This window comes from Hoplias malabaricus, chromosome 6 (assembly GCF_029633855.1).
Source record: "Hoplias malabaricus isolate fHopMal1 chromosome 6, fHopMal1.hap1, whole genome shotgun sequence".
Lineage (NCBI taxonomy): Eukaryota > Metazoa > Chordata > Actinopteri > Characiformes > Erythrinidae > Hoplias > Hoplias malabaricus.
Genome location: NC_089805.1, coordinates 10,527,035 through 10,652,034, shown reverse-complemented (window position 1 = coordinate 10,652,034; position 125,000 = coordinate 10,527,035). Strand labels below are relative to the sequence as shown.

Genomic DNA, 125,000 nt, shown 5'->3' with positions numbered 1-125,000 from the left:
TGGGAACTTCATTTGCAAAAGACAAAAGACACGTGCATAAATAAACAAACAAAGGCTGCGAGAACGCAGCTCCCGAGGAAGTCTCCGCAGAGCTGTGCATGGGCTCCGTTCCTCTCCTTTCTCTCATTTCCCTCGCTTTTGGTTCCTCGTATTCCAGGGTTTTTTCGTTTCTCGTAAAGGCATAGGTTCCAGGGATGATTTGTCTGGGAATGAGAGGGAGAGTGTGGGGGGGGGGGGGGGGAGAAAAACTCGTCGGAAAAGTGTCAAGTGTCACGGTAATTAAAAAGACAACTCTGGCCCTCTCCTCGGGTGAGCATCACTGAAGACATTAAGTTAACAAAGTACGGGGCAAGGAACAGCTGGGGGAAAAGTGACAGTTATCTGCTAAATTCATAAATGTGCCTTTTTGTATAACAGTAATCATCATACTTCATGCTGTCATTTTCCATTTTAATTGCTCGCCCCGGTGCTTCGGCTCAGGGAAGCCATCGGAACCCCACTGAGCCCAGTGCAGAGAGAGAGAGAGAGAGAGAGAGAGAGAGAGAGAGAGAGAGAGAGAGAGAGAGAGAGAGAGAGAGAGAGAGAGAGAGAGAGAGAGAGAGAGAGAGAGAGAGAGAGAGCAGAATAAACAGAAGCAAGAGTAAGAAATGCAAAGGTAGAAGAGAGAGAGAGAGAGAGAGAGTTGAAAAAGAAGAAAAAGAAGGAACAAACCCGGCCGATTTGACTGCTCCATTTTAGGTCACTGGCATGTGAGCTCTTGACAAGTTAATTTTTTGCAATTAGACTATTCTGAGAACAATCGGAAACAGGGAGGTCTTCAGCGCCATCGCCTCGCCTGCATGCACCCAGACGAACGTTAAATTACGCCGAAGATAAATACACAGAGCGTGAGCTGCAGAGTTTGTTCAACAAGCCCAGAGCACCACAGCACTTCCACACACTTAAAGGGCCCACACTGTGGCAAATTCCACCTTAAATTCTTGTAATAAAAAGTTTGGGTCTGGTTTGTAAACACTGAGAGTTTCAGGCTTCAAAATGTACCACACTTAACTCCAGAAACAGTCCATTTTCATTTTAATGTTTTTATTTACATATGTTTGCCTATTTCACTTCCTGCACTTAAGCCCCGCCCATTTGTGGTAATGTAATAAAGAGTGCTACAGGACAGGACACGTAGCTTGGGGACGAGTTGGAGTGACTAATCGTCTTTAATGCTCTTGTAGCGAAATGCAATCGAATCCTTTCATAGCCCTTCATTAGGGGGCGCTGTGGGGGCCCTGCTCCAGTGACACAGAGCCAGAGCTAAGCAGAGAGAGTCTGGACAGAGTCATGGTTTGTTCAGTGTGCACAGTAGGTTCTGATACACGTGCTTAAACGAGGCTGAGATCTGAGCCATCCTGCTAAGGTGGAGACCAGTGGAGAAGCAGTGGAGAAGCAGTGGAGAAAAGTTTTCAACCTAACCTATCTATCTATCCTACCTAATCTATCACCCTGCCCAATATTTAATTCAGTTCCAATTTTCTATTATTTCGTAGATGAATTTCCGAATCTGAAGTCAGATTTTTGTTCATTACTCGTTTTCCAAATTCACATTTCAAAATGATAAGGGCCACAGATTCGTCTTTTACCGAGTACAAAATCGAGGAAATTTAACATGCTGTAAATAACACGTCCAGCGCCACTGCGTCATAACATTTTATTTGAGTCTCTGAGCTCTTTCTGGAGCCTCTTTATCTTGACTGCCCCCGGACTCCATCACGGTTCCTGTTAAAGAACCTTCTCTTCCTCGGTTTCAGCTGAGAACTAGGTGTTCTGGTTTGGAATCTGTATTTTGGCTGGAAATGCACTGAATGCTTCCAAATTTGGTTTGTGAATGGAAACCGAACTGATTCCATGATAATGAAAAAGGGACTATAGGAAAGTTCTGTATCTAGTGAAGGACCTCAGAAGACCAGAGGCTGTTGCTGCAGCAACTGGGGACAAACCCTTTAGTAACACCCTTAATTTCAGGAAAAAATATTGACAGAGATTTGAGGTCCCCACAGGGTCAAACCTCGTACAGCTTCAGTATTTACACTAAATCAACACCACAAAGCTTGTAACCCAGTCTATTACAGATTATATTAACACCTGGACACAGTTTATATGTGAGTCTTCCCCAAACTACTGCCTTAAATCACAATAACAGGTTTTCCACTTAAGGACGCGTGGTGTGGACACTCCATTAGAGTGAGAAATGGACAAACACGAGGAAAGCGTAGGATGAAGTCCAGTCATAAAAGGATAAAATCATATCGTGGGTCGGTCTAACACCAGAAACAGCACTTCCCACAGTGAAGATGGTGTAGATTTTAGAAGACGGAGCAGAAACCAAACTGACTTCTTTGGAGTTTGGAGCTCGTCCTAATCTCTGACCGTAATCTCTGTCCACTTCACTGCAAAGGAGCTCATATTTCTTCAGCAATATCGCCTTATTTCTATAATCTCATTTCTGCCTGTGATGGATTTCTCATAGAGAAACATTTACCAGCGGGACTGCTTTCTCCACCGAGAGACTCTTAGCTCTGAGTTTATGTGGTGCATTTATGATGAGGCAATGTTTTCTACTGTTGGAATGTGCTTTAAAGAGTAAATTCAGTAGAAATAAGTTTTAAAAAATGTTGTGATCTTTTTTTGGTGGAAAGTGAGAAGAGCGGTAATCCACTAAAAACATTTCTCTCTGCTCCAATGAACTGTGACTGACAATAAACCCGTCTAAGGCCACTTTTAGGTCGAAGGTCACTGAAAAGGTGGAGATTTTTGAAAAGTCATCAGGAAAGGTTGGCTCGCTTTGAACCGAGACTGAGCAGGGACTAATGCCAGGGGCCACATTTTCCTAATGGAAAAGCAGAATACAGTCGTGTTGGTGCCATCATACGTGCACGGGGCTGACCTGGATTATTAGTGTTCTCCTCCAAGCATGTTGAGTTGTGTAGTTCATGTGTCTCAGAGGAAACATGTGCTTGCCCTGCTCCTCCCAGGCTGGTGGCACTGTGGGTGATTCAAGGTGATCCTTATATCTGCCCTTTAATAGCCTGATTCATCCAGCAGCCCAGACCACAACACCACTTATGACCTCAGCAGGAATGGGCGGAGTTAAGGGAAATTAGGTCCAGAGGAATTTTGCTGTAGGTCTCTGCTTTTAGCAATGAAATTCTTCTGTACACACACACACACACACACACACACACACACAAGGCAACATTCAAAATGGACGTGCTCTGTCATTCACCTTCATTAATCCTCTCTCTCTCTCTCTCTCTCTCTCTCTCTCTCTCTCTCTCTCTCTCTCTCTCTCCCTTTGCATGTTTTCATCAGTAGGTCTGTTTTAAATGGTGCTGACAGGCCCGGCCTTCCTTCTCTGTTTAATTAAGGAGTCAGAGGGAGAGAGAGAGAGAGAGAGAGAGAGAGAGAGAGAGAGAGAGTGGGGTGGGGCGGCCGTAGCTGGTACTCAGGCCAGTATAATGGAGATAATTAACTTACCCTCATTGCTTAACTTCAGAAGTCTGAGAGACATAGAAAGAGCGAGAGAGGAGCAGAGAGAGAGAGAGTGAGAGCGAGAGAGGGAGAAAGAGAGAAAGCTGTAAACATGAAAGGATAGACCATATGAGGGAGATAATTGTCTCATTACTTACCTGGACTGAGTTGTGTATAAGTGCGCAGGTGCATCCTGAGGTCATCGTAAGATGGTAAAGAGAGTACAGACCAAAATAAACAGTCACACACACACACACACAATTTTTTATCTGTGAATAGTGAGAGCATTGCTTTGACTTCCATTCATTTTGAGGAGATTTACCACTAACTTTTCCATAAGAACTAACTTCACCCTTAACCCAACCTTAAAACAGGCATTCAATTTAAAATGTAATGATTACATTGTGAGGACCTGCTGGTGGTCCCCACATGGAAGAGAAGTCCCCACAATGTGAGAGTGTAAAGAAGTTTTCATATTCACAGTGTGATATATTCTTTGTAAACACACACACACACAAACACACACACACACACACACACACACACACACACACACTTTCCTCCTCTCTCCTTCATGTAAGGGAGGTAATTACAACTGTTAAAACCATCTCTGCTTTCTCTGAAACTGAATGTTTCATAAGAGAATCCACTCTCTCTCTCTCTCTCTCTCTCTCTCTCTCTCTCTCTCTCTCTCTCTCTCTGTGTGTGTGTGTGTGTGTGTGTGTGTGTATGTCTCTATTTCTCTGTCTCTATTTCTTTGTCTGCCCCTTCGCTCACATGCAGATGTCTTGTCTGAAACCTCTACGGGGCACAACACACACTGAACCTCAAAGGATGGTTTCAATTCTGTGGCTCAGATTCATGAAGCAGTTCTGTCCTTAAAGCACTCAGAAAGGACCAGAAACTCCAGAACTGTGAAGAAAAAGAGTCCAAACACACTGTACATCAGGACGTCTTGGACTTTCCTTCTCAATCGACATGTTTGTTGATTTCTTCTAAAGAGAGTAAACAAATAATCACATTGTTCTGTTTATTTTATAATCCATCTGCTCTACGCAGTTACTGTGTCCTTGGGGAAAAAAGTAAAGTATCAATTTTAAACTTTTGCACCAGCCCACATTTTAAAGCACGACAACATGCTAAGTGTGTTCTCACAGTGCTATTATTAGCCTCAGGGTAACAACATGAAATAAATGTAGGAGTGGGAGAGTGTTACAGAGGAGACAAAGCTGCAGTTCTAACCTTTGGAGCTTAGAGTTAGGCTTGAGGTCAGGGTTAAAGGTAGAGACAGGATTAGGGTTAGGGTTAGGTTTGGAGATATGATAAGGGTTAAGGATAGGGTTGGGGTTAAAGCTGAGTAGGTATCAGAAATCCATTCATAAAACAAATAATTCTGTTCCTTAAATCTGATTGGCAGAGCCATGTTCAAAGCCATTAAATACCTGATAAAGACACACACACACACACACACACACACACACACACACACACACACACACACACACACACACACACACACACACACACACACACACACACACTGCTAACACCGCCTCACTTACTCTAATAATTAAGGTCATTCAGTTCTCCCGAAGAGTGTAATATCAGGGCAGAGATACAGTGCTATGCAATGCTTCTACTTCTACTTCCTGCAACTTCTCCTTTAGAATAAGAGTCCCTTTAGAAAGAGGACAAAAACCTGTGTTTCTCCTCAAAAGCTTTGAATACACATGAACAGATTTAGTTTTATGGAGTTTGTTGCCTTGTGACATTATACACTTAAACATTCGCCCTTCATGTTGCCTAGCAACAGTGCTCACTGTTAACAGACTACATTGTGCGGCAGATGAATAGTTATTGTGTATAATGTTACTGTAAATATATATATATATGAACAAAACAGCGATTTTGTATAAAATATTTTATATTGACCTCCTCGTGATAAAATCGCAGAACCGCACAGTCTCTGATGTCTTATTGTTTTTGTGTAGAGACACAAAAAGCAAATTATATTTTGTACACACTGTATGAGTCCTAGGAATTGTGACTTTGTCAAATATATATGACTTCAGTGACTTCAGGCAGAAGACAACTTGTTTCTCATTAACTCACTCACATTTAGGAACTGCTCCACAGGGGGGTGCTAGAGAGTGTTTTGTATCAAAGAAATGTGTGTTACGTAGAAAATTGACCAAAATGACCTTTGCTGTAAAACCTTATGTGTCCATTGCTGTCATCTTTCTGTCCATAACTTACATGTTGTTATAATTTTACCGTGAATAAAACAACTTCAAATGGACATTAATGACTCCATGTTTTTAGAGTGACATTTTATTCAACAGTAAATGTGGAATATGCTAAAGACACACGTCCACAGAGGAGCCCAGCGAGGCATTAGCAGTGAAGACACTGCGTAGCTGACCCAGATGAAAGCTCGTATTCACTGTGACAGTATGTGTCTACACACGCATGCATACGAAGCCTTAATAACACTGTACGGACACGGCTGACGAAATGGAGATGCCCTGGGCACGGCTCCACACTCCTCAGCCAGCTTTTGCCAGCGCAAGGTTAGAGGCCCATTTTCAGAGATCAGCGGGGGGAAAAAAAAACAGAGAGAGAAAATGAACTCTCTGCCAGGGCTGGACGGAAAATCAAAAGAGGCACGAGACACGGAGACACGGCCTCTTCTGAAGGCCGTAATTGCCAGAGGAATAACACTGGCTGAAATGTTGTTACAAGCTCGGCTGTTGATTTAAGACGCCGGCCATTATGGGCCAGTCTGGGTGGAGGGTGAGTGGCTGACCCCCCGGGTGCTTTGATATAATACCCAGTCACAGGGCATTTAGAGCCCCCTCCTAAGACCCCGCTGCTAAATGAGATGAGATTGTCAATTTGCCACCGCTGTCACTGGACCGGCCACCCTTCACCATCGCCATGCCAACCTGCCCGATGTTGTGACATCACACCCGGAGCTCGGGGGGCACTGTGTGTGAGAGCAAATATAACAGACGTTTATTGGAAGAGTATGACTAGTCCACCATTAGAGGCTTTTCCTCTGCTTCTAAATGTACTCAATCAGCTGAGAAGTGTTTGGTGTCCAAAGGCTGGCCATTAGTTTTGTACTGGACATGGCTATTGGAACTGTAATATAACTGTAAGCTGTCCCACACAGGCCTCAGTCTGCTCTGAGCTGGAATGTGAAATAAACATTGCTCCAGGTGATGCCTCAGCCCTCCGAGGCTGAACGTTTAGAAAGAAACACTGACCCCTCTCTCTCCTCCCCTCATCACTGTCTACACTGTTGAAGTCGCCGTCTACGATTGCGGGGAAATGCTTTTCTCTCTGGTTTGTTTACATTCAGAAACACAGAATCTTTTAAAGTGAAACAGTAGGTTTGAGGGAACAGTCAGGGGACTGTTGTTTGTACACGGCTGAAGCCTAACTTAAAGCTTTTATCTAGTGTTTGAATTGCCACAGAAACTCATTTGTAACTCCAGCTGTTTACTTTTGTAGCACTTTTGGTCTGTGTTTACTTTAATGTGGATAGCCGTCTCCCAAATTTGGAGAAATTTCCAACTTGACAGATTCAAAACAGCAAATTTACCCACTTACAGAGCAGGAATAGAGCAATATCCTCACACTGGTTCAAGCTTTTCAACATTTGGAGCTTTACCTTTTTTTAAAATGTCCAGATTCCTTTTTCACTGCCGTGAGCAGAGAGAGAGAAAGAAGGCCTAGCATACCGGACTGAGACAATTTTTTTTCAGTCATTTACTGACACTGAGACTTCATAAACACATTAGACCAGTTTTGCAAACAGACTTGAGAGCAGCAAAGTTGAATAAACATCTTATGAGTTTTATGAAATGTGCTTTTAGATTACCATCATGAACGTGATCTTTAAACTACGACTTTTCTCAGCTGATGTGACAGATCTAGGTAATTTGCATTATCCCCTTGCTCTCACTGGTGAAGTCTCCACAGATAAATGATCAGTTTGATTGGCTCAGTTGAGGGTGGTGTGTTCTCCCTGTGTCTGCGTGGGTTTCCTCCGGGTGACTGTCTGTGAGGAGTGTGGTGTGTTCTCCCTGTGTCTGCGTGGGTTTCCTCCGGGTGACTGTCTGTGAGGAGTGTGGTGTGTTCTCCCTGTGTCTGCGTGGGTTTCCTCCGGGTGACTGTCTGTGAGGAGTGTGGTGTGTTCTCTCTGTGTCTGTGTGGGTTTCCTCTTGATGCTCCGGTTTCCTCCCATGCTCCAAACACGTTGGTAGGTGGATTGGTGACTCAAAAGTGTCTGTAGGTGTGTGTGTGTGTGTGTGTGAGTGAATGTGTGAGTGTGTGTCGCCCTGTGAAGGACTGGCACCCCCTCCAGGGTGTGTTCCCCCCTTGTGCCCAGTGATTCCAGAGAGGTACCGGACCCACCACGACCCTGAAATAGATAAGGGTTACAGAGAATGGATGAATGAATGAATGAATGAATGAATGGGGCGGCACGGTGGCGCTGCAAGTGGTGTCGCAGTCACGCAGCTCCAGGGGCCTGGAGGTTGTGGGTTCGATTCCCACTCCGGGTGACTGTCTGTGAGGAGTTGGTGTGTTCTCCCTGTGTCCACGTGGGTTTCCTCCAGGGGCTCCAGTTTCCTCCCACAGTCCAAAAACACACATTGGTAGGTGGATTGACGACTCAACAAGTGTCCATAAGTGTGAGTGTGTGAGTGAATGTGTGTGTGTGTGTTGCCCTCTGAAGGACTGGCGCCCCCTCCAGGGTGTATTCCCGCCTTGTGCCCAATGATTCCAGGTAGACTCTGGACCCACCGCAACCCTGAACTGGATAAGCGCTTACAGATAATGAATGAATGTCAATATTTATTCTCATTAATTTATTACAAATCAGTCACAGAACCGTCACTCAGTCCAGGCCAGAAACTACGAATCCCATAACAATGCTAGAAAAATGAACCCTCTGAGACTAAAGAAGCAGACTTCAGATGCCAAAGATGTCCAGTTAGATCATGTACATTTACTTGTAGAGGAGATGTTGCGAATCTGCCCTCCTTTCGAGCAGCTCTAGCCTTTGAGCAGGATCTGAAAGGCGTCAAACGGAGCAGAAAGGCAGGGAAGAGAGGACGAGGGGAAGAGCTGAAGAGTGAACGGAACTGAGCCGAGTTTATTGGAAAGCAGCAGGGAGGTGAGGAGGAGAGGGTCTGCGGGATGGAGGGATGGAGCAGGAGGGGTGGTGTTTGGTGTGGTGACACTCAGTAAAATCGTGTTGGACAGCGCTGGGCCAGGCTGATGCACCGTGCCGTCCTGCATTACTCTCGCCAGCGCGCATGCATCTGCGCGCTCTTTACTGCGATGCGTTCAGCAGCCAATCATTTCTTCCACTCTAATTAGCAGCCATGTAAATCCAGGGCTAGAGCTGAGCAGCCCCTTGCTGAGGAAGGTGGGGAGGGGTGTAGGCGGGGCAGTAAGGTTAAAGGTCAGGGGCCTAGGTGGTGTCAAAGTAGTAAACACCACCCGAGGTGAGACCATCTAGAGATCTCTTTAATGTCTCAGCAGTTTCTCCTGGACAATGGTGAGATTCAAAGATCTCTGTAAGTTCACACATAAATGTAATGGTTAATAAATACTCCCAAGGTCTCACGGATGTCTTATCAGTGCTAGTTTTATGAAAACATAATTTATAGGATGAATTATCAATCTATATACTGCCTTGTATCTGCATTCCCAAAGTCTTATGAACACATGACTCGATTGTTTGTACTGGGACCCTTCTCCAATCGATCCCCCTCCACCCCCAACTCCCTCTTCATCCACTCCAGTGGGCCACCAGCTCTCCAGCCTTCAGCTCCCATCACGCCGGCCGCCCGGGAGAAGGTCAGCAGGGTGGCGTGTGATTGGCTGAGGCCTGGCGAGATGGCTGCCGTGCGAGGAGCGTGACACAGCTGAAGTGACAGGCAGCCGCTGGGGCGGGAGCCATAAACAGATGAATAAATAAAAAGAGAGGTGAGCAGAACACACCCATCAGGACGATTCGCCCTCCCAACACAAACAGCTGGCCCGGTCACGGTAAGCTGAAGAAACGTTGTCCCGACGCATCTCCCCACACCTTCGCTCCGCGCACAGAACTTATGTGGCACATGTCAACTCTCCAGAGGCTTAAACCCCACTCACTGCGTATGTGTGTGTGTGTGTGTGTGTGTGTGCGTGTGTGCATCTTCCACCACAGGGCTGCTCTCAGAAAAAGAAGAAGATCAAAGCAAAAACCTGAACAGATGTTTGATGAAACCAATTTTTCATCAAAGTTTGGAAAAACAAAAGATGGTTAAAAATCTCAATGAGTCAATGGGGCCTTTGCTAAAGAAGCGCCATAAGGATAGTGTCCTTTATACATCACATCTCTGGTTTCAGAGCCTCATGGACACAGCAACGGCACGGCGTAATGGTAAACAGATGTCCAGTGTAAACTCTCCAGCTTGTACCAGTTCTTGTGTGGAGATGACACTCAGTAAGTTTTGTTTTCTTGGATTGAATCGCAGAGAAGAAACAGAGACGAGTGAGAAACTGTTTCCTTCAGGATAATTATCCCTCCCATATTTCCCTGTCCTTCATTTGCGTCCATTTAAAGACGGAAGGTGAATGAATAGAACCTGCTCAACGACTCAGTGCCATCTGCTTTATATAGAAGAGTACAGAGTATAAACATTAGTAGACAGCATTTCCTCAGTGTTTCTTCTGAAATCAAGGGTTCTCAGGGTGTTTGGTGCCCTTTTCTGCTTCTAATTCTGGGAAGGGTTGATGCTAGGTGTTGGAACATTGATGTGAGGTAAATTAGTAAGTGTCTGCAGCCAGGTGCATCAGCTGAATCCTTATGTAGAGAGTTAGATTAACTAGTGACAAACAGAGTTTCAGAAGGACCACTGACACTGGGACATCTGTCTAGTAATGAGTAGGTGATGGTAGATCAAATCATTGTGAAGTGTTTGTTTATCTACCCAATCACTAATGCTCCGGACATAAAGAGGACATACACTGCCTCTGTCTCTCTCCGTGATGCAGCTTCTTCACATGATTCTTAACAGTTTTATTACAGAAAGAGGCTTTTTTAGAAGTGTTTTACAGTAAAGTGGTGTCCTCAAAGCGTCCATCACTTATATGTGTGTTTATTCTTTTCTTATTTTCATATATTGTAAAAAATGACGCAGCAGGTAGTGTCGCAGTCACGCAGCTCCAGGGGCCTGGAGGTTGTGAGTTCGATTCCCGCTCCAGGCGACTGTTTGTGAGGAGTTTGGTGTGTTCTCCCTGTGTCCGCGTGGGTTTCCTCCGGGTGCTCCGGTTTCCTCCCACAGTCCAAAAACACACGTTGGCAGGTGGATTGGCAACTCAAAAGTGTCCGTAGGTGTGAGTGAATGTGTGTGTGTGTGTGTCTGTGTTGCCCTGTGAAGGACTGGCGCCCCCTCCAGGGTGTATCCCCCGCCTTGCGCCCAATGATTCCAGGTAGGCTCTGGACCCCCGCGACCCTGAACTGGATAAGCGGTTACAGAAAATGAATGAATGAATGAATGATCTGTTGGTGAAGTTAAAGGAGTTGTGGCTAATGAAATCACATTAGCATCAAACTGATTTCTCAGTGCAGGAATTAAAACTACTTTAGCCTAAAGCTACATTATAACTCTTACTTGGTGCAACATGTTCATTTTAGTAGCTCGTAAACTTAAACATAGCGGACGTTTCAGTTCGTGCCATCGGCTACGCTGGATGATCAGCCCTGGATCAGAAACACCACTTCAGCTCATCCCAAATCAGGCTTTTTTGACTGCTCTCTGACTGCTCCTTGCTTTTTTACTAGGGTGTTTCGCTGATTTTAAGTGATATATAAACTGTATAAAATGGTAAGACATTCAGAACCGTGAAGAAGCTTCTGGCGGAGGGACCCTTTCACCCTGAGTGTGAACACAGGCCCTGATCCGTCACTTCTTCACAGAGCGAGGAAAGACAGCACCAGCCAGAGCCCCCTGCTAGAGCGCGCCAGCCACCAGCCACCAGCCGCAGCGGCAGGGCCTTGATGTGGCCAGACAGGCAGGAGAAGAGCTCCAGAAACACCCGCGGCACGCTGTCACATCTCCCCCGCCTCACGTCTACCTCTGCTTAGCACCCCTTCCCTGACTGCTCTTCTCCCAGACACGTGGGGTCAACTGCCTTTGTTTCCACATGTGTCTGTGTGTGGATTTCACCGCGGTGGAAATAATGAAAAGGACCGAGTTAAGTCAAGCCCAGGAGAAACAACAGATTTCCAGGGCCACCCGAGAAGGTAAACAAGAATGCAAGGGTGGTATCCATCCTGAAGAAGCCCAGCTCTGACATCAGCAGGCACCGACTGATATCACTCCTTTCTTTCCTCGCAAACATTATCAAATAAAAAGTCTCACTTTTTTACTCTGGATCAGCTCTGAGATCCAAAAAAGTTTCCAATGCCACCAGAGAAAGCAGCCGTCCTGGTAAATCTCAAGCAAGACAGCTCAGAAACAGCAGCTACCACCGTATTCCCTAGTTTCCTCCCTCTTGAATAAACTGGAATAATCAGCTGTCTCAATGACCTCCTCCAGGGTGGAGACTTTAAACTGGCAAACTACAGGAACCGAGAAGTCCAGAGCAACAAGATCAACCAAATTTCCAGTGATGCTTACAACGTCAGCTCATCAATTCCTGACCAACCTAGGAATGACCCTCTATCAGACATAATGGAATTTCTCTTAACACACTCCAATGGTGTCCCACAAGGCTCAGTGTTAGGTTCCCTTCTCTTTCCATTTGCTCATTTGCTGATGCAATATCTTGTCATAGTTTCTCCTGCCTCTGCCACGCTGATGACACTCAACACATCCCTTCCTTCCCACCTTCTGACACTCAGGTTCCCAGGCAGATCTTGGCATGTATGGCTGACATCCCTTCATGGATGTCAGCCCACCACCTGATGCCGAATCCAAGCAAGAGTGAGCTGCTACACATTCCAGGAACTACAGGTCCTTAAACATGATCTCATTCAGGAACTCCTTGGTCATTCTCTCTGAAGATTTGCGGATGACCAGTTATCATTCTTGGCTCATGGCGCAAACCTGATGTAGGTTTTGAAGGTGTCTCCTATACAGGATTACCAGGACTGGCTACTGCAGCAATATCCTGGTTGGACATCTTCCACATATAAAGGAAGACTTACTGAGACAGAATACAGCAGCATGGGTTACTTAAAAAAATAATACAAGGAATACAAATAATAATTTGCATTTATGAAATTAATTTCAAGAAAACAGTACTTGTAAACAACATTCATTCATTCATTCATTCATTATCTGTAACCGCTTATCCAGTTCAGGGTCGCGGTGGGTCCAGAGCCTACCTGGAATCATTGGGCGCAAGGTGGGAATACACCCTGGAGGGTGCACCAGTCCTTCACAGGAGGACACACACACACATTCACACACCTACGGACACTTTTGAGTTGCCAATCCACCTACCAATGTGTGTTTTTGGACCATGGGAGGAAACCGGAGCACCCAGAGGAAACCCGCACAGACACAGGGAGAACACACCAACTCCTTACAGACAGTCACCTGGAGCGGGAATCAAACCCACAACCTCCAGGTCCCTGGAGCTGTGTGACGGCAACACTACCTGCTGCACTACCGTGCCGCCCGTAAACATTACTAAGCACAAAAATACCAAAAGAGAAACAAAACACAGCATTACAGAGACTATAAAACAGCACGGATAGCAGTGGAAAGAGCAGGTATCAGCCAGTGTGCAACACCAACCTCAGAGTTCTCAGTTCTTAAATCGACTGTCACTTACACAACCATTCAGCAATGAAGACAGCATCCCTCAGTCGATATTAGCAACTGCACCTTATCTGCACCTTAGTTTCCTCATATCATTGCTGTCCAAAAAATTAATTATATAAATAAATAAAAAAAAAATATATATATATATATATATATATATATATATATATATATATATATATATATATATATATATTTGTGGATTATTAGTTTAATACATTACTTGAACACAGTAGATGTCATGATGGATGGACCAATAGAAATGCTCCAAAATGACTTCCATTAAAAGTAAAGGTAGTTTCCTTCTCCCGTAAAGTTACTACTTTGGAGGTTTTTCTTTGGTCAGTGACGATACAGACTGCATTGGCCAGAGTCAGTGGTCAGTGTGGAAATGTTCATTTCTTTAATTTACAGACAAAGCAAGGCATCCCAAATTAAAGCATCCCAAGATGAGGGTCTTTCAAATGTGGTCATGTGACTTACCACACACCGCTAATAGCTACAGAGAGATACCTCAGACATCAACCAGCCGCTGTTATAGAGCATTACAGTCACATCAAGCGTAGCTTCACATAAAAACGGTTATCATTAATAAAACTGAAAAGAAAAACATGCGACAGATTTTTTTAAATAAGTATAATCTAAAATATCAAAGTCAGCTTCAGCGAGCAGATGCCAAAACCGTTCACAGTGTTTAATCACTGCCACGAGAGAAAGTCTTAGAGAAATGAAAGATGAAATATTTTCACTTGGTGAAAGCAACTTTGGAAGAATGACTTCTGCAGCTCAAAAAAAACATCTGTGATTTTGTACAAACAGACACTGAGTTCACAGCCAGAATAAAGCCTGAGCTTTTCCATCTCCAACTTAACTCCCCCCACCTCCCTTCACCTGGAGACGATACAAGAGAGAGAGGAGAAACGAACAGAAGTTTGTTTAAGGCGAAACGTTACAGCATAATCACACCACTCTCACGCAGAAATATCAAAGCCGCGAGAGTGAAGGAGGAAAAAAATCCTGTCAAGCGTCGTCGGGTGTAATCAGTTTCAAACGGAACACCAAATTGTTCCCTCTTCGCCCAAGTACCAAACGAACTTCTGAAAAAAAAAAAAAAAACGTGGGGGGAAAGAGAGAGAAAAAAATATCAGAAGAGGAGAAAACTATCTGAAGCTCAATTATGAATAATTACGCCTTTTCATTTCCAACACGATGAAATAATTTGATTGGTTTTTCGCGTGGGTCTGGTTTAGCTCAGAAGAGACAGCTCCCGTCTGCAGGCAGTTAGCACGGCCTCTACGACATGGCGGATTCTCCCTCGGTGGCTCAGACGGAGACGAAGGCCATAAATCACTTGGCGGTGGAAATGACGAGGAGGGGCAGCCTGTGAGACCCACATTACAGAGATAAAGTAAAGAAAACCGAACAAAAAGAAAGTGCAAACCAAACGTCCAAACTGGGCCGTCCCCTCCGCAAGGAAACAGTGACCTGCTGCAAACACGGCTGTTTTCTTTCTTTGTGGTCGAATAGGTCCCAGTTAGCCTCATGAAGATCAGAGTTCCCACTTTACAGTACAGTGTGTGAAAGTCCACTGATTTTTCTAAATTCCCGTATGTCATTCCGAGTACTTTGTTCTGGGGCAGAATCCTTTACAGTGGTGGTGATAGGAACCAGACGTCTGAGGAGTTTCATGTTTCAATGAGAAACCTGAAGTGATTATGAACCTGGTCCCAAGGTAAATTTGTTCATATTTGACTTTAAAACCATTTCTATGGCTCATACATTGTATAGTAAATATAACTGGCACTCGTCAAATGTTTACCAAACATAGTCAAGGATGGTCATGTGATCCTTTGGTGACCCAGCATGAGAAATCCACCTCAAAACTAGCATTGTTTAATGCTATTGCTAACATCTAACTTTAATTCTACAAACAGAAACACATTGCTTTTCTAACTTTATGGACTTTAAGACAGATATTCACATATTATTTGTACATACTTTACAACCCCTGGGAATGGTCTTTGAGTAAAATATGTACAATTTCACCTTGATATCACTCTGATTTAAACATACACCTATACATACCCCTAATAATGTAAATCATAACGTTAACTCTAATCCTCCAGCAGCAGATTGCACTTGGTAAATAAAGTGGCTACATTAGTTCTGCGGACATTGTGACCCTTGGTTTTTATCACAATTACTCTTTTCTACAATGAAACAGTGTATTTCACATCAAATGCCTCTGAATAGCAGAAGTGACCTTGTAAACTAGCGTCCCTAGATAAAAAGCCAATAATAACATTTCTAGCCACCAGCTTCAAACAGATGCGGTCCATTTTCCTCTAACGTCTCGAGAAATAGCATTTATGAAGCAGTCCAGTCACCTACTGCAAAGAGGTAAGCCGTGCCAAGTGAACCTCTGCCGCCTGAAGTTTGACGAGTCGAGTTTGAAACTGTTGGTGCCGCTGCTTTATATCAATCTCACTTCCAGCTCGGAGCAATCGGAGGTGAGTCCGGCTTCTGGACAGGCGTCAGGAAAGAAAGCATCCCGGAGCAGGACTGCTGACCTCAGCTCTGTTTTTGTAGCGAAGGCTAACCTTAACCAGGGACAGAAGCTCTGAGGCTCTTTGTGAATGGAGTTTCTTGGAGGTTCTGACCTGCTTGTTTTGAACAAGGGCTCGTTTCAGCCTCAGTCTTGAACTGGATCAGAGTTTCAGCTGATGTTCCCAGGAGCTGAGGGGAGCCGTGGTCTGAGGGGACGAAGGGGCAGGAATGAAAGCATGAGAGAAATTCATGCAGGAGTGAAAAATGCTGACCTGAACTCAGAATCCAGCCAAAGAGAGTTAAAAAGATATGAGGCAGAACACTGCTAAGGCAACACTGGACATCTCAGAGTACAGAGATCTCATAGAGCTTCATGTGTTATGTTAATATGTTACTAACATTTCTACATTGCATGTAAGATCATGATTTGTAGTAATTTCACTGCTCCACTGGTGGCGCTGTTTCACTAAACCCACTCTCTGTTACGTACCTGAAGAAGAGGTTCATAATCAGCAATGTAAACTGTTTGTGAGTGCATTACACAAACACAACATACTGCATTTTTAATGTTTTGTGGCCAATAACGTTTATAGTTAAATGTAATGCTAGTTATAGCTAGTTATAGTGTGTCTACCTATGAAGGACTGGCGCCCCCTCCAGGGTGTGTTCCTGCCTTGCACCCAGTGATTCCAGGTAGGCTCCAGACCCACCGCGACCCTGAACTGGATAAGGGTTACAGATAATGAAGTCTTTTAGTCAAATATGATTGAATTCACTTTTTGAGACCATGGAGCTAAGTAAACTCAATCGTGTTTAGCAGGCTTTAATCGTCCCACAAGGGGGCGCCATTAGAGTGAGTGACTTTTGAGCTCTAAAAGTGATCATGAAACATAAGCCCTTGACCTCACTAATGTTGTTGTTGGTGAGAGCAGAAGCTATTAGTGTATCCAGGGAGGGAGTCCTGATTAGTAGCCTTCATTTCAGAAGATGTTTGGGATGCGAAAGTGTCCAGAACCCTTTGGTCTTCCATTGTATCGTACAACTTCACCATCCTATCCTTCCTGAGTCATTATTTAGATGACCACTGGAAGCCCTAATTATTATTTTAGAGTTACAGTACTTCTACTTTTGGCTTTCCACCTCTGGCTATAGCTGACACACACTGTTTTCAAGCAGGACTTCACTCCAGTCTGACCTCATTTATGCTGCATTTCACCAGCGGCCACAAACGCCAGGCCACTCTCCTCATCCTCAAGCTGGGGGCCTTAATCAGAGCATTAATCAGCACATCACACTCAGTCCTCAAACCGACGTACACAAACCGTTCAGAGGTCTTTAAAGAGGACAGATTATGAAAAAAATTCCACGTTCAGTGCACGTGCAGATTAACTTCGGAATCTGGAGCCCACCAACCCATACACTGTGAAACAAGTTGCCCCAGAGTTGATGGCATGGCATGGCATTGAGTTGATGTGACTTTATTCAGATCCGGATCCTGATTGGGCGCACAGGGAACTTAAATATTAACTCCTTAATGAGTTGATTGGCGGGGAAAAGGCACCTGAGTTCTGAGAGCCGTAAAATGCCGGCAACTCACACACAATGCTTTACTGTCATGCCATGGGGGAGGGGGCAAAAAAAAAAGGTCACGCACCCCTCTCACGCTGGCGATCATAACAAAAGGCCTCGGACGGCTCGCTGAGCCCAGCAGCCGGAGCATCTGTCTGTCTCCTGGCTGGGCAAATGTAGACGTTACAAGTAAACTACAGTTCCAATTCACCTGCCTGTTTGATGCCCTGCTCTCACACATGACAACACATCGATTTTACTTCTGCCGGCGAGCCGACGTCTGCGTGAAGAAATCCATTAGGCCGACACTTCTTGTTTCCACTGACTGACAGGGTGACAGGCCGGTGCTTTCCAGCCTCGTACACTTGACGGACAGCTTGGCACTTAAACAAGCCGGCCAGTTGCTATAATAGTTTAAAACACTTTCAATTACCCGAGTCAAACAAATTCAGCCGGCCCAGCGCTTAGGTGCATCTCTGCTGGCTGCCGGCCTCCGAGAGCCTGCCTACACAGGTAGAAAAAGCCTTTCTCAAATACCTTTACCCCTGTTTACTCCTTTAACTGTGTTAAAGGCACAGGGTGAATATGAGTCCAGTCCAGTGGACTTTATGGTCATTCGATGAAGTAATGTACATGATTCTGAATAAAAATTGATTTCTTCAGGTCCAGCACGATACAGCAGTGCACTGTAAAATATTTCACCAGCTTCAACTCAAAAACGTAAGTTCAAAAGCTGCTTTAAAAGGTTAAGTTAAATCCAATTAGAATTACTATTGATTTTGGTTTTGCTTTGAAGTTGATTTGACTTTAAACTGTTAGTTAAAAGGTTTTTTTTTCATCCAATGTAGGTATTTTGGTTAAAAGTATTAACTTTACTTTTTTAAATGTAATTATTGTGACTATTGGTGTCAAGAAGAACTTTCCGGCTTCATCGCTGCCTTTAACACTTTTTATTAAAACTCCCTGAAAAAACATCAGAGAGTAAGAGCAAGTGACAGGGAGCATGTGGGCGTGGCTTATGAAGAGACTCCGCCGGAACAGGAACACCTGCTGTATTTCACTTGAAGGGTGAGGCCTCAGACAAAACCCAGTTCTCACTACAGAGAAACACCTAACAGACACAAACATCAGTAAACATCCTAAAATCATCCTATATATTCCCATCCTGTGAAGTGGCCATAGATAAATGATCAGTTAGATTGGCTCAGTTGAGTGTGGTGTGTTCTCCCTGTGTCTGTGTGGGTTTCCTCCCGGTGACTGTCTGTGAGGAGTGTGGTGTGTTCTCTCTGTGTCTGCCTGGGTTTCCTCCGGGTGACTGTCTGTGAGGAGTGTGGTGTGTTCTCCCTGTGTCTGCGTGGGTTTCCTCCGGGTGACTGTCTGTGAGGAGTGTGATGTGTTCTCTCTGTGTCTGCGTGGGTTTCCTCTGGGTGCTCTTGTTTCCTCCCACAGTCCAAAAACACACGTTGGTAGATGGATTGGAGACTCAAAAGTGTCCGTAGGTGAGTGTGTGAGTGAATGTGTGAGTGTGTGTCGCCCTGTGAAGGATTGGCGGCCCCTCCAGTGTGTGTTCCTGCCTTGCAACCAGTGATTCCAGACCCACCACCGCCCTGAACTGGATAAGGGTTACTGAGAGAGAGAGAGAGAGAGAGAGAGAGAGAGAGAGAGAGTCTTAACTCCATAATTTCAGGTGATGCAGTCACATTTCCTGGTGCCTTACCTTAACCTTAACCCTAACTGATACTAGTCAAACCCTAGCCTTACCCCAACTCCAAGCCATTAACCCTAACCCCTAACCCCAAATCCTAAGCTCAAACCTTAACCCTGAAGCCTAAATCTAACCCCTAACCCAAAAACCTAAAACCTAACACTAACATTAAACTTTATCCTCTCCCTAACACTAACCCTAACACTAACGCTAATGCTAACGCTAATAATAATCCAAGCTTCACCTCACAATGAGTACGAATTTCTGTCTCCACAAAGTGAGTAATACACACACACACACACACACACACACACACACACATAACACAACAGCACATCAAACAGGCACTACATAAAGTGCGGATTCATGACATTATAACATCAGTCCAAAATGTACACCATAAATACAATAAATGTTCTATCAATAAATGCTCTATCAATAAAGAGAACTCTTCTACCCTTCCAGCTGATGCTTGGTACTGTGCGTGGTGACCTTACGCTCATGAGCACCTCCACCAGAGGCAGCTTTTTCAGGAGGAAAGCTTTGTGTACCTGTGTCGACAACTGGTGCAGTGGTGTATGCCAACATCTGGACAAATAGTGCAGATCTGTTTGATTCCAGTTCGGGTTACATTTCTATTTGCATTGGAGAAACATTTTTTACATTCCAGTAGAGTGCAGTTATGCTTATAATAATAATAATAATAATAATAATAATAATAATAATAATAATTAAATTATTAAATTGTATCAACACAATCAACAGCTCCTTAAAGTGTTACATACATTAGATAACACCAAGTCCACCGTTCATATCCCCATATTCTTCTTAAACGATTAGCCTGTGGGGCTCGTGAGCAGAGGAGGCGACGTTGCTAAGTGAGTTTGTGTACAGTGTGTGTGTGTGTGTGTGTGTGTGTGTGTGTGTGTGTGTGTGTGTGTGTGTGTGTGTGTGTCAAGAAAGAAGTTAAAGCCACTCACATGTAAACACCAGCATAAGAAAATTAAGGTCAAAGACGTAAACAACTCAGAGCCATAAAAACACCAGCAACAAAGCGATCTCAGGGAAGAAGGCACTTCATGTTTTTTTGTTTAGGTTTTTTTTTTCTTTTTCCTGCTTTGTGTCATTTCATCTCTAAACACAAACTGTGAGTCTCCTTAATGGCCAAGGTCATTCCCCCGCAGAAATCACGAATCAGGTTTTTCAGCGAGGTTTCTGGCCTTTTTCTGAGTGTATTTTTATCACGAGGGGAATTTGGAGAAACCTCATTCTCGTCATAATCATTTAGCCAACAGCTAGCATACTAATACAAACCCCAGGAAGGAATAAATTAAAATAAGTAGTTGATTAAGAGCGTGCATGCGGCTGAAGGCTTTTTTTTTTTTTTTTACATTTGGAAATGAGAATATTCCCTTCATTAATGACCTTCTTTTTTCTCTCTCTTGAACAAAAGGGCTATCTTTGACACCTTTTGTAAATATATCATTCTGATATTCTAATCTTTGTGCATATAAAACAGTTCACACATCAGCGTCGGGGAAAAGGCGATTAGAATACGGCATTAAATACAATAGAATCTGCTCTGATTAGAACACGCTAATAGTTCAAATACCATCTTTATAAAAAGGCGCACCATTTTTACTCACGATTCACAAGGATTTTACAACAGAGAGCAAGATGTTGTTCTCACAAAACGGCATCGGTTTTAAAACAAAGCAACATTGTATAAATTAATCTTTAAATTTACAATTTAAAATTTCAGAATTACAGATAAGTGATATCATAGTAATAACAGAGTAATAATATGGTTGTAATATGGTAATAACATGGTAACAATTGATTTTTTTTATTTTATAACATGCTTTATAACTAGATTTAGTTGTGAATAAATACCATTTCATATTCCGCAGCTGTAGTGAGTTGTGAAATGTTGTATTGTGTAAGTGTAAATTACTCACCCGTTTCTGATCTGTTCTTTTAATAGTTTTAGCTAAGTTTTCATTTATTTTCCCCACGTACGGAATCCAAATCTTAGTTATCAGTTCTTATGATTAATAAAATAATTACAATGCATTAAATTCAACAGAATCTGCTCTGATTACAGGCATCCCGCCATGAAAATACATTTTCTTATATGTTTTCCTGAAACTTTTGAATGCTCCCAGAGTGACTTGCAAACTCCCATGGCACCTCAATTCCTTCATTTATAGAAAAAAAGAGAAAGGAGGAAGGAAAGAGTGATGGGGCAGAGGAAATGGTGCGAGGAATATGATGGTGTGCTCTGGGCCTGATGGCGTCTGTAAATGATCTGGGCCGCTCAGTGGTGGATGCTCCTCTCTCTCTCTCTCTCTCTCTCTCTCTCTCTCTCTCTCTCTCTCTCTCTCTCTCTCTCTCTCGCTCTCTCTCACTCCCTCTCTCTATCTCTCTCTTTTGCTCTCTCTCTCTCTCGTCCCTGATGTAATGACCCGTCCATGCTAATGCCTCCACAGGGCATTGAAATCCACTTCCCCACACACACACACACACACACACACACACACATACATACACTGGCATATACACACACACACACCATATACACACACAATATTCCCATATACTCATGAACACACACACACACACACCTCAAATTTCCAGAAGGGTAACTTTACAGGAGAAGGAATGAAGTCCAGGGTTTGTGTTATAAGCACATTTATAACACTGTAATAACATTGTTAGTATCACTATGTGCTGGGGCACCAGGGCCTACCCAAAATCTGATTACTTCAGCTCAGAGAAGTGTGAGATAAAGCACTCAGTGCTTGGTGCGCTGTTTAATCGTCTCTGAGGCTGAGGAGCTGCGAGCGACTGAGGGATGATGTTTATATTTGCTTTTCTATCAAGTCCCAGCTCCGGCTCCATGGGCCTCTGCACCAATAACAGTCAGCTCCTTTCCCCAGAAACATTAGACGCCAATTATCAGAAGTGTGAAGTCACACAGTCCTTTCGTCCTTGATGTTTCACGGCCGAGAAAAGGAGATGAATGGATGTGGGTGGGGGACCGGGGGGGACCAGGGGGAGGGGGGGTTACCGGGGGGGCCAGAAGGGAATGGTGGAGAGGATGAAGACCACAGGTCATGAAAAAAACAAAATGGGAATATCTTCCAGAGTGTCTTTCTTTTACAAGAAGACACCCCCACACCCCACACACCTCCACCCAAGCTTTGCCTGGTGGAACGTGGCATAACACTGCACAGACGTCTAATCGTCCAATTACATTATTGTTAACAGCCTTTGATTTTTTTGGGGGCAGGAAACGTCTCGACAATAACAGAGAAACTGAACAGATCCTGGCACACGTGTCCACTGTGGACCAGTGCAGACCACTGTGGACCAACGTGGACCCCATCCCAATCTAATAGAACAACCTTAATTGGGTCCTATATTACAGATAAATAGCTAAAGACAGCGAGGGAAATTAACAGGAACTCACGCAAAGTTCCTGTACGTCCTGCAAGACAGAAAGACCGACTATGTAGGTTAACTCTCCGAGGAGCGGCTGCTTATGAAGAGCATTTAAATGACTGGAATTGCTCTATGATACAATTAACTCCTTAAGAACCCAAGCTTATTACATCTGAGGCTTATTACATAGTAATTATATAGAAAACAAGTTTTAGAAGGGTTTAACAGAGTCCAGGACTCTTCTGTCATTGGAAAAGGAATAAAAATAATGGAAACAGACAAAAGGCAAATGGACAAACAGGAGAAATTACATTGATTCTTTGTAAGTTGATGACTGATATTGTTGGATCATGTTTTAACCAAGTTTTAAAGGAAGATACCACCATCCATTGAACGATGGTAGATTTCAGTAGGAAAACAATGTACTGACTTCATAAGAACTTTATTCAAGGATGAGTTCACGTGTTTATTTTAATAGTTATTATCTTAACTATTGGACATAGAGTTTAATATGTTCTGTATCTATGTTTACATTTTAAAACATGTTAAAGACATAATTGATGGGAAAATGCTGCCCGTTCGCGTGGTCGTGCCCTGTTTTAACGTGGACGCTGTTGATAAACTCTGTGACTGCAGCGGTGGTAATATTGCCCACTTTGCAGAAGGTTACTCTATGAATACATCAGTGTTAAAGAGAGAGCGATGGTGCTGACAGACGCTGTCTCTCGTCCACTCTGCGGTCAATAGCCGCAGGCGCCACGCCGCGGCCCCTCGGTGTAAAGTGAACCCTCGACGGCGAGGCCCCTGCGTCCCATTCTTGCGAGGGACATTGATTTTCCTGATGAGGATCTGCTTGGCGTTTAACCCGAGCATGTCACCTTGCTTCAGAGTGCGGCCCCCATCGATTTTCCCTCTTTCCCTCTTTCTCTGTTTCCCCATTTCCCTGTTTGTCCGTTTCCCCTTTTATTTATTCCTCCATTTTCCTGTTTCCCTGGTTTGCTTTTTTATGAACATTAATAACACATGTATAAAACTGTAATAACATTGTTATCCTTTTGTCAGTTCATGTGCGGCCAAACAAGTGACGTCCTAAAACATGATTACTTCTAAATTAACATGGTTTTCATGTTCCCAGTGGACTGCTTTGAACATTATAAACAGCTTATGAAACTGTAATAGCATAGTAATTATCATCTAATAGTCCCTTTGTGTGCCATGAAAAATTCTTGTGTTTGTGTTTTTCTTTTCCCTGCTTTTAAACATTAACACATTTATAAATCTGTTATAACATTATTATTAACACACATAAATTTACAGTTTGTGCAGAGCAATAGGTAACAGCCTATTTTTTTTGTTTTGTTTTGTTTTAAGTGAAAAGCATTTGTGTTCCCCATTCCTGTTTTATAATATTAATATTAGAACATTACAAAAACTGTTATAACCGTGTAATTAAAAAAATTCAAAATGGTGGCAGGCAACAAAAGGAATAGTGTCCTGAAATATGATCATTTCAAAGTGGAAAGCAGGAGATAAATGCCTCAGGCTTGATGTTCTTGATGTTTTTATTTGTCTTTCAGTTGCTTCGCCATTTTCCCCTGGTTCTCAGGGTCTTTGTGTTTGGTTTGTGTGTGTGTTTGTGTGTGTGTGTTTGTGTGTGTGTTTGTGTGAAAGTGTGTTTTGTGTGTTATATTTTGGTGCAAATTTTTTTGCAATTGTTTTTTATGTTTGTGTTTCTTTACATTTACGTGTCTGTAAGCATGTGTGTGTGTGTGTGTGTGTGTGTGTGTGTGTGTGTTTCTCCCATTGTGTTTACAGGTACAACAATATAGTTACCAGTAAAAATAAGTCTTTGCCTTCATCACTCAGGAGGTACATAGTAAAACCTGCATTAAACTCTATCCCTAGACAATGAACTTTTTTCACACTGACCGACGGCAACGGGCAACAGGCAAAGATCAGACACAGGAAACGAGTTAAAGATCCATTAATAAAGACAGAAATCTGATCAAATCTGAACACGAATGGACTCTGTATCACACGCGGTGGAATGGGACCTTTGTTATATTTTGTTCCTTAAGTAAACAGCAGTGTTTCTGAATCAGGGACAAGATGAAGGACTTTCCAGGAAAAAGTACATTTAAAAACGCACAAATAAACCCCCCTCCACCCCCCCCCCACACCCCCACACCACAAAAAAACTAATTCCCCACCAGAAAACCCTAAAAATACCCACCTCTAAAAAATAATCAAAACACAACAAATAAATAATCACTCACAAAAACTAAATAAATAAAATAAAACAGAACCAAACACAAAAGACCATGAAACACTGCCCTCTGAGCTGCTGCAGATGTGGACGCTGCCCTCTTCAGAGTGGACTCTGTATGTAAAACAGAGGATTAATAAAACATTGAAAGAAAAAAAATCCAAGGTTCCTTTGAATTCTGTAAAATCAGGCGTCTTCAGAAGTCTTTGGAAAGTGAACCTCATCCTGATTGTGTGTGTGTGTGTGTGTGTGTGTGTGTGTGTGTGTGTGTGTGTGTGTGTGTGTGTGTGTGTGTGTGTTTTGGTGGAGCCTAATTACAGCAAGGTCACCCCATTTTACTCAAAGTCACTTTGTTTTATCACGGTGGGCAAAAAAAAAAAAAAAAAAAAAAGAGAGAAATGTAATAAATTCCACTCCTCCCCCAACACAGCCCCCTCCCTTTTTTTTTCTTTAAGGCTCCGGAGAAGAAAGGGTCATAATTACGCCTTAATTATTCCGAGGCTTTTTTTTCATTTTGTTTTGTTTTGTTCTGGATCGCTGTGGCAACCAGTATTTTTATACGAACCGTACGTTCAAGGTAGGATCACATCAGAAGGTGAGAAAACAACAACAAAAACAATGACCAAATAAATAAATAAATACATAAATAAAGCAGAAAATAGAGCATTTAAATCCAAAGTCTCTCTCCTCCTTCCTCTCCGCCGTTCTTTACAGCCCCGGACGTGCCCCTTAAATACTGGCGTATGCAAATGCGGCGCATGCAATTTGCATATTTAAGTGTTTAACTCCGCATATTTATTGGATCTGGAGGCCCGGCTGATCATTGATTTATCCGCCCCTGGCAATCATATTTCCATATTTGTATGCTTTTAATGACGGCGATAATTCAAGGATGCGCCGCCTGTATGTTTTCTCTCTTTTTCCTCCCCCCTCTCTCTCTCTTTTTTGTTTTGAACGATATGTTTAATTACGTCCTCAAAGCAGCCGAGACTCCAGTGGATCACGGAAATCATTCCCAGCTTTTTCCCTGTGAAACCTTCCAGCCTTTCTGAGGAAAACAGAGGTAGAATGAAATGATGGCAACTAGGGTTGAAAGGCAAAGAAGGGAAAGAGGAAGAGAGAGAGGGTGAGAGAGAGAGAGAGAGAGAGAGAGAGAGAGAGAGAGAGAGAGAGAGAGAGAGAGAGAGAGAGAGAGAGAGAGAGAGAGAGGGCCTGGTAACCTTTGCACATAAACATGTGATTAAATGTGACACTCCTTCACGACAAATTCAATCACAGTTTGAGAGCGGGACACTGCTCGAGATTCAGAACCTGGCCTTCGCCACGGAAACGGGCAACTTCACACACACACACACACACACACACACAAACATGCACACTTTTACTGAAATATCACCTTATCCAGCACATCACTATCACTGGCTTGTTCATCAGGTAGAAACTCACACACACTCACACACACACTCACACACACACACACACTCACACACTCACACATTTTTCAAATATGAAGAAAGTACTGAAATGTGATGACAAAGAGGATACTGAAACAAAGCAAAGGAGAGAGAGAGAGAGAGAGAGAGAGAGAGAGAGAGAGAGAGAGTGAGAGAGAGAGAGAGAGTGAGAGAGAGAGAGAGAGATGAATGCAGTTTTCTCTTCATAAAAAAAATCTCAATGACACAGCAAAAAAAAAAAATAATAAATAAATAAATAAATAAATAAATAAATAAAATCCAAAATAAAAGCCTGTTGTTCTCGAGGCTGTTTCCTGTTTGCCGCTGACAGCCGCTGATGAACCAAACGTAATAAAAATGCAATTAAACTCATGCAAATGCACAGAGACGTATGCATAATTCATAGCGTCTACATAAAGCACCATTCTATTGGCCATCCACTCGCTCATTAGGCTGATTAATTTTAATAAAGCGAGACAGTGGGTGGGACGCAGTCAAACAGGTTCAACAACAACAGCATCCTCTTTAACAGGTCTACACCAGGACAGGAGCCCTCACACTCGGCCTCGGAGTCCTGCCTAATGTTTGTTAGTCACATATTAAAACATACGGTGAAGTCTTCAGTGACATTCCTCCTGAAAAACACACTTCTCTTTCACATTTGTACAGTTCACCTTTAATCGTTCTTACTGTGTAATTACTGGGTAAATAATGTGTAACCAATGACTATATCACCTTAAAAACATCTGGATACATGCTGTAGCTCAATGTTAAAGCTTATTACATTGTAATTACAGTTTTTATAATGTTAATATCTTACTGTTTAAATCAAATGTGAAAATGTAATGATGTTAAAGTATTTTACATTTTGAATTTGGAATTGAAAATTCATTCATTTTGAGTTCATTCTGTGTGTGTGTGTGTGTGTGTGTGTGTGTGTGTGTGTGTGTGTGTGTGTGAGAGAGAGAGAGAGAGAGAGAGAGAGAGAGAGAGAGAGAGTAAAATGAAAACAGATAGATAGATAGATAGATAGATAGATAGATAGATAGATAGACAGCAACATATAACAAATGATTAATAAATACATTGATTGACATTAAATGTATTTGTTGAAAATCATCTGAAACCATCAAATATAAGTATATGTTTAAAATATAAGGAAAAATATATGATTCTACAATTAACGTTTAAGGAAATGATAGCTCTGTAATAGATATAAATTACAGTAGATAACATTGACTTTGGCAGCTGTGTGAGAGCCGCAGACATCGCCTCTTCTTTCTACATGTGCAGGGTTATCTGTTCTAATGTTTACTCGCTCCTATTCATCTCCAATACACCCTGATTTGAATAGGCCCTTGTGTGCCTCTTATCAGATCTGGCTAGCGAGAGGGAGACGTGTGTGTGTGTGTGTGTGTGTGTGTGTGTGTGTGTGTGTGTGTGTGTCTGTGTCCGTCTGTGTGTGTTACCTTCATCGAGAAAAAAATAAGCATCTCCATTTCTACTGTGAAGTGTTGGAGAGATAGAGCCTTGTTTTACAAAACAGATTGAGATTGAGATTAAAAACACAATGGACCTCTTTACTGCTGTTGTGCTTATTTTTGTTGACAATATTTATTATTCACATATTACTACATCTTTATATATTCAGCATTGTTCACCCTTAAATTCGGGCTTATATCCAATTTATCAACTTTCAAGACTTTTTACAATGTAATTACCACAATCCATTGAGTAATTACTATGTTATTAATATACAATGTATGCAATCATTTGTAGGGCACGCAGATGAGCTGTGATATGGCATAAGAACAGTTCGATACATATTCTAGCCATGTTTTAAGTCTTAGTATTTTGTAACGACAGCGTAATTAATTACTATGTAATAATAATGTAATATGTGTAGTTATAAGTTGAAGTCTGGAGTTTGGTTTAATATTTAAGCGAATAAAATATTAATTACTGAAAATGTAATATGCTACGTGTTTAATATTGAAATAGCTGTAAAATGATATATTAATATGTAATTATATTCATATGTTTGTAAAATATTATTTATATTAAAGGGAATAAATGTGTTTATAAATATGAGGCTCAGAACCAGAAAGAAGGAATTTAACGCTCGTTATTAAAGTTGAAATACATTCAATTAATAACTCATATGCAGTGCTGTATGATAAATATTATTTATGGATTATGAAAGCAAATTAAAAAGAGTTAAAACATAAATGTAAAATGTTGTAATTCAACACAGAAACAGAAAACGCACGCTCTCCAAAGATGAGAATGGATCAAAGCAGTGTGGTAACTTCACCTTGACGTACATCACGCTGCAGGAATTTATTTTTTAAAAAATGACTTTATTTATTTTCACTCATTTTTTAACATTCTGGCGTCACATGCTCGCACATGACCAAGGCTTTCTGACCGAACATGACATAGCTTCATATAACAACAGTCATGCATTATGCAAACCTCATGAATATCCCACTGCACGGCAAATCTGGCTTTTGCAGAATCATCAATCGACAATAAAAACCTGGATAAAATACACTGATTAATATTAGAAATAAGGACTTAATGCTTACATTTCAGAGAGAGAGAGCGAGAGAGAGAAAGTGGGAGAGAGAGAGAGAGAGAGAGAGAGAGACAGACAGAGAGAGAGAGAGAGAGAGAGAGAGAGATGACCAACATCGTTTTTGTTATTTTTGTAGAACCAATGCAATGGATCCATTAGAATGAATAAATTAATAAATGAATCTACACTTACCCTTCAAAGAAAGAGAGAGAGAGAGAGAGAGAGAGAGAAGAGAGAGAGAGAGAGAGAGACAGAGACAGAGAGAGAGAGAGAGAGAGAGAGAGAGAGAGAGAGAGAGAGAGAGAGAGAGAACTCCCTCATTATTATCAGTGCTTGTTAATTTCAGAAGTACAGCTCTGTAAGTGCAGGTCCTCTCTTCATTAAAAGCGGCTGGTTTTTCAACACTCGTCCTTGCTGTAATTGCCCTCTCGGCACACCCTCTCTCTCTCTCTCTCTCTCTCTCTCTCTCTCACCCAGGCAAATCTCCAGGGACCTGGCCACTGGCCCTCAAGTGTCCAACCCAAGGCCCAGTCCCGTCAGAGGCCAGTGTTGGTGTCCAGTTCTACCCGTGGTGGTCTAGTAACAATGCAAATAAAAATAAAATAATTGGAAGTCAAAGTTTTTTTGTCAGGTAGGTTCTCACCCTTGTAAAATATTTAACATGCCTGTTCTAACACATGTAGATACTGTACCAAACCTAAAAGCTGTATATCCAGTAGCCCGGGCCAGTGCGCATCAACCTGACGCCATCTACTGGACCAACACGAGAACACACCTCCTTTTAAAGCTCCTTAACATCTCCATCTCTATCTCTATCTCTATCTCTCTATCGCTCTGTCTCTATCTCTCTTTCTTTCTTTGGGAAGGTTGCCTTAATTGGGAAATAATTGCGTTTTTTCCCCTTAAAAAAAAAAAAGGACAATCTCATCTCCTCGTCTTATCATTTATTTCAGTTTCCGTCTTCCACAGAGAACGAGAGAGAGATAGAAAAAGAGAAAGGGAAGGACTTCAATTAGCCGCCTTCTTGAAAGATGTTCCTCCCCTTAATGTTTCCAGCAAAGAAGTTAAATTCATGTAAATAACGAGTCTCAATTAAGAAAAGGAAGAAAAAAAGAGAGGAAAAAAATTCCAGAGACAGGCTTCGGCCAATTATCTCGGCCCCGAAGAGTCTCTGGGGCCGTGCGCTGAAGGCTGGTGTTCCTCGCCTTTTTGAACACACAGTAAGCAGCAGAAAGCCCTCCAGTCATTACCAGGACGCTCTCCATTTTCCTGCAAAGTGTGGGGCTAGCGCTCGCAAATGGCTGCTGCTACACGAAGGAAGAAGTGGCTCGATTAAAATTGTATGGATTAAGAATAGATCCAGGCCACCAAGCAGGTTGATTTGATCATGTAATGGGACACCAAAGCCTAACCTTGTATCTATAGTCTGAACATTTTTGTAACATTTTAACATCGTTAAAAAAATATTAGCTGCTTTTTACACTGCGTCCAGATTTCACCAAAAATGGAGCGTTTTGATATGTTCAGAATAGGACTTTAAACTTACTTTGCTGAAGGTATAAGACATTTTTCGCTGTATACTACACTCTACAAAAAGCTATTGAATTAACATGTGTTATAAGGTTATTATAGTAAAAGTGTTACTAGGGTGTACCCCACAGCTTTGTCTTAGGATCCTTTAACTTTAGGCTAAATTGGGTACAATATGCCTTTAAATGTACATTGTCAGAAATAAATTATACTAATCCAGATGGTACCAACAATGTAAATATATCCACAATCACGAGCTCCATTGTGTGTGTGTGTGTGTGTGTTTGTGTGTGTGTGTGTGTGTGTGTGTGTGTGTATAATAATTGCTAAATAATTTTCTATATTTACAATTTCAATTGTAATGTAAATAATTAAAAGTGAATAGCTCTAGATTTACTCAGGACAATCCTTGAGTGTAACACCTCCTTTTTGTACAATATTTATTTCAGTATTATGCACATATTATACATCTATTACACATTTATTACAAGGAATTGTTTGTTACGGAACAGTGAAGGGTGTAATTGTGAGTTAATGGCTCAGATCAGTGTATTACTCCTCTCCAGATGCTGGTGCAGTGTGTCAGTGCTGGTAAGTGAGGAATAGTGTGCAGTCCACAGAGACCCACAGTCTTTAACTGAGCACAGGGGGGTTAAGTGCTGAGGTAGGAATCAATAAGGAAATTCTTGACTGTTAGGCAGCGTTCTCTGAAGTTTGTCTTTGTCACGAGAAAAAATGTCTAATAAAAAAAAACTGTTCTCTGATTCTTGTTTAAATTATTATTTTTAAAACAATAAAATCAACAGGCCTTTGCACAATATCCATTAATTAACTTTACACAGTACTTTAATAAAAAACCTGTGTTAACATCCAATGACATAGGGACGTAAAATTATAGGTAATTCCATGTTCCAATTACAAAAAAATAATATATATGCTTTTACTTCTTAGGGTGAATTGTGATTTTGTCGACAGCTAAACGTCCCTTGATAAGAGGTCATTTTATAGATGACTGTGTTGTTTTTACATTATTTACATGTTTTTTAATTGACATTTAATATTGATATATTACTCTTTGTCTTGGGACCTATATTTTCCCTTATATTTTCTTTTATTTCATTTTTCTCTTTTGTTTTATTTGATGTGTTTTTGTTGCCACGGGCTGCTAAATTTCCCATCTATCTATCTATCTATCTATCTATCTATCTATCTATCTATCTATCTATCTATCTATCTATAGAAGCCCTCTGTTTGTTTGTTCACCTCTATTCCACCTGGTTCTTTAATAGCTGTGCTACAAATACATTATTTTCAGACTTTACATTAAGTTCCAGTAGCTTTCCAAAGCGTTACGGTGTACTGCACATGTTTACAATGTTCTCAAATCAGTTATTCATTGTGAACTTGTGGTAAATAAAATCTTGTATCAACATAACTGAAGGAAAAATACTGATCAATTTTAATATATGAATTTTAAATCAAATCAAAGCTGGAAAGGGTTCTGTGTGAAGAGTTTGCAGCATGTAGAAAGTGGCTCTTACATTTCACACAGTGGGGGTTGTGAGTTCTTAATAACAGCACGAGTGATTCAGAGATTCAGAGATTCAGAACTGTGTTATAACTCATCTTGATCCAAACAATATACGCATTTTATAATTTCCATTTCTTCTTCCTTTTTCCTGTTATTCATCCCTTCACTGGACTGGCTTTGGTTGAATTTGCATATCATCAGAATCAGAATTAAATCTTAATTTTGTTTTTTTAAATCCCAGTGTAATTCAGTGTATTTCAGTTTAATTTAGATCAATTCTATTGGTCAGTTGTTGAAGACATATTCTCACAATGTAAAGAGTAGCTGGATGTTTGAAGTAGGGCAAGGAACTTAGAACAATATGGAGATGCAAGCTTTGGTTCTGACGGTAGCTGAGCGCCTGTATACAACACTGAAATTCTGAAATTCGTTATAATCAACAACCAGAACCCATTTGTTCAGCTAAATTTGTGTATGTATTATTTGTGTGTATTTATCATTAATAAAATTAAGAATACAGATATTAACCATTTCGAATAAACATTGTTTGATAACAGTGCATTTGTTTTTGAAGCACAACTGCCAGCCAACAATTACACTGCTGTTTCATATTCATACTTGATTCATTTATGATTCCTCCTCTCTGTCGTAGTGTGAATGTTACACTAATAGAATGTGACAGCAAAACAAGAGCCATGAATTTCTGTCAGTTCGTACATTCTGAAATGACTCCAACAATTAAAAAATGCCCATAAATCAAAAATAAAATCTGTTTACATTCTTTATTTGAGCAGCACATGATGTCCCTCCCCACCCTGTTTCATCTGGACGGGGGATTACCGCTCGATTGCGTGATCCTCCCCAAAAATGTCCTGCTTCCCAATAAGTCGGAGATTATTAATTGCGTTTTGCGAGCTTGTATATCTCCGCGGTCTCACGACGCTGTGTTTGGACGCCTGTGATTCATCTCTGAACTCAGCTGAATGCTCAATGGGAGAGTCCAGGAGTGGTCAGTGCTCTGAATGAAAATCTCCCTGCTTTTTTAAAGCGCTCGTTTACACAGGAGTGTTTTATAGCATTGTACTAAGCCTGGCTTTTTACGGTAAATAACTGTAAATTTACAGGACACATAAATATTCCATCACTTCACTCAGGATCAGGCCTCGGCACTCATTTGTTTTTTCTTAATAACTTTTCATAGACCAATACATATTGCCTAAAAGTTAAATACCCGTACTGACAAGTGTATAACTGCAAATACAGTGTGAGGTACATGAGCAAATACTGCAGCTATAAATAATTATTCATAAATAAATGCACAAATTTAGACCTCACACAAAAGACCTACCTGTAAATACAGCACCATTTAGAAGCAGGTAAGGTTATTTTACATAGCAACCCTCATAGGACAACCCTAACAGTATATAATCAATAACAAAGTATGTTAAGAAAAAAAGTGCAACCAACAAATAGAAAGTTTTATCAAAGCTCCTTTGAGAAAAGCCACAGAAAATATGATCAAATCTCAGACACAAAGACGACTCTCTAAAGACCCATCGATTAAAGTGTTGAAGGAACCTTTTAAGGATCCGTAGTGTTTTAAAGTGAAGACTGAGGCTGGATGTGTTTAAAATGAGGGTCTGAGGGTTGATCCGAATCGAACGGTTGCAGCCAGAGTGGGTCTTGTAAGAACGAGGACCCAGTTGAAACGAGAGAGAACCTGAAAGAATAGATCTACTCCCAACGAAAGATGAGTTCTGGTGACGATGCTTGGGAATGCGAAAATGAAAATAGCTTAAAAAATAGCTTAAACATATAGTTGCTATAAAAGTTTCTTTGAGCGATGCCATAGACGAACCACTTCAGGTTCCATAAGAACCATTTTTGCCGATAAATTTAAATGGGTAAAGAACCTTAAGGTCGAGTGATGGATTTTTAAACCTTCACGGTTCTTTGAAGAACTAAAAGAGGTTCCCCTATGGCATTGCTCAAAGAACCCTTTATAGCGCCTTTGTTCTTAAGAGCGTAGAGTAGATCTGGTCAAAATAAGTGATTCCAATTGGAATGAGAGCGGATCCCGTCCGAATGGAAGAGGAACCTTTTCAGCATGAAGGGGGATCTGCAGTGGATTTGACTTGAAGGCTTTCTGAGTTTGAGTGACTTTAATTGATCACAATCACTGATAATCTTCAAGCACAGTGGCCAGAAGGCAACCTCTGATACGACCATGCTGCACTTTCTGGAATTATTCTGTTGTGAAGTTATACAGCTCTTTTTTTTCCACAGCGATGGGGTAAAGATAACGCATCTAAACACTCATACCAATAAACCAGCATCATACATTTTATGGGTTATTTACATGGGCTCGCTCTGGAAACCCATGCATTAAAATCATGAGCGTATAAAGCGCAGATGCCAGAGCACTGCAGCCTTGATCCAGTCCCGAAACTGCAGCGGCTTTAGCAAATTACAGCCGTATCAGTGTCTGCAGCTCCAGCCCAGCGCCGTTATCATTAGCGCAGGAGCTGCGTTAGCCATTAATCGCTTTGTTAAATGAGGATACATCTGCATCTCTGCGGCTGAGAGGGATTTGGTCCCGGCTTTATATAGTCCTTCATCTTCTGCTCCTTCCCTCAACTCCAGTCCTAAACACGTCCCTCTCTTTAGTCTTTTATCCACGTTCCCTTTTGCTTCCCTTCTGCCATTTGCCATTTCTTTCACTCCATCTCCTCTTCTCTCTCTTTCTACCTTTCCATCTTTCTATCTTTTCCCTCTCCCCCTTCACCCTCTCTCTCTCAGCCCACTGAATTGAAGGCACAAATTACATCCCTCCACCTTTCACTCCCTCTAAATCTTCCCTTTTTTCCACTTTGCTGAGCCTGAATATTTTATCCCCCCCCCCACACACACACCACCACCACCATCAAATATGCATCCCATTAATTAAGTTAAATTACTCCCGACTGCCAAATATCCTCCGCCGATGACTGTCAACACAAAATGCATGGCTTTGAACTTCTAATGACACGGCGTGAGTTACAGCCTTCAGACAAGCGTCCGCGGCCCAGCCATCAAGCCCCTTTCCTCTTTTCCTTTTTTCATTCATCCATTCTTTCTCTCTCTCTCTCGCTCTCTCTCTTTCTTTCTTTCTTTCTTTCTTTTTTTTAAACCCTCTGCCAAAGCTGCAAATTAAGTGGCGGTTTCCTTTTCCCCTGGCTTTCCTTTAACAAGCCCACAATGGATGACATGCACGCTCCTGACAAGCAAGAACTTCCATTTTAATTATATACCTTTTCCTCATCTTTTAATTGCTGTTGTTAATCAGTCATTAACTTCTGCCACCACCAAGCACCCCCCCCCCCCAAACCCCACCCCCACTCTCTTTCCTAACCACCCCCCACCCAGAAACTCGGATCCTAAATCAACATACGAATTCCATCGCTCCATTCCCTCCTCTCGCTCCTAACGTGTAATTTCATTTATTTTTAAATCTGTCATTTTTCCAAACAGAGAGGTATTTGTTATTTGTTCTAAGGGGTAGAAAGGGGAGGGGGCAAGGGCTTGACAGTGAAAGAAGTGGGGGGGGAGGTGGATTTTAATCATAACTTGCATTAAATTATCCGTCTCCGGATCTGTCAGTCGAGGGGGTGGTGGTGGGGGGGTAATCCGAGATGCCGCTAGGACGCGTGCTATTGAGTAATTGTGTTCCCAGTGCAACACTAATATTACCGCTGACTGATTCCAAACAATGGTGATTGAGCTATAGGGCTATTTGCTTTTCACCCTCCCTGGATAATTCCAACCTGTCCCACAAGCCAAAAAGGATCTCGGTACAAGCCCCCGATACGCCGCTGACAATGGGCCTATTTGTCTCTCCTCCTCCCAAAAGGAAGCAGATGTTCCCGAGGAGCCGACGGAAAGCAACGTGAGCCAAAGCGCTCGCTCCCAAAGAGCTCCTGAAACTCCGCGGACGCTCAAAGGGGGGAGGGACAGGGGGCTGATATGATATGACACAGAGGGACATGGCCCTCTGACAAGAAGGTCTCAGCCCACAGCCGCCTCTTACGAGCCTCAGAATAACCCCGCGCTCCTCCCATAGGCCACAAAACTGCAGCTCCTTTTGTGAAACAAGAGCTCACATTGCTCCAACGGTCTCTAGGGAGGCGACTGAGAACTCACACTCATTTAAAATCTATGCGAATAAGACAAATATATATTAATCAAAAATAGATCACATTTTCCAGATGGAGATACTTAGTTTCTTTGGTTGGCATTTATTCATTCATTCATTCATTCATTCATTCATTCATTCATTCATTCATTCGTTCGTCCTGATCAGGGTAGCAGTGGGTCTAGGAACACACCCTGGACTGGACTCAAGGCCATCACAGGACATCACACGCACCCATCTGTGGACTCTGAAGAGAGTACAGTGCTCCTTCAGTGAGTTGCGGTAGAGCAGCTGCACATGAGCTTAAAGTCCCCGTACCCAGCGCTGAGTGTGGGCTCGAGCTGGAGTAGTGTCTGTGATCTAGAAGCAGCCAACCAACATCTGTATCGTAAACATCAACCTTCACGTGGCCGAACGCAATCAAATCCTGCCCAGAGCAATGTTCCAGAAAGGCCTTCCCAGAAACAAAGGTGGGACAAACTCCACCTGAATGAGTAGGTGCCTACAAACCTTTGTCCGTGTGGAGTCCTCCTAGCAGCTGAGGTCCTGAGCTCACTGCTCTATGTGTGTGTGTGTGTGTGTGTGTGTACAGAGGGGAGCTGTGGTTATTTTAATGCCTATAGAGGGGATATTTTTCATACACATCACACTATACTTCAAACATATAATTATAATCAATGAGTTGGCTGACTTTGCTGTGACAACAGTACTTAAGTAGAGCTGATATGAAAGGTCTCTGCAGGCTAACGAAACACACACCATGGAGTGTGTGTGTGTGTGTGTGTATGGGGTGGTTCATTATCCAGCATGGACCTCTCATCACCATTACCTGACTCTCTCTCTCTCTCTCTCTCTCTCTCTCTCTCTCTCTCTCTCTCTCTCTCTCTCTCTTACTCTCTCTCTCTCTCTTACTCTCTCTCTCTCTCTCTCTCTCTCTCTCTCTCTCTCTCTCTCTCTTACTCTCTCTCTCTCTCTTACTCTCTCTCTCTCACTCTCTCACTCTCTCTCTCTCTCACTCTCTCTCTTACTCTCTCTTACTCTCTCTCTCTCTCTCTCTCTCTCTCTCTCTCACTCACTCTCTTTCACACTCTCTCTCTTACTCTCTCTTACTCTCTCTCTCTCTCTCTCTCTCTCTCTCTCTCTCTCTCTCTCTCTCTCTCTCTCTCTCTCTCTCTCTCTATCTCTCTCTCTCTCTGCTAATGTTTACAAAGACCATTCCTAAATGGACAAAGGGTGTATATTAAAAGCTCATCAATGCACATTATAACCAGCTGCTTATCATAATTGTAAGGATAATTTTACCTATAGGCCCTTGTCTTCTAACCCTAAATTTAACCTTAAGCCCCGAAATATCTGATTTTCCTTCCTTTTACAGTTTACAGAACTGTTTCTGTCTTGTTCAGTGATAATACAATAACCATGAGTCATAACCACAGAAATGTGACGAATATTTGTGGTGCTCCTTTTTCTTCTGTATGAACTAACTTTCTCAGCCCTTGTTCATTCAGAAATATATTCATTTTAGCTCGCTCCATTTGTGTCCATGAGACTCCTGTCATCTCTAATGGACTGATACGGCCGTAAGAATCTGAACCTGAATCTCTGAAATAACAGCAGAATTCTGGATTTTTATGTGATCTGGTGGATGTGGTGAGCTGTCACATTGTCTGGGGCGTGTTAATGCCTCGCCCCCAGGGATTCTGGGTAGGGGTGAATCAGCTTCAGATGAATGAATGAACGAATGAATGAAGAAATGGATGAATGGTTAGTGCAGTTAGTGTCATTTTATTTATTTTATTTATTTTTTTTGTCCCATTCAAACAAGGACCTCAGCTCTTAAGCTACATTCATGATAATTTACCTTCACATTTATTCCTTCATTGTTTGTAACTCTTATCTAATTCAGGGTTGTGGTGGGTCTGGATTCTACCTGGAATCACTGGGCGCAAGGCGAGATCACACCTTGGAGGGGGCGCCAGTCCTTCACAGGGCAACACACACTCACACATTCACTCACACACTTACACCTACAGACACTTTTGAGTTGTCAATCCACTTACCAGTGTGTGTTTTTGGAGCATAGGAGGAAACCAGAGCACCCGGAGGAAACCCACGCAGACACAGGGAGAACACACCACACTCCTCACAGACAGTCACTCGGAAGAAACTCACGCAGACATGGGGAGAACACACCATACTCCTCACAGACAGTCACCCGGAGGAAGCCCACGCAGACACAGGGAGAACACACCATACTCATCACAGACAGTCACCCGGAGGAAACCCACGCAGACACTGGGAGAACACACCACACTCCTCACAGACAGTCACCCGGAGGAAGCCCACGCAGACACAGGGAGAACACACCATACTCATCACAGACAGTCACCAGACAATCACCCGGAGGAAACCCACGCAGACACAGGGAGAACACACCACACTCAACACAGACAGTCCTCACAGACAATCACCCGGAGGAAACCCACGCAGACACAGGGAGAACACACCACACTCCTCACAGAAAGTCACCCAGAGGAAACCCACACAGACACAGGGAGAACACACCACACTCCTCACAGACAGTCACCCGGAGGAAACCCACGCAGACACAGGGAGAACACACCACACTCCTCACAGACAGTCACCCGGAGGAAACCCACGCAGACACAGGGAGAACACACCACAATCATCACAAACAATCCCCACACAATCACCCAGAGGAAATCCACGCAGACACAGGGAGAACACACCACACTCCTCACAGACAGTCATCCGGAGGAAACCCACACAGACACAGGGAGAACACACCACACTCCTCACAGACAGTCACCTGGAAGAAACTCACGCAGACACAGGGAGAACACACCACACTCAACACAGACAGTCCTCACAGACAATCACCCGGAGGAAACCCACGCAGACACAGGGAGAACACACCACACTCCTCACAGAAAGTCACCCAGAGGAAACCCACACAGACACAGGGAGAACACACCACACTCCTCACAGACAGTCACCCGGAGGAAACCCACGCAGACACAGGGAGAACACACCACACTCCTCACAGACAGTCACCCGGAGGAAACCCACGCAGACACAGGGAGAACACACCACAATCATCACAAACAATCCCCACACAATCACCCAGAGGAAATCCACGCAGACACAGGGAGAACACACCACACTCCTCACAGACAGTCATCCGGAGGAAACCCACACAGACACAGGGAGAACACACCACACTCCTCACAGACAGTCACCTGGAAGAAACTCACGCAGACATGGGGAGAACACACCACACTCATCACAGACATTCACCCGGAGGAAACCCACGCAGACACTGGGAGAACACACCACACTCCTCACAGACAGTCACCCGGAGGAAGCCCACGCAGACACAGGGAGAACACACCATACTCGTCACAGACAGTCACCAGACAATCACCCGGAGGAAACCCACGCAGACACAGGGAGAACACACCACACTCAACACAGACAGTCCTCACAGACAATCACCCGGAGGAAACCCACGCAGACAAAGGGAGAACACACCACACTCCTCACAGAAAGTCACCCAGAGGAAACCCACACAGACACAGGGAGAACACACCACACTCCTCACAGACAGTCACCCGGAGGAAACCCACGCAGACACAGGGAGAACACACCACACTCCTCACAGACAGTCACCCGGAGGAAACCCACACAGACACAGGGAGAACACACCACACTCCTCACAGACAGTCACCCGGAGGAAACCCACGCAGACACAGGGAGAACACACCACAATCATCGCAAACAGTCCCCACACAATCACCCAGAGGAAATCCACGCAGACACAGGGAGAACACACCACACTCCTCACAGACAGTCATCCGGAGGAAACCCACACAGACACAGAGAGAACACACCACACTCCTCACAGACAGTCACCCGGAGGAAACCCACACAGACACAGGGAGAACACACCACACTCCTCACAGACAGTCACCCGGAGGAAACCTACGCCGACACCGGGAGAACACACCACACTCCTCACAGACAGTCACCCGGAGGAAAGCTACGCCGACACAGGGAGAACACACCACACTCCTCACAGACAGTCACCCGGAGCGGGACTTGAACCCACAACCTCCAGGTCCCTGGAGCTGTGTGACTGCGACATTTACTCATTCACAAAAATGATAACCACAAATCAAATTATCATATAGTATTAATTTCAAAAGTTATGTTTTGATAATTTAACAATCAAAGAAATACATTTATGAACTTGTTAAATTGATTTAACACTGGTGATTTTGCTGTGTGTAAGTTTTCATAATAGAACTGTTGTAAAACTGTTTATTTTTTTAACATACGGTCAACTTCAAAATCAACAATTATCATAAAATGTTTCTGGATGAAACTAAATCACTGAGGGTCCCTCCACAGAGACGCTGAAAATACCACCACTTTCCTTCTGAGAGCGCAGTAAAGAAATATTTAACTTCACTCAAACGAGACATGTTCGCTTCTTACGCCTCATGCCTCATTTGCATATCCAACTGTCCTTTTTTGAGAACTTTTGACAACTACAAATATTACTCTCGAGAACATCATTAATCAGTTGGTAAAGAGTCTAATGGTGCCTTGCCTTCGACGATGTACCTTCACTCTCCGCTCAAACCTCAAGGTGAGAAACTCACAGCTGCTGTGCTCAAGAGCAAAGGCTGAGGAACCCTGTGATGAAAGCGTTCTGCAACAGAAAATGTGGCGTCTAGACAAAATATAACCTCATCTATTTTGTTAAATGAATTATGCAGAAGAGGGGTCCCAGCTTCTCGTTGGTTAAAAGTAAATATTTAATATTCATCCGCGCACTCTGAAATTACAAAACACTTTGTGTGGCTTAAATGTTTTTCCTAGGTCTGCGAAAATTGCCCATTTTAGCCAATTTGCAGCGCGCCCCTGAAGACTCTGATGTGGATGTATCGAGCTTTTAAGTCCCGGCCCCGCTTTAGAAGACTCCACTTGTTGTACTGTAGGCGCAAATAAATGGCTTTCACAATTAGAGGTTTAAATAATGCAGAGGCTCATGCTCGGTCTTACGCAGGATTCCAAAGAGCTTTCTAATGCACATAATGATTAAGTGTAATTCAAATACCAACTGTGTTGTTCAAAATCTGACAGGCAATAATTTGCTCTATTATATTGTGCCATTTAATTGCCCGCTACCGACATCCTTTGACATGTCATGAGGCAATGATTTACAATTACTCTAGCAGTGAAGCTCGGCGAATGACAATATAATCATCTACATATCCCCCTCTCATCTGCGGCAACACGGCAAGTAAAAATAGTTACCGCTCCTCGTTTTTTTAACGGGATTCTATTCGAGGATTATAAAATATTACGCTCCACAATGGGCTCCGTTTAAGAGTCACAGATGATTTTGATTCGCTGTCAGGATCGGGGCCCTCTGTGGAAGTGATGTGAAGGGGAGGGGGGGGGGGGGCTTTAATCTTTAATGGCAAAGAAAAGCAGAGTCAAAGCATCTAAAAACAGGCCGGAGTCGTCCACGTCTCGGACGTTAAAACCCGTCCACTCTGACAGCGCAACTGCTTTCAGGGACACAGCGGCTAAACACAGAAAATCCACCACGGAAACGGCCAAGAGAAAGGAAGCCATCAACTACATCCAGCAGAGACTCGGAGAAGAGAGGAGGGAGAGAGGGAGGAGGAGGAGGAGGAGAGGGAGGGCTAGGCACTGAATAAAGTTAAAGTATCCTGCCCTAATTTGAGTGGGTTGTGGAGTGGGAGATGGAAAACAAGTTTGTTCCGTATTAAACCAATGTTTCACAGCATTTAAGGAGCTCATGCATAATTTAGCGGCTACAAAAACGAGCACAAACGTGGCGGGGGTGTTGGCGGGGGTCCTTAGAGGGAAGCCGAGGCTGCTGAGTGCACTGCCTGCTTTAAAATGATGGAGGAGAAGAGGGGATTCTCATTAAGTGGCTTCGGTCCAACCCCGAGCGGCAGACGCCGGAGAGGGGCGAAAATCACCGCCTCATGTTTCCCCATTAAACATGAAGAATCGCACAATATGTGCAGCGCGGCAGTTTGCCGGGGTCAGCCGCCACCGCCGCGTTTCTGCTGGATCTGCAGGTCAGGTTGTGATGACCGACTTTACCCGCGCTCAATCAGGTCCCTCTGTATTTTCAGAGAGAGAGAGAGAGAGAGAGATGGAGCGGGGAAATTATAACAACACAAGGCAGGGGGACTTTTAATGAGGAAAAATTAGGTTTAGGAAGCCATCCGCCGAAGTGCAGCGCAAGCCTCCATTTGCATCGTCAATCGCTGAACTTCTGACGGCCGCCTCACCTCTAAAGGCCAAACACGTGCAAGAAAACAGCTGGGTTACTTTATTTATTAATTTATTTATTTTCAATAATGTTAAAAAAGAGCCATATTTGAAGTTTTCAAATATAAGAAGAGGCCTTGGAAATGACATTTCATTTAAATTTCAATCCACTGCCCCAGCTCATGTTGTTCACGGAGGGCACCCATTTGCCCCCATTCTTCTCCAGTAACAGTGTCTCCTCTTGACAAACCTTGACAACCAATGTCGGAGCATTTCTCTGGGAACCATCCAAACATCGCGGAGCTCAGGTAGAGTTGTTGATAATTAATTCTGGATCACAAACACCACTCCAACTCATCCCAAAGGACGACGGATTGAGCTCCACCGCTCCTGAGGATGCAGTATTCTAATTCTGGCTCATTCTACAGGAAAAAAAAACCCCGTCAAACAATTTGTTGATCATTTTTAATAATTACACCCTTCTAATGTATCACCTGATTGAGCTGATGAAGCATCTGACTGAAGGAATCAGCTGGATGTGATTAGAGCTGCAATAAAACTCTGCAGGGGAATCAGCGGGAGCTCATTAGCTATCAGTCAGCTGTACACAAACGTCAGAAAACTCTTTAAAGCTATTAAACCCGGCCCAACCTTCACTGTATTCACTGCATTTCCAGATAAAGGGCCAGTTAGTGAAGTTATGCATATTTCAGCATCAGCATCAAAACCAAATGATAGGTTTAAAGGTTACACATACACCACCACTGTGTTCGTGCAATATGTCAGGGTCAGGTTTATGATGCCACTAAAGGATTAAATGCGCAAGTTACTACAACACTGCTACCTGCATCTCAGCGTCTAAATCCTAAACTTTAACTCCAACCCTAACACTAAACTCAACCCCAGCTGTAATCCCAACACTAAACCCAACCCCAGCCATAACCCCAACCCCAACCCCAACACTAAACCCAAACCCAGCCATAACCCTAACCTTAACATTAAACCCAACCCCAGCTGTAATCCCAACACTAAACCCAACCCCAGCCATAAACCCAACCCCAGCCATAACCCCAAAACTAAACCCAAACCCAACCATAACCCCAGCCCCAACACTAAACCCAACCCCAGCTGTAATCACAACACCAGCCATAACCCCAACCACAACCTCAACACTAAACCCAACCCCAGCCATAACCCCTACCTTAACATTAAACACAACCCCAGCTGTAATCCCAAACACCAAACCCAACCCCGGCCATAAACCCAACACCAGCCATAACCCCAACCACAACCTCAACACTAAACCCAACCCCAGCCATAACCCCAACACCAACACTAAACCCAAACCCAGCCATAACCCCAACCTTAACATTAAACCCAACCCCAGCTGTAATCCCAACACTAAACCCAACCCCAGCCATAACCCCAACACTAAACCCAAACCCAACCATAACCCCAACCCCAACACTAAACCCAACCCCAGCTGTAATTCCAACACTAAACCCAACCCCAGCTGTAATCCCAACACTAAACCCAAACCCAGCCTTAACCCCAACACCAGCCATAACCCCAACCACAACCTCAACACTAAACCCAACCCCAGCCATAACCCCAACACCAACACTAAACCCAACCCCAGCCATAACCTCAACCCCAATCCCAAAACTAAACCCAACCCCAGCCATAACCCCAGCCCCAACACTAAACCCAACATCCAGCCATAAACCCAACTCCAGCACTAAACCTAACCCCAGCCATAACCCCAACCCCAACCCCAACACTAAACCCAACCCCAGCCATAACCCCAACCCCAACACTAAACCCAACCCCAACCATAACACCAACCCTAACCCCAACACTAAACCCAACCCCAGCCATAACCCCAACCCCAATCCCAACACTAAACCCAACCCCAGCCATAACCCCAATCCCAATCCCAACACTAAACCCAACCCCAGCCATAACCCCAAGCCCAATCCCAACACTAAACCCAACCCCAGCCATAACCCCAATCCCAACACTAAACCCAACCCGAGCCATAACCCCAACACCAACACTAAATCCAACCCCAGCCATAACCTCAACCCCAATCCCAACACTAAACCCAACCCTAGCCATAACCCCAGCCCCAACACTAAACCCAACCCCAGCCATAACCCCAATGTTTTATTATTTTATTCCGATTGGGCATTGCACACTTTAGTGTCACAAAAATGACACATTGGTACTGACACATTGGTAAAAGTTTACAAACCTGTGTATCACACACTGTAAAAAAGTTACAGTAAAATACTGGCAGCAGAGTTCCCAGCCATTTACCATATTTTTACAGGAACACTAGTGTATTTCAAATTTACAGCAATTTTTTACAGTACATGCTTTAGACCTGATCCCACAGGTCGGTAAATCTTTTGCTTTTTCTACAGTTTTCTTTTTTTTTCTTTTTTTTTTTTTTTTTGCCTTTCAAAAGTTTGCTTTAAGTGTTTCAGGAAAATGTGCAGGGGATATTTACCACATCCAAAATTCAGTCTTAGAGTTTGCACTCTCTGCTACACCCAGCAGGGTTTTCTGCTGATCAAAGTTAAGACAAGACACATTCAGCGGTGTTGTGGTCTGGACTCAGAGGTGGCCTCATGATTGTTAGCCTCCTGATTGTTACAATCTATGTCCTATTTACAAAACCTTGCCCTGCTGATGCTTTAATCCAGTGGTTCCCAAAAGCGGGGGGCATGGGGCTATTGCAGGAGGGCTGCATGCCACTGTAATTGTGATTTTTCTTTTTTATTTATTTTTTTATTTATTTGTTCAGTGAGAAGTTGCACTTTTGTGTAAATTACAGTGCTTCAAATAAGTTCCAGTGGAGAGGTCACGGTCTTGCCCTGTCTTGTGCTTTCCTGTTTTGTTTGCGTTTCCATTGTCTAAAAGAGCACATGGCTCTGTTTTTGTTTTGTTCTAGTCTCCGCCCTTAGCCCCGCCTTAGCCCCGCCCTCTTGTCATCCTTCACAGGTGTTCCTTGTTTGTATTCAGTGTATATATAGCCCTTGTTCTTAGTGCTTGTTTGTGGATGTGTGTGTACCCATGTCTACACTGGTTCATGGCTGTCTCCTATTGGTTCCTGTTTAGTTTTATCTAGTTTGCTTGTGTTTGTTTTGTTATGGATTTGTTTCTGTTTTGTTAATAAAGTTGTCCTTAAGTGTGCGACCGCCTCTTCCTTCTCCCTGCCCAGCCGTGACAGGAGACTGAAAGCAAAAGTGTGGGGGACGCTACAGAAAAAGCTCGGGAGCCACTGCTTTCGCCTGCAGTTCCCATATCAGTGCATGCACAGAATTCACATTATTTTTGGAACTGACGTTCACGTAAATGGTCAGTTTTTCATAGCCACGTGCAGAGGTATATTTTCCTACAGCTCATAAGTTTAGTCGTAGAATTGGCTGCACCCTCTGCGTCAACGTGTTAACATCATGTAATCCCAAACACATTCAGTGATCCTTTTTCTCTGGATCGCTCAAAATCAATCAAGACGCAGCATGGCTTCTATCACCGCTGAGATGCTACAGATGTTCAATCAGCGGCGAACATCACACACACTGCTGAGAGCTACAAGCCTACACGGATAACACTGATGCAGGAGCTGGACATCAGCGGTCAGTTCCTTTCATCTCTCCCGTCTCCAACTTCACTGCCTCCTGTCTGACCCCGGTAAAGACTCTGACCTTTCCCCTCCTCACGTCCATTACACCAGGCCTGCTGGGTGTAGGCTTTCAGACAGCAGGAGTTGGCTGGGCCATTAAAGAAGATGTAGATGGGTGTCAGTGTCTGAGTTCCCCATCCCACAGCCTCACCGGCTCCTGACCGCCATTTGCATTCGTTAATCAAATGTCAAATGGAGGAGGGAGAGAGAGAGAGAGAGAGAGAGAGAGAGAGAGAGAGAGAGATGGATACCTGTGCATTAACAGGATGACAGACTGCCACGATGGGGAAGGAAAATTTCACTCCAACCCTTTACTCATTCGAAGCAGGATCTACTCAAATAAGTGGTGTCCATCACGTTGCGAAGGTTAAAGGGGAATTCTAACGGGGTTTAACTGTGAATTCCTGCATAATTTGAGTGTCGTATTGTAAACAAAATCTTTCAAAGTGATGTGATGTGAAATGGTCAACTGTAGAGACGCTAACCGGCTTCTTTACAGCTGAGATAGGACTTTCCATGGACGTCTGGTTCCTAACAGCACTTTAATGAACAATTCTGAACTGTGTGGCCATTTCACCAGAGACAGGAAGAGTGAGGGAAGCTGCTGTGGAAAAGCAGAAGATGGACAGCTTTTTGTTTCATTCTTGAACCAGTTCTGAATAAACCAATGAGGCCCAAAGCAGGGCATTAATCAAGAGCCACAATAGGAGATCTAGTATGGATCCTGAGGTTTGGACCTTTCCTGGAAGAACATATCAGCAACTGAACCTCACCGAACACCCCATGAAGTGTTCCACATTAGTTCACTTTAAATATGTTTCTATTTTGAATATTAAAAAAAAAGGAAAAAAGTGGTGGAATTCTTCAATAAGCTCCTGCTTCTGGCCTGTCCCTGTCCATTGTATTTGTGTTTACCCTGCTCTAACTCATCTGCTCTGACTAATGAGATCATTAAGCAGGTCTTCCTGAGTTAAAGTGGGTGCGTCAGAGCAGAGAAAACACTAAAACTTGCTTTAAAAAGAACCAGTTCCAAAATCCAGCACTGTCTTAAACTGCCTCACAAACAAAACTGGCATAAGGTCAATATCTGAAAATCTCCTCATAAGTACATATTATTATTTGTATTTTTCAGGACACTTTGCCTCATCAGAATTAGTAGTTATTGTACGTTTAGGTGGTGTCTCTGTCACACAGCTCCAGGGTCCTCGGGCTGTGGGGTCGAGCCCTGCTCCAGATGGCCGTCCGTGAGGACTGTGGTGTATTCTCCCTGTGTCTGCGTGGATTTCCTCCCATGGTCCAAAAACATCCATTCATTCATTTTCTGTAACCCTTATCCAGTTCAAGGTTGCGGTGGATCCAGAGCCTACCTGGAATCATTGGACGCAAGGCAGGAATACACCCTGGAGGCGCCAGTCCTTCACAGGGCAACACACACACACATTCACTCACAAACTCACACCTACGGACACTTTTAAGTCGCCAATCCACCCACCAATGTATGTTTTTGGACTGTGGGAAGAAACCGGAGCACCCAGAGGAAACCCACGCGGACACGGGGAGAACACACCAACTCCTCACAGACAGTCACCCGGAGCGGTCCAAAAACACACGTCGGTAATAATAATAAATTTTATTTGTAATGCACTTTACATTTCAAGGAAATTGGTAGGTGGTTTGTCGACTAAAAGTATCCATAGGCGCGAGTGTGTGAGTGAATATGTGAGTGAGTGTCGCCCTGTGAAGGACTGGCGCCCCCTCCAGGGTGTGTTCCCATCTTGCGCCCAGTGATTCAGCCTACATTATTCATGAACTGTGTAAGCGCTTACTGACAATGAATGAATGTACGTTCACTAAGGGAACCCCCATCCACAGGGGGCAGTGTTTCACTAAATACACTCAAAGGCTTTTCTAGATTTCGGAGATTTGTGGTTAGGTTTGCAACTGAAGTTTAAGTGTTAGGGGAAAAAATAAATAAAATCATGAAGGGTTGCCAGATATCCACATCTCATTCATACGCAATTTACGAATTTTTTTAAACCAGTCTGGAAGTGGCTAACTGTAATTTAACTGTTATCTGTGGTGGTGATAGGAACCAAAGAATAGTTGCCCGAGGAAATCTATTGGTGGAATATTGTGTTTGCTTGAGTGGGGAACCCTAGTTTGAACTATGGAGGGCAGTGGTGTATCCACTACACCTTTCCAACCACCATTTAGAGCAAGCTTAAATAAATTAAAGTTATTTAGTTGTTGCTGGAAATGACAGCAAGCAAATAAATCGATTCAAATAAATTCACAGACCCATTTTTTCCCATCAATCACCTGTTTTCATAAGCAATAAACCCTTCTGACATCTTCTTCCAATCACTACCAGAGTGAACACCACGGACGTGCACTTAAAACCACTCTGAAAGACTTTAATGATCCAGAAACGCTGAGAAATCTGCGAAACCCCTCTTTAACCGCTGCAACATTGTTATGCAGCCTATAGAGCCGGCTGTTAAAAGCGACATGGCTAATGACCAAGATGGCGCGCCTCACTCTCTAATTCAGTAGTAGGCTAATCGTGAGTGGACAGTGGCCTTCTCCCTCTCCCCCTCTCTCTCTCTCTCCCATCTCTCCCCAGACTGAGAGGGAGAGAGGCTCTAAAAGGTCAAAATGGCCTACATTAATCAGATCGGCGTATCCTCGGCCCTCCCCTCCATCATTACGGCGCTAATCACGGAGGGGTTTGGTCGTGGAGAGGTTTACTCCTAATTATTGTCATTAATAAATCAGACGAGTCAGGCCTGTCGGGATGAAAGAGAGGGCGTCTCTGCCCGCCATCCATCAGAGCGTCCGAGAGCATCGTGTCCAGCCATTAGCGGACCTGCAGACACACCCAGGGCCCAGCACGGCAACTCCAGCAGCCTGGACAACACACACCCCAACACACACACACACTCACACTCTCAAAGCCTACGACTTTATCAACAAAGGTGTTTACTCCAAGACTAAAGTAGTGAAAAAAGTTCCAAATTACTTTAAATAAATCCATTTTTTAGACTTCTTAAATGATAGAGTGAGCATCACACTGAACACTCTCTCTACTATCATCTTAACACTAGGCCTAGCTTCGTTGTAGGCTAGCATTGAAACATACTACCACGCTGAGACAAATCTACTGCTTTTATCATGTTATTAATGTGTTATTAATGTGATCCTTTACTCTCACAATCACAATAGAGCCTCGGTTACAGATTTACAGACTCCGCATTATTTTTATTCGGCCGTAACAATTATTCGTCGTCCCGACGCCTTGTGGCAAAGTGTTAGGACTCATTAGTAGCTTTGTGAGGAGATTTGCGAGGAGCTAAAGCAGCAGCGTGTGGTTCACTCACTGCCAGACATCACGTCCTAATGTGCTAATAAGTACTGAGACGCTACAGTTACTCACAAACCAGCGAGTGTAGCACAGTTTATCTCCGAAGCCCACACTTCCAGCTCAGTCAGCATCACCAGTGAGTGAGCATGTGTCTGTGCGAATGCGAGTGTGTGTATGTGTGTGTGTGTATATGAGTGAAAGAGAGACAGACAGAGAGAGAGAGAGAGAGAGAGAGAGAGAGAGTGTCTTTCCCATGCCGCAGGGAGAGTCAGAGATGGAGGGAGACATGGCATCTCACTGCCATCACATCTCATCAAATTAAGGGAGTCCATTCCACTTAAATGAGTTCTATGAATCTGAAATTGACCATTAATGCAGTGTCATGTTAAATTAATACTGTCATCTAAATTGCTGGTATGAATCTTTCACATTTGAAATGAGAGCGAGGATGACTTATTCATCCCCTACTATCTCCTCTGATGTCATCCCCATTAAACATAACCAAGCGAGCTGTCTCCGCCTAATTGTATTAGAGCGCTAAAGAGGAGCGCCGCTCAAAAATCATCCTCCGATATGCTGATCACCGCCGTCTGAAAAGCCCGGATCATCCGCCACGTCGCACGTGCTGACGCTGCTTGGAAGTGACACGAGATGAGTAAGAAATCAGAGCCTTTTGGTGGAAGCTCTTGCGTCATTGCGAAGGACGGGAGCGAGAAGTGGGTGCGAGATCTTGGACACATTTTAAAAGCTGAACCAACTTTAATATCAGCTGTTTAAGAATGGATAAATATTGAGGAAATCCATGGGGACAGTTTCTCTGACTCAATCCCAAAGCCTTTTTCTCATTTAGTCATCACCCAGTGCTTTGGACTCTTTAGCTGATAATGACTGGGTTTATACCCACATCCCGAAGCTGTTATGCCTGATGCTACCTGATACTCGTAGTGTGCAATGCACCAGAATAGATGGCTGTATGAATGGTATTTGGCAGCAATACCGAGGGATCAACTGGCTCAGCTGAACACGCAACCCATCTGTCCCAAAACCTAGTGAGCTATCTAAAAAGTGTAAAATCCTTAGACACTAGGGGTGGGCGATATGGCCCTGAAATAACATCATGATATTTCAGGGTATCGATTTCCGCTCCGAGTGACTGTCCTCTGGGTGAGGAGTGTGGTGTGTTCTCCCTGTGTCTGCGTGGGTTTCCTCTGGGTGACTGTCTGTGAGGAGTGTGGTGTGTTCTCTCTGTGTCTGCATGGGTTTCCTCCGGGTGACTGTCTGTGAGGAGTGTGGTGTGTTCTCCCTGTGTCTGCGTGAGTTTCCTCTGGGTGACTGTCTGTGAGGAGTGTGGTGTGTTCTCTCTGTGTCTGCATGGGTTTGCTCCGGGTGACTGTCTGTGAGGAGTGTGGTGTGTTCTCCCTGTGTCTGCGTGGGTTTCCTCCGGGTGACTCTCTGTGAGGAGTGTGGTGTGTTCTCCCTGTGTCTGCATGGGTTTCCTCCGGATGACTGTCTGTGAGGAGTGTGGTGTGTTCTCCCTGTGTCTGTGTGGGTTTCCTCTGGGTGACTGTCTGTGAGGAGTGTGGTGTGTTCTCCCTGTGTCCGCGTGGGTTTCCTCCGGGTGACTGTCTGTGAGGAGTGTGGTGTGTTCTCTCTGTGTCTGCGTGGGTTTCCTCCGGGTGACTGTCTGTGAGGAGTGTGGTGTGTTCTCCCTGTGTCTGCATGGGTTTCCTCCGGGTGACTGTCTGTGAGGAGTGTGGTGTGTACACATTGTTGTTGATTGGCGACCCAAAAGTATCCGTAGGTGTGAGTGTGTAAGTAAATGTGTGAGTGTGTGTCGCCCTGTGAAGGACTGGCACCCCCTCCAGGGTGTGTTCCTGCCTTGTGCCCAATGATTCCAGGGAGGCTCCGGACCCACCGTGACCCTGAACTGGATAAGGGTTACAGACAATGAATGATTGAATGAATGAATGAATGAATGAATGAATGAATGAATGAAATAAACATAAACCATTCTTACATAACACCATGGTTTTATTGTACGTCTGATATTTTGTAACCAAACCAATAATTAAAATCACAATAAAAATGGGATGGGATCCGTCGCGCTGAAACGCTGAACGAGACACTAGCCGCTGAAGGAAGCAAACACTGACTGCGTGCAGTGGGCGGGAACAAGCCGTCTATAGCTGCCTACGTAGTTAGTGCCTACTCAGGCCGCTCACTAGGTGTTGGGACAGACCTAACGTCTCCTACAATGAATGGGATATAACTGCACCCGGCATGTTCACAAGCTGAGTTATGTTCCGATGTTGGCACCTTTGTGTCTTCCAACAGTTTGAATGAAAAATTAATAACGTCAAGCCTGCAATAAACAAACAAACTTTATTTATTCCACGTGTGCAGAATCCGATAAATCCACACGAGGCGTAAATCAGTGCAAATCACCATCGTTCACGCTCCCTGCGCCACCGCTGCCAATGTCATTGGCTTAAATGAGAAAGTACCGCCATCCCCAATTACATGACATCTCCTTTTGCGAGCAAATGTGATTAATTACTTTTAGACGCCCTCTTAAATGCGATATCTTTGATTAATCCGTGAGAGTGCAGAGCTAATTAAAGTAAGCTGGGAGAAAGCCAGTCCCAATAAAAACGTCTGGAGGTCAGCCGGCCCGCCGCAGGTGAGGCTCGGAGCGTTTCGGCTGTTGTTTTTAGGAACATGTATGCTTTCAGGTTAATTTATAAGCTTTATTGACAGGAAGCTCCCACACTATAAAATCAGGAGTTAAATGAACTGCAGCAGAGTTCATTTGACTCCCACACTGTCGAATTAGATTTGGTTTATCTCTCCGCCATCAGAACCAACACAGAAAATGGTTTTAAAGCTCAGATCTTATTTATCCGTGTCATTATTTTTTTCCCCTTTCTACCCATCTGTACCGGGCCGAGGTTGTTTAGTGAAAGGCAGTCAAACGGAGCAGAAAACCGGAGACGGAGAAGATGAGATTCCCAGTTCTCAGCTCCGGATCAGACGTGGATAGAGGAATCAAATCTGACCGCCTGAAGTAGCAGCAGTGTCACATATAATACGTCCCTCCATTTCACACAGGTGCCACAAAGACTCCTTAATCTTCCTCAGAATGTTTACTTCAGCAATTTACTGAATGTTACATTTGAGATAATATGGCTATATACATTAATTTGACTTCAAATGTATTATTAACTTTGGTTTCCGCTTGGTTCCCGCTCAAACAAGTCCACGCTGTTGCTACACGAACTGCTGAATGTTGTAATGATCAAGCGTTTGTCGCCATCTAGTGGTGAATGATGAAAATTTTCAAAAAACGTATGTTTTGGTTCTATGTAGAACCATGAGCACTTAAAGAGCCAATCGCATGAGTGAAGGGTTCTTCAGATTGATGGAGAATGTGCTAAAGATGGTTCTATACAGCACCTTTTGAAAATGTTAATGTCTAGCTTGTTGCAATAGAAGAACCCTCTGAAGCACATTCTCCATCAATCTGAAGAACCCCTTTATGATGTAATCACGCTAGAGCCTCTTAAAATGTTCAGGGTTCTATTTAGAACCACTTTCTTTAATAAAGAACCCTTGTAGAACCATCCTTTTAAGCCCCACTGTTTAAACACTGTCCCGACCACAGGAAACATTTTCCCAGACGTAGGCATGCTGGATTCAGCCTCAGCCTTCTGATTCCTCACAATCATGGCTCAAAAAGCCGGCCTTGCCTCGTCATGACCGCTCTCCAACAGCCGGTCGAAACAGAATGATCCGCTTTATGGTTCTGACCTTTCGTCAAAGTTCAAGGAGCAGCGGCAGTGCTTCGAGAGCGCACAGCGCGAGTACGTGCAGGTCGCTCTGCATCAGGAGCATGCCTATCACACATCCACCACGATTAAGACCTGCTACAGGAGAACAAGCGGAAGTCAGTTCGTCTGAGCTTTCCACTGGACGCACTTCAACCTCAGGTCCTCGCTCCTCCCACGGCACAGGACGCAGACGTCTAACCGGACTTCAGAAAGGCCAGCTACGTTCAGATGAGACATTGCGGCTGGAAAACACTCGGTGGATACCTGCATATCCATCATTCCTTTGGAAATTATATGGGAAGCTGTCACGTGTCGCCGCAGTAAGAGCTTCAATTCTTCTGGGAATGAGCATTACTTTGAAGATATCATGGCACCAGTGAGGTCAGGTGCTGGAGTTGGAGGATTAGTTCTGCTTCACAAACATCACTACAGCTCACCTCACCTCAAGAGTAGTAGCTGAAGCGTTTGACTGTTTCAGGTCGTCCTGCGACTCACTCTACGGGCGAGAACTCACACGTATGATGTGGACGAGGCAGAGACAAGGCCGCAAAGCACTGGAGTGCTCTCTGAACTGTATATTCGTGGTATGCAAACGCCACACCATTTCCTGAGCTTTAAAATATACTTAAAAAGACACACACCCAACCAAAAGCAAACCCCAGAACGGCATCAGTTCTAACCAAGGCTGGGGAGAAGCCCAGATCCAGCTTTCTGTGGAATCACTGGAGCATAGTGAATTGTACATCGCAGTGTTTGAATGTGTCCTCACCACCCTCCTGTATAACACACCTCCCTGTTTAGTCTTTAGTGAGGAGAGGAGGAGGAGGACGAGGAGGAGGATGAGGAGGAGGAGAGGGGGGATAAAAGACCTGCATTCGCTTTGAGCTGTGACATCCCTTTCACCAATCAAACCTAATCTACCGTGGCTTCGGAGCTCAAAGCGAAGCCTGGTAAACATGCATTCTGCATTCTGAAGCCTTTTTCCTGCTGACAAACCTCCGCCACAGGCCACAGTGTCTCGCAAAAGCGATGTGCACTTCAACAGGGTGAATTTATGGAGAAGAGTGGATGGGGGGGAAAAATAAATAAATAAATAGAAAATATGGACCTTTACTGTTGCAAACAGAGGAGAGGGAAAAAAGGGAAAACGGAGAGACGGAACGAATCTTAAGGGCAGAGACAGGCTGTCCGCTCCCATTTAGAGAGCGGCCGTCAGCCAAAGTTAGCGCCACCAGACAAGTTTGTCCATTCGGATCCGTCCACCTCGCCTGGGCCTGTGCTTTATGCCTTTCCTGGGGCTATGAGCAGAGGAGGGAGGAGGAGGAGTGGGGGAGTGTGGGATAGATGTGACCTCCCGTGTGCGGAGGACAGACCCACCGGTGGGCTGTCCATCCACCTGTGGGCACCAGCCGGCACACCATCCAGACAGATTCACCGGGGCAGGGGAGATACTTATTTATTTAATAGCCTAGTTTGTTTTTTTTCCTTTCTATGCCTTTTCTTTTTATTTACCCCCCACACGTCACGGACGTCACGAGGCCGAGCGCTAAGCCGTTCGGACTGTGAAGTGCATTAAATCAAAAGCACTGACCGCACACGTTTGTTTTCTCCTCCTCCCGCTGCTTCCGAGCGCAAACCCGCGCAGAGTTGAAGCGCTCCCTCTCGACAGCGAGGCCGGGCGATGGGACGATCCGTCACGCGGAGGCGGATATCAGAAGTGATGCTGAATATTGCAATATAGCCCAGAGCCAACCTACGTCTATTCTCGGCCTTTGACGCTGCATTGTATTATTCTGAGCCTAATGACCGGGGGGGGGCTTGTTTATCAGCGAGGTCACTGCAACAACGCTGATCCCTGACCAGTTTAAGGCTTTGAAATGTTGAATCAAGTCAATCTGAAGGGCAGGGAAACAACCATGCTCGCTGGGTACATGCTGCGTTTTTTGTTTACCCATTTCTCTACAGACAATCAAAAGGAACATATTCTCCACTTTGTCCACAACTGAACACAGGTCTGCTTCTTAATGCAACATCTGTAAACTGCTTCGGTCAAAATACCACCAGGATCAAACCTCGCAGCATCACTCCCTCCCTGCCGAACAGGGCCTGTTCCTTTAAATGCTAATGAGCTGCTCGCTATAACCCGCGCTGTTCAGAACACCCGCTTTCAGCACCAGTTCCTTTAAACGACAATGAGCTGCTCGCTGTTCACCCCGACCCCGAGCGCACAGCAGTGAAGAGTGAGGAGCAGAAGCTCTGGATTTTAGCAGTTTTCACTCTGTTCTCTTTTCTTTGGAGAAACCTGGACTCAGACGAGGGGGTGGGCTAAATGTTACGTCTCTGCCCTATATGTAAGGTGCAGTGTAAAATCTGATTCCCTGGCAGCCCACAAAGACTGGGTGGCTTTGTTTTACAGTGTGAGGGTTGGTGGGCTCCAGAACCTCAATATTAAAGTGAAAACGCACTGAACAAGTGATTGCTTCATTAAATGAGTGCAGTGTGAAAATGAGCACAGCTTTAACGTAAAAACTAAAAGCATCAGATTTATGAAGCTATTATAAGAACACATTGAAACTAGAAGTGATCTGAGAACGGCAGATAAATCAGCTGGCTGCGCATACGCATCCGATTTACATTTCATTAGCGAAACGCCACCCCGGTTTACCTTCATATGCATATCACCACCTGAAGCAAGCCCTGTCCAGGGTGTGTTCCTGCTTCCATAGAGGGGCTGTGGACCAACCTTGACCCTGACCATGACGGAGCAGTTTAATCATTAACACTTACTGTCTTTCAGCTACTAATTTTATTATTGGTGATTACACAATGACAAATGAAATATTGTTGTAACACCTCACACTTCAAAGACACTGGACGCTGCTTTTAGGTACAAAACAGAGCCAGTGTGACCCAGTCTCTCACATGGATTCCTTTTCTTGTTTTTACCTATAAATCAGTCTTTGTCCTGTTATGATCCGTAGTATTTCACTTCCACAACAAAAGAGAAAAATAAACCAGTGGATGTTCTTGAAGCTGCACTGCTCTTTGTGGCTCTACTTTTGAGGAAAGTAGACTGAACAAGTCCTTCCTCATTCCATACACTGATGGATGATTGGTGGAGTGTGTGTGGGACATTCTGCAGTCCCCTAACCCTCAGGGTGCTGGGGAAGGTACAGAACAAACGAGCTTTTAACAGTTGTACGAAAATTAGAGGAATAAAAACATTAAACATATTTTCTACAATTTAATGCTTTATTTCAAAGGTTTTATTTAATGTTGCTTTTTCTAGACATGACGCTGAAGACCCTATAGATTCAAACATGGTCTCAATGAGAAATATGAATTACATTAAGGAGGTTTAAGACGTTTTCACACAAAGGTGCATTAAGTGATTTGTTTTCACTTTCAAACTTGAAAGAATAAGGAGCTAGAAACGCGTGATTAAAAATGATTTAAAAATGGCATCAGCTCAAGTGCATCCTGATTACAACACTGCACTTCGCAATAAAGTGGCTCTCTACGTTATTGTAGTTCACTAACTTAGTCACTAGAGGCAGTGTATCATGAATCTTGAATAATGTACCTTTAATAAGGCATCATTTTTCAATAAATCAATAAAACAAACTGCGTACAACTGTTAAATAAAGTTGATCCTAAACCAGGAGTTTTGCTTTTATTTTCATTTTTATTTAAATTCCACTGATTATTCTACGCAGCGCTGCATTAAAAAGTCATAACGAGGTAGAGGAAGATGTAATAAAGTACTTCTGAGGGCCCACTTCATGATCACTGAACTTTAACCCTTAGATTCTGCGTCCAGAAGCAAATAAAAGAAGATACATGAACAAACTGAGGTGAACTCGTATGCAAAAACACCCTGATTCTTTATTGAAGGGCAATAGTTAAGACGTAGTGATGCATACAGCCATGAGCAAACGTCCAAAACACTTCTGGTCTTTTTATTGACTTTCTAAATGAACGTATACTCCTCAGCCTTCTGCTACAAATATAAGTGTTTTTTATTCCTTTACTGAGTTTAACTTTGAATATTTCTTCTAAAGTGTGCTGTAAATTTACTTTACGCCGCTTAACTTCAACCCCTTTCATGTGACAATGCATTTTCACTTTGAAAAAAATCAACAAAATACAGTTTGAAACCCATAAAAATCAATATTTTTGAGGTGACGTCCATAACACTGATAAACGCTGTGTGATTTTAAGGTGTAAATGATCGTATGAATTTGGAGGATTTGTCTCCTTTGAGCTGCACAGGTTCCAATCAAATAAAAATCCAAGGAATAGTTTTTGTGAACTAATGTTGCTCCAAACGTCACACCCACAACGTTGGAACAGACTAGTGCTCCTTCCTCTAATCACAGCTGACATGATCCTAGACGAATTTTCAACCAGCATCACTGACTCTGATGGAATTTAACGCTATAAATATCTACGGTCTGTGAGGAGTTGGTGTGTTCTCCCCGTGTCCGCGTGGGTTTCCTCCGGTTTCCTCCCACAGTCCAAAAACACACGTTGGTAGGTGGATTGGTGACTCAAAAGTGTCTGTAGGTGTGAGTGAAAGTGTGTGTGTCTGTGTTGCCCTGTGAAGGACTGGCGCCCCCTCCAGGGTGTATTCCCGCCTTGCGGCCAATGATTCCAGGTAGGCTCTGGACCCACCGCGACCCTGAATTGGATAAGCGCTTACAGATAATAAATGAAAAAATATCTATAGTGTAAATTCACCAGCATTAAATCAAAATGTTAACACCGAGGGGGTTAGTGTTGATTTAAAACTGGTGAATTTGCTGTGCACACAGATATCAGTCAGTTCTAATGAGAGGCTTATGAACACTGCCTTTAATAAGTCAGAGCAAACACGTAAAAGGCATGTGGAGGGTGATCAGCAGCTTATGCTTTAGAAGTAAACCATGAGAAATAATTTATACACTGTATAAACAATGCAGCAAATCTTTATGTAAAAACTTCAGTAAGCAAACAGGGTTGAGTTGAGTAAAGCCGAGTGGTTTCTGCACTGAACACAGGATAGAAATGCCTTCTTTGGTGAATATGTAAGAACATGTTCATCATTAATTCCACCCGGGCCTTCCCCAGTCCAAAAGCCTTCATTTAACTGAGCTGAGATACTTCATGGAAGTAAGCGCCCAACATTTTTGTCCCCTGGATGTAGTTGGACCTGTTAAAGAGGAAATAAAACAACACTAAAATACATGTTTTGGGGCCAGAGTCTCATCTAAAAAATCAATGTTGTTCTATTTATTTTCTCACAGGAGCTCTTCATAATGAGAAATAATCTCTGATTTTCTTTTTTTTTTTTAAATATATGAATCAATCATGAATACAAGCGTTTGTGTGAGAATTTAAAGGTGAAAGTGAAGTGAATGGGATGATTACAATCAATTATAATATGTAAGAATGTACTGAACAAGAGGTTATGTCTCAGTTATTGCTCTAATGAGAGACCATTAATTAACATGCTTTCACAATGTATCAGCCACACACTCAGCCCAGATCCTGTGGCTTCATTTTACCTGTTGAGTTTCTCATTCTGGGAGTGAGCTCCATCGTCTGAAGAGCCGACGGGCAGCAGCATGACGTTGCGTCCAGTTGCCTCCTGGAAGGTCAGAGTCACCGGGATACTCCCTCCCTCACGGGTCAGATCAGGCTCCACTCCGAACACTACAGAGGGAGAAAGAAAACACAGGTACGCAAATTAAAGGCTGCTCTATGTAATGCCAACCTGTTTCAAACAGCTCTTCTGGAAACATGCACTAAAGTCATGCTCTACATGTCATTCATTTATTGTCTGTAACCCTTATTCAGTTCAGGGTCGCACCCACGCAGACACAGGGAGAACACAACACACTCCTGACAGACAGTCACCTGGAGGAAACCCACGCAGACACAGGGAGAACACACCACACTCCTCAAAGACAGTCACCCGGAGGAAACCCACGCAGACACAGGGAGAACACACCACACTCCTCACAGACAGTCACCCGGAGGAAACCCACCACACTCCTCACAGACAGTCACTCGGAGCGGCCATACTTTTAGGGCCATACTGCCCACCCCTAGACCACACCACTGTGCCACTCCTCTCCATGTCATGATTGATAAATGTATCAATGGTATTTAATGGTGTTTGCCGTATAGTTCTATGCAAGCCTCAAATCTGGACACTGTCTTAACACCTCAGCTACATCTGATAAAAAACAGCACAGAAGTGTAACTGACCGGTTTTCATGGCCTTTCGTCCAGCCATGTAGTGAGGATGGTTGAAGTCAGAGACCCAGGCCTTGGCTCCGTGGCCCATGTACACCTTCATCTTGTTGGGACTCTCCAGTTCGGCAAACTTCTTCTCCAGGTAGGAGACCACCTGAGAGACACAGACATTCCGTAAGACCTCAAAACAGTGTCTTAAACACTCAGCGTCTCAGTGAAGTGAGAACATGTAAATGTAGTTAATACACTGATGATGTGAATCAGCTTAATTCTAGACAGACACCTTGTTATGAATAAGTTTATCTAGAGGTTTTGTCTTATTTATATTTATTTATTTTTTTGCTTAAGGAAAACATTTTAAATAATCTTGGAAACATCTCAACACTCAAACATTTTTGTAGCACATCTCTAAACTAAAGACATTTTTTCAGTCAATTAGTGCCAACAGGAAAAACCAGCCACATGTTTGTGCTGATGAAGGAACCAGACAACAGATAAACATATAATATAATAAGCATTCTGTTATTACCACATGACAGAACATTTGAAGCACTGCTTAATCACAAGTGTGTTGGCTTTAGCTCATCTGATGTGTGATGTGCAAAAGCAAGTAGACGCCCCCTGTGCTTCGTTTTTGGGCGTTTTTGCAATTTAATCATGATGCATTTCCTACAGTGATTCTTCACATTTCAGACTCAAAGTAAACCAAAGGGCCCCTGAACTAGAACTCCACAGTGAACCTGAGACCTTTGGGCAAAGTAAAGATAAATGTGGCCTGTGTTATAGCACTTTTGGGAGTGTGTTGTGCTTACATTATTATATTCATTGAAGAAGGTGGTTTTCACTTACTTTTTCTCAGAAAATCAATAAAATATGCTGGTGACCGGGAGAGCCTTTACATGTGTGTATGCAAAAATGACCAATTATGTATTCAGTTAAAAACAATTAAATGTCTGCAAAGAAAAATATATTTAAAATTTTGTGCAAAAAAATAGAGTGGAAGAAATTATCTTTCTGTTTGAAATTCTGCCTTAGGGGCGGCACGGTGGTGCAGCAGGTAGTGTTGCAGTCACACAGCTCCAGGGGCCTGGAGGTTGTGATTCGATTCGAGTCCCGCTCCGGGTGACTGTCTGTGAGGAGTGTGGTGTGTTCTCCCTGTGTCTGTGTGGGTTTCCTCCGGGTGCTCCGGTTTCCTCCCACAGTCCAAAAACACACGTTGTTAGGTGGATCGACGACTCAAAAGTGTCCGTATGTGTGTGTGTGTGTGTGTGTGTGTGTGTGAGAGTGTGTGTGTTGCCCTGTGAAGGACTGGCGCCCCCTCCAGGGTGTATTCCTGCCTTGCGCCCAATGATTCCAGGTAGACTCTGGACCCACCGCGACCCTGAACTGGATAAGCGCTTACAGATAATGAATGAATGAATGAATTCTGCATTATTTACCACCGTAATATTCATTGTTTAAAATAATATTCAAGTAATATTCCAAGTGTGAACAAGTTAAAATATCAGTGTATATCTTCAGTTTAATTACTGCATTTAATATTTTGGGGGGAAAATATAAAAATGTCATAGCTTTCCCACAGGCCACAGTTTTGTTGATGCTGTTGTTCCAAAAAGTTAAACAAATGTAGTTCAGCTAATTTAGAAAGAATCATGAACTTGGGACAATCTACACACACAGAGATGGAGCATTTCTCTGAAGCTGTGAAAACAAAGAGATAAAAAGAGATTTTTACTTGTTTCTCCACCACTTTGGGGTCCATGTCCGGTACCAGGCGGATGGAGAACTTGCCGTTGACTTTGCGGGGGATGACAGTTTTGGCTCCGCCTCCAGAGAACGCTCCCTCAATGCCATGCAGCGAGAGAGAGGGGTATCTCCATCGATGCATCAAGACTTGCTCCTACACGGGGAACACAAACATCTCTCAAAGCAGAGCATTTTCATTCATTCAAATTAATGAGTCACTTAAAAATACACCGACGTATTCGATTGCCTTTGTTTTCAGATAAAATTAATGTAGAACAAAACTTCTCAAACCACACACACACACACACAAGTCTGGAACACATATCACACCAAATGGCCACATCTGAATGCATATCTCTTTGGAAATATTTCATTCATACGTATGCAGCTTTAAAGTATTGTTATTTGGTCCAAAAAGACACACCAGGGCGCGGGGTGTAGACATACCTTAGTTTCGTGCAGCAGACGGTCAGCTCCCACATCTTTACAGTATTCTTTAATGTCAAAGTCGATTTTCTCATAGAGCTTCATTTCGTCATCTGTAAGAGGAGCCACATCATCGTAGATCCCTGGAACCAGGATCTTCCCCTTCTTATTCACCAATGAGGCTGAGACAGATGCAGATAGAATACGTTACACAGCAGGTAAAAAAAAAAGTGGTCGATTACAACGCAACAGTCAGTTTACTCCTGAATCCACAAACAAGCCCTTGAGTAAATGCCAAATGTCATAAGAATCCCCTAATGACTCCTTAATGTTTACTGCATCACTTTTGAGAACTAGTGACTGTTATGTGGATGCATGTTTTGTCTTTGGACAGCGATGATATACTGTACGATATAAACGTGTGACACGTGTGGAGAGCTGAGTGTGTTGAGACTTACACATAAGAGCAATCAGGTCAGTCATGGCTTCATGAACAGATCCTCCAAACACCCCAGAGTGCAGGTCCTTATCACAGCACTCCAGCTACAGAAAAAAAAGCAGGGGAGAGTTAAAAGCACTGTCCATGAAGACACTCAAAACATGTGAGAAGGTTGTTCATAACAGTATCACATCAGGTAGCATTAATATGTATAAAATGCCCAATTTAAATACGCCTTAACGTAAAACTAATCTTTCACACTAAATAAAGAACAGGGGTGGCACGGTGGCGAAGCAGGTAGTGTCGCAGTCACACAGCTTCAGGGGCCTGGAGGTTGTGGGTTCGAGTCCCGCTCTGAGTGACTGTCTGTGAGGAGTGTGGTGTGTTCTCCCTGTGTCTGCGTGGGTTTCCTCCTGGTGCTCCGGTTTCCTCCCACAGTCCAAAAACACATGTTGGTAGGCGGATTGGTGACTCAAAAGTGTCCGTAGGTGTGAGTGTGTGAATGAATGTGTGTGTGTGTGTGTGTGTGTGTCTGTGTTGCCCTGTGAAGGACTGGCACCCCCTCCAGGGTGTATTCCCGCCTCGCGCCCAATGATTCCAGGCTCTGGACCCACCGCGACCATGAACTGGATAAGCGGTTACAGATAATGTATGAATAAATAAAGAACAGCATTTCATATGGAGTGAGATCACTGTCTTTTATGCGAGAGCGCAAAAACGACACTAAATAGAGCAAGTCAGACTCAACGAGCTTTCAGTGCGCACTCCCGTTTTTTCCTCACTTCAAAAGTTTGAGCTCACTCTCGCTTCTCGGTTTTAACAGGAAATACGTCACAGATCCAAACCTGGTGACCGGTTCCTAGTGATGGCACCCTTGAATCTGAAAATGGTTAATTACTCGAAGCTTCGTGACACAGTGCACTTAAGTGCTATCTGGTGGCCAAACCCTCAAAGTGCTTTGTGTATCTCACGAAGAGATGACACATTTTACAGCTTTTAAAACCATGTTCGGGTGCATTACAACACATAAAACAGTAATATATTAAAAATAAGTTTAGAATACACTCATAGCACAACTTGATGAAGCACATTGGGAAAACTATTCTGTTGTAATTACATCCACAGTGTTGCAGGTTGGCACTTCTCATGTGATTAATATCTAAAATTATTATATTCTTGCAGAAACACTTGAGCAGGGCTTTTGATGATACTTTTACATTTATCACAGCGCTAATCCATTGCCTGTTTTGTCCATAGGCAAGGCTCATGTGGGCTTGCTTTATGAGGTATTTAACATGAGAGAATTGTGTATGCATGCTTCAAGCTTCAGATTCAAGGGTGCCAACACTAGGAGTCAGTTACCAGGTTTTGAATCTGTGACATATTTCCTGTTAAAACCGAGAAGCGAGCAGATTTTTGAGAAGCGAGCGTGACCTCAAACTTTTGAAGCGAGGAAAAAAAAAAACAGGAGCCTGCACTGGAAACAGTGACACGAGAGCGCGGAGTTGAATCGCTGTCGCCGTTTTCACTCGGTTTTCATGATTCTGTGCGCTCGTTGAGTCTGACTTGCTTGATTTAGTGTGGTTTTTGCGCTCCCACATAAAAGACAGTGATCTCACTCCATATCTTCATCTTTAAAAGTTCTGAACTGAACAGGTGTTGCGTTTCAGTGTCTCCTCACTTCAATAAAGAAGTAGCAGATGCCTCTCAGGCCGTAGGTGATGCAGGGCTTGTCCTTTCCGAGCCAGTAGTTATCAGAGATGCACACGTAATCCACATCCTTGAAGAAGGTGTCTTTACGGGAGAACACCAGCTCGTCCAAGCCCTCAGAACCAGACTCCTCCATCCCCTCGAAGCAGAACTTGATGTTGATCGGCAGCTCCTGCAAGAAAGAAAGGAGCACTGGAGTTTTTAAATCCTGTGTGAGCTCACAACTACATCACTGGTAAATGTAAAGTCAGGGACAGTAGCTCATCATTCATCACTGGACATAGGGTGGTGGACTATTCTCAGTCCAGGAGTGACACAGAGGTCTAAAAACTCCAGCAGCACTGCTGTGTCTGATCCACTCACACCAGCACAACACACACCACCACCACCACGTCAGTGTCACCACAGCGCTGAGAATGATCCACCACCACATCACACCTGCTCTGTGGGGGTCCTGAGCGCTGAAGAACAGGGGGTAAATAAAGTATGCACAGCAACATACCTGACCACAGTGTATAAGTGAACCCGTATGGTCAGTTTCTACAGTGAGTGTAGGAACAAAGTGGTGATCATAATGTGATGGCTGACCCACATAAAAGCTGTTTTTTGCTGCATGTTGGAATAAGCCTTTACAGATATTTATGACGACTGATTTTGGGTTTGAATTAAGCCTTAATGTTTATATATGTTTATGTCAGGTATCATCCAGTGACCTGCAGTAACATGCTTCCAGATTTCACTTAAAAAAAAGAAAACGCCAAGGATCTTTGAACAAAGTTCACAAAACAACCTTTGGGCCGCGCCGCTGCTTTATAGCAGTGGCCTAATAAACGATCTTTGATCAAACGATCTCGGGCCGAACATGCACTGACATACTGCCCCTCAGCCAGGGGTTAGTGCTTTATCACAGGTTATAAGAAGCATGGAGCCGTTTCATGATCCCTGCTGAGTGACTACATAAAGTGCTGAAGACTGGCCAACAGCCTCCAGTCCATCTTTAATAAAACATAATCCTCACGCTGTCTTGTTATTAGTTTTATTAACCTGCAGAACTACATATATTTCAGGCTTAGGACCGCAAGTGAGAGAGATGTAAGAGAAGTGTGTTTGCAGACATTTAGGGGTGGTTTCCCAGACTGGGATTCAGCTTGGTCATGGACTACATCAGCTTTTTTTTTTTTTTAGGGGAAAAAAATACATATACACATCACAATTGAAAATGTTTAATCCAGGACTAGGTTAATGTTTTGAAAATGTTTAATTAATAAACAGCAGAGGAACAAATGCTCTGCATTACTGTATTTACAAAGCTAGCTACATGCTAATCCTGCAGGTCATTTTAGAACGGTTCTAGGAAGTGTAATTTTCTTGAGTGATACAAAGAATACATCAACATTTTTTAATCATTAGTTTTGCTGCGATCGCTATGAAAACTAAACCATTCTGAGTAACACAGGTGTGTTGAAGACGCTGGAGCCTGGCGGTGTGTGTGACTGTGTACATCAGGCTCCACCCTACAGCCCCGAGGGGTTTCTACCTGCTCCAAAATCTGAAGAAAGATCTCAGTGAAAGTGATTTTCTAATGGGAGCCATAATATTTTTCCAAGGTTTGAGGAAAAAGGTTTTGGTGAAGCAGGTTTGGAGGTTGCTGCCTCGATCCCCTGGACCGACAATAAAAAAGGGGCAGGGAGTAAAGGAACAGCACTTTATTCTCCCTCAACATTCATGGCTGAAGTGCCACTGAGTAAAGTACCAAACCACAACATGCTTCTCAGATAAGTGGCTCCCCACTGCCCTCCGTGTGTGTGTGTGTGTTCACTGGTATGTGCCATCGTGTGTTAAATGGTAAAAGCATGTTTCACGTTTGAAAATGCAGGTGACACAAATGAGAAACCCACCTGTCCTATTTTCTGAAAGGCCTCAATTACGTTGAACCAGGCGAGAACAGGGCCCTTGTCGTCCGTAGATCCACGTCCATAAAGTTTTCCTGCAGGACAGAGGGCATTTCTGTCAGTATCCCATACAGATCTCATTTAAAAAAATAAATAAATAAATAAAAAAAAAAAAAAGAAAAGAATAGTACATATTAAATTCCATGCCCAATTTCCTGCTATATCTCTTTAAATTAAAGGAACACTAGCTAGTTTTTTAACCTTAAAATTACAGAACAGAGCCTCTATCGATGATACTCCGAGATCAGCACTGCAGAAACTGCACTATATTACTTTTAGAGGAGAGCTGGAAACCACCAACCTTCCCTCCCCCAACCCCTTGAATTTCAGGACAGTGCTGTAGATGTAAATTACACTATGCAAGTGTAGGGGGCAGCCAGGAGCAGCCTATTTTAGTCAGTGCGCATTTAAGCTATATGCAAATCACCTCAGCAATCTAATAGCCTGCTATGTTTTGCATCACTCCTTATAACTTCACCATGAACTGCAGAGCTAAACTACTTTACGCTAAATATGTGGGTTTTGTGATGTCACAAATTCACTTATAGACGGAATGGTCTGGGTCTTCCATATGGTTTCATTTTTAATGCCTGACCTTATTAACACTATAATAATCCAGCCACTTGATGTACACAGTACAGACTATTGCACAAGCTCATAAAACTGAATGGTCATGAGACAGGATATTCCTCCCTGTAACAGGTTCCGCACACTTTTGTTTCACATTAAGGGGAAAGTGCAGCGATCAGCAGACAAGTCACATGGCCACTGAATCAGGACTTTCCAAAAAGGAAGAGAACAGACCAACTCTCCGTGCTGCAGGCCACAGAGAACAGTGCTTAGTCAGTGTCACTTCACTTGTGCTTTGGATCATCAGCCTCATGTACAGCTGTGTGGTGCATTTCTTCATCTCGTATTCACCAGTCTACACCGCTAATCATCAGAATTAATGCAAGCGCATCATTTTTATGCTAACTTCACATTTCAGCAACATTAGTCACAGATAAAACTGCTTGAGCCCATGCAGACCTGACATGATAGTCTATTTTCTTTTTTTAACTTGGTCGATACATCGTCCAAGAAATAATCGGGATAAACGATATTGTGGTCATTTTACAATAATTTTATATCACTGATATGATGATAGTATTATGACATCATAATGCAATTTAAACCCTAATAAAGAGCAATTAACTTTTTGCAAAAATGTAGTTAAGAACGTTCAGACATTGAAGCTGGAATATTAAATACCAAATAAATAAAATATTAAATAAAAGCACTGTTTTCAAACTAATCGAGAACAGAACAACTCAACTGACGATGTTCATTCTTGTGAAATCAAACATGAAAAGAAACACAGTGAGCAATATTTGGGGCAGCAAAAATTATTAAGTAAATGTCCATATATCGTAAAATAAGTCGATAACGTAATTAATGATGTGACAAACCTAAACCCATGGATATTAAAACCCAGATTAAACCATCACAGAGTAGACATAAATGTTAGTTACTCCACAGTCCAGAGCTGTCAGCTTTTGATGAATGCATGTTCATGGATAACCTTTGCCCTGAGATTACAGTAACCCTGAATCATAGTTATTCATTTATCAGATCTATGTGCCAATCAAAATGGCTCATATCTGTACCATTCGAACCCAGCAATTAACATTACACCATCATTCAATGAACATTTTTATAATTAATATTAATAATAACGCTAATTTGTTCACAACAACACTCGGTGCTATCAATGTCAGACAATTATTTACCGAACTGATCTCTAAATAGATATTCGACGGCAGCAAAAGGCTCCAAGTATCATATTGTTATTTTTTTCCTGCTTCAGTAAACACTTGACAGCAAATATTACAGCATTAGCAGGTTAGTGTGTGGGTCACTGGGTGCTCTAACACCATACAGTTGTAATGAGTTGGTCATAATTATGTTTATATTGTGTACTTATGTCAAACTGGTTTTAGAATTGCTAATACCTGTTTAGCGCCTCCTAATTATCCAAAGCTGACTTGTGTTTACTCCTTACCATCTCTCTCCACCAGAGTAAAGGGCTCCGAGTCCCAGCCGTCCTCGATGTTAGCAGGCTGGACGTCCAGGTGACCGTAGATGCACACAGTCTTCTTCCCTGGGTCCGATCCCAACCTGCCCAGGATTATTGGAGGAAGAGGAATCTCTTCACCTCCCGGCAACTGCAACAAAGGGAAATAGAGGAAGTTATGAACTGTAATGTGACAGAATTCAGAACATGACAAGAACGCGACCCAACCCTGCACATCATCTGATAACTGACTACCTTGGCGTCTAGCCACATTTATCTGCTATTTTTAAATATTCTGGCAAAACAAAGCATGACAGTCTGGAATAACCCAAGATATCATGATCAAGGCGGCACGGTGGCGCAGCAGGTAGTGTCGCAGTCACACAGCTCCAGGGGCCTGGAGGTTGTGGGTTCGATTCCCGCTCCGGGTGACTGTCTGTGAGGAGTTGGTGTGTTCTCCCCGTGTCCGCGTGGGTTTCCTCCGGGTGCTCCGGTTTCCTCCCACAGTCCAAAAACACACGTTGCAGGTGGATTGGCGACTCAAAAGTGTCCGTGAGTGTGTGAGTGAATGTGTGTGTGTCTGTGTTGCCCTGTGAAGGACTGGCGTCCCCTCCAGGGTGTATTCCCGCCTTGTGCACGATGATTCCAGGTAGGCTCTGGACCCCCCGCGACCCTAAATTGGATAAGCGGTTACAGATAATGGATGGATGGATGGATCATGATCAAGAAACGAGCCAAAAAACAAATATCTGCATTTAAGGGGCCAAGCAGCTCTCTGAACCTTGGATCAGTCCGATCTGATTCCAGTGTTTCCCTTTTGTTGGGTATTTGTTCGACTGTAACATCCAGTGTAGGTTTTCAGCCTCAAAAATTAGACTAAAGAACAAATCTGAAATGCCCTGCAGGATGAACCCAGCCTTAGAGCCGTTATCACACAGAGACCCACCTTTTCTTTTCCGATGTCCACCAGTTCCACAGTGCCCCCAAGCCTCTCGATGTCTTTGGCTGCCATCTCCATCATTTTCTTGATTTCTCCTCGCTTCTCGGGCCAGGCGGACACACTCTGAACAGCCACCCACTCCGCCAGGCGCTGCAGCCAGAAAAATCATTAAAAAAAACAAGTCTTTTAAAGTGGAACTGACTTGACGTGAAATACTCCTCTGTAGAGAAACTGAACTTGAAATCAGAAGACATAGGCATCTTAGGAATTAAACACCTTTAAAAGCGCTCTCATGGACATCTGAGAAACTGGTAGAACCCCTTTTGTAATATGTCTGACATCTGTTATCTATTATTAGTAATAATTACACCCTAAAGGTAGTGGTTCTGTGTAAAACCATGTATTTCTAAATGGTTATGGGTTCCAATATTAATATATTATATAGACCTTTTAATGCTAGAAGGGTAAATTGCACTTTAAATGGAGAATGAATGGAACCTCTACCTCAACATATTGATCCTGGTGCTCATCCACATATTTGAAGAGAGTTGGGAGGTAAGACATGGCTGTCTGACGTTTCAAAGTTGAATCTATGAACAGGAAATTCAGGCTGGAGGCTTCCACCTGAAAAGCACAAAGACTTTGCCTTTAAGACAGAGAGAGACTCAATCTATTCAGCTCAACAACTGCTGACAACTCTGTTCCTTTATCGAAAGATAAGGCTGCAGCTGGGTTACAAAATAACTTCAGCGCACGGCTGACGGTCATTCTTTAAATTATCTGAAGACTAATCTGAGGTCATAGTCTGATGCAGTATCTTACAGCAGTGCACTTGACAAGATTAGGCTTTCAGATTAATAATTTTTAATAATTTGAAGGATTCCACAATGAGGGCGCCATTTAACCCTGGATGCTCTTATAATTTTGCAACTAAATCCAAAAATAAATGGCTTATTTTGCTTGTGAGTAACACGAATGAAGGTTTTTCTTTTTATTCTCACTACACCAACGTTTATATTAATCAGGGCTGCAGTGTGTTATCAGAATCACTATATGCACGTTTCACAAATTATAAGGATTTATTTTAAATGGCACACATTTTACATGTAACAATATTTAAGAGAAATACACAAGCATTTCATATTTGTGAAAATATAACATAGCAATAAAAATATAATACAAAACTGAAACACAGACAGAAATATAAAGCAGACCCAGGTGAAACAAGCCAAAGGAAATCAAGAAAACTTTTAATAACAGATACAGGACAAGTCAGAGCAACTTAAAGCTCAGATTAAGATAACAAGCCCTTTCTCAGCTCTAAACTCCCTGGGACAAAGCCTAGTCCTGGACTATATCACAATTCAAAATGCTGCCCAGGGAATTAGTCCAGGACTAGACTTAATCCCTGTTTGGAAAAAACAAACCTCTAAATATTAAACTAATACTTGGTGATGCCGTCCATGCTTTTAGAGCGTAGCAACATGAAACCCAAACTTTATCTCACTGTTAAATCAATCTTAAATTTAAAAAAAGCAAACTGGATATCATTCCCTTTTTAAAATCCACTCTTGCATTAAATTACATACCTGCTCAGATTTCCCTGCAACTCACTCTGGCTGCTGTTGGATAAATGTACAGGCTACTTTAACAAAGTCATGTTTCCGCTTCTTCAGAGCGAGTAGCCAATCAGATCACTCTGTTCGCTAATTTATTAATATTGAAAGATCATTTAACCAATCAGATTTCGAGATTTCTCTGAGGCGTTTCCCCACTCCGGTTTTTGTCTATCACGTGATAATCCGGGGTATGTTCAAAATTGCTTCCTACTCCCTACATAGTGTGCTTTGTAGGTGAAGAAATAAGGTTTATTTCCCAAACACAGCATTATATCCCTAGGTTTATATTATTTTGTATTCAGTAATAGGATTTTAATCTCTACTTTCAACTATGGGCGAATTGTTCGGTTATAAAATTCATTCCCGATCTTTGTAGCTAGAATACTATAAGGACGTGTCTGAGGAGCAGCCTTTCACAGACGGAGAGCCGTTAGAGGCTCAATAAACCTGTTTAACCACCAGATGGAAGCAGATATAGCTGTATATAAAGCCTCCCTCCACTGAAAAACAAGTTTTTATATGTTTGGTAGATCCTTGTGGTGTTGTTTACATGTTATATATGGATATGTTGTATTTGTTATCATGTACGATATAAGAAGTCAATGACTTGGCTGAGCATTTCTGCTTTGAAAGTGCAGTCTTCCATGAATTAAAAAAAGAACACACACACACACACACACACACACAGACTGACAGCCAGGGAACCAGTCCTTAAGATAAAGCTTGGGACTTCCAAGCTGCTGTTTAGGGGAAAAGCGGAACATGGAGACAGAACGCGAGACTAATTACATATTCACAGATCTGAAAACTGAATGGAGGTCAGGGTTTAGACTTTAAAGTTGGAGTTGGTGATTTTGTAGAAACCAGTAAGTGTAAACTCCAACTGAAAAAGTCCCACCACCTTGTTTCACTCCTCCTTCAAAGCAAAGCACTACTCTTCTCAGGGGGTGTGTTCACAGCCACTTGTTCAATGTGTGTGTGTGTTTACTGCGACAGATGGGTTACATGCATAAGACACATTTCATTAACTCAGCAGTGTTCGTGGCTGGATTAGTCACACAGAGAGAGAGCAGGAGTTGCATATGTGGGCAGGGTGATGTAGGAATTTAGACACACAGGTAAACCATCCTGTCGTTTCATTTGGTCTGAGGGAAATGACTAAAAGGGGCCTATAGTAAAGGACACTTTTCCTTTACATCGTCAGACCATTTGGCGTCAACTCTTATTGTTATTGGGATGAAGAATATTTAAAAAAATAATAATAAATAACAAAATATTTTGAGACAAATCACCTACTCTGCATTTAAGGCGTTCGTTTTTATTCTTGGAACTAATTTTAACATCTTTGTTAAGATCAGAGATTGGTTTTAGGGAGTTTCAATCATCAACATCAAAGTTTTCAATCATTCCAAAAGAGTGTTAAAGGGCGAATCCATTAACGTATTCTGGGTATGATGCACAACACACAAAAGTAATGCAACTAAATATATGGTGTGTGTGTGTGTGTGTGTGTGTGTTTAGGTGGGGGCATCCCTGAGTGCCACCTCAGTGTTTGGATCTAGTGAATACGTAGTTTCCATGGAAACAGGATCCACTTTAGGAGGAGCCAGTAAAAGAGAGAGAGAGAGAGAGAGAGAGAGAGAGAGAGAGAGAGAGAGAGAGAGAGAGAGAGAGAGACCACGATCACTCACCTCCTGCTGAGAGCAGAGAGCCACACCAGACCCTACAGAAGGAGACATTGACTGGAAGAAAGTTTATTAAACTCCTCTGGGAGCTTTTATTTAGTTAGCTGTAGTTAGAGCATGTTGTGAAAAGATGTCGGAGAGCTGTGGTGCAAACCCTGGGACCCCGCGCCTGCTGACGCTCTGTGTGAGAGGAGAATGGATTGCACTTGAACAAACCATCAAATCCCTGGACAAGGGAGATCCAGAACTCTTCCAGGTGGATGAGGTGGGTTTGTCGACCTGTGTGTTTCTGGAATTCACTTTCACATGGTTTTGGCTGCGTTACTCTTCACTACCTCTTCACTGTAGAGTAGCTTGGTGTGTGTGGTGTAGTCTATGATTTTCAAACTGGAATTTAAACCAGTCTCATCTTGAATAAGTCCAGGCTAGTGTCCGAAACTGGGCTCTCTCTAACATTAACCGTGTTGTTATATGAATTCTCTCTCTCTTTACCACTCTAAAGGAGTCTGGTTTGAGCCTCATGATGCTCGCCGTGAGAGACAACCGTCTTGCTGTAGTGGAGAAGCTCCTGGAGCTCGGGGTCAGTCCTGGAGAGAAAGCTAAGGTAAGAGCTCAGTGGCTGTGTCCAGAATTCAGCCAGGTGAACGTTAGTGAAGTCAGGTGCTGATGTTGGATGATTACGTTTTGTGGTGCAGCTCATCCCAAAGTTACTGGATACAGCTCCATTACTCCAGAGAACATAGCTCCACTGGCGCAGCTTCATAACCCCATTTACCAGGGTTTGGCATTGGGAACGGTGACCTTAAGCTTTGTGCAGCTGCTACAGAGCGTCCTGTTCCATTTCCTTCTTTACTGCTGAGATTATACAAGCTGCTAATTTGCAACAGAATGGGGGCAGAATTAAATTAATTTAGACGTTATTAGGGGCCTCGTGCTTTTTTTGTGTAAAGTTGCTGAGAATTGGTGTCGTTTTATACATTTTTGTGCCACCAATGCTTCTTTTTTATTAATTAAAACTATTGATGTTATACTTTTGAGCAGTAGTTTTCACCAATCAGCCAAAACATTAAAAATACATCTTTGCTTCTACAACCACGGTCTATTTTTATAAGCTCCACTGATCATCCAGGTGCACTTTGTAGACACTGGCATCCTGGTGGTGTGTTAATGTGTGTTGAGCTGGTATGAGAGGTTCCACCAACCCAAAATGTCCAGCCAACAGTGTCCTGTGGGCAGCGTCCTGTGTCACTGATTAAGGACTAGAGGACAACTAACACAAACTGAGCTACTGTCTCTGACTTTACAGCTACAAGGTGGAACAAAAGTTGGACAGTGAGTGGGCACAGTAGCACTCCAGCAGCGCTGCTGTGTCTGATCCACTCGCACCAGCACAAGAGACTCTAACACACCACCAGCTCCATGTCAGTGTCACTGCAGCGCTGAGAATGATCCACCACCCACATCATACCCAGAGACAAGGTTGTTTTAATGTTATGGCTGATTGGATTTGTCCTCAGGCGTTTCTTAAACACTGAAGCATGGCCCTGAACATTAGAGGGGATATGCTTTGGAACCAAAAGATATTTTTTAAAGTCGCTGAAGTCCCTATAAATGCCATACTACTGAATGTAGAGTACTACTTTGATATTTTAGTTGGTGCAGTATGCGGCTGGGACACGGCCAGTTTATAAATACAGGTGTACAAATGTGTTAAAGTGCCTTTGTGTGATGTATAACTGTAATTAAACATTCATACATTCTCATGCTTTTTTTCCGTTTTCTAATAAATGTTTCATAGTTTTAAAAATTATAATATTCATTTTATAAACAAAATAAAATGCATCTAAAATGTAAGCAGTAATATGCTATCACCAGATGAACATTTGTAAATCGTCTAAACCAAAACTCACATGTAATTTTGGATACAGTATTATCCCCAAGAACAGAACAAATCAATAACTTTGCAGCAATTGAAAAAGCTGATGGAACTGATAAGGAATATTTGGATTTTAAGTTACAATTATGTTACAGAATAAATGCTTTAAATCCTGCCACACTCTGTTCAGATTTTTGAATTCCACTGAACACACTGGCAGTTCATTAGCGGGTCGTCAGGTGATTTAATGGAAGGGAATCACCTGCTTGAAAGGGCAGCTTGTGGAGGGAAACTGAAGTCAGGGGAGCTTTGTGAATGCCCAGTTTTCATCCACTGCACCTGCAAATACACCACTGTTTCCCGTGTACACTGAGTTATTATTATCCTGCAGTGGGTGTGTGTTTCTTTTGTTTTTTTGTTTTTTTTTTGCACAGTACAGAAGTAAAAAAGTGAAAAAAATGTGCTGTTTTCTACAACAGTAAAATAAGGATAAAATAATGTGCAGGGAAAACAAAGAAAGAAGAAAACAAATTTAAAAAAAGACAGATAAGAGAATCAAAGAGAAAAATGACTGAATCACAAAATACTTGTAAGGGACAGCCTCTGCTGTGGTCCTCCCACCACCGGGGGCGATCATGCCTTAGGCCACGTGATAACAGCTGGAGCTTATCCTTTGTTAAGTCTTCAGTCCCTCCTGATTTGTTTCCTTTGTTCCCTTTGTCTCTTTTGTTTACTTTGTCCTTTATTTCCTTTTTTTTATGTTTTCCAATGTTCTCTGATATTTCCCCATTATTTTTTGTTTCTTCCTCACTGTATATATGAGCACCTCTGGGACTGTGATAATTTCTGTGGCTCTTAGTTGTCAGTTCCCTCTCACAGGGGTCACTCCTCTTATATTTATCTGTTATTTTCCGCATTTGGTTTCCTTTGTTTATGTTTTCCACCATTTTTGTTTATGTTTGTTTATGTTTTCTGTGACTCTTAGTTGTCAGTTCCCTCTCGCAGGGGTCAGTCCTCTCATAACTTATGTTATCTTCCCCTTTTGGTTTCCTTTGTTTATGTTTTCCACCGTTCTCTGAAATTTCCCTGTTATTTTTTGTTCCTTCCTTGCTGTGTACATGAGCTCCTCTGGGACTGTGGTAATTTCTGTGACTCTTAGAATTCATTTCTTCTCGCGGGGGTTTGAACCCTGCACTGCTTTCGTATTTTTCCCTTTTTTGGTCTCATCATTAATAGTGTTTATATACATAAAATAGTTTCTTTTATGTCCTATTTGTTTTGAGGAATTTGCTTCCAATCTCATGGTCTAATTCCCTTGTAGTCACAAGCATTTTCACTTACTGGTTGCTCCTTGAGATAAGCTATCACCTCTCACCACATCAGTTCTGTTCAAGCCCCACTATATCTATTTTTTTCTAGTTAATTCTATTTGAGTTGGTATGTTCTCCCTGTTTCTGCATGGGTTTCCTCCTGGTGACTGTCTGTGAGGAGTGTGGTGTGTTCTCCCTGTGTCTGTGTGGGTTTCCTCCTGGTGACTGTCTGTGAGGAGTGTGGTGTGTTCTCCCTGTGTCTGTGTGGGTTTCCTCCTGGTGACTGTCTGTGAGGAATGTGGTGTGTTCTCCCTGTGTCTGTGTGGGTTTCTTCTGGGTGCTCTGGTTTCCTCCCACGGTCCAAAAACACACGATGGTAGGTGGACTGGCGACTCAAAAGTGTCCGTAGGTGTGAATGTGTGAGTGTGTGTGTTGCCCTGTGAAGGACTGGTGCCCCCTTCAGGGTGTATTCCCGCCTTGCGCCCAATGATTCCAGGTAGGCTCTGGACCCACCGTGACCCTGAACTGGAGAAGCACTTACAGATAATGAATGAACGAATTAAATTGTTTGTTTAACAAAATAAGAAGTTTGCTGTTCAGAATAATTACAACATCTGATAATAAAAGAGGAGGACTGAAAGTCTCTAGGAAAAAACTTCTGTTCTGCAACAGATGCTCAGAGACCCTGCATTCATTAAAGCTATATACTGTGAATACCCATAAGAAAATGTAAGACATTATTTTAATTAATTAATTACCTCACTTACTGGTCTATACAGCTGACTTCCTAACAGCTGATACCATTCTTATTTTCCCACAACCACATATCAACATTATTCAAAATTAATCATGAGAAAATACATTTTTCATCTCACGTATTCAGATCTTTGGTCTAACTCTCACTTTAAGTGGGTGACATGTGGGGAACATTTTACACTAGATGTTGAAACATTGCTGTGAGGATCTGCATGGCTTTCACCAACACAAACATCAGAGAAGTCAGCTACTGATGGTGGATGATACTTTCTGGATCACAAACACCACTCCAACTCATTCCCGAGGTATTGGAATAGAGCTTAGTGATCTTAGGCTCGCTGGGCTTAGGGTACAGGGAGGTGTCAGTATGTTTGGGCCTGCAGTTCAGCATAAAGCACATGATCCATTACTTTCAGGTGCCTCTACTACATCCACTTGTTGTCACAGTGTCCAAAGTAAAAGCTTTTTCATCTTTAGAGCAGGAGCCAGTGGGCATGGGGTTAATGGGTGGATAAGTAGACAGGGGAGGCTCACTGGATTCTGGGGAAAGGTCATTTGTTTGGACGAGCGGTGAGTTTTAATGGTGATCTTTACAGGGGGAGCTCACAGGGACGTCGGCTCTTCTTTTGTGTTGAACACCAACAGCTCTGACCCAGACTTAAAGCCTGTGAGCCACTGCTAAACTCTAAAACCAGACAACAAGAGCAGGGCATGCACTTAACAGGTTTTTAATGACTGAAAAGGTAGATCATTTGCCAAAATATTGTCATAGCTGTACTTCCTGTGTAGTTATTTAAAACTACATGGTCATTGTTTGGTTGTGAATTATGTGTTTACAGGATGTTAGCTTGAGTGTGTGAGTGAATGTGTGTCTGTGTTGCCCTGTGAAGGACTGGCGCCCCCTCCAGGGTGTATTCCCCGCCTTGCGCCCAATGATTCCAGGTAGGCTCTGGACCCACCGTGACCCTGAACTGGAGAAGCACTTACAGATAATGAATGAATGAATAAAGGATATTATCTTAAATCATTCTCTGGATTCTTCACTGTGTTGCTGATAGTAACCAAACGTCCGTCTCTAAAATCGAAATGGTTCCAGATGCACCGCCTTGTACCTGAGACATTGATTTGCAGTAGTTTGGTGGTACAATTTCTGTCTTCAATTTCAATGATGGGTATAAAGAGTTGTTAAGCGAAATAGTCCCCAAAGAAACCTTATTGTTTTACTTTTACTTATTGACATAGAATATCAGGAGACACATGTACACAGCAAATTCACCAGTGTTAAACTAACCCTGTATGAATTTGCTGTATAGGTTCCCTGGTAGTCGTGAATAATATAGTAGTGTGGGTCGATACACGTCTCAACAATTAACCATGACACAATTAACCACTCCAATTGGCTAGATTTTCATCTGTGTTTATGTACTTTTTTAAAATATTTAAAATTAATTCACTCACTCATTTAGGAACTGCTTCACAAGGGGGTGCTATTCAGTGCTTTGTATCATAGACACTACATGCCCACTATATTTCTTTATTTCTCTCCTTTTTGTGTCTCAAATAATAAACTCTTACACTTGGCTGTTGATGAAGAGCTGTATAAGGACCGTTCGACAATAAAATTAGTTTCACAAACTCATGTCTCTTTATTTGAGAAAATAAAATTCCTACAAGAATTCCTTGTGATTAGGAAAGTGCTGGTGTTATGAAATCTCCGGGATATCTCTGAAAGTTTTCAAAATGGAACAGTTTTTCTAGATGGATGACGGCTGTTCTGAATTGTGGGATCCATCCAGAGGGTGGTGTAACAGCGTGGTTTAGAACAGACACATTCACAAATGCTTCAGAACTGTTTGATTCATTTCATTGGCTTGAAGCTGAAGCATGATTTTGAACATGTGAATGTGAGCGCTTTTTAGAAATGTACTCCAACACTTTATCAGAAGGTTTTAGTTGAGAGATACAGAGGTAACGTTAAGACCATGCACCCCAGCCATGAACAGCATGTGGCACAGCTCCGTCCAGTTTTACTGGCTGCTACTTCTTGGTAAAAACTGGAAGCTGGTGTATTCAACACTGGCAGGCAACTTTAAAGTAAATCACTGTAATAACTTAAATACGTTTTTATGGAAACATAGGTTTCATCCAGTTCAGTTTGGCTCACATCAGAGCACATCCAAAAGTATTCAGCAGCTTCAAGTGCATGAATTCAGCTGCTTAGATGGTAAAACATGTGGCTGAGTTTGGACACACAGCTTGTTTAATCTTGGTATGTGAGCATCGCCAATAAAACGGGACCCTGGAGCAAACTTACATGAGCCTAGGGTAACCATGCCCAATTCTAGATGTCAGCCTGAGGGATACAGGGTTCTGCAGCAGTAGAACTGTGCTCTCTGGAGGACTGGATCTCCATCCAACACATCTGGGATGAGTTGGAGAGGTGTTTGTGGTGTTGGTGATTCAGAAGCAGCTGGTATACTGTACACATTTGAGAGAAAGTGAGAGAGATTTTTCCTATCGATTTCAAAACATTTCAATTGAATATAATCAGTCATTGTAATTAGCCAGATGCCACGTGTAGATCTTAGACTCTGATATAGAGGTTTATTGCCTACAGCCCAGGCTGTGTAATCTTGTTAGACAGTTTAAAGTGATGGGGTCTAAGCTGTATTTTTTACTGGGACTGTCCAGAGCTTGAGGACAGATGAGGGGAAACTCCCAGAGCTCAGTAAAGGTACTTTCTGCAGCATGTGATGGTTTAGGTGGACTGTGGTTGGCATTCACGTCTACTCTCCTGCCCAAAACCGCATTCACCATCACTGACGTTGGCATGGTAACCCTATTGGAATGCCCTCATGGAGAGTCTCAGACTGCACTTACTCCTCGTGAGTGACTCCAGTTGCATTTCGGCCCAGCAGTTAATCCATAGCTCCTATTTATCTCACTCTACTGGACGGTTTTTGACAGGAATTTAGCGAGCTCATTTTACCACGACCTTTCTGGTGTTTTCTTTGTGGTCTACCTCAGTGTGAGGTTATATAAGTGAGTGAATATACATTTTATATAAAAAAACAATGAGGAATGAAGGTCTGTTAAGGAAATCACAGAGCCTTAGATAGTCAGACAAGCCTCAGGATCGGTAAAGGTGTAATGACTGTGTATTTGTGACTGTGGTGTAGCTTTTGATTGAGTGCAGAGCTTTTGAATAAGGTTCTTAAAGGGAAATTACACCTCCAGACCAGAGTCTTCAGGGGACGGGGACAGGGACAGGGGGTGGGAACAAAGGCTCACTGATTTCCATACTGTGATGTGTCATTGTATTTTGGTACTGAGAGAAAATATCTTTCTCAGGGAGACACCAATCGTCAATTTGGAGGTGATCCTGAAAGAGAACTGACCACAAGACTGTTGTATTTTATTAATCATGAACATAGCTGAGCTATTATTGAAAAAGTAGTCTAAGGGTGGTGTAGTATCTGCTTAAAAGCTTAAAGCCCTTTTTTTAAATAGAAGGAATTAATGTAGTGTGTAAATTTTGACTTCAATTGTATGCATCAGTTTAGTGATTTTCCGAATTGAAGCAACACATACCACATAAATATCAGAAGTTAACATCTGGTTGAAAAAGGCCATGCTCTGTGACTGGACTCATGCATCTGAGAGTCAATACAACATGTCTATACATGCCTGTAGACCCCAAAGTCTGTAAACTAGAGGTATACCATTCGTTGCATGTTAGTCACTGTTGGAATATTGGTCCACATACTGTCTGACATCGTATTTAATAAAGATACACTACAAATAGGAGCTGACTCAACTGTAGTCACAGAGACAGAAAGGGATTGAACATAATTAGTCAGTTGCACATGAGTCTATGGTCACAGTACGGAATTCTGAGGGTGTTTTCACACCTGTATTTCATTTGCTCTGGTCCGAATCAGTTAAAGAGCTTATAAACTTGGAAGTTTTCTCTTCAATTTCTTTGCTTTCACTCAGGGAACAATCCAAGCGCATCAAAATGTATCACAGCAAACCATGTGAACACATTCTTCATAGTTGAGTCAGATCGAGGTCAGATCATAGTCTCACCACAAACAGACCAGCTCCAGAGTTCATTTGAGACCAGACTGAGACCACCTCCTCTCAAGGGTCTCCGTATGGTTGTTTTGGTCCGCATCCGAGTGCCAACGAGAGTGAAAATTAACCAAAGTCTGATGTTGGCTAGAAGAAGGGTTGAAAAAGTGATGGCCAGAGGATTGTGGTGTTGGAAAACATCATGTAAGTCAAGTTTACAGCATGAAATTCTAATCAGCAGTTTGAACATGCACACACCATGACTCCTCTATCAGCTGATTGAACCCAGGGCAAAAAAAGTGCCAGTGGATTCCAGTCTGACGGAGGTAAATAAAGCAGAAAGAGGCTGCTGTTTTGTTAAGATCAATTTTTCTTTTGTTAAAAAGGTATTTCTGTTGGACACCTGGACATCTGTCCTTCTCTGGGTGGTCATGGTGACCTTAGGCTCATGTGCCGCAGGTCCAGAGGGTAAATTTATAAATTATATTATTGGCAAAATTAGCTTTTTTAATATTAACAACCCCCAGTGTCAGTTTGCAGGATTGTATCCAACTCTGATCAGTTCAACACCGTTTTTTTTCTCGATTGTCGTGTGTGTGGCTGTGAAGGATAATAGTTGGGTTGAGATTTGCTTTCCCTGGCTGTTGTTAATCAGTACCATTTCTAACTGTCTGCGAGGCTTCACTGGTACGCTGAGGTTCATGGGATGAGAAAAGCAGAAAAGATTATTTTACTATTAAAGCACGAGCAGCCGCCCTGCTCCCAGACTGAACCCATACATCTGAGAATCAATATCCTCTGTCTGTCCACGCCTGCAAACACCATAGTCTGTACACTACGTCTGGATGAGTAGGTGTCCGCAATCTTCCCTCTTCCAGACAAAGAGGAAGCACTTTGTACCTCTACAGCAGAAGGAAAACCCAGGGTCAGTGTAAACTTTAAGCCCCCGATAGGGATGTAGCTAGCAAACCGTACAAGAATTAACTTATTTCATGGATCTTACCTTTTAATTACATTTTATTTATTTATTTTATTTAATTTTTTACTGTTGTTTTATTTCCTGAATTTGAATGTGTGTCTGTGGTAAAGCACTTTGGTCAGATTTGGTTTTTGAAGGTGCTTTATAAATAAATTGATTTAAAATTGAGTAACCAACACGGTCTGGATTTGGATGAATCTTGAATTACTGCAGAGATGTTGACAGCAGGGTCAATGTGATACTGATAATCTTTCCAGCAAAGAGCAATAAGCTCATCCTCTGCAGACACAGAATGACCATAACTGGACTACAGAGGAGCTTAGATGGGGTTTAACATGTCCACTCTTTACTTCACATTCCTTCAGACCGATAGTGTTGAGTTGTTCTTCTCACAGTGGAAGGATGGACACCAGGGACCCTTCTAACCGTGTCAAAGGGACTGTTCCAGTGTGACACAGCAGGGCATTGTGCGGTTGTTAGAGGTCATTCAGTCTGTTTAGAAGAGGTTTATAAAGTTCTTAATGAAAACCTCTCTCTCTGGAAGAGCTGTATTTAAGGTGGATGTAAAGTCTCTCTTTCTCTGTGTGTTGTACAGGACGGGAGGACTGCTCTACACATCGCTGCTGCACACGCCAAAGACGACCTTGTGAAACTCCTTGCAAGAAAAGTGGACCCCAACAGTTCTGGAGGGGTGAGACCCCCTGAAACACTTCTCATTTTTATTAGTTTACACACACACACACACACACACACACACACACAAACACACACAAACACTGTTGCTCATTTCTCTTGGTCTGTTTATTCCAACATCCCTAAAATATACATTATATCAAAAGAGTTTTAGATTCATGCTTTGTAATAGCTTTGTTGATGTAACAGACATTCAGTGACGAAACGTTTGTGGACACTAACTCATATCTCTTCTGTAATTAAGGGTTTATATAGGTATTAAACATAGCTCCATCACTCCACAGATCCACTGCTTCACAGCCCAATACTGTGGTTTTATACCCCTCTAAGCAGTGTATGATATTGAACATCAGCTTCTACAGTGGCTCCAAAGGTGCAGCTGTGACCTAGTGGTTAGAGACCGGGCTTGGAACAGGAAGTTGCCGTTTCGATCTCCAGGACCGGCACAAACTACAATGGCTCAAGTGCCTTTGAGCAAGGCACTGGCTCTGGATGTGTGTTCACAGCCCCTAGTGCACTGTGTGTGTGTGTGTGTGTGTGTGTGTGTCCACTGCCACAGATTTGTTAAATGCGAAAGACACATTTCATTGTATGGTGTACAATGACAAATAATTGCATATTATTATTATTATTATTATTATTATTATTATTATTATTATTGCTATTTTTACATGGGTCATCTAACTTTTGGACATATACATTTTGCCCACTTGCCCACCCCACCTCAGCTAAACAAATTAGTTCAAATACCCCCATGTGTTCAGCACTTTATGTGTGTTTTATTAACTGGCTACAAAATCAAATAAACAGCAGCATTTCTGCACTAATATACAGAGCAGAACATGGACTGGCGCCCCCTCCAGGGTGTGTTCAGGCCTTGCACTCCATGATTCCGGGTCGGCTCCTGACCCACCGCGACCCTGAACTGAATAAGAGTTACAGACAGCGAAAAAAAAGAACGGATAATGTCAAGAGTGTAAAAATAAAGTTATGATAGATTTGTTTAAAAATTTGCACCCACCTGGCAATTGCCCCACTGTTTGAATCCCTCTGGTGCAGCGTGTGTATATTGTAAATGATGCACAAATACGATATTTATGTATAAATGTTTTAAGTAAATTCACTGTGGCATTCCTTTAAATTTCTCACACCCTGTACTCTTTCAACATGTTTTCATTTGCCTCCACCTTTCCTCTTGTCAGCTCCCAGCCAGAATACTCTCTTCACACAGGGAAAAATGCAGTGAAGGATAGGATTCCAGCGGCGTTGTGTCTTTGGCTATTGCTTTACAATGTAGCGCAGTCTGTAACTGAGCCTGTTATTAGAGCTCTACTGTAGACTCTGGCAGACTGTACATAGAGGCACCTTGATTGACAACCACCACTAACTGCTGGGTTGGATTTCATCCTGTTTGGACATGATGTATTCAATAGACTTACAACCTTTCGTCGTGTCTCTACCTATCAGTTTCCAATTAGAAATGAAAATTAATATCAGGGAAAGGCACAAAGAGAGAGCAGGAGCTAAAGTGTCTCTTACAATGGCTCTCGAAAACAGGACCTGCGTATTAAAGGAGTGGCGGGAAAAGCGTCGTCAAACTGGTCAATCATTTTAATACTTCACAGGGGGGCGCTAATATTAGCGCATGGGAAAGCATAGGTTTGCATTGTTTGAAAAACAATCACTATGTGTCCAAATGTTTGTAGACAGCCCTCATAATCAGTGAATATAGCTGCTACTTTAAGGCACACTCTTTATGGACACAGATGCTCCACATACAGTGAGTATAAAATTTGTAGAAAAACATGAAACAGAATAAGACCCTCTGGACCTGCTGCACATGAGCTTAAGGTGAACATGACCACCGAAGAGTCGACTAGAAAAGACAACTCCTTATTAAGACCCATTAGAAACCACACCAGCCCCAGGTTTGGACGAGAGGGAGGGTTCTGTAGAGAAGGACGAATCTCCTAAAACATGTACCGACTAGAATTTGTGGATTGTGATCATCTGCAGGGGGGACCCCTAGTGGACACAGCCGTGAGACAAAGAAGAAGGATCCAGAATCTTTGGCCTAACTGCAAATAAAAACCTGATGCATGATATTAATCAGCCGTATTACATAATTAATGATGTATTTATAGTGTAGTCATACTTTAATGTGTAGCAAAACAACAGCATTATCCATCCGCCTGCCCCTGACATTGTTTGGTTGTGTTCAAACTCCAGCCTAAAGCCCAGCTGCCTCTGCACTACGCTGCCTCGCGCACAGCTGGCTCCTCCACATCTGTACAGACCCTGCTCAAACTCTCCAGCAAAGAGGCTCGACTCACTCCGGACAAGGTACCTCTTAGTTGTCCAAGAATTTGTGGAAAATTCAGTGGAAAAGGATGGGAGAAGTGAGGGGTAGCTAACTGTTAGTGTTCTCCTCCAAGTGTGTTGAGCTCTAGTGGTATTGTGTTGCTGGGGGTGTTGTGTGGAAGCCATGGAGCTTCACATATCAGAGCTTGTTTGCATTGTTAGGGAGAGACCCCACCCCAACCACAAATATATACACACACACACACACACCAGCAACACCACCACCCAGCTGTCATGGCTTTCAGTTATTTGAAGGCTTACATTAGCTGCTCCAGTGCAACTAATGAGGTAAACAAAAGACCAAACATGACTTGGCTCACTGACTTACCCCTCCTTGTGGTCAGGAGGAAAATAAATTAAATTGAAATGAAATGTTTTCCTTTAGGTTTAGCTCTGTTTACAGCTGTATGGCTAGGAGATTAGATCAGCAGGGGGCACTCCTCTAAGTGTTCCCAAGGTCAAACAACAGTGTGCCATTGTTTCCATTGCTCCGTCTTTCTCTTCTGTGTCCAGGACGGCTGCATCCCGCTGTTGCTGGCCGTGGAGGCGGGAAACATCGGGGTTGTTAAGGAGCTTCTCTCCAGCCAAACGGAGCCCCAGCTGCAATTCCAGAGAACAGTTAAGACCAGCTGGGTGTCACCACGTTCCTCACACCCAGAGATTATAATGATTCTGTTTCTCCTCTCTGATCCAGTTCAGAATCAGGGAGCAGGAGTCATTGCTCAAAGTGTATGAAGTTGTTTGCTGGAATGGAAAGCACCTGTGGAAATACAATAGACGTTTTTAGTATCAGCTTTTATTGAATTTCCACCATGTGCTGTTTTATTGAGCCACACTGATGTCAAATTAGTGAACCTCATAATCTCTGAGAAGATCCGTGTAGACAGATACCAGCTCTGGAGTTCAGCTGCTTCCTTTACTCCTCTTTCTCGAGACATGGTGTAATAGTGGTCTTTAAACTGTTTTCAAGCACATTCATTTACACGGAGGTGACACAGCCGACGTAGTGACCAGACCCATTGTTAATTATGGTTTTACGTCAATGGAATAACAGATTGAAGCTCGATATAATGAGTTCGGCTGCGTTCAGAAGCTAACTTCACCAGACCACTGAATTATGAGACTGGTGTGTGGTGTTTTAAAGACGAATACCGCCCTTGGGTTTCAGTTTACGACGTCAAAACGACGAAGTGTTGAAGTCGCCACCCCAGTGTGGGAAACTAGTTCTTAGAGGTCTCCTTATAGAGGAATAATAAAGCTATTAGCATTTGATTCTGAGAGTAAACACTGCAGTCTTTCAAATACACGCGACACTACATTAAATATCTGCTGAAAATAAAATGTTGAATACATATACATTCATTGACTCATTCATTCACTTCCTGTAACCACTTCATCCTGTTCAGGGTCAGTCCACAGTCTACACTCAATTACTGAGAGTGAGGCAGGAATTTCCAATCAAAACAGCTATTCATATGTGAAGAAAGTATTACTAAAATATAAAGAGAAGTTATTTTGACTAGATATTAATTTAAGATGGGCTTTAGACCCATAAAAAAATCTGTCCTTCACACAATTCTTCTTGTAGCCAATACTTTTGTGAGTGAAACTCTTTTAATGTCTATGTTTCTGTGTTTAAGCAACTTAACATTCGTATTGTTTTAAATACATACATTAAAAGTACCTTAGGCATTATTTTTACCTTAAAAGCACAGCTTCTAAATCATTGAGGTGCTCCATTGACCTGTAATAGGGGCTCAGCATTGCAGAAACTGCAACCCTCCTTGATTTAAAAGATGTGCTATTAAAATGAATTACATTCTGCAACTGTAGGTGGAGGGCAGCACACACTCTAAAAAGAACCAACTTAATTGAATTACTTGTTACCAGTTGAAGTAACAAATTAAGTTGGATCAACTGTTCTCTTTTTAGAGTGCAGTGGAGCAGCAGGTAGTGTCTTTGTCACAGCTCCAGGGTCCTGGAGGTCGTGGGTTCTGAGTGACTGTCTATGAGGAGTTTGATGTGTTCTCCCTGTGTCCGCGTGGTTTCCTCTGGGTGCTCGGGTTCCTCCAAAAACACACTTTGGTAGGTGGATTGGCGACTCAAAAGTGTCCATATGTGTGAGTGTGTGTCACCCTGTGAAGGACTGTCACCCCCGCCAGGGTGTGTTCCTGCCTTGTGCCCAGTGACTCTGGGTAGGCTTCGGACCCTCCGCAACTCTGAACTGGATAAGGGTTACAGACAATGAATGAATGAACTGTAGGTGGAGCCCAGGAGCAAAAATACCTTTAAACAGGCTTCATGGAACTGAACTGCTTACAGGTTTTGTTAATTTTTACAGTTTGTGTATTAAGGCCTGTTCTTTGTGTTTTAACTTTAACTGCAATAAAAGCTTTGCATGAACTAGATGCTACTGCACTCTAAAAAGAACCAACTTAATTGAATTGCTTCAATTGGTAACAAGTAATTCAGTTAAGTTTATCCAACTTAATTTTTTAAGTTTTTTAAGGTTAAACTTAAAAAATTAATTTGGATAAACTTAATTGAATTACTTGTTACCAATTGAAGCAATTCAATTAAGTTGGATCAACTGTTCTCTTTTTAGAGTGTGGTTTATAGCTCTCTTGGAGCTGTTTTACTTGTATTCTGCTTGTAGGAAAATGGAGACACAGCTCTTCACATCAGCTGCAGACGGAGGGATATTGAAATGGCGAAGGTGTTGGTGGAGTCTGGTGCGAATCTTGATTTCCAAAATGTAAGGCTCAGTAACTCTGTGTATTCTCCCACCCACACACTCTTTTCCTAACTATTTAAATATTAGATTAGTTTCATTTCTGCTACTGAGCTATTATGTTTTAAGATTAATAGCTAAAGTCTAAAAGGGTGGTCTATGACTTTCTGTAAAAAAGAGTTTTAGAAGCACTGAATTTTCGGATGCTCCAGGTGACTGTCTGTGAGGAGTGTGGTGTGTTCTCCCTGTGTCTGCGTGGGTTTCCTCCGGGTGACTGTCTGTGAGGAGTGTGGTGTGTTCTCCCTGTGTCTGCGTGGGTTTCCTCTGGGTGGCTGTCTGTGAAGAGTGTGGTCTGTTCTCCCTGTGTCTGCATGGGTTTCCTCCGGGTGAGTGTCTGTGAGGAGTGTGGTGTGTTCTCCCTGTGTCTGCATGTGTTTCCTCCGGGTGAGTGTCTGTGAGGAGTGTGGTGTGTTCTCCCTGTGTCTGTGTGGGCATCCTCCCGATGCACCGGTTTCCTCCCACGCTCCAAAAACACATGTTGGTAGGTGGATTGGTGACTCAAAAGTGTCCGTAGATGTGAGTGTGTGAGTGAATGTGTGTGTGTGCGTGTCACCCTGTGAAGGACTGGTGTCCCCTCCAGGGTGTGTTCCTGCCTTGCACCCAGTGATTCAGGGTAGGCTCCAGACCCACCGCGACCCTGAACTGGACAAGAGCTTACAGACAATGAATGAATGAATGAATGAAAGAATGCATTTTCAGACGCCTGGCTTCCATTACAAACTATTCTTTTCTGTTAGGCAGGAATTTGGAAATCCTGTCGATGTTCTCCTTTAATTAAGTGCACTGTGGTAGCTAACGTGAGTCTGATTTGTTTGTATAGGATGAAGGACAGACCCCTCTTCACATCGCAGCTTGGGAGGGGGATGAGGCGATCCTGAAGTTTTTCTACCAAAACAAAGCCAACCCCAACATCGCAGACAAGGTGGGGCTCAGAGATTTGTTCTTTAATGAGGATTAAACTCTATTTCAGAACCTCCTGGGGCATTTGCCCCTCCTTGCAGACTCTTCCTTTTACTCTTCTGAGAAGGGTTTAGACTAGATGTTGAAACATTGCTGTAAGTATTTGATGGCTTTGGTCCACAACTGTGTGTCCAGTTCATGTCTGTAGATGTTTCTCCTCAATTTTTTTTATCTCTTCTCACATTTCTCCAGATGGACAGGTCTCCTCTGCACATCGCAGCAGAGCGAGGACACACCAGCGTGGTCGAGATCCTCACAGAGAAGTTCAGGTCCAGTGTGCTGCCAAGAACCAAGGTGATGTGACATGTTGATTCTACCATGACTCTTCATTAACAGATGATTTATGGTGATTGTTGTGGTGATGAATTGCTTTAATTATTGCCCTCCTGGTGCAGGATGGGAGCACATTACTGCACATCGCCTCACAGTGCGGCCATCCGGACACTGCCCTCACACTCCTGAAGAAGGGAGTTCCTTTACACATGCCCAACAAGGTACTGCAGCTTCATTCTCGCTTTTCAGTACTGAACTTATTAACAAAGATGAGTATTGTAATGTATTAATAGGGAAATATCTGCAAGACACCCAAAAAATAAATGCCGTTCCTGTGGAGAATTATTCACTGGACTCATGGCACTCATTGTTTCTGCTGTAAAAATATTCCTTAGATGTTTTTAAGGTGAAAAACAGTCACTCCATGATGACAGTAAAACAGTATAAACTCTAATAAATTTGAATACAATTTCTGTAACAATGAAACACCATAAATATACATATCAGCCATGATCAGTTGTTTTGGAAAATCTACCATTGCACTCTGTTGAAATGGAAATTGATATATTTTTATAATCATGTAGCAGCCAAAACTGTAATTTTGTCATTTATTTTTTGTAAAGATACATTTTCTCACTGTTAAATCCATAAATTATTATAGTTGCTACAAGTGGCCAAGGACTGGGAGCAGCTGGGACTCATAGGGGAGCTCCCAGCATGCCTAGCAGCTCCCTCTTTTTTCTATTTGTGTGTGTGCGTGTGTTTTTGTGTAAATGTTTGCTGTTGGTGTGTGACGTCAGGTTGTATTCCGAGCGCTGACATGTGTCACAACCTCATCCTCATTACACACCAAACCCAAATACTGCCCTTTTTTTGCCCTTCTGCAGTGTGCCCTTTTAAGGGCTGTATAAAGACGATTATTCACAGTATGACCATGTGTCAATCTCCATGTGTTTGTGTCAGCAATTTCATGTTTCTTTTATGGTAAAACCTTGTTTCATTCAGGGGAAAAAACTTGTTTTTTAATGGTATAATATGGAATCAATCACTCTATTTTAACTGTAAAATCAGTAGCGCTAATATGTTCTTACTCTAATTGTAAGACAAGTACCAAATTTATCACGGTAAAATTGAAACTCATGACTTAAGTGCGCTTGAGCAAGGCACCTAACCCCCAACTGCTACGCCCAAAGGCTTGTGTGTTCACTGCCCCCTAGTGTTCACTAGTGTGTGTGTGTGTGTGTGTGTGTTTCACTGCACGGATTGGGTTAAATACAGAGAACAAATTCCTCTGTGTGCAGCGCAATGGCTAATAAAGTTATTATAATTGTAATTCTAAAAAATACTATGTGTTTTTTGAAGGATGTATGTTTTTTTTTTAAATCATGGGTGTCAAAAAAGCCTAACGTATGGTTCTTACAGTTTACATGACTTGCTGGATGCATTAGACTTTTAAAGAACATTTTCCGTAATAGAAATCTAGTACAGTTACTGTTGAAGTGGACGATCACTGGGGTCATTGACTTTACAAATGTAAACTTGACCCCTGAAGTGGACCAGAGGGTCCAACAATAACTGGATCAGTGGCATTGTTCTGGTTTGTATTGGTGTTGTTATTTGTGTCAGTCAGGTGCAGTGTGTCTGCATTCGGCTGCCAAGCGAGGTCACTCAGCTGTGGTGAAGTCTCTGCTCCTGAAGGGGGCGCAGGTGGACACCACCACTAAAGACGGACAGACAGCCCTGCACATCGCTGTGGAGAACTGCAAGCCTCAGGTGGTTCAGATGCTGCTGGGCTTCGGAGCCCAGGTGCAGCTCAGAGGAGGAAAGGTAACCAGGCGTCTTTTACAGTTATGTGCTGTCCACATCATTAAAAACACAAGTTATTTAGGACTTTACAAAGGGAGCGTATTTTCTTGGTGGAAGTACTTATGTAATTAATTATGCGATTGAACACAGAGCTTTGCAAAAACATGTAGTACCCGATATAAACAGTGGCGGTGCAGATCTCATATTTCTGGAGGTCCTCTCCCCTGTGTAGGACTTGGAGACCCCTCTGCATGTAGCAGCCAGAGTGAAGGAGGGGGAGAAGGTGGCGGAGATGTTGTTGAAGAGTGGAGCAGAGGTCAATGCAGAGCAGGAGGTCAGTCTGTAGAGTAGGTTCTCTCCATTTCTGCCACCTGTCTTTGCCCAGTACTGTTCATATCTATAAGAGTGTATTTAGTGACCAGTCCAATGTCTTCTCCTGGCCCAGAATGGCGAGACTGCGATGCATGTGGCAGCACGCCATGGAGCTCTGCAGATGATGAGAGCTCTGACCGAGGAGGGAGCAGACCTCACCTGGAGATCCAAGGTAAACAATACTCTTCAAAAATGTGTGGATGAAAACTGAACACAAACAAATAGCAGCTTAGAGTTTAGATTTGTGTCTTCACATCTTTGAAAGTCTTTGATATTATGTGTGTTCAGGCAGGAGAGAACCCACTCCATGTTGCGGTGCGTCACTGCCACGCCCACATGGTGGAGGCTATCTTAAACTACCTGACCAATGAGAGGAGCCGAGAGGAGGCAGAGCTCTGCGTCCGTCAGGAGAACCAGGTCAGCCCTGTGAGGATATGGAGTGTTGTAAATGCATTGATAGTAATTAACAATCAGTTACAGCACATAGATAGAAAGGGTAGCAGTGACCTGCTGTTTGCCAAATAGTGAACCCACATCGATTTACACAGTTAAATCTCAGATCTTGCCAGATACTGACCTTATGTTGTCTTCTCCATCAATCAGCATTAAGCCTGTCTGCTTCATCACGTGTGTGAGTGAATGTGTGAGTGTGTGTCGCCCTGTGACGGTCTGGCGCCCCCTCCAGGGTGTGTTCCCACCTTGCACCCAGTGATTCCGGGTAGGCTCCGGACCCACCACGACCCTGAACTGGATAAGGGTTACAGACAATGAATGAATGAATGAATGAAAAAAAGAATAAGAGAGCACATCTACATGAGTTTACCTTGAACTCAGAACCATATGAGAATAACGTGACAAATCATCTTCGCATTGGGATTAATACAAGTCACATGCCTTATGCATTTATTCATTGGCTTTGCCGCGGGCCCTCCTGTAATACCTCATAGCTCCACCTAGGGGGTGTGCATCCCACTTTAGTAGCCACTGATTTTGGCTTTGATTTTACATGCTGCTCACTCATATAAACTAACTTTACTGGTCACGGAGTCAAACACAATAACCTTTTGGTTGGAGACAACACCAGTATGTCTTACTACCCATATTTGGACTCAGTGGGGGATTCTATGCTTTAACTATGAAAAAAGCATTTTTGTAAGCCACTATTTGGTAATCTGTAGTATCTCTGCAGAGAGGAGAGACGGCCCTGCATCTGGCAGCTGAACTGAAGAATGAGATGGTGCACAGAGAGGAAGAAGATGTCCTCATTATCAGGACTCTAATGGAGTATAAGGCAGATGTCACAGCAGCCACCAGAAAGGTAGGTTATAGTTTTAATAGCATTCCTTCATTGAGAGTTGTGTTGTATTTTGCAGTCTTTCCGCACTGAATCCTTGAGAGAAGTTTACTGAAATATTATTAATATATTATAATAGTACTCGGGGCAGCATGATATTGCAACAGCTCCAGGGTCCTAGAGTCCTTGGTTCGATCCTCACCTCGGGTCTCTATCTGTAAGGAGTGTGGTGTGTTCTCCCCGTGTCGGCATTGGTTTGCTCCAGGTGCTCTGTTTTTTTCCTACAGTGCAAGAACATATGCTGGTAGGTTAAGTGGCTGTGTGAAACTGTTCACAGGTGTGAGTTTGTGTGTGAGTGGGTGAGTGTGTGAAACTGTCCACAGGTGTGAGTGCATGAGTGACTGGGTTAGTGTTTGATTACTTGTAATGGACTGGTGCTCTGTCCAGGGTGTGTTCCTATTTTGTAGGTCACAGAATCATTGTGACCCTGATCACAATTAAGCAGAAGGTGAATGAAGGTGAATGAATGAATGAATCTTGATTTTATTAAGTCATTCTTTTTTATGTTCATGTTATGTTGTTTCATTAAATAATTCAAATTTTAAATTAAAGCTCAAATAATTGTATGTGATTTATTTAACCATGATTTAAATGTGCATTTTTTAATTGTATTATGTAAATTGTTTAATTAATTATTTAATTATTTATATCTTTATTTCATGCATTTTGCAGCCTTGCACCATAAAATAATTAAATCTGTCAAGATCACCAATCATCTGTCAGTGGGCGGGGCTAACTGATCCATTCAGATTGATTGCGCAGTAAAGGCAAGATTGATCACGTACCTTAGATTAATATTTCCCTTTACTAATGATTGTTTTAAGAGATCAAAATGTCCGATTGATATTCTGCTGTTGGCTAACGCTAGGATCTTTTCCCACCTGTAGCTAGCGCTAACTACAGGCTGTCTGTTGGGTGCTGGGTTGGAACCTGATGGAGTGGAAGATAACGGAGCAGCAGGGGTGTTTCTTAATGACTCTTCAATTAAATTTTCACACTCCCTAACTTCGCCCCGAACTCTAATTAATTAATTCGACTTTTAATGTGTTATTTCTTTATACATTTAGTTACATAATATCGTCACAAAAAACTCTCCATAGATGCACAAAACCCTTATTAACCAGGCAGCTAGAATCGTCCACAGAGTAATAGGTCAGTGAAGACTGGTTGGTGAGAGGGGAAGCACGTGTTCTGGTCCTTATGTGTGAGACACATTGGCAGAATGTGAGATATAGCACCTTTTAAATATGTTTAAGCCACTGTCGCTCTTATAGTTGGGAGAAACTCCGCTGCATTACTGCGCCCGAGTGGGTAACGCTGCCGTCCTACAGGAGATGCTCAGTAACGTCCCCAGCAGCCGAGTGCAGACAGCCATCAACAAACACGCCAAGGTACTCACCCTCCAAACCCATTCCTCTCAGCCAGAGGGAGACATAGAGCTGGGGGCAGTGCGTAGAAAGCAATTGCTCTGATCGATTTTGTAATCTTTTTTTTTTTGCCTCTAGTCATAGTCATTCTTTCTGTCCAGCACCTTCATTATCTCACCACCTCAAACCACTGTCTGTCTGTCTGTCCAAACTCTGCTTTCTCACGATGGTCATGTGAAACAGAACGGCAGGTCTCCGCTGCTGCTGGCTGCTGAGAGGGGTCACATGGCGGTGGTCAGGGTCCTGCTGGAGAACAGCGCCAGGGTGGATGTGTTTGATGAGGTGAGACCGATAAAGTGACTCTCCTGGGCACATATCAGACACATTTCCTTTATTCTGATTAAAAAAATAATAATATTTTGTGCTCTGAACAGTGCTTGTTTACTCACTTGGAGAAAAATCACAGTGCATCCAAAAATAACAAAGTAGTACTGTAGACAACAAATAGGAAGCTCAGGATCTGCATGCTATCCTATTTCCCTGTGGCCTGTAGAGATATGCATGACCCATATGTCCTCGGCATATTCAATGACATGTTCCATATGGTCCATATGGATGAATTAATGTATGTTCATTCATTCGTTCTGTGATCCACAGGAAGGTAAAGCTGCCCTCCACCTGGCCGCGGAACAGGGTCATGATGACATCGCTGATATCCTGCTCTGCCATAAGGCCTTTGTGAATGCTAAGACCAAGCTGGGCCTCACACCACTGCACCTGAGCGCTCAGAACGGCTCGGCCCGACTGGTCAGACTGCTGGTGGAAGCTCATCAGGCCTGCGTCCAAGCGCTCTCTCTGGTCAGACTCATTTTCTGTTCAACATCTAATCACTGATAGAGAGCTGAAATCACTGCTGATGTAAACTGATACAATATGTGATCTATTGTAAAATGGCAAGGTCCATTTTAGGAGTGTATAACATTCACTATGTGCCCAAATGTTTTCTGGCCCCCCCCTGTAAATTGGTTATTCGGTTGAAGAAGTTGAAGAAAACAAACCCATGGCAAAGCATACCTTGTGCTGTCACTGTGGTGGTACCCTTACAAGGGTAAAGGACCTTAAGATTGTGTGATTTTTAACCTTTTAAAACATCTCTTAAACATTAATTCATTATCTGTAAACGCTTATCCAGTTCAGGGCTGTGGTGTGTCCAGAGCCTACCTGGAATCATTGGGCGCAAGGCGGGAACACACCCTGAAGGGAGCGCCAGTCCTTTACAGGGCAACACACACACATTCACTGACACACTCACACCTACGGACACTTTTGAGTCACCAATCCACATACCAATGTGTGTTTTTGGAGCGTGGGAGGAAACCGGAGCACCCGGAGGAAACCCACGCAGACACAGGGAGAACACACCAACTCCTTACAGACAGTCACCCGGAGGAAACCCACGCAGACACAGGGAGAACACACCACACTCCTCACAGACAGTCACCCGGAAGAAACCCACGCAGACACAGGGAGAACACACCAAACTCCTCACAGACAGTCACCCGGAGGAAACCCACGCAGATACAGGGAGAACACACCACACTCAGTCACCCGGAGGAAACCCACGCAGACACAAGGAGAACACACCACACTCCTCACAGACAGTCACCCCGGAGGAAACCCACGCAGACACAGGGAGAACACACCACACTCCTCACAGTCACCCAGAGGAAACCCACGCAGACACAGGGAGAACACACCACACTCCTCACAGACAGTCACCCGGAGGAAACCCACGCAGACACAGGGAGAACACACCACACTCCTCACAGACAGTCACCCGGAGGAAACCCACGCAGACACAGGGAGAACACACCACACTCCTCACAGACAGTCACCCGGAGGAAACCCACGCAGACACAGAGAGAACATACCACACTCCTCACAGTGAATGTAATGTATCTTTAGGGAACACAACTGGACTTTAACACCACTGTTGTACCTTTAGAGGGACATTTACACCGATTGTACCTTTAGAGACAATAATGTACCTCTAGTGTACATTATTAATCAATAAAATGTCAATCATTCTGCTGAAATTATTAAAGACCATTTTTCTCTCGCAGAGTAAACAGACTCCTCTGCATGTAGCTGCCATCAGTGGACAGTTAGACGTCTGCAGCAGTTTGTTAAACCTCAGAGCTGACGTCACTGCCACAGACATTGTGAGTGTTTACGTCTGTTAGTCTCTGATCATATGCGTGATACTTGTGTGTAGGTGTGGTAAAAAAAAAAGTGTGTGTGTGTCTGTTTTCTCTCAGCATGGACAGAGCCCTCTGCATCTGGCGGCGGAGAATGACCACTCCGAAGTGGTGAAGCTCTTTCTGAAACACAGGCCTGAGCTAGCAATGCTCGCTAACGTGGAGGGTGCTACCTGCACTCACATCGCAGCAGCTAAGGGCAGTGTGGCGGTCATCCGGGAGCTGCTCCATTTCAGCCACGGAGGACTGACCACACTGCACAACAAGGTCAGCAGTAAACAGTAACATTTGCATTTGCATAACATTTTACGCTGACCCCAGGTTGCGGTTGATCAGCCGAGACACGTTTGGGATCCAGATTTTCCTTCTTACTTTGGCGCTAAGGCTAAGAGGCTAATGTTGCCAATAAAAACTGAAAGTGAATAGTCACACAAATAGCCTTTGTGCATATAGGGGACATTCAGTAAGTACTGGGATAGAATCTACTAATCCTGCAAGTCGTTTTATAATGGTTCTTGGCAGTGACACTACCTGAGGGATAGTAAGAAAACTTCAGCTCATTTTGAACATCTGCAATGGCTACAAATACTAAACCATTCTGAGTAACACAAGTGGCCCTGTGTGTGACTGTGAACTCCAAGATATTAGTCATTCACTCTACAGCATTTCTGTGTCACACGAGCCTTTCACTTTCTGCTCTATATTTTACAAAACTGAAAGACGACATCACTTCTGTCCCTATAACGACACAAATACACAGACACACCCGACCATCACTGACTTTCTGACGAGTTAATCGAGTTACATCTGCATGTTAAATTTTTCTCTTTAACATTAAATTTAGAAGAAACTCTCCGGATCATTAAAGCCAGAGCATGGGACAGACTGAATTATAGCTATGACATTGTAATACTTTGTCTGTGAAAACCTCCCCTTTAGGGCGGGGAATTTGAGAAGCTCCCGGCTTAGAGGTTACGTGGTGTGTAGTAGGCCGCTAGCTGTTAGCATTCAGGACACATACTCCGGAGTGGGCTACACCAAGGCTAGTTTATTTAGCTACTACACGGACCATACAAAGCCAGGTCACACGGCTACTACCCCAGCCGTTCATACATAAAGAAAAAGGGCAGCGCGGAGCTTCTTGACAGTGTTACTGGGTTCAGTAGAGTTTACACTAAATTGGAGGAATGCAGCCTAAAGCTGATACACCAGCTTACCCTCTTCTCCTTGCAGGTCACTCTACTGGCCCCACCCCTCACTGGAGAGACCCTTATATACCTGCACCCATATATAAACATAGAGGTCCCCTCTCTTAAAGGCACAGTGTAGCTGTAACCGTTACAACATACAGCAGCCAGACCTTATAAAATATGAAATATACGTAGTTTTACATAGGGTGACCAGACGTCCTCTTTTACCCGGACATGTCCTCTTTTTTAGACTTAAAAAATGTCCGGGCAGAATTTTACAAACGTCCGGGATTTTGTTTTTCTAGAGCTTACTTGACAGCACAAGGAGAAGCGTTTCGTTCACAAACTAGTCCCGCCCTCCCCTACTCCGATTGGTTCGCTTGAGTGAGAAGGGGGCGTGGTGAAGTAGCCTAAAATCTTCTGATTGGACGGTCTGACAGTAGAGCTACCGTTATTGGTCGATAACCTTCTCTGTAAACATTTAATTGGTCAGTCAGCACGTCAGTAGTCCTTGTTTACGTCAGGCAAAGCTCATGTACCTACCCTCATCTAGAGCAGCAGTGCCGAAATGTAAATGTAAGTTTTCGGATGAATTAAAAGAGAAATTCCCATGTTTTCGCATGTGTAGCAAATGAAGGTGTAAAGGACCTAAAAGCACACATAGGTTCAGCTAAGCATACATCATTAACAGGTTTTAATGATAATACATTAATTAATTCATTATCTGTAACCGCTTATCCAGTTCAGGGTCGCGGTAATGATAATACACAGTCAAGAAATGACAAAATATTATTTAATTATTTTAGCTTAGGACCAAATGTTGAATGGAAAGGAATCTGTCTAAAAGGCATTTGTTTTTTTATCTTGTTAACGAGTATCGGTGTATGTATTAAATTTCGGCAGCATTAGTTGCATGGTTATGGAAGCATTTGTGCTGCCAACCTGCCCCGTGCCCTCTTTTTTGAAAACTCAAATATGGTCACCCTAAATAAATGTCATATAGGTTTTACTTCATACCTATACTGATTACTTATTGAACAGCCCCATACATGTAAAAATATTCATATAGTTACTTCAGAATAAGCGAGTGAGGTTTGAAGCTTGTTTTATATGACCATGTTCACACATTTAAACTATAACCGGGACTACTTTATCTTCCTAATTACACCCTGTTTACTCGTAGTACTCCACTGTCTGTGGGAGGCTGGAGGGGCGCGTCCTAAAATATATATTACCTTTTTAAATAACACTGCATCCTAAAACACTTTGACTCATCTGTTCTGCCTTAATTAAGTTCTATGTGTGGTTTGAGAACGGTTTGTGGGCATACATTAATATTTGAAGGTTATTTGGATGACTAACACACTCCAGTGTTTATTAGCAACATTAGCCTTGTAGCTACAGCCAAGATTTGTTATAGCAGTGCCACTCTGTACGGGCTTATATTGTACTAGAACAATAATAAACACTGCAAAGTTTAATGTGTCGCTAGGAATTTTACATTTTACAATAACCAGGGGTCTCCACAGGCTAACGGCTCGTGTCCTCTGCACTTGGCGGCGGCTGGGGGTCACACAGAGGTTGTGAAGGTTCTTCTGGAGGCGGGAGCGTCAGCCACTGAGGAAGATTCAGTGAGTCCATTGTACTTTGACACAATCTCTAAAAAAAACTGTGACTCTAACATATCAGACCTCATCACACTGTCCTGTGCTGGTGGGTAACTGCAGGAGGGAATGACCGCTGTCCACCTGGTGGCCCGCAGTGGACACACACACCTCCTGGACGTCCTGAAAGGCAGTGTCTCTCTGGAGATCAGCAGCTCAAAGGTGTGTGATATTTTTATACGTTATGTAGGAAAACCAGAGGTCATTAAAAAACAAGCTCCACATTTTGCACGATTATTTTGTATTTTCTAAAGTTAATATGAATTTAAATGTGGTGAAATGTGGTAAACTTAAGAGATTAAGAATTGTGATTTTGCTCATTATTGTAATACATAAGACATGCTGTTCAGATTATTATAGGTTTTTAAGTACTGCATGCATATATACTGTACTAAACATATATATCATAAACATATATATCACGTGTGTGTGTGTGTGTGTGTGTGTGTGTGTGTGTGTGTGTGTGGGAAGCAGTGTGGTTTCTGGAGTGGGTACAACTGTTACACACCCCATTACACACCCACTGGTTACTGCTGCTGTAAAAGCAATGGGTAATAAAGGGAAAGAAAATGTAATCATTTTTACTGTGTGTGTGTGTGTGTTTGTAGACAGGGTTAACAGCTCTACATATAGGAGCATGCTTCGGTCAAGTGGAGTTCGTGAGTGAGATTTTGTCCAAGGTTCCGGCGGCTATCCGCAGTGAGCTGCCCAAGGTCAGCAGCAGCAGAGACGGCGTGAGGAAACTGCAGCTCATCGCTGAGGTGACACAGCTCACACTGGAACACCTAAAGTTTGTAGACTCCCCTTTTTTTTTGTCAGTTCAGTAACTTTAATGTGCATTCACTGTGGATCCTGATTCAGTTGCGTATTGCACAGCTCGTATAACCTCACAGAAAGTCATAATGTAAAGATACTGGAGATGAGCTTAGGTCCATAACCACTCCAGGTATTGGGCTGTTGAGAGTTGAACTGTGTTCTCTAAATTGTAATACCGCTGGGTCTTCATGCCATCAAACTCTCACAGATATTGTCCAAAATGTAATCTGAAGCATTCCCCGTATTTCACAAGACTAATGTAGATGTGTGTTTGTGTTTGTTTACAGTCAGGATACACTCCCTTGCACCTCGCAGCTCAATCAGGGCATGAGGGCGTAGTACGTCTGCTGCTCAATTCACCTGGAGTTCAGGCTGACGCTGAGACAGATTCAGAAGCAAGTCGCCGCCAATTATACACAATACACAATTATGGGGACGTTGCATAGGCTTCCATTCATTTTGTGGAGACTTACCATTAACCTTTCCATACTATGAGCTTAACCCTAACATTAACCCAACCTTAGAAACATGTCTTCACCTTAAAATGCAATGAGTACCTGGTGGACACACACACACACACACACATGTATTAAGGAGATCCACAGTTCTTCATTCTGTCCCCCTTGAATGGAGGACTTGACCATGTGGTAAGTTGCAGCTTTATTTTAGTGCAAGTCCCCACAAAACGAATGTAAGTCCCTACAAAGCATGGAAACAAACTGTGTGTTTGTGGGTTACAGGGTTCGAGCCCTCTGCACCTGGCCGCTCAGAGTGGTCACACGGCTGTGGTTGGTCTTCTCCTCAGCAGGTCTGCCTCACTGCTTCACCTGAAAGACCGGCGTGGGCGCACCTGTCTTCACATGGCCGCCGCACACGGCCATGTGACCACCGTGAGGGTCCTGCTGGGACAGGGGGCCGACATCAACCTCACCGACAAGGTCAGGCATCGACAACGACATATGACCAAGCCTGGCAAACATAGGCTTCCCCATAACAACAGTGACTTTCTCTCTCTCTCTTACTCAGAGTGGCTGGACAGCTCTGCACTATGCAGCTAAAGCTGGTTGTTTGGAGGTGGTGTGTTGCCTGGTGGAGAGTGGAGCCTCAGCGAGGGTGGAGTGTCACGGCGGACGCACACCGCTGCAGTACGCGGCTCAGGAGAACCACCAGGACACCCTCAGCTTCCTCCTCCAACAGCCACACAACAACACTCTCAGGCTCCTGGACGACAGGAAGGTGTGCATCACTCTTACATTTATACACACACACACACACACATACACACACATGCACACACACATTTACTGATAGTAGATATTGTGTAATGCATCTAATAAGCAGTATTTTGAATCTATTTTCAAAACCAGGGCCCATCTGTCATCTCACCTTCACAAGCTCAGGCCACAACAACAAAAGCTTGTGTGTGCAGTAAACAGTCATCTATACTGGCATTCAAAAGTGTGGGATCATTACTGAAACGTTTTACTGTTGTCAATAAAATAAAAATGAAGATGCTGCTACTCTAAAACTTTGCAGACGTCTAGAGTCTTTGCAAAAAATATGAAGAATCACATTGGGAATGTTTTTTTTGTACACTACTATAATGACAGGTGATTCCCAGCCTGTTGGGTTGGAAATATTTCTCCCTGAAATAGTTTGGATGTATAAGCGAGAATCAGTGTGTTCCAGCACCAGAGGGCAGTGTTTCACAGTTTTACAGTCTGTATTTCCGAGGAGAAGCATGTTTGGCTTGCACATTATTCTCGTCATTATTTGACTCTAACCAAGCCGTTTGTTTCCTGTTGCAACGCTAGAGGGCAGCATCGATGAGTGCTTGACCTGTCACAGTGAGTATTTAGTTTGATGGCTTTTGTTAGATGTAACACATCTAACAATCTTCTGTCTATACCACTGACCGTGTAATACAAAGTGTGTTACTGAACTGTGCTGGTGTTAAAGGTGGTTTTTATGGTGTGTGGTTTGTACTTCCTGTAGTGTGTGTTGGGCCTGTTGCTGTATTGTGTTTGTGTTTGACCCAGTGGTGTGTGTCTTCTGTGTTCACATCCTACAGTTTGTGTTTGACTTGATGGTGTGCGGGAGGCTGAATGTCAACGTGGCTCTGGAGGAGCTGGTGCTGTATTCCACGGCTCCTCTGACCACAGCTGTGCGACTGTCCCGGGCCCTAGGCCTGGCCTCTCTGAGGGAGAAGGAGCGCTCCGCCCACCTACAGGCCGCCGCCCGTCACTGCGAGGCCATGGCCGCTGATCTCTTAATCCTGGCCTCTTCGGGGGAGGGCCAGAGTGCTGGGCTGGTTCTGAGGGCCACAGACCACAGAGGAGTCAGCGTTCTAGACTGTCTGATAGAGGGGAGGCAGAAGGGTGTGGTAGCCCAACCTGCGGTGCAGAAGTACCTCAGTGAGGTGTGGTACGGAAGCCTGCAGTGGCACACGTGGATGATTTTACTGCTGTTCTTCAGTCTGCTGCTCTGCCCTCCACTCTGGCTCATCCTCTCGCTGCCACTCAAACACAGGTACCAGATTCTTTTATTGTGACTGTCAGCTTAAATGCTTTCTCTTATTTTGGTTTTAAACTAACTTTAAAACTCAGGGAACTGACCGTAGCGCCCTGTAATGACCCTCAGTCAGTGACAGATGCTGTAAATTTATATTGAAATATTGAAAATGTGTTTAAAATCATATCGATATATATTGATATTTAATTATTGTCACATAGAGCAATGAATGTCAAACTATAATATTTATATTCAGCTAAAAGATTCATGTCCCTCTGTCAAACTAGTGTGCTGTCTGGGTGTAGTAGTCATAATAAGTCTTAGTGCACTATGTAGGGAGTATGGTGCTATTTGGACATAGCCCAAGCCTGTATGTTGATACCATTGATTGGAACAAGGCTCTGTCTGCCAACAGGATGCATATAAATGGGTCTAGGTTCCTCACAAATGTTTCTAAATGGTATCATATAAATTAATTTTACTTGAATTGTGTGGTTATAAATAATGCAAGTCCTCAAAATAGCAGCTACTGTATCCTATGATGTCACACAATGGTCTTCAGGAAATTGTATATTGTCCATAAGAACTGTTTACAATGTTTATGAACATCTCCCGCAGGTTCCACACCGTTCCTATTATAAAGTTCATGAGTCATCTGGTGTCCCACGTCTTCCTCCTGGCCCTCTTCATCCTCACTGTCGCCTACCCACCCATGAGACCACTATCTGAGGGCCGTCTGCTCCCTGGCTGGTGCGAGTGGCTCTTGCTGACCTGGCTGTGCGGGATGTTAGTGTCCGAGCTGAGCCACCCTGGTGAGCGGGCGGGTCTTGCCTGGGTTCGGCTGCTCCTTCTGGGCTTCTCCACCGCTGCCCTGTTGTGCCATCTATTGGCAGTCATTCTCCAGACAAAGCCTTTGCTTCCTATGCATTTCCTCTTCGCTCGTAATGTCCTCCTGGCAGTTGCCATGACTCTGGGCTTCATCCAGCTTCTGGAGTTCCTGACGTTCCACCACCTCTTTGGTCCATGGGCTATCATAATCAGGGACCTGATGAAGGACCTGTGCCGCTTTGCCGTCATCCTGCTGCTCTTCCTTATCGCCTTCTCGCTCAGTATCACTGCCATCTGCCAGCCTATGTACCCAAAAACGGACCTTCAGAACAGCACTGTTGGAAAGTCAGACCCGCAGTTAAACCCCCTGGACGTTTCAGTCTTGCTCTTCTTCGCTCTCTTTGGCCTGACTGAGATAAAGGAGATCGGGGATCCAGAGAGATTCCCCACAGAGGTGGTCTTCTTGGCTCGCCTGGCCTTCGGGATTTACCTGGTGGTGACGGTGATCGTGCTGGTCAACCTGCTCATCGCTATGATGAGCGACACCTACCAGCGCATCCAGGCCCAGTCGGACACAGAGTGGAAGTTTGGACGCGCCGTTCTCATTAGAGACATGAGCCGCAAGTCTGGGACACCGTCTCCTTTCAACCTGTTCACCAGCCTCTTCTTCTATGTCAAAGCCCTGTGTAAACATGGCGGTAAGGACCTCACCATTTTTGAGTGCTCATGATAGAATAATTTACAGATGAGCCATAACATCACTACCACCTCTTTGTTATCCATTCTTTCAGATCCACTGTCCATACGGGAGCAAGTTGTAGCTCTGCAGTTACAGAAAGTAGTCCATCTGTTGCTCTGCAAACTTAGTTTCCAGTGGATACAGGATGTTTTTTTGTGTACTATTCTCAGCCCAGTAGTGACACTTGGGGCGTTATAAACTCTAGAAGCACTGCTGTGTCTGATCCACTCAACCACCACCATAACATCAGTGTCACCTCAGCGCTGAGTATGTTCCGCCACCCAAATAATACCTGCACTGTGGGTATCTTCCGTGGGTGCTGAGCGTTGAAGAACAGGGTGAAAGACTTCTAACAATGTATGCAGAGGAACAGCCTGTAGCTGTATAGTGGTAAAGGGTAACTATGGTCAGTGGAGCTGATAAAATGGACAGTGAGTGTGGAATAGTACAGTGTGTGACTTTTATTTTGGCCAATTATTTGTCATGAAACTCAGTAAATGAAGTTGGTTTAGTTCAGTATGAGGTGTGTGTGTGTACAATGTGTTTAATATACTGAGCCCTCCACAGGGAAGCTGTGCTCGATGAAGGGTCGTGATCTGATGAGGGAGGAAGAGGAGGCTGAATGGTTGCCAGATACTCAATCTCTGGACAACCTGGCTCACACCTCCATCAGCTGGCTCAGAGGGAACAAGAGAACCCAGATCCTCCCGGAAGGTGCAGTGTTTATGTCCAGGAACCTCTGTCCTAATTTAATTTTGGTTTTCTGTCACAAATGTGATTTACTATTCCCTGGGAATCCCTTTGTCCTATGTCCTGTGCAGGTGGTCCCATCGTTTTGCCCAGACTTGGGGGACAGATGCGAGTAGAGAATGTGACTGACTGGTCGATAGTGGTCCAACGTTTTCTAGCCCTGCGAGGTCAGAAGGACAGAGCCCCACCAGAGGCAGAGAGCTATCAAAACCCTCTTCATCATCAGTAACAAAATCACTCACCCACTGTCGGACTGTGATCATCTGCTGCGACTAACAGACCCATGTTTTCACCATGTTTTCACCACACTTCTATTTGCATTCAGTCTTCTTTTTCCAGGGTGGGATTCGTAGCTTATAAATCTTGACCACCCACTGGACATATCAGTGATAAGCACGGTATTATATCTAACCACATGCTCACACACTCTCAAATAACCTTTTTTCCTCATAAGCTTGTTTGTTTCCATGTTTTTGCTGAATTTTAGTCCCAGTTTTAGCTCTTCTCCATTTCCACTGCTCAGTGAGTCTCCCCCACACAGTGCCACCAGCCTTGGGAGCTTCTTTTAAGATCTACGAGGCTAACGCACCACTTCTTTTCAAACTGCCACTTGCACAAAGCCATTAAAGAGAAGTACACACACTGCCCGTATCTGTCACATCAGCTGACAAAGGCCCGTGTTGGCTGGCACTGTGAGCAGAGAAAAGGGGAGAGGAGGACCCCACCCAGAGTGTGAGGCCTGGTGTGTTCTCCTAGCTTCAGACTTCACTGAGGTTTCACTGAGGAGAAAGCATTGTTAAATTGCACAGATGGACCTTAAACCACATTAAACGTGTTTTTCAGACAGGTGGATGCACCTCAGTAGCATTGCCTTTAATGAAGTGCTAATAATTACAGCGTTACTTGTGTGATTACAGTATTTTGTTTTTTTCTTATAACTAATGTCTTTTAATTAGCAAAATACTATTGATGTCAATGACCTTTTTTTTTCTTATTGCTTTCAGACTTGAAAGAGTCACTGTATTGCTAATCAGGATGATTTGAGCTCAAGGATTGCAAGTATTAAATGATATATTGATGTATGATGTCAATTTTTAGTAATCGGATGTCTATTCTGTCCAGTTTAAATTTTAAGGGACATACTCTCCCTATTTCCATAAGTAAACACAATTTAGTGATCACATCTGTGACCCGCTGTGGTCAAAATACCACAAGGATCCTGTTTCTTTAAATGATAACGAGCCGCTCGCTGTTCACCCCGACCCCGAGCGCACAGCAGTGAGGAGCGAGGAGCAGAAGCTCTGGTTTTTAGCCGCTTTCTTCTCCGTTCTCGTTTTCTCCGTTTTTGCTCACTTCTCTTATTTCTCTGCACATGTTGTGTCTTTGCACTCTCATAAACGCAGGTCCAGCGCTGTGATTGGACAGACTCAGACGAGGGGCGGGGTAATTTAAAAATCTATGCAATCTACAAAAGCAAAAAGGTTTCGTTTTAACGGCTCATTTTATCCCATGTTTTCTGATGTAAGCAACACACATTATTAACTGTGTGGTCTTGTTTCACAGTGTGTGGGTTGGTGGACGCCAGATCCCCAAAGCAATGTGTACGTGCACTGAATGAGTAACTTTTTGAAAATATGTATCCTTTATGATGTCACTGGAAAATAGCATCTAGACTAAATTTAATCACAAGTCTGGAATTAAGAGCAGGTTCAAACCTAGTCGTTCCTTACTGTAAGGACAGCATTTACCTCTCTCATCCTAATGATGTAAGAATTCATTCGACAAGAGGAACAGAAGACGAAAGAACCTCAGCATTGTCATTTTGTTTATAAGACCCATTTAGCACTGATCTAATTTGAAATATGGATTTTCAGAGACTCAGCCATGGGATGTTTATTAAACCTCTGTGTGCAGTTGTCCATACTAGGGGATTAACAGAGCTTCAGTGTCATTATACATTGAATCATGTATCTCAATGCACTGCCGTTATTTCATTTCTGAGGCCTTTATTATGATTTATACATAATAACACAAATGTACATTCCTGGATTGTCTTTTTTTTTTTTTTTTTTTTTTTTTTCCAAAAGGATGCACAGAAATGCGACTCAAATCCTATTGGATAAACTTCAGACTGAATCATGTCCACATGTTTTAAATATCCAAATAAACTTCTACCATGACTAACATCCTATCTTCTGTCTCATTATCACCTTTAACTCCAGACACGTGATACGTCTGAAGCAGCCTTCTCTCCGCCCCCTGCTCTGACATTAAACAGATGTCTGTGAGTGTCCGAAAACTCCATCGGTCAGATATACAGCGTCCCAAACCCTCATCCATCCTTTCGAACCTCTCGGCAGGAAGCGCTCTCCGTCTCACCGTGGTGAAAGCCGAATAAAAACAAAACGTCCCCAGCTCAAGGCCGAGATTAATGGCATGGACGCTTTAAACATTTCATAAGTCACGGATCCAGACCCTCTGTGGAGTATAACTCTGGACAGCGAGGTGAGTCCTGCAGTAAACCTGATGATGAGACAGTATTTTTCACTTTTATGAGGACAGAGTTTTTATTCTCTGTTTTTTGCGAAAGCCAAGTCAATAAACCCGCTTCCTGTTTTAATTACGAATGAAGTTGGACCGCATATTTTATCAGACACTCCGTGCTAAATGGAGCGGCTACTTCTGGAGTTTATGCATTTTTCCATTTCCAACTATATTTTAGTTTTTACAACGGATGCTTCAGAATTCCATGCGTCCGGTTTCTGCTTTGAATCCGGTTCAAGGCTCTTTTTGTTTTCATTCATGTTTTTATGTCTCAGTGTGAGGATGGATACATTTGTTTTTTACAGTGCTGTACTCTGATGACAATCCTCTACCTTTTTCCGTTTCACACAAATTTATTTAGACTGAAACTTCTGGCATACATGAAAAAACTTCATAAAATGTATTAAAATGTATTGACTGTAATAATATACTTGTCTACATACTTGGCATCTTATAGCCTCCTCCCAGTATCACATCTTTTACATGTGTTTTGTGCAGAAACATGGGAATGTAGAAGTTGTAGGAAGATGAAACCCATAGTTTATATTTGGATCACATCTCTCAGTGTAACACTACTTACTTGAAATGTAATGTGCAGCCACTTCACAAATACATCTCCTGTCCAGAACCACTTGTGGGTACCATTTAAATAAAAGCAGTTCAGTAAAGTGGGTTTCACCAAAATAATAAGACACTACGAAACAGCTGCACAAAGATTAACCAGCGTTGACCTGAGAGCTGTGGCTCCACCTTCTGGAACAGTATATTCTGGATGAACTAGAGTGGTGTTTGTGATCCAGAATTATCATCCAGCATCAGTACCCAACCTCACTAATACCACACAGCATTGTTCCAACATCTAAGGTAAAGCTTTCTAAGAAGAGTAGGAGACAATACTACAGGAAACAGGTACTTTTCCACTGCATGGTACATGCTCTACTCGACTCTGCTCACTTTTTGTTCCCTGGTACCTGGTTTGTTCTCCACTTCAAAAGCTTCCCCTGAAAAGTATTCAGTGTCGTTTCAAAACCCCTGTCTCTAACGGGAACAGTGGGCTTTGGAAACCACAACAACGGTGGCGGTAACATTAAGTGGTGTTTACTCATGGTGTATTGGCGTGTTGTTGTTGTTTGGGACTGAACACAACTCCGTCATCTGTTCAGACAGATCAGTAGAGTTTGTTCCTTCCTTGTTGCAGCGTCCAGCTCTCGCTGGATTCTTTCATCAGCCACCGATCCAAGGAGCGTTTGAACCTTTTCAAAAGACCACAGTGTAATTTTAAGAGCTGCCGTCGTGAGTCGGATAAAAACAAACGTGATCTCTGCTGCAGCTGGAGATTTTACAGATGGAGAGTTGGTGCTGGTCGTCTGCGTTGCGTGGCGTAGTGTGACGACTCTCTCTGGACAATCAGCGCTCTGCAAGGTTAACACGCCACGGTTTAGTCCCTACTCGGCTCGCTCAGACTTAAACAGAACCCAGCTGCAACGACCAGGACCAAGTTTACTGAATGCAAAAGCAAGAAAGCAGAGTACACTCTGAAAAAATAAAGGTGCTACAAAGGGTTCTTTGAGCGATGCCATAGAAGAAACACTTGTGTGTTTAAGAGAAGTGTGAGTGTGAAGAACCTTTTAAAGGTTTAAAAAACCATCACTCGATCTTAAATGTTTCTCTGTGAAACCAAAAGTGGTTCTTCTATGGCATCGCTCAAATGCTGTGAGACAGACTCCGTACTGATAGCTTTTATCGAGGAGATAAAGCTAAAAGCTTTTCACCAATTAGTGTACCTAACTTTTAGGCATCTTCCAGCCATTAGTGACATTCTGAAAAGGACTGGACATGGCATTTATTATGATGAGCATGAGACTTGACATCAGGCTAATTTTAACTCTACTCACCACTCTAATGGACACTTGCAAACTTCATTGCCTTTTGAGTGAAGAGTACACAATCATACACTCACACACCTGAACTCTCCTATGTAAGCCCCTCGGTGTGTAAGCAAGAGAGTGGATGTTAGAATACAGCTATTTTATAGGCATCTAAAAGGCCAGAGCTGAAATACCGTTAGTTCTCTGGGGTCTGTCACAGTGACATGTTTAAAACATGAAGCCTGAGGGGTCCAGGCCAATCCCAACCTACCATACAGACATAGAAACAATGCTAGAATAGAGGGCATTACTGTGTGTTTGATAAACCTGTCAGTCTTTTAATAACCCTCTGTTCGTTTTGAATAATGTGAGGCGAACTAGTAAATGCACATTAAGAGCTTGGCACTAATTACTCAGGGGACCTGCAGCCAATGAACACAAGAGTTTTCTTTTACACCTATTAGTCTTCACAAAGCAGTTTACCAACAATGAACCCACGCTGATAGACAGACCCTTTTTTATGCTATAAAGTACACATCTTGGTGGGAAGTGCCAGTCTTTTCCAACTGCTGCCAAAACTGGAGCTCAACACACTTGTAGGAGAATGCTAACGTGCTAATTCTCTTCTTTTAGCAAACAGCAAGGCATTGTTGAGCATACTGAATGATGGTGGAAGAGGAAGGGTCATCATACCAACCTGGAGAAATAGAGAAAGGACAGTAAAGCCCATTTTATACTTCACTGTAGCCTGGTGCGTACCTCTCCAGAAATGTAACTACGCATCGTGTCGACGCAGACCGCAACAACTGTGATTGGTCAGTAGTCGGACGGACATTGTTTAAGTTGAACCGAAAAAAATACAGGAAACTGAAATCCTGTTTTCCACACTACAGAGACCTCAGACAGAGGCAAATTCACGGCAAGAGATTTCCTCAAACATGGTGTGGACGTCAGGGATGAATATACGGATGTCTCTGGGGAAAAAATAACTCGGTGAGAAACAGGACCACACAGGAAAAATGTGCCATAAATTATGCTCTGTCCCAAACAAGGACCTACTCCCTAAATAGTGCACTTTAAAGATTTATAAAAGTAGTTCTACTACACCACTGCATTGTGTACTACAGAGTGTAGAAGATGTTTGAGATTCAGCCCTAGTGGTGTGGCGGTGCAACTGCAGAGCGACAGAGACACCAATGCAGAAGTATAAATGCTTGCGAAGGCATAGGGCTCTTGTGTGGCCTACAGCACAAGCTTTGCATCAAGGAAGCGCAGAAGTATAAATCAGCCTTAAGCCTTAAATTATTCTTTCTGTTTCAAGGGTGTGATTAGCAAGACAGTTTGAAAGCTTTCTTTGCAAACAACGCCGAGATCCACTAAAGCATGGAGCTTTCTGGGTGTGTGATGCAATTTTGGCCTCATGCTTCCTTGCGATTTTCGTGACACTTCAAGTATAAACCAGGCATAAGGCTGTCCTCCACACAGATGGGGAGATAGGACAGTGTTTAGAGGCCTGTGCCATTCAGAAACCCAAACGACATCTTTAATAATCCATAAGCGACATGTTTCTGTGGGTCTTCTGATAAATCAAGGCATGATCTCTTAATGGCAATCATTCGGGTGAAGGAGAACCTTCATCAGTGTGTTTGTAAAGTGGTCTCTGTTGAACCCTGTGGCAGTGTAATCGCAGCGCGACATTTTGTCTGTGTAGTGTGGATTAAAACTTCAGATCACCTCATAAAACTGCACCAGCACCTGACACTGACATAAGAGGTGGCACAGTAAAGAGGCCTGTAAAGATTTATTGATGGCAAAGCGAGGCAGGATGGCAGACCACCTGGATCCTGGACGGCAGACCACCCCAGCCACTTGGTTCTCCGCAAGCGTGCCGCATCCGGGCTGTGAAACACGAGCTTTCAAAACAATGAATGGCCGCTTAAGCCTCTTAACAGAAACACAAGGAAGAGGGGGGTTTCTGCTGGAGGAGCTCTCAGCCTCAGCCTCGCTGTCTGAGGAGGAATGCAGAAACAAGACCGCCATCAATCACACCTCGCGAGTTATTTTCGAACACTTATTTGTTATTTGCAAAGTCCGAGTGAATCCATCTTCCCCGAGAGAGGATTAAACCTTCAAGGAGTCATACCTCATGAATTCCAAAGAGTAAACTGTGGAGAATAACAGTGAAGGTGAAGAGATTGGGCGTCAGAGAAATGTGCAGGAGCTGAAGGTTCTGAATTCATCACTCCTTATGGACTCTTTGAAGAAGTCCTTCCTCAGTGCTCTGTTCTCTGTACAGTGGACACATGTTGACTGTGTTAAATAGTTGCACTTTTATCATTGCGTTGTTTCTAACCAGGCATCATCTTACAAACTCCTGACACTACTCTATTCTTCACATTTAGTGTTGATTTATAATTAAGCAAACATCCACAACAGAGAGCGCTATAACGTGAGATGTTATAGTTCCGTTATCACAGTTTATTGTTAGGTTTTAAGAAAAACAGGGCACAAAAACTGGTTCGTTTATTTATAAATATTCTGAGTGGCCATAGATAAGCAGATAGAGTCAGGAAAGAGTCATGGATTATCCAAAGGTTAGGATCAAAATGACTGCACCTTGAGTCTTGTCGACCACATCCCCAGAAACACACAAACACAGCATTGTTCTGGTTTTATTTCCACACAGTTTTCTATTTTTAAATCAGAAAGTGTTTAAAGTGTCCACTGTGTCACTCTGTAATCTAATATTTTATTCAGAATAGAACACAAATCACAGATCAAAAGTTTAAACTGAGAGAATGTATCATTTTAAGAGAAAAATATGTTGTTTCAAAATTTCATGGCGTCAACAAATCCCAAAAAAGTTGGGACAAGGCCATTTTTTGCCACTGTGTGGCACCCCCGCCCCCTTCTTCTTACAACACTCAACAGACGTCTGGGGACAGAGGAGACCAGTTTCTCAAGTTTAGAAATAGGAATGCTCTCCCATTCATGCACTCTAAAAAGTCATTCTGGAGGCCTTTATAGCCAATACTTAAATATATGCACTGCTTTAAGATAAAAATGTAATTGAATGATTTTTGTAGAGTTTTTATATTCATGTGGTGTTTTATTGAGTTTTGGGAACATAAATAATATAAGTGTTGTTTCAACACAATTTCCTGACTAACCAGAACTTAATATATTTCATTAAATACTAAAAACCAAAAATCATTTTCTGGCAACTTAATTATTTGTATTGGACGCCATTTTCTCATTCATTTTCTTTCTCCCGCCCACTCGGACAAGATGAACTTTACTGGAGAAGGCTGCTTCAGTTTGCTCCAGGCACACCATGTTGTGGATAAGGCACAAAAAAAGCTACCAGGGTGAGGGTTATAACCATTTTCATGACCCAAAGTGGTTTATTTTATTGGTGTGTTTAGGTTTGCCCGTTTTTCTGTTGTGTTGACGGTCTGTGTTTGGTGGATATAAGCAGAATTAGCCGGCTAGCCAGCTAGCTTTCTTTAACTCTGTAAGAGTGTTACAACCGCCAAGAACACTTTTATGACCCTCAGGTTTTTTTTTATTTAATTCTTTAATTTGCTTTGAGACTTAAGGCACAAGTTAATCAGAGGGAGAGGGAAACACAGGAGAGAGAAGTTAAGTTTCTATTTCTGTTTTTGTTCTCATGTTCTTGCATCATTGTTTAAATTTTCTCACACTCAGTTGACTGAAATGGAGCCTTATAACTGTGACATTTATACAGTAAACAGAATACATTTTTTTTACTGTTTCATGTATGTGAAAGATGTGAGATATGATCACAGTATGGAATAAAAGTAAACATACTGTTGAATATCTTTTGATGGTGACATTTATTAAGTTCATGTAAAAAAAAAATGCTTTTTACTATGTCTGTCAAAGTAATTAACTGTACTCAAAATACTATGTTGGATCAATGTAATTTTACTAGAATTTAACACAACTCAAAAAGACTGTCACAAAACGTTGCGTTGATTTTTTACGTTGACGCAATGCTCTGAAAAACAAATACACCGTACTCAAAATACTATGTTGGATCAATGTAATTTTACCAGAAGTAAACACAACTCAAAAAGACGTTGCTTTGATTTTTTTTTTTTTACCCAATGTTTTATTTTTTAGAGAGTGTCTAATACAGGCCTCTAACTGTTCAATCGTCTTGGGCCTTTTTTGTCGCACCTTCCTCTTAATGATGCGCTAAATGTTCTCTATAGGTGAAAGATCTGGACTGCAGGCTGCCATTTCAGTACCCGGATCCTTCTCCTACGTAGCCACGATGTTTGATGATTGCTGCAGAATGTGGTCTGGCATTATCTTGTTGAAAGATGCAGGGTCTTCCCTGAAAGAGATGACGTCTAGATGGGAGCATATGTTGTTCTAGAACCTAAACATAGTTCTCTGCATTAATGGTGCCTTTCCAGACATGCAAGCTGCCCATGCCACAAGCACTCATGCAACCCCATACCATCAGTGATGCAGGCTTCTGAACGGAGCGTTGGTAACAACTTGGGTTATCCTTGTCCTCTCTGGTCCGGATGACATGGCGTCCCAGTGTTCCATAAAGAACTTCAAATCGTGACTCGTCTTCCATTTTGCCACACTCCATTTTAAAAGACCCCTGGCCCAGTGCAAATGTCTGAGCTTGTGGAGCTTGCTTAGAAATGGCTTCCTCTTTGCACTGTAGAGTTTCAGCTGGCAACAGCTGACAATGCTTTCTGGAAGTAATCCTGAGCTCTTTCTGTTATTTCCCTGACAGTGGCATTCCTGTTTGAGGTGCAGTGACGTTTAAGGGCCAGGAGATCACAAGCATCCAGTAGGGTTTTACGGCCTTGACCCTTACGCACAGCAATTGTTCCAGATTCTCTGAATCTTTTGATGATGTTATGCACGGTTGATGATGATAACTTAAAAGTCTTTGCTATTTTACGCTGGGTAACACCATTCTGGTATTGCTGCACTATCTTTCTGCACAACAATGGTGGAATTGGTCATCCTCTTACCATCTTGGCTTCAGAAAGACACTGACACTCTGAGAAGCTCTTTTTATACCCAATCCTGTTGTCAATTGACCTAATTAGTGTTATTAGTGCTGTTCATTATATGCTCAATTTCCTTTTTCCAGCCACTTATTGCTACTTGTCCCAACTTTTTTGGGATTTGTTGACACTGTGAAATTTTGAATCAACATATTTTTCCTTCAAAATGTTACGTTTACTCAGATTAAACTTTTGATCTGTCATCTATGTTCTATTATGAATATAATATTGACATTTGCCACCTCCACATCATTGCATTTAGTTTTTATTCACAATTTGTTTAGTGTCCCAACTTTTTTGGAATCTGGTTTGTATTCTACCTCGTGGAAAGTTGATAAACAAATAATTTTTCACAGTCTTCTTCATCTTAAAACCTAATAATAAACGTCAATAACGAACTGTGGTATAATCGCAATAATACACTCGAGGTTCGTGCTGTAACTTGAGATATTGGCACTGGGGTACTGATCTATGGCACTCAGCAATCGTAGAATATCTCTCAGCCGAGCCAGGGTTAGAAAAAACTGTGGTATAGTCAGTAATTCCAGACTCTATCTTTTGAATTCTATTTGTCTTTAACACTGTATGACACGCAAAAACCTACCTCATGAAAGTGGGATCTCCTACTAATCCAGTCCTCTCTGGCATTAATATCAATGCTCAACAGTCTCAGTTGGATTCCCAGACGATATCTTAGTGACTTTGAAATAGAGTGGGTTTTTGGGGCAGAGATGAAGAGAGCACAAAGAGTGATCAACAGAAACAGCACCTAAATTGACATCTGCCTTTAGATTCATAGGTGGACTTCAGCAAACACGTTAAGCAGGACACACACGGTGTTATCTCAGAAATCCGATGCCTAGATTACAAACCTCATGTCTGAGTCATCTCTCGTAAACTCCTAAGGCTCCCAAAAGACAGACTGTGAGCCGAGGCAAGGACTGAACCCAAAGGTACCAAAGGTAATTGTCCCTCTCTCACACACAGTAGCCTAAGTGATCAGTTCTTCTCAGCTGTCCATCTGTATAGATTATTTTCCTGTACCTAGAGACACAGTTAAGTTTTAGCTGTGGGTCACTGTGGGTCACTTTCTCTGATTGCCCCATCTTTGCTGAGGACATGAAGCCTTGATTTACATTAGTCACTTTGGAAGTGGACTCCTGCCAGGTGACTTAGAGAAAATGGTCCTCAGCAGAGCTGGATGAACTGAGAATGGTCTGTTTACAGAGAGATTGGAGTGAGTTAAACACACTGCTCATGTCCTATCTCTTCCTGGAACAGTCACAGCTCTGTAATGCAGTATGTTCTTGTGATATACAGGAAACTAATGTCTTACCCCATCATTGACCCATAAACATACTTGAGGCGAACAAAGGCCCCCAGCAGACAGCTGTGGAGCAGCAGAACTGTGTTCCCCAAAAAGATGGAGCTGCATCTATTACCTATGGGATGAGTTAAAGTTGTGTTTGTGATCCAGAATTTTTCAACCCACATCAGCACCTGATCTTAAGTTTCATCTGGCTGTGAATCCTCACAGTAATAGTCCAATATCCCAATTCTGAGGGGGCTTCAAACTCTATTCTCTTCCAGCGCTTGTTGGAAGATGCTTGCACCTATTGGCTGCTCACTTTAACAAGCCTCTGCAAAGTAGTGGCACAACCGACATCAGACTGTGTGACCACAGTGGGGTCAGTGTAATCCACCATAAGACCATAGATGTATATAATGTACACTGTCCCTTTTACAAGCTTTCTTTGGAAGTTTATGGGAAAAATCAGTACTGCAGCTCACTGGCGGACTCTGGGGCTGGGGGTGGCACCCATGGTTTAAAAAAACCTAGCTAAAGTGCCCTCTAGAGTGCCAAAAATGACACAAAGTGCTCTCTTGGTTGCCATTTCTTGCAATAAATTAGGACGATGAGCTTTCTAGAGCAAGAACATTCCATAATGTGCCTTAAGAAGTGCCCTTATATTATTAAATCATAGGTTTTGACGAGCGAATGGGGCCCCGTGTCATGCACTAGGTGCTCTTTTTATTTTTTCACCCCTGCCTTTCAGTCTGAGTCCACCACAGCTGCAGATCTTTTCTGTTTTAAGACTAGCTTCAAGTGCTTTTCCAGACCGACACCCACAGCATCTGATTTGCAGGTTAGACTTAATCAAGTTGGATCATTATTTGTTTCCATAAATATCACGTCATTGCCGTAAAAGGCTTTATCACTCTCTTAATCGTGTGATGAGGTCTGAGCCCTTGATTCACAGCCAGTGACGTCAGAGCCAGAGCAAATTTGGGAAGGTTCCTACACCCCCTGTTCTGAGAGAGAGAGAGAGAGAGAGAGAGAGAGAGAGAGAGAAAGAGGCCCTAAACTCCACCACACACTTCACTAAGAAACTTAGTGAAGTGTGTGGTGAAGGACTCAACGGCAGCAACAAGGACCTGCAAATCAAAGTTCTAACAGATACAGGCAACTGGAAAAAACCAGAAAAGTGAAAGTGGCTTCCTTTAGTGAAAGATGTGATTTAAAAGCCTCAAAGCATTCGAAAAGAGCAAACGTTGGCGTCCTTTGGAGACGTGGATGTCTAACTCTTCACGACCTGGATTCCTCACCATTAGGATATGGGACTTTTTTATTGTTGGTACATTAAGGTTGTTAGGTGCCCATTTAGTGCCAACCGTTTGGTGAGTGACCCATTGAGTGACACCTGCTTCACAAAGCCTCCAGGGATTCAATAAACCACTCAAAGGTAAGCTGCCACTGCTGCAAGACTTTCTAATTTCTTATTTTACAAAGGGAATATTAATGCTTATAATGATTAACCCTTCCAACTTCTTGTTATTGTTATCTCCATCAGCTACTAGAGAGTCAGGCATGTGGACACAGTCATTGAAAAGGAAAAGAAATAAAAAGAAATAGTGCTGTGCAAATAGCAGAGACCACCCTTTGTTATTTAACTTTCCTTTTCTTAGGGTTTCTTGAGGGTTTCTCAGGTTTCCACTGTGAGAAGAACAACTACAACACTGTGGGTCTGAAAGGACGTGGAGCTGTCCTTCTCACGGTGAAAGCAAGAACATTAGCTGTGGGTGTGCTCAGATATGAATCAAGCATTTGATCTTCTCCTCTTTCTCTCAAAGTTGAAAGCTCTGGTGGTTTTTACATGGCTCTTAAAAGGGACAATATTATACCTCTTTTTAAACAAGTTAGAATACGTCTATGTGCTTTACAAAGCATGTTCATGAAGTTCTTTGTGCAACATCACTCTCACATGAAGAGATCTCACCAGCTCTGTTCTCGCCAGTTTCAGTCCCTTTCGGAACGAGGGCTCTGTCACTTTTATGCAAATAAGCTGTAGCTGGCCACGCCCCACCAATCCCATGTTTACGAAGGTGAGGGGTGGTGCCAGGGTGGTTCTATGCAATTTGATGCATAGATTATTTATGCAATATCCTTATTGTGATGTCACAATAATGGAGCCATCCAAATGGCTCGTAGAAGCATATGATTCCTGACACAAAAATCTTTCAGCTGACTCACAAAACACGGATAGATTTTTTCACATTTTGAGTATTTATAGTTTTACATACATACAGTTTTGCATATGTCCCCTTTAAGAGTCCCACATCCAGCTTGTTGAGACATTTATTTTTCCACTTAAAGCTAATCCCCTTGGAAATATCCCCTGAAAACAGGAATAATTTTGACCAGAAAAACAAATAAATGAAGGATGATATCCGATTTTTGTATAATAATGTTATTACTGGAATTGGAATTCAATAAAAAATACACAAAGCATGACTCCTGCTAATTTTAACCCTGCACTTCTCAACATTATTTTCTACCTTCTAAATGCAGGAGTTTGAATCTGCTGTTTTAAGTCTCTGCCCGTCAGTGAAGATGAAGAACCGAAAGGTTAATCTGTGAGCAGTGAATGAATGTCTGAAATAACGAGGGCAACATTCCCTCCATTTTTGGAAAAGCCATGAACCTTCCTTTGGCTGTGAAGCATTCAACACGGCATTCACTTTATAAAATGCTTTCTTAATGTTTCTAAATCTCATCTAGTGACAGTTTCGCAGTTTCTTTATCCATCTGTTCATCAGCACTGTGTCATTAACATGGAATTTAAAGTACTTCTTCTGTAGCTCCTTTGTTGTGTGTGGATCTTGGGGAAGGCTTTTTTTTCCCGTCCACGGAATCATTGTGTAAGCTACTCTCAAGAAAACAGGGCCAAGATAAAGAGACTTGTCATGTACAAACATTCCCATAGTGTCCACTCCAGGATGCTTCTAGCTGTTTCCTCCAGGACCGCTTTGTCTTATATGTGAGAAATGAGTCAAAACAAAGCAAAATATTAGTAGTTAAAGGAGTAGTTTTAAGAATTTTCACACAGTGTTTCACAGTTTTCATCTAGGTCTGGTTTGTTAAAAAAAATACTCTTAATCCAATGTTAAAGCCAAGAAATGATAGAACATTACTCAATGATGTCATCCAAACTAATCCTAAATAAACATTAACTGTGCTGTGTATGTTGGGCATCAAGGTGGTGCAGCAGGTAGTGTCTCTGTCACAGCTCCAGGGTCCTGGAGGTTGTGGGTTCGAGTCCCACTCCGGGTGACTGTGAGGAGTGTGGTGTGTTCTCCCTATGTCTGCGTGGGTTTCCTCCGGGTGACTGTCTGCGAGGAGTGTGGTGTGTTCTCCCTGTTTCTGCGTGGGTTTCCTCCGGGTGACTGTCTGCAAGGCGTGTGGTGTGTTCTCCCTGTGTCTGCGTGGGTTTCCTCCGGGTGACAGTCTGCGAGGTGTGTGGTGTGTTCTCCTTGTGTCTGCGTGGGTTTCCTCCGGGTGACAGTCTGCGAGGTGTGTGGTGTGTTCTCCTTGTGTCTGCGTGGGTTTCCTCCGGGTGACTGTCTGCGAGGAGTGTGGTGTGTTCTCCCTGTGTCTGCGTGGGTTTCGTCCGGGTGACTGTCTGTGAGGAGTGTGGTGTGTTCTCCCTGTGTCTGCGTGGGTTTCATCTGGGTGCTCCGGTTAACTCCCACGCTCCAAAAACACACGTTGGGAGGCAGATTGGCGACTCAAATGTGTGTGTGTGTGTGTGTGTGTCGCCCTGTGAAGGACTGGCACCCCTTCACTGTTCCTGCCTTGTGCCCAATGATTCCGGGTAGGCTCCAGACCCACCACAACCCTGAACTGGATAAGGGTTACAGACAATGAATGAATGAATGAGTTAAACACATAATCAGATTCAGTCATAATGGTGCATCCTCATTTTTCATTTGCAATGTGTCTCTATGGACTCTATGACAAAAATCTAAGCCTGTTCTTCTATCCACAGCCATGGAGAGCCTCCTCAAAGAGTTCTTCAACATCACCCCTGACCCTCCGGTCAACATTTCTCATCGACTTTGGGGGGTGCCCTACCTGAAGCGGCTGGCACATCTGGACGAGGCCCTGTACGAGGACTTCCACAGCCTGTGGGTGGCGCTCATGGTGGTCAACAGTCTCATGTTTGTAGTGGGCTTTTCCCTAAACAGCCTGGCTCTGTATGTGTTCTGTAAGGGCACCAGGTCCAGAACTGCTCCAGTCATCTACACAATTAACCTGGCTGTTGCTGACCTGTTGGTGGCGCTGTCGCTGCCAGCTCGAGTGGCTCTGTACTACAGTGGAGGGGCCTGTTTGGCTTGCTCTTACGTCCACACCTTCAGCTACTTCGTCAACATGTACTGCAGCATCCTCTTCCTCACGAGCATCTGCGTGGACCGGTACTTAGCGGTGGTGTGGGCGGCCGCTAGTCGCTGGAGAAACCCGAGTATGGCCAAAGGTGTTAGTGCTGCTGTTTGGCTTTTTGCTGTCATAGTCACTTATTCATTCCAGACCTCAGCGCTGGAGTTCAGTGGTCAGTCTTGCTGCCAATTGGCGGCACTTTTCGCCGTTACAGTTCTGGAGTTTTTGCTCCCACTGCTGGTCATCGTTGCCTTTACAATACGAGTGGCTTGTGCTTTGACGGCCAGCCAGAGCTTCATGCCACAAAGCTGGGGCCGGAGGGCGAGGGCAGTGCGCCTCCTTGTGGCAGTGCTGGTGGTTTTTACTGTCTGCTTCACTCCCTTTCACATCCGTGAGGCCGTGGTGTACTTCCGCCTAGGGGGCACCAGAGAGCAGCATGTAGTGGCCTATCACACCACAGTCACTCTCAGCAGCCTCAACAGCTGCCTGGACCCTGTGGTCTACTGCTTTGTGCCGGACAACTTCAGGTCAGCGCTAAGGAGGGCTTTCCGCAGGAGAGGACCACAAAGAGGCGGAGTTGAAGCAGAGGGGGGCGGCCCCCAAAGAAGCTCCAAAGGGTCTGGTGCCGCCGTTGCCCTCGTCTACAGTGTGGCCACTCTCACCCTCACCCCATGCTCCCTGACCCCTAGAGAGGTGCCAGCTTGAGAGAAAAAAAGCATTTACCTGTCAGTTACCCTTTTTCACTACTTTCCCCTTAATGATTTATGTAAATGACCTTTGTTCCAATTGGCTGCTCTCTATTGGGCCTCTTCCGGAAAGTAGTCCATGCTTCAAAAACACTTCACGCTGAAATCCTCAGGGACTGAAATCCTCCTTTCGGATGTGTTGATGCTTTAGAAAGCTGTAATGATGCATCCTGACTGCCAGGAACAGCACAACGTTTAATATATGTTTTCCACAGTTGGGCTGCATTAAAGAAGATGTTTAGACATGGTGACGGTGTTTAAGCAGCAAGACAAAGTTGTATTTCACAAAAGCAAGGACACAAATCTCCACAATAAGGGCCCTGGGCGAGGACTGAGGAAACAGTCCACTTCACTTTGTCCTTAAGAGACTTTAATGCCTGACAGAGTGGAGATCAAGCAGTGTATTTATGTAACGAAAAATCAGCAACATGGAATACGTTGACGGTTAAATATCAATGAATCAACACCAAATCTGGAGAGATCGCGTATACTTTAATTTGTTTTAAGTGTGACATACATTGTTATGTATAGTTTATATGCACTAATCAGTTTAAAAATTAAAATATAATGTTGTTTCTACAGTCATTGTTCATGTTATCAGCTCCACTGACCATAAACGAGCTGTTTGTAGTTCTACAATTACAGAATGGAGTCCATCTGTTGCTCTGCATACTTTGTTCAGTTGGTCAGTGCAGGTATAATTTGTATGGTGGTTCATGTGCAGTGTTACTGAGTGGATCAGACAAAGCAGTGCACGGTAGAGTTTTTAACACCCAGATAATACCTTTGTCGTGGTCCTGACCATTGAAGAAAAGGGTGAAAGGGGGCTATTTAAGTATGCAGAGCAAAATTTGTTAATGGAGAGCTACAAAGTGCACATATATAATAACAACGTGACCACATTGACCTGTAGATTTGGAAGCATTCAAAATGCAAGGGAATGATAATAATAATAATGTGGAGCACAATGGACCTGGAGGTTGTGGGTTCGATTCTCGCTCCGGGTGACTGTCTGTGAGGAGTTGGTGTGTTCTCCCTGTGTCCGCATGGGTTTCCTCCGGGTGACTGTCTGTGAGGAGTGTGGTGTGTTCTCCCTGTGTCCGTGTGGGTTTCCTCCGGGTGACTGTCTGTGAGGAGTGTGGTGTGTTCTCCCCGTGTCTGCGTGGGTTTCCTCCGGGTGACTGTCTGTGAGGAGTTGGTGTGTTCTCACTGTGTCCGTGTGGGTTTCCTCGGGGTGACTGTCTGTGAGGAGTGTGGTGTGTTCTCCCCGTGTCTGCGTGGGTTTCCTCCGGGTGACTGTCTGTGAGGAGTTGGTGTGTTCTCCCTGTGTCCATGTGGGTTTCCTCCAGGTGACTGTCTGTGAGGAGTGTGGTGTGTTCTCCCTGTGTCTGCGTGGGTTTCCTCCAGGTGACTGTCTGTGAGGAGTGTGGTGTGTTCTCCCTGTGTCTGCGTGGGTTTCCTCAGGGTGCTCAGGTTTCCTCTCACAGTCCAAAACCACACGTTGGTAGGTGGATTGGCGACTCAAAAGTGTCCGTAGGTGTGAGTGAATGTGTGAGTGTGTGTGTGTTGCCCTGTGAAGAACTGGCGCCAAACTGCACCCAATGATTCCAGGTAGGTTCTGGACCCACCGCGACCCTGAACTGAATAAGCGGTTACAGATAATAAATGGATGGATGTGGACATGGTCATCGAGTCAATACCCACCTTTGATAAATGTCTTCGTCCCTTGTTTCTATTACAAGATGCAGGAGGTTGGTATCAGTCACTGAAAGTTCATCGCTGTGCGTGTTCTCTGTATATACCTTAGACGGAGTTCACTGGCTAATTGCTTATTTTCTTCCTCACTTGACTTAATGGAGGAATTAGCTCATGTGTTTATGTCTGGAGTTAAACCTCTCCACGTTCTTCACTCTGTCGTTCAAGCAAAACACGTCTCCAAGCCGCCTGGCATTCTCCTGATAAAATCCTCTTCAACATTTATTTTAAGGCTTTTCTCTTTCCATTGAGAACAGCGGCCTGCCACCCACCAAACACCAAACAGTTTAGATTGTCAGTTACTTACTCAGAAGTGCTGGAAAGTCTTTACACTGTGCCCTAAAAAAGGACCTTGTAGGGCAGCTGTGTATGGATGGTGTACAGAGACTGGGCTGTGTGGGGTAATAGGTAAAACCACTGCTATATATAGACAAGAACAGGGTTCAGTTCCTGGCTCAGGTAAGCACATGATTCCACACCAGTAAATGAAGCCCTAGGCACCCACATCTGTAACAGGATTGTCTCTCAGTATATGAGCATGTGCTGTGAATGGAAATAAGAATATGAATTATGAGAATGCCCACATTATTGGAAACCACTCTCTTGTAGCGTGTCATATGTTGAGGTCCATGTTGTGTTGGCCAAGAGCTTCATCAGCAGTCCTTGGCTGGTGTGTCCCTAGGCACAGTCAATCATTTGTGTTGGACCAACAACTAATTTATAAAAAAAAAAAACAGGACGTAACCTTTCAGTACTCAATACAACACACATATGGTGGACCTACAAGGTGGGAGAAGCCTGAAGTGGCCAGTGGGTGGCAGTACAGTGAAGACTGAGGCTTTAAAAAATTGGTGGTGAATCACTTTACAGCGAAGGTTGCATTTAAATATTTTTGAATTCAATCTTAATGAGGATTAATGAACATTTACAGCGTCTTTATGAATGTAAAACTAATTAAAAGTGTAGAATTGTTCTGTTTCTGTTGTTTCAGTATGAAACTTGTTTAAGGCGTTTGTTTCTGTCCACCACAAGAGGGCAGTGTTCTATAAAAAGTCGTTCTAAACCAGGGCCTGTGCAGGGGTTAAAAGGTCAGAGAGTTGGGTCCTGTCTTCTGTATGGAGACTGAAAGCTGGTGAACCCCAACATTAAGCGGGGAATTTAAAGTGAAATACATTTTAATGTTAGAGTAAGATTAGGATTCCTGGTGTGTATCAGGAAAATGTCAGGCTGAGCTTACACACTCACAATGTGAGAGCTGGACCCTACCCAGTAAACAAGGAACATCCCTGGACGTTCAAAATAGGTCTAAAAGTAGTCTGTCCGTCTAGGACGTATTTTAAACGTCAATGGACGTCCAAAATCCATCTTAATAAGTTAGTTAAGTGGTGACCAATCGATAACATCAGTGGACGTCCAAAACGCGTTTTATACAAGTAATTTATTTCGGGACCAATTAATAACGTCAATGGACGTCCAAAATACGTCTAATAGTCGTTTTTCAATCTCTGTGTTTGGACGTCTTTTCAACTTTCATTTTCAACCTTAAGAGAACGTTGATTAGACGGCAGTCGTTACATTATTTCAACGTTGAGTCAACGGCTAAATATTTACTCGGTACAACATTACATTCAAAGAAGAAGGCATGTTAGGTTAGTCAAAACAAAATGTGTGTGTGTGTGTGTGTGAGAGAGAGAGAGAGAGAGAGAGAGAGAGAGAGAGAGAGAGAGAGAGAGAGAGAGTAAAACTGTCTGAACTGTCTGAGCACTTTCAGCTCACACGCAAGTTCAGACTGAGCCATGTCGGCATCTTCAGAACACACACACACACACACACAGAGAGAGAGAGAGAGAGAGAGAGAGAGAGAGAGAGAGTGAGTGTATGGGTTTATTATGTCTCATTAACATAGAAACCCAGAATGATTTTGATAAATAAAAATTATTCTGAAACAAACACCCAAACAACACAAATCAACTCTGAAGTAATTGTGGGGTTTCCAAAGTTCCTCCCACCTTCAAGTTGCATCATCAGAAGGTGGATTATCTAGTGTTTCACCACAGGGTTTACAGGAGTTTGATTTAAACCTAGCAAATTTCCTGCCTTATCTGTCTTACAGTCTCTGTCATCTAGTTATAACACTCCTTCTGCCCAGCTTCTCACGCTGAGTCCCGAAAACAAGTACAGTCTTTGGTCTGTCCTCTTTTCAGTAAACTGCAGCCAAGGACTGGAACTCGCTTATTTCAAAGTCAGCTTTTAGGAATTCTGTTACTGCATTTTTAATTGATAAATGCAGTTGTCACATAGAGACTCACTGATTTCTCATCCTCATCTCAGTTGTGGTTCTGTTTTATTCTGTTTGTTGGTTTCTCATGTTGTTTTTGTTGTCTTTGTTGTGTCTAAAAAGGCTTTGCCTTTTGCCAGGCTGCTACTGTAAATAAGAAGTTGATTTTAATGACTTGCCTGGTGAAATAAAGATTAAATAAAAAAACAAAAACAATAAAAACAAATGGGCAGCATCTGGTAGGACTAAAGTATGATTTACGATAATTTTCAATGGACATTTCAATGGACATAAACATATATGAATTAGTGATGGAGGTTAACTCTATATGTGATTGTATAATGGAAACATACATTCATTCATTATCTGTAACTGCTTTTCAAATTCAGGGTCGCGGTGGGTCAAGAGCCTACCCGGAATCACTGGGCGCAAGGCAGGAACACACCCTGGTGGGGGCGCCAGACCCTCACACATTCATACTTTTGTGTCTCCAATCCACCTACCAACATGTGTTTTGAGGAAGTGGGAAGAAACCAGAGGAAACCCACGCAGACACAGGGAGAACACACCACACTCCTCACAGACAGTCACCCGGAGGAAACCCACGCAGACACAGGGAGAACACACCACACTCCTCACAGACAGGCACCCGGAGGAAACCCACGCAGACACAGGGAGAACACACCACACTCCTCACAGACAGTCACCCGGAGGAAACCCACGCAGACACAGGGAGAACACACCACACTCCTCACAGACAGGCACCCGGAGGAAACCCACGCAGACGCAGGGAGAACATACCACACTCCGCATAGACAGTCACCCGGAGGAAACCCATGCAGACACAGGGAGAACACACCACACTCCTCACAGACAGTCACCCGGAGGAAACCCACTCAGACACAGGGAGAACACACCACACTCCTAAGAGACAGTCACCTGGAGGAAACCCACGCAGACACAGGGAGAACATACCACACTCATCACAGACAGGCACCCGGAGGAAACCCACGCAGACACAGGGAGAACACACCACACTCCTCACAGACGGGACTCAAACCCACAACCTCCAGGTCCCTGGTGCTGTGACAGAGACACTACCTGCTGCTCCACCGTGCCGCCCTATTGAA

At 43.2% G+C, this 125,000-nt stretch overlaps 3 protein-coding genes across 3 annotated transcripts; 2 read left to right on the top strand and 1 right to left on the bottom strand.

Annotated features, from left to right (window-relative positions):
* Positions 1–56,665: 56,665 nt before the first annotated feature.
* cndp2 (carnosine dipeptidase 2) lies at positions 56,666–70,545 on the bottom strand. Its single transcript, XM_066675340.1, has 12 exons — positions 70,461–70,545; positions 69,376–69,495; positions 68,878–69,021; positions 67,920–68,082; positions 65,825–65,913; positions 63,898–64,098; positions 62,236–62,320; positions 61,799–61,959; positions 61,341–61,505; positions 59,618–59,759; positions 58,912–59,059; positions 56,666–58,556 (listed from the first exon to the last, which is right to left on the bottom strand). The coding sequence occupies exons 2-12, from the start codon at positions 69,433–69,435 to the stop codon at positions 58,490–58,492; spliced, it is 1,425 nt and encodes a 474-aa protein (XP_066531437.1). The 5' UTR covers positions 69,436–69,495; positions 70,461–70,545; the 3' UTR covers positions 56,666–58,489.
* Positions 70,546–72,200: 1,655 nt separating this feature from the next.
* Positions 72,201–106,086, top strand: trpn1 (transient receptor potential cation channel, subfamily N, member 1). The gene is made up of 29 exons (XM_066675928.1): positions 72,201–72,440; positions 72,678–72,779; positions 81,766–81,861; positions 84,093–84,206; positions 84,738–84,842; positions 86,881–86,979; positions 87,836–87,937; positions 88,168–88,269; positions 88,371–88,469; positions 89,875–90,075; positions 90,287–90,388; positions 90,500–90,598; positions 90,715–90,843; positions 91,616–91,744; positions 93,055–93,171; positions 93,391–93,489; positions 93,805–94,005; positions 95,271–95,369; positions 95,466–95,672; positions 98,125–98,226; positions 98,323–98,421; positions 98,868–99,020; positions 99,363–99,470; positions 99,816–100,013; positions 100,102–100,311; positions 101,147–101,604; positions 102,205–103,112; positions 103,721–103,867; positions 103,975–106,086. The coding sequence occupies exons 1-29, from the start codon at positions 72,306–72,308 to the stop codon at positions 104,130–104,132; spliced, it is 4,878 nt and encodes a 1,625-aa protein (XP_066532025.1). The 5' UTR covers positions 72,201–72,305; the 3' UTR covers positions 104,133–106,086.
* Positions 106,087–118,704: 12,618 nt separating this feature from the next.
* On the top strand, positions 118,705–119,796 carry LOC136699077 (G-protein coupled receptor 20). The gene has a single exon (XM_066673519.1). It carries the CDS (start codon positions 118,705–118,707, stop codon positions 119,794–119,796), a length of 1,092 nt encoding a protein of 363 aa, XP_066529616.1.
* The last annotated feature ends 5,204 nt before the right edge of the window (positions 119,797–125,000 follow it).

What these genes read in the sequence shown, in the direction of transcription:
- LOC136699077 (XM_066673519.1), top strand. Translation starts at nt 118,705, where the DNA reads ATGGAGAGCCTCCTCAAAGAGTTCTTCAACATCACCCCTGACCCTCCG.
- cndp2 (XM_066675340.1), bottom strand. Translation starts at nt 69,435, where the DNA reads ATGTCTTACCTCCCAACTCTCTTCAAATATGTGGATGAGCACCAGGAT. An exon ending in ACCAGGATCAATATGTTGAG is followed by an intron (nt 69,022 to 69,375) that starts GTAGAGGTTCCA and finishes TTCTGGCTGCAG; the next exon opens with CGCCTGGCGGAGTGGGTGGC. An exon ending in GTCTGCTGCACGAAACTAAG is followed by an intron (nt 61,506 to 61,798) that starts GTATGTCTACAC and finishes TTCCCCGTGTAG; the next exon opens with GAGCAAGTCTTGATGCATCG.
- trpn1 (XM_066675928.1), top strand. Translation starts at nt 72,306, where the DNA reads ATGTCGGAGAGCTGTGGTGCAAACCCTGGGACCCCGCGCCTGCTGACG. An exon ending in GTGTGCTGCCAAGAACCAAG is followed by an intron (nt 88,270 to 88,370) that starts GTGATGTGACAT and finishes CTCCTGGTGCAG; the next exon opens with GATGGGAGCACATTACTGCA. An exon ending in GGCTCCTGGACGACAGGAAG is followed by an intron (nt 100,312 to 101,146) that starts GTGTGCATCACT and finishes CACATCCTACAG; the next exon opens with TTTGTGTTTGACTTGATGGT.